Source organism: Hippopotamus amphibius, chromosome 5 (assembly GCF_030028045.1).
Source record: "Hippopotamus amphibius kiboko isolate mHipAmp2 chromosome 5, mHipAmp2.hap2, whole genome shotgun sequence".
NCBI lineage: Eukaryota > Metazoa > Chordata > Mammalia > Artiodactyla > Hippopotamidae > Hippopotamus > Hippopotamus amphibius.
Genome location: NC_080190.1, coordinates 13,638,094 through 13,782,272, shown reverse-complemented (window position 1 = coordinate 13,782,272; position 144,179 = coordinate 13,638,094). Strand labels below are relative to the sequence as shown.

The following is a 144,179-nucleotide window of genomic DNA, read 5'->3' as shown; positions in this document are numbered from 1 at the left end:
TTCTAGCTTTGCCAAGTCTTCCCTGCGGTGGGGATAGGAGACAAAATCACCCCTGGTTGCGAAGTAGTGCCCTATACCAATACAGCACTTTTAAAATTCCCAAAGTACTCTGCTTGGGGGTGCTGCCAGCCTTCACAGCTGTCTCTCTCAGACACCAGGACCCCAGAGCTGTGTTTTCGAAAACATCAAGTTGTCCTCTTACTGCTTCCTAAAGTAGCAACAGGGCAAATGGAGAAAGATGATGTCCAAGAAAAAAGAAAACCCTAAGAGAAGCACAAGTCGATTGCCAAAGGGAGGCGAGAAATGGTCTCAAAGCCCAGATAAGGAAGAGCATACAGCTCTCAGGCTTGTGTAACAGCACTGCCACTACTAAGTGTGAGTTGTCCTAATCCTGGAAGAACCCTAGTTTTGGAAAATATAAGAAATTCATAATAATGCCCATCTCTGAAGGACATTGAGAAGATCCAATATGTGTGAACAAACGGCACGCATCCAGCTCACAGTAATGGGGGCTACTTTGGGGGACCCCTTTGTCTTGCTTTATGTCACTGCCTCTTGTCCAAGAGGGTTTCTGGGGTGCGAGTCCCAACCCTTCCACTTGAACATTACTCCAGAAGATAGTCTTTGTGGTGAGAAGAATTTGCTGTCTTTTGGTCTAAATGCTTTCCTTCTTTTCATCCTTGTTTACCAGGCATACAAAGCCCAGGGTGAGATACTGCAAGAAGAATCAGAGACCCCCAAAAGGATAGTATCATCTAGAATTTTGCAGTCTAGTAAGAGAGCAGTCTATGAAAATCACTACGCTGTAAGATCATGAAAAATGCTATCAGCACAACTGTTATGAAAGGGGGACATTAATGCTCATTGGGAAATTTTGCTAATTGCTTTAGTAAATGAGAACTGTGTTTACCCTGATAGATGATATTTATTTTAATGCACAAGAGTCTTTAAAGCATTCACAACATTTGTTACTCAACCATATCAACACTGCACGTGTTGCTTAAACGTGTCCCCCTTCCTATGTCTATGTCAGACATACACAACAACTTAGGGCCCATTATGAATGTCTACAAGTTAAGTGTTCAGGTGGCAGGAAATGAACAAGAAGTGAGTGTTCACTATATCTTTCTAATTATCAAAATGTTCTTCAGGCTGAAGCTTTGTGTCAGGAATCCATCTCTCCTCTCTCCCCAGCCACCACTCAGCATCATTTCTTCCCAGGAGAGGTGCTCCCAGTGATCCCTGCATCCCTGCATCCTTGCATCCTTGGTGTGGAGTACCTGGGTGAGGCTGCTGCACAGCACAACTCAGCACAACTCCTTCCTCCTCGATTTGATCATGTATGTCTTTGAAATGTATGCCTTTAACAATATTCCAAGAGGTCTGTGAATGATGCTGACAGAGCTGCCTATTTTTGATGTGATTATCCAGGGCTGGGGGTAGGTCTGGGCTGGCTGAGTTGCTGGACCTGACCTCTCTGCAATATTCTAGGGCAGGTTTAGTACCTGCCCTTGACTTATCAAGGTTCTCTTTTCACAGGCAGCCTCACTGCAACCATCCCTAGACCTCACTGAGTTCCCGAAGATCCAGGACACGGTCAGGTCACCTTCTTTAGTGACACTCTGTACAAAGATCCCCCTAAAAGACACACGGCTTGGCCACCTGCCCAAGTCAGGATCTCAGCCCATTTTATTTTTAAACTTTTGATTGTACTCTTAACAATAGCCAGATATTAGCAGCATGGATGGCATACCTAAGCTTAGTCTATTAGAAGTAGAAAATATATACAAATGCATAGATAGATAGATGATAGATAGATAGTAGGATAGATAGATAGATAGATAGATAGATAGATAGATGATAGATAGATGATAGATAGAGATAGATAATAGATAGATGATAGATAATAGATAGCGATGATAGATGGTAGATAGATGATACATATAGATAGATAGATGATAGATAGATAGATGATAGATAGATAGATGACAGTTAGATAGATAGATGATAGATAGATGATAGATTATAGATAGAGATAGATGATAGATAGATGATAGATAATAGAGAGATATAGATAGATGATAGATAAATGATAGATAGAGATGATAGATGATGATAGATAGATAGATAGATAGATGATAGATAGATAGATATAGATAGATGATAGATAGATAGATGATAGATGATAGAGATGATAGATATAGATAGATTCGATGATAGATAGATGATAGATAGATAGATAGATATAGATAGATAGATAGATGATAGATGATAGATAGACGATAAATAGATATAGGTAGATAGTTGATAGATAGATGATAGATACACATGGAGACCAAAACAAAACACTTGAAATCCATTTCTATTACATTCTTTTTCAAAGGCAGGGACAAGGCAATTTGCTTTCTCATTTTGCTTCCTATCCCGTTTCATTACTGAATAGAAATGGCTTTTGTGGATGGTAAAAATCACCTTGCATCTGCATTGTGCCACTTAGCGGTGAAGGGCTCTTTGTGGTCATATTTACATGGAAACCATGACCTTCTAGAAGCCCCTCATTTGGGTTTCCATTAATATATGTCTCCTGACAAAACACAGTGATGAACCAAACCACATCTCGTTACGTCTACCTCTGAATTATTATGTACTCACATCTCAGTTCATTCTGGCGTTGCTATCTAACGTGACGGGCCCTTTCCTGTTTTTTTTTGTTTTGTTTTGTTTTGTTTTTAGACAAAGCGCAGAACTGGAATGGTCCTTGCACTGTTTTTCAAGTGCATTGTACGTGCGTGCACACACATGGCTTTCAGGGATGGCAGTCTGGCAGTTAGAATATCTAGGATGGGTGTGTCTTCCCTGTGTTTTATCTTAGCAAGTGGGTCCCTGTCACCAGGGAAACAGTCCTGGCTTTCATCCGTGAGGACATCCTGAGCAGTGTCTCGGCAAAGGGGAAGGAACAGAAATGTATTATTCTCCTCCCAAAGACTACCTTCACCAGAATCAACTGTGGCACTTATTAGAAATGCAGATTGAGGGAATTCCCTGGTGGTCTTGTGGTTAGGACTTAGCACTATCACTGCTGAGGGCCCAGGTTCGATCCCTGTAGGGGAACTAAGATCCTGAAAGCCTAAGATCCCGAAAGCCTCAAGGCATGGCCAAAAAACAAAAACAAACAAAATAGCGCAGACTGCTGGACCAGAAGACAGACCCGTTACATCAGAATTGTTGATGGTGGGAACTGGGAAAATGAAGCTACCGCAAATCCTGTGGGTTGTTCTGATGCATACCCAAGTGTGAGAACCACTGTCCTACAATCTGCCATTCATAATCCTGGCCCCCTACTTCCCCAGACATGACTGGGATGCCAGCCAGAGGGCACAAAGCTGCTGCCAAGTTCAGCAGGCTTCCTGCCATCGGAGCCCAACAGTGGATTTCAGCCCTCGTGCCCTCCTTACACGAGAGATACTGGAAGACAAATGTACTAGCTTGGTGCTTTCTCTATATTACATCTTTTTCAAGTTATTTTTAATGACCTAAGCAGCATCTGAACATATTCTCCTGTTCAATAACATAAAACAGAGAAGCCTAAAATCCCATTCTCTCCCTCGGAGGTTATATGTGTCCTTCCTCTGTACATTTACACGCGTATATCTGAACCCAGAGAAACGTACTGATGGGCATTTAGGTTGTTTGCCGCCTTTTGTTATTATAAATCTCACCATAATAAAGATGTTCCAGATGTTGGTCAAAGAGTACAAACTTTCAGCTATAAGACGAATAAATTCTGGGGGTCTATGTACAGCATGGTGATTATAATTAATATACCTATGTATTACATACTTCACAGTTGATAAGAGACTAGATCTTAAAATTTTTTTTCACCACAAAAAAGAAAGGGTAGTTATGTGACATGATGGAGGTGTTGGCTAATGCTATAGTGGTAATCATTTTGCAAAATATAAGTGTATCAAATTAACTAGTTTTGCACCTTAAACTTACACACAGCTATATGTCAATTTTATCCCAATGAAGCTGGAAAAAAAGATTCCATATACTTATATTTGGGTTGAGAATAAAGTATATGGTCAGTGATGATGTTTTCCAGCTGACCAACATATTCCTATATTGCTCTATATTCATTAGTTATTTTGCAAAAACTTAAGATTCAAATTCAGAGGAATTAAAGTAAAATAAAATAAAATAAACATGTTCCCACAGGCCTTCTTGGAGAGATTTCTCCGAGGGGCCTTTCAGCAAAGGGAAATTTATGAGTCACAAGATATGCCCCAGTTCACACTCATCAGCACTGCAGGGGACTCTCTTTTGCTTCATGAATTGTAACAGCTTATTAACTATAGCATGAGTTCTTATAACGGCCAGGTGAGCGTGGAAAGAAAATGCAGCATTTTTCATGGCTGCTAGGAAAAACCCCCAAACCCCCCAACTTGGTTTTTCCTGCATGTTCCCCTTCCTACAGCCCATTGCCAACCAGGGCCTCACGATGGCTGCTGAGGACACATTCTCCTGGGGCGGGGGGGTGGGGTAGGGGGACATTGGCTCAGCCAGCAGGACCTGTGTAAAGCGCGTGTATCGGCCTAAGTAAGGCACTACTTTCCACTTGGTTCTGGGCTCAGCAGAGGGACCTCTGTTTTAATGTGTTGTTGAAATGAGGCGTCCATGGGATACATCACTGAAGCTCATAACCCCATGGTGAATAAAACATCTGAGGCCAAAATCTAAGCCAATGGACCCTGGACCAAGTGGAGTCCACAGGACAGGCTGGGAGCATCACCAGCCAGGATTTGGTAGGAGTGAGCTGGGATGAGGAGGAGCAGACAGCTTGAAGAGGTCTAAGAGGAAAGGCTTATGTTCCTAGACCCACGAATCAGGACACTGGGTGCAAATTCCCACACTGGAAATAACTACTGGAGTCACCCGGAGCAAGCCCTACCCAACTCAGGGCCTCCATGTCCTCACCTGTAAAGCAGGTTGGGGAAGGAGAACTAGACGATCCCAAAGATCTCTGCAAGCTCTGATCATCCAGGAGCCTGAGACTATGGTCCTGAGAGAGTCACGTCAACTATCTACACACCTGGACGTCATCACCTGTCTGCACACACCTGGATGACATTATCTGTCCACACACCTGGATGACACAACTTGTCCCTGGTTCCTCCTAAATGAAAGATGGCCCACCTTCTATCCAGTGCACCTGGACATCCTTTTACAGCACTTCACTTTAGCCTCTGGCCTTCTCACAAACCTAGCAGATAACCTTAGGCCCTTGGAGTCGAACTTCCCTGAGGAAAGACTCTCTGAAGGAAATAATTTAGTTCAAGCGTACCCCTCACAACGTTTCAGCTCTCAAGACGTAAGCAGCGTGATGAAAGTCAGCCTAATTGCTGCAGGCTTCAGCATTTAGTAAGTTGCGTCTTGTTCGATTCCCGTGATTCACCAGATCCAGCCAAAAGAATTACGTATTCATTCTCACTCGCCATGCGTTTTCCAGCCGTGTGAAGGCTCTGCTGTTTTCGATGATGCTTTTGCATGCAAGATTTTTTAAAAATTGTAATAATCTGTCTACTGTTCTCCCAGCTACTTTCCTTTCACACCAGAAATTTCAAAAATACACTTAAGGGATATGCCGGGCTTTTTTCCCTTAAATCAAACCCACACCCACAAAATTAAACACAGCTAGAGAGCTGCCTGAGATGTTTCTTATGCAAGTTTCCTCATTACCAAAAAAAAGAAAACACACAGGACACAAGGCAATAAGGTGTTTTCCTGGAAACTGCCCTGTCATAAATCAAATGCTCAAGCAGCTGGCAATCCTGGGAACATATTAGCATTTGAGACCTTCTTGCTTCCATTTCTTTGTTTTATTTTTTCAATTCTATTTACTGATCTGTCAAACATGGGTTTAAATCTTTTAGAGGCTTGCTACTCAAAGTATGGTCCAAGGACCAGCAGTAGTGGCATCGCTCGGGATTTGTTAGAATTAGAATCTCAGGCCCCACCTTGGACCTCCTGAATCAGAACTGCATTTTAACAAGATCTCAGATAATCAGTGTGCATGTTCCAGTTTGAGAAGCACTGTGCTAGAATCTTCTCCATCTTGCCGTCCGTTGGGTGCTCGGAATCCTATCCCTCGTTCTGCATCTGAGCCGACACAGCAGTACCATTTAGGAAAACCCCTCTATGCAGCTCAGGCAAAAAATCAGGCTCTGAAAAGACCTGAATTGCTTAGAGTTTCCCCTGACCTTGTCCTGGTCTTTTGAATGGAAATGTTTCACCCCACTGAAGATCCCACATTTTGCGTCTCACTGCTGAGAGCACCATGTCCCTGGGTCACCGGCTCCACTTAAGCAAGCTTGGGTACAGCAAAATCCATCCAAGGCACCCAGGTGCTTCCCAAGGAGCCCAGGAAAAAAGACAGACATGGATCTCAGGGCAAAAGGGGTTTTTACAGGTGAGGAGACTGAGGCCAAGCTGAAGGACAGTCCATGGCCACCCAGCTATTCAGTAGCACAGCCAGGCCATGGACCCAGCTCTCTGGAACTCACACTCAGTGCTTTTTCCTCTGGGTGGAAGGTGTTCTTGTGACACTAGTGGCCACCTGAAAGAGGCACCAATTCCATCTGGTTTTCCAGAACTTTCTGACCTATCTCTTCTACTCATTCAAAATTGAAAACCACGCTCGCTGTGGAGACAAAATAATAAAAATAGAGAAAAGAGCTGTGCTCAGAGGCCAAGTCTGTTCACTCCTAACTCATGGTCTTTGCCTGGGCTGTGCCCTCCCCCCCACCCCCATCCCGTGAGTAAGGGCATCCTCAACCATGTTTATCTTTTAAAATTCTGTTTATTGGGACTTCCCTGGTGGTCCAGTGGCTAAGACTCTGCACTCCCAATGCAGGGGGCCCGGGTTTGATTCCTAGTCAGGGAAATAGATCCTACATGCCTCAACTAAGAGTTCGCATGCCACAACGAAAAGATCCTGCCTGACACAATAAAGATTCCAAGTGCCACAACTAAAACCCGGCGCACCCAAATAAATTAAAAAAATAAAATCCTGTTTATTTCATAAAACCAAGAAAAAATGGACCACTTCTCCCCATTTCAAGCCCACACTGACCTCTTCCTCTTCCCAAGTCCTCCAGTGCCAACTGCTGGGTCCCTCCCTCTCTCTGTCTCTCTGTCTCTGTCTCTGTCTCTCTCCCACATGTGCTGTTTTCTCCTTCCCCTGGGGTTTCATTTGCTGGGCTGATTGCCCCCATGAGACCAGCCAGGGATGACGATTTATCCTTCTGCGCACCACAGCATGTGCTAGGTTCTGGTTAGGTTACATCCAGGTGAAGGAGAATTGACAACTTCCAAAATCTGTGGAAGCAGCGTGGGCAGTAGCGGACCCATAAGACATAATGTTGGTTCCAGCCAGTGGGGATGAGACAAGAAAAAATTTTCCCTGGAGATAGAGTGAGACAGGATCCTGTCTGCTTTATAAATTTGACCTTTGCCTTTTTCCTTCAATTCCTTAAAGGCAGAGCATTGATTTTACATGAGAAAGAAGAATTGATTTGCACAATGTCTGTTCACCTTCCCATTTTTTTTTTTTTTTTTTTTCACTGAATACAGCCTTTGAGCCGAAACGAACACCACCGGGGAGGAGTCTGACCTGGTGCTGAGAGCGGGTGGGCTTTGCTTGCCCTGAGATATTTAAAGGGCAGGACAGTCCCTGAGAGCAGTGAAGGGCCTGCAGGTGGCCAGTTAACCTCCGCTGCATTCTGCCCCGCTGCCTCCCTGCCATCCCAGGAGTCCCGAGACGTGGTCTAGCAGCATTCATGCATCACATCCTCTGAATTAATTCCAAGAGCGTGACCTGCATTTGCTGCTGCCTGAGCCTTCGACCTGCCCTGGGTAGTTATCCCTTGTATCCACAGCAGGCCTCCCTAAGCTCACTCAGAATTACTAACTCCAAACACCCAAGCATGGGCAGAGTTCTGGGCCAGAACCCAGAGGCAGGAATAGGGGAAATGGGAGAGTGGGAAAATACTCACACTGCCAACGCCTCAAAAACAGCTGCTCTGAAAGTTAAAATCTCGTGGAAGACATGGGCAGGCCTGGCAGGACAGCTAAGGAGGCATTTTTCACTTGGAAACAAGCTTGTGGTGCGGGTGTTGCCAACAAGAAAACAAATGAGGTTTTTTTCTTCTCCTGATAACCAGGAAAAATAAGGGAACAATGAACAAGACGGGAAACAACATAAACAGGCCTGAAAGAGTTAAACAACCTTGGTTATTCTTTAGCTGTTGCTACTAACAAACACTTGTAGCTAGACTTGTCCTTCACAAAGCTGATGACTCTCTCACTCCATACAAATTACCCTTTGCACCTGGCATCACTTCTCCCCCTACACTCCTTTGTAGCATCTTATTTTCAGAAAGAAGGTCACAGGCCAATAACTTCAGGGACACCAGACCCGGTTGCTGAGCTGCCTGATGCCAGCTTTGGCCATGAACTTGCGGAAGAAAAAAAATGCAAGACCTCTGCTACTTTGATCTTTTTTTAAAAATTAATTTACTTATTTATTCATTTATTTATTTATTGGCTGCGTTGGGTCTTCATTGCTGCGTGTGGGCTTTCTCTAGTTGCAGTGAGTGGGGGCTACTCTTTGTTGCGGTGCGCGAGCTTCTCAGTGCAGTGGTTTCTCTTGTTGTGGAGCATGGGCTCTGGGTGGCAGGCTTCAGTAGTTGTGGCACATGAGATCGGTAGTTGGGGCTCACAGACTCTAGAGCGCAGGCTCAGTAGTTGTGGTGCACGGGCTTAGTTGCTCTGTGGCATGTGGGATCTTCCCAGCCCAGGGATGGAATCTGTGTCCCCCACATTGGCAGGTGGATTCTTAACCACTGTGCCACCAGGGAAGTCCCGATACCTTGATCCTTATCACATACCCTGGACTGTGAGCCCCACATATAAAATCTTCTCTGATTCCCCAAGGAGGGGGCCACAGTTCTTGAGGCGCTAGCCTACTGTGTCTTCCCTTTGCCTGGCAAAGAAAATAAAAAGCCTCTTTATATCTTATCTTCCAATTCTCTGTCTCCATATTTGTATTTGGCATCAGTGCACAGGGAGCCAGATTTGGCAACAGGGGGACTGGATGGGCACCCAGAGGTGGTCGTCCAGAAGGTTTCGTGGAGGAGCCAGCAGAGACCTTTTGAAACTGTTACCAAGTCCCAGGTCGCTCTGCTTGCCACACAACAGGCCAATAAATTTGAGATGATGTGTTGAGGCAAGGAATACGGCAGACCAAGAAGATGGCAGACTACAGTCTCAAAATAACCATCTTATTGGGGCTTGGATGCCAGTTTCTTTTATAGCACAGAGAGGGGGAAGATATGAGGAACTAAAGTAAAAAGGCCATAAGTTTTGCAAATATCCTCTGGAATGACCAGCCTCAGGGAGGGGATGTGTTAATTTCTTTTTTCTTGCAGCCATCCACAGGTAGACAGGATCTGGACATTTCCCCAAACAAAGGTTTAACGGGTTTAACTGCCTGGTTTAACTCAGGCAGAGGGGCAGGGTTCCCTGAGGCAGGCCATGGTATATAGACAGTATCCTTTTAGTGAACAAAAGCAATGGGAAGCAAAGGTTAAAGTAAAAGAAACAGATCCAACATGAAGTCAGATTTGGCTCTTCCTTATTAAAAAACCACTTCCAGGGGAGGTCTGTGGTGGGAGCTCCGCGTCAGGGGTTGAGGGCATGGGCTCAAGTGTTCTAACCCTGCCTGGCTGTGTGATGCTGGATGAGTCATCTACCTCTCTGAGCCTACTTCTTATCTGTAAAATCGGGTTTATAACAGTCCTCACTTTTTGTGCTCCCTGAGCCTGAATGAGGTACCCCCATGTGATGGGCTCTGGGCAGGTCCCTGCACGTAGTTAGCGCCCAGTGAATGTTAGCAACTATATCCGTCCTTCAGAGTTTTTCTTGGTGCCCCCAACATTTGTTGCTTTGTTTCCACCTCACAGTAAGCTAGAGAAGGAGGTGAGATCATTACACCCATTTTACAGACTTGGAAGCTGAGGCTCAGAGAGATTGAATGGTTTCCCGAAGATCCTATAGCTGAAGGGGCAGAACCTGGCTGGGCACCCTGGTCCATCAGCCTCCTCACCCCACCCCTCCATGTGAGGGCGACAGGCATCAGGGCATGGGTGCTTCTGAGAACACCAAGGAGCTTCTGAGCTTGCAAAGCGATTCACCCAGCACAAATAGAATCTCTCACTTAGTTCCTTCATAAATTGAGAGGGTAACAGCCCTCATGCTGTACAGTTTAGGATTAAGAATGTAGATTATAGAGCCAGACTGCTGCAGTCAAATAGAGGCTCCACTACAGACCAGATATGTGACTATGGGCCGTTACTTCATCTCTAGGTAGCCTCAGTTTTCCTGTCTCTAAAATGGACGTAGTAATTTTTGTACCCACCTCAGAAGATTGAATGGCTAAAGTGCTTAGAACAGCACCTGGCACAGAGTAAGCACTCAGTAAATATTATCTGCAACTATCCACAATTTACAGATGAAGCATGTGAGAGGGGCAGAAACTCGAAGCTCGGTTTCTAGAATTCTCCCCATCTTCCCTTAAAAGCCCGGCCCATCTGCTCAAGGCCAGATCCACCCAGCGGGAGCATCTCAGTGTCAGTCACCTGCCCAAATGGTCAGCCACCTCCATCTAACTCAATCCACGCATAACTCCTTCTACTATCATGGGATTCTTTTAAAAATATTAACTAGAAGTATTTTTTTATTTCCTGAAGCCTCGTTGCTTTTTAGCACAGAATCAAGAATTAAAGCCTCAGGGGTGAAGAGCAATGTAATTACGACAAAGATTAAATCAGTATTTAAAGGCTAATTTTGACATGTGCCTTGAGCAACAAAAATCAGAATAATATAAGCAGGTTAGCGCGTGGGTGAAAGCACCCTCTGATTCCAGACCATGTAGGGAAATGCTCTTAAGTTCAGGTGAAAACACTGTTTGGAAACATAATATGCTTTTCTTTTCTGTGGTTAAACAAAAACCTAATTAAGTCACAGAATTTGCCCTGGAGAGCTCCAACGATGCAGTGATGTGATTCAATAAAGAGGAAACTGTGTAAGTACAGTGAGGACACACAGATTCAAGCCATCAAGACATGGTGTTGCTGGGATTAACATCAAAACTGGTATCAAGCACATTCTTCCCATTTTAGGACCATGTAAAAAGACCAAGGCTTCCTAAACAATTGTAAAATACCAGTGCACAAACACTCATTTTCAACAGAGGTGAGATCTCAGGTTTTTTTCTTCCTCCTCAAGGATAAGGGAAAACAAACCTAGAGTGGCATTTTTAGTTTTCAAGGGCCCCAGTTGTAGGGCAGAGGATGTTTTCCCAAGGCTAGTGGCAACTTCAGAGGAAAAAGGTGGGAGGGATTTTATCTGGCTGCAAGCCCAGCCTGAACTCACTGTGCGGGGTGGTTATCCAGAAAATAAATACCTATTAGACCACATTAATAGTAATGATGAAGATGATGTAACAGGGAAAAGCTAAATTGGACTCGGCGGTTGGGTCTGTTTCTTTGACCTTTTCTTTTCGTTACTTTTGTTATAATTATACATAATAGACACCCCCCCCCCCCCCCCGTAGGGGCAGAGGTGGGGGGTGGGGGTAGGGGGGTGGATCCCTACCCCCCTGTGAATGCTGCCGAAAAGAAGAAATTAACACATCCTTTCCCGGAGGCTAGTCTTCCCACAGAGATGTTCTGCAAGACTGATAACCCTTGTTACTTTACTTCCTGTCCCTCCCTCTCTGATACTATAAAGGAAACTGGCATCCAGACCCCGGGAAGATGGTATTTGGGAGATGCTAGTCTGCCATCTTCTCAGTCTGCAGGCTTTCCAAATAAGGTCGTATTCCTTGCCTCAACACCTCTTCCCTGATTCATTGGCCTGTCATGCGTGGAGCAGAGTGAGCGTGGACTCAGTAACAATTAGTGGAAGAATAGGGTGTGAGTTTAAGGAGAAGGTTGTCCCGTGATCTTACTTATTTACTTAACACCCAGTCTGACCTGGAGCCAGCCTGGAAGAAAAACAGTGGGAAAAGTAGTGTATATATGATAAGAAGGCACATCTAGGAGGAAAAGTGGAAGGCACTAAGGTGGTTTAGGTTAAAGAAACAAAGTAGAGATTAACAAGTCTTAGGGGTGATTTCCCTGGTGGCGCTGTGGTTAGGAATCCACCTGCCAACACAGGGGACACAGGTTTGAGCCCTGGTCTGGGAAGGTCGCACATGCCGCAGAACAACTAAGCCCATGCACCCCGACTACTTAGCCCACGTGCCCCAACTACTGAAGCCCGAACATCTAGAGCCGGGCTCCACAACAAGAGAAGCCACCGCAATAATAAGCCTGCACATCTCAACCGAAAAATAGCCCCCACTTGCCACAACTAGAGAAAGCCCAGGCGCAGCAATGAAGACCCAACACAGAAACAAAACAAAACAAAACAAAAAAACAAACAAACAAGGCTTAGGGGCGGAGGTGGGGAGAGACTGGGGGGGTCCAAGAAAATATATTAATAAGATTATCTCAAATATGAAGTTTCCTACAAATACATTCATTATTGCCATATTTATTCATAATATAGCAAGCAGAATTCTTTTATTCAAGACTATCCTTTATGCATGTGTTTTTCTTGAATATATCTTTGAACGAGTTAATTTTATTCAATGAATAGATATCTTAAGGCTATAGTCTTAGGAATATGTTCTTATAAATATATTCCTGGTTCCTCACCATCCCGTCTTTTTCTCTGGGGTCCCCAGCTTTCTTCTCTCATCATTAGTCTCTGTTCTTCAGGCTCTGACTTTGCTAACAGGGAGTGAAGAGAGAAACAAACTGGATATTCCTTAAAATACTTCCGTGAAGACAGAAAGAAAATCAGTAAATTAAAACTACCAAGTTTTATCTTTTTATTTAAATTTTTCAGTCGATATGGTAGATTGATGGTGGCTATTCAGCAAATTGGCCATCTGTGAATTAATCTGATGGCAGGTCATGTGGAAAAGATACAAAGATGCGAGGAGTTTTCAGCCAAGTCTGCAATCAACTCACTGTGTTAGCTGGTATCAAGGTCATTAGAAATAAGTTAGTAGTAGGCTAATTAAAAAGCTACATATATTTAGATGACATTATAAGTAATAATAATGACCCTTCCCATTGACCACAGTTGATTGAGTCAGAGGTGGCCAGCTGACCCAAGTAAGGCCCATCGGAATTCTTTCCTAAGACTTTTCAAATTGAAATTGAGAAGAGGAAGGAGCCCTCTTTAAGACTGAGCCCTTAAGTTACACAGGTGTAGGAGAAGAAAATATTTTCTCCAACCCTCTTAGGGTCCCTGGCTGGGTCTAAAAATTAAACTGAGAGATTAACAGGACAAAAGTATATACATTTTATTGAATTTTTACATGTATGTGGGAGCCTTCACAAGAGAATGAAGACCCAAAGAAATCTCCAGAGCAGGAACCTTTTATACCTTTTAGACAAAGAAACAATAAATTTGTGAACAGTTGACAAGAAAAAAGGCTTGGGTTAGGGGTGATAAACGGTGACGGAGTAGCTAGGAAGATAAGGGTTGGTTTAACAAGGTTTATTTGCACAGATTTCTCAGCCCCAAATTCCTGTCTCTGGCGATGAGAATGTCTTCCTTCCTCCTGGTGCAGGGAGGGTAACTTCCCAATAGGAGATTTCTTTGTTTCAGGGAAGAATGAGGGTGGAAGGGGTCAGAGTGACCTTCCTGCTTCTGTCTTTTTGTTTGTTTGTTCGTTTGTTTGTTTTTTAATTCCTACAGCTTAACATATTCAATATGCCATCTCAGGATAGTATGTCCTAAATGAACTCCATCGCAGGGAATCCTGGGCAGGCCTCTTTCCCACTAAGTGAAATCAGCCCCCAACTGAATGGAGCTGAGTGGCAGAGAGTAGCTAAGAACTTGGAGCAAGAGAGAGTCTTGGCAGTGTCCAAGCACCTGGATCCCACTCTTCCTGAAGCCCAGCTGCACCCTGGCCCTACCCACAGGAGAAGGTGGCTAGTTCCAACGTGAGGGGCTGGGTCAGGATATACTTGGAATGAGACTTGGAAGATGAGAGAGACTGAGAGAGAAAGAAACACAGAGACCTGGAAGATCAGAGTCACCCAGCCCAGAAGTGCCAAGTGGTGCCAGTGGCTGAGCAGAGTTTGGGTGAGGAGGGTCAGATTACAGAAAAGGCAGGCTGGGGAGGCAGGGCCAGATCTGGAAGGAACCTGTGAGCCAGGCTAAGGAGTTGAAGCTTTACTCTCTAGGTACTGAGACCCACTGACAGGTCTTAAGTAGGGGAATGAAGCTCCTGGCAGTGACAGTACAGAGGGAAAATTGAAGGAGGACAGGTGGGAGCTGGGGCACCCATTGGGAGGCTGCTGCAGAGGTCCAGGTGTGAGGGGAGGAGACCCCAAACAGGGCGGGAGCACTGCTAACTCCCAGTACCAGCCCTTCAGCTTTTCCCACCACTGAGTGTGGCTGCGGGGGGGGGAGCGGGGAGGGGAATTGAAGGGAAGGGGAACATGTAGCAGCCTTCTGGGTTGTTCCACCTGTAACCCCAGGAATCTAGAGCACATATGCCCACCTTTCGCCCATCCTGGGTTTCTCAAATGCTAGGTATCTTTCCGAATACACACAAGGTAGCAGGTATGGCTACATGACCTGATATTTATTCCATGGCCTCCATCAGAGTCCAAGGGAGAACCAGCAACTCCCAGGAGGGTGTGCTCTCTCTCCTGGATACACAGACTCCTAACCTATTAATCCCCTTCATGATTTACTCTTTGCCTACACCGCAAACCATCCCACATTCCTGTGCCCAGGCAGTCCTCCCAAAGTGGAGCCACCCACCCCACAGGGGGCCGTGCCCCTAAATACAGTTCACTTCCCTGACCTTTGTTTATCCTCATTTTGATGCCAGGTGATAACATGGAGACCTGTCGCCAGGACGATGGAGCATAGCATCTGAATCCATTCACTCTGGGACTTGTTCTGATTTCTGCCATGTCCTTGGCCACAGGCGGGATGCAAACCACTGCCCCCATCCTACCAGGACCGTCTCCTCTCATTTCACCCCCTCTTCCTCTAGGCTCCCTCTCTCCTTCCCCTCAAGATCTGATGGACCAGGGACTTCCCTGGTGGTCCAGTGGCTAAGACTCAGCTCTCCCAATGCAGGGGCCTGGTTTTGATCCCTGGTCAGAGAACTACATCCCACATGTATGCCACAACTAAGAGTTCATATGCCACAACTAAAGAGCCCACCTGCAGAAACAAAGATTCTGCACTCAGCAATGAAGATCCCACATGCCACAACGAAGACCCGGCGAGGCCTAAATAAATAGATAAATAGTAAAAAAAAGAAAAAAAGAAAAAAGGTCTGATGGACCTGCACGTTCCTCCTGAGTTTGCTAATTCAGCTCCTATATCGACCGGCAAAATCTGATTCCTCCTCATAAACCAGCGCTGCCCCCTCTCACCCATACGCTGTACACAGCACTCCCTCCTTTTGATGAGAGGCATTCTAAACTTAACCGTCATAAAAGGGAGCTCAGAGGTAATTGTTTCTCCCATCTCCCCTTTCTGTTTCACTTTTCCCTCATGTTGCTCTGCATGAAAACATAACACCGATATAATAATGCCATCCCCATTACTATAATTTTTCTCATTATGCTATATAACCAATTCCTAGGCCCCTTCTTCTACAGAGGGACACCCCTCTAGCCAGCCCGATTGCCGCATCCAGGAGCCTCTTTTCCCCTACTGCAGATGGAGGGCTTTGACTTCCTTCTTTGTCCCTTTGTTCTGTGTAGCTGGTAACCCCACCACTTTTTGCAATGGTTTTTTTAAGTGCTGTGTTGTTCATTGTGAAGGTAAGCTTCTTTCACGACAAAAAGGCAAATTCCCTTTTTGCCACTGCAGTTCAGGGCCTTCTGTGATGTTGAGAGGTACATCCTTAAAAGCACCTGTTCCTCAGGACAGGAAGAGATACAGCCAATTGTGGGGACACTCTGACATGTCCTGTCGTCTCTTCTACAAAAACTCTTCCCCATCCCTGATGTCCTTCCACTGGGGCCCCTCCAGGATTCCCCCAGGCAGGAGTGCCGGTGGGTGTAGGGCAAAAGAACGATGGCAAACTGACCTTCAGAACAAGGGGCTTCCATGCAGCGTTGAAGAGAGGTGACTGTCGTGCCCTCCCGAAGGGATCTGAGATCTGTCCCCAGAGGCCGCTGCTTTAGCTCCCCGTTGAAAAGCAAGATGGGCTTCCTTCTCCAGCAGGGTCTTGGGACACAACTCTCCTTACAGCATCCTCAGAGCTGGGCAGCACTCAGCCCCACCGCCACTTCCGGCCCAGCTCTCCCAGAACAGTCCCAGAGGATTGGTGGGGACCCATGTGCCTGATGCCATCTTGCAGCACCGTCAGCCTCAGAGGCGGCCATCAGCTCTGTCCCCTACAGGCTCACAGCAAGCGCTGGACAGTTTACTCATGACCCTCCTCCTTTTCATGTGTCTATCTACATTTTTACCACCCTGCTAAAAATAATCCACCTTCCCCGTAAGTACTGTTAATCTGCTAGCTAAACAAACAGCATTTGTGCTTAAATAACTGTGTTTCCTGCAGCGTTTACAAATTTCTGTTTCTGACTCTTGGCTCAGCTGCCTGGAATAGACTTCAAAGTGTGTAGGTGTGGGCCTGCCCTGCCCTAGGGCATCACTTGAGATCCAACTGCCAATCTGAATAGAGAAACACAAGCCTCCCCCAGGGAAATACCAAGCAGCCCTAAGGGACAGAGCACCCAGTGTTATTTTTTAAAATATTTGCATACACTTAAAAGAACAATAAAAATGAAAGGGAGAGAGCAACAGAAAATATTAGCTCCTGAAGGTTGTTTTTAAATCCTTCTCTAATTTTCTCCACTGGAGCTTCGTATATGAATTTGGTTTTGAATAGGAAAAAATTCTGTTTCTCCCTTACTCTCATATGCTGCCTCTGCCATGCTCCCGCTTCTGGGACCAGGTGTGTGGGTGTTTTCCCACTCCAAGCAATTCTGCGACACCAGCTACTCGCCCTACAATTTAACTGCCTTCTGACACTGTCTACCAGAAGTTAGCCTCAGATCCCACAGGTTAAAGGCTCAGGTTAAAGGCTTACCACAGGACTGCCCCCCACACTACAGATGCCAATCACAAGTCCAGGTTATCACCTGTGCTTCAGACTGACTGGCTATAAGTCAGAGGTCCCCACGACCCCCACCTTTGATAATTTAGTAGAGCAGCTCACAGAACTCAGGGAAACAGTTTACTTTCTAGATTACAGGTCTGTTATGAAAGGAACATTATACAGGTCTATTATAACCAGGAACAGCCAGATGGAAGAGATGAATGGGGCAAGACATGGGGGGAAATGCTGAGAGCTTCCATGCCCTCTCCAGGCACAACCCCACCCACACCCCCACCCCCACCTCCCCAGCATCTCCACATATTCACCAACCCAGGATTTTTATGGAGACTTCATTATGAAGTCATGGTTGATTAACTCATTGACTGCCGGGACTTCCTTGCTGGCACAGTGGTTAAGAATCCGCCTGCCAATGCACAGGACATGGGTTCGAGCCCTGGTCCTGGAAGATCCCACATGCCGCAGAGCAAATAAGCCCATGCACCACCACTACTGAGCCTGCATGCTACAACTATTGAAGCCCGGACACCTAGAGCCCATGCTCTGCAACCAGAGAAGCCACCGTACTGAGAAGCCCCTGCATCGCAAGGAAGAGTAGCCCCCGCTCTCCACAACCAGAGAAGGCCCACGCTCAGCAACGAAGACACAACACAGCCAAAAAAAAAAAAAAAAATTATTCACTATTGGTAATTAAGTTGATCTCCAGCCCCTTTCAGTCTCAACCATCTAATCACAACATTGATTCCCCTGGCAACCAGCCCTCAACCTTAGGGCTTTCCAAAAGTCATCTCATTAATATGAACTCAAGTGTGATTGAAAGAGAATTGTTATGAATAACAAAAGACACCCATTGTACCTTCATCACTCCGGAGTTATTTCAGGAACTGGGAACAAAAATGAAATATTATAACAAAAGATGCCCCTGTAGCTCTTATCTCTTAGGAAATTACAAGGGTTTTAGGGGTTTTATGCCAGGAACCCTGGAGGAAGACCGAAATAAACATACGAAGTACTGGCCAACGGAATGCAGGAGGAATTGTTGAAACCACTTCCAGGTCTGAGCTCTGCAAATCCTCCTTCATGATCTTTCATTTCCTTTCTGCCAGCTGAATGCAAAGACGACCAGACCTTAGACGCTGAAAGACCGACATCATGGAAGAAACCTGGGTCCCTAAATGACAGAATAGAACAGATTCAGCCCAGCTGCCCATTTCCCAATAACCAGTACAATACCTCATTGGACCATGACATGAGCAAGAAATGAAATTTTACTATATTAAGCCACTGAGATTGGAGGGCGGGGCGGTGGTATCAGTCTACCCCATGTGCCTAGTAAATAATTTTAAAACTTCCACCCAGGAAGTTTACAAAGCAACCTCCATATCATATGTGCCTTCCACCATATTGACTTATACAGTGCAAATCAAGAATCAACCCACAAAAGGCAAAGAAATAATTTGATTAGTGTTTCCGTTTCAAGTCCATAGTGACCTTACATTTAGATATTTCCCAGTATCATTACAAATAATTACCATATTTTTTCTCCCATCCCCAGGAGGTTGGAGAGGCATACGAAAAATAAAATAAAACAAAATTCAACAAGTCACAACCACAGGAAGTTTTGGTGCAAATATCTCAACTTTTGTATGAATCCATACATGTGTGTGTATACCCATAATGTACCTTCATGCAGAGGCTTCCTTACTGGGGGGGGGAGGGGGTGGTGATTCAGCGGACACATTCTCTCCAGCCATCCCTTGTCCTTTTGCTCAAGGCTCCTCAGTGGCGAGACGCCTCCCTCACCCGCCGTGTGCACTCACCCAGCACCACATGCCTGTGCTGTCACAATAAGTGAGTGAACCTTGTTTGCTACTTTCAGTTTGGTTCATTGTCCTCACGGACCACCTTGAAGGCTGGCAGCTCAACCGTTTGTTCTTAACTGCTGGACTTTGCCTCAGTTCCCACCCAAACATTCCCAGAAACTCAAAAGCATTAGATTCGAATGCGTCTTGGGGCCGAGGCCGTCTGCCTTTTTCTTGCCCATCCCCCCACCCCAACACACACTCGTTCTCTTTTCCTTCTCCTCCAAATCCTTCTCTCCTCAAGATCTGGCTGGACCACTGAGTGTCTCCTGAATATATCCGTTGAGCTCCTATTTCTACTAGGTAATGTTGATGCCTTTCTATCATCCTATAGAATGGATATCTTCCTGATCAACAGTTACATCACAATATCACAATCGTGTACTGGATATGTACCCAATACACATCACATACATGGTATGTACTCAATCCTGTCACGAAAACAGATGATGGCCCAGGGCAGGAGAAGGCTAGCAGGCAGATTCCAGGGGCTCAGGCTTGAGGGATGGAAAGAGAAGTGCACTTAAGGGAAGGTGTTTGTTTCACTTTGGGACATGCTGAGTTTGAGGTGGTGTCATCCAACCAGGTGAAGATGCCGCATGGATTTATGAATAGGTTTGCTGGGCACTCTCCTGTGCAGATGGAAGATAAAGCCATGGGAGTGAGGAGTGGCCTCACTCAGGCTCTTTTCTCCGCTCCACAATAAGGACGGAAACATAATTGCCTTCACAAGGCCAGCATGGAAACTTTGTGAAAAGCTTCGCCTGGGAGGAAACAGGGAGGTCACAACAGAGGCAGCTGCAGGTCAGTGGGGCCTGTGCCTTCTTCCCTCCTTATGGTGAGAAGGAACCTCTGAGCAATAGGGCCATTACTCAGAGGGGAGCAGGGGGCTCAGAGCTGGCTTACAAATCAGCTGCACTGAATCGGGGAGCAGAAAAGAGTCTCCTGCTGGTGACAGCAACTCCTGGGACCAATGTACCTCCTCTCACGCCTGAGCATCCCCAGGCTTTGGCTGGGTGTGGTAGAAATGGCTGCCCAAATATACAGTCAATTTGGAACTTGCAGCAGGAGAAGCTCAGAAAAGGATGGGCCCCACACAAGGGCTTCAGGAACATGCCCAACCCCCTCGGCCCTCTGCTTTCTGATGCTCCCCAAAGCTAAGAGGCCCCCCAAGATAGTGTAGAAAGATTCCCTGCACTAAAGAAACTGGGAAGCTGATGCCACATCTACTTCTGACTTGCTGTGTGACTGTGAGAAATTACTGTCCTTCTCTGGGACTTACTTTCCTCGCAAGACACATAGAAGGCAGCACAGTGAGAGGCTCATGGCAAATGCTCCACGGGTGGTAGCTATTTTGATGATGGCGGTGATACTGATAATGTCAAATGGGGACTTTGGACGAATGACCCATCTCTAAGGCCCCTTCCTGCCTTATAGCTGAATGCGCAAAACATCGGTATTTAAGAAGTTGATATAATAATAAGAATCATAGACATTGCTTACCAAGCTCCTATGTGCTGGGCACCGGAGTCACTTTATTTCATTGACTTCTCATAAACACCTTGCAAAGTAGGTAATATTAGCCACTATTTGGAAGATGACAAAATCGAGGGCCAGTGAGGTGAAGTAATTTGCCCAAGGGTACACAGTTAATAAATGGGAGAGCTTGGATTGGAAACCAAATCTTTTCATTATACCACTGAAGCCACCTCTGAAAAAGAAGGGAAGACCTATTAAAACAGTGCGGTACTGGCAAAAAACAGACACATAGACTAATGGAACAGAATAGAAAGCTCAGAAAATAAACCCAAGCATCAGTAGTCAACAGAGCTTCAACAAGGGTGCCAAGAATACACAATGGGGAGAAGATTATGTCTTCAATAAATGGTGTTGGTAAAACTGTATATCCACATGCAAAGGAATGAAATTGGATCCTTATCTCACATCATATACCAAAATCAACTCAAAATGGATTAAAGCCTTAAATGTAAGATCTGAAATTATAAAATTAATAGAAGAAAACATAGATGAAAAGCTTCTTGATATTGGTCTGGGCAATGATTTTTTTTTGGATATGACACCAAAAGAGGAGGTAACAAGAGTAAAACTAGACAAATGGGATTGCGTCCAGCCAAAAAGTTTCTGCACAGCAAAGGAAATATTCATTAGAATAAAAGGCAACCTATGGAATGGGAGAAGATACTTGCAAACCATATATCTAATAAGGGGTTAATATCCAAAATATATAAGGAATCCATACAATTCCATAGCAAAAAGTTCTAAAATAACCCAATTAAAAAGTAAGCAAAGGATCTGAATAGACATTTCTCAAAAGTGATGCAAATAGCCAACACGTATATGAAAGGTGTTCTGCCTAACTAATCATCAAGGAAATGCAAATCAAAATCACAGTGAGCAATCATTCTATACCTGTTAGAATGGCTGTTGTCAAACAGGCAAATGGTATGTGTTAGGAAGGACGTGGAGAAAAGGGAGTCCTAGTGCACTGTTGGTGGGAATTAAATTGGTACAGCCGCTATGAAAACCAGTATGGCGGTTCCTCAGATAATTAAAAATAGAACGATCTTATGATCTAGCACTCCCACCTCTGGGTAAATAGCCAAAGGAAATGAAATCAGGATCTCAAAGAGATTCTGCACTCCCATGTTCACTGCAGCATTGTTCATGATAGCCCAGATAGGAAACAACCTAAACGTTCACCAACAGATGAATGGATGAAGAAAATGGGAGAGAACTAGCGTATGGAATTTTAGATATTATTTTATATTATATTAATATGTTATTTAGTATTAAAAAAAAAGAGGAAATCCTGCCACTTGTGACAACATGGATAAACCTGGAAGACATTATGCTAACGGTAATAAGCCAGATGCAGAAATACAAATGCTGCATGCTTTCACTTATGTGTGGAATATAAAATAGTCAGACTTATAGAAGCTGAGAGTAGAATGACAGTTGCCAAGGGTTGGGGGTGGGTAGAAGAAATGGGGTGGCATCGGTCAAAGAATACCAACTTTCAGTTCTAAGATGAATAAGTTCTGGATATCCCATATATGGCAATGTGACTATAGTTAACAATATTGTATTGTATACCTAAAACTTGCTGAAAGAGAAATCTTGAGTTCTCACCCCACCCCCAAAGAGGCAACTATATAAGGTGATGGGTATGCTAATTAGCTTGATTGTGGTAATTATTTCACAATGTATACATATATCAAAGGATCAATTTGTACAACTTAAATATACAAAATTTTTATTTGTCAATCATAGCTCAATAATGCTGAGAAAAAAAGAGAGAGAAAAGCCCTATAGCTAAGGTGACACGTAACTTATAGTCTGAACAGAAACATTTCAATGGATGACCAACTGTCTTGGTTTGTCTGGGACTAGGAGTTTCTTAGAACACAGGACAAGTGGTCATTCTGCTATTGAAAATGACAAGGAACATGACTATTCACTCAATTTGTGGTACTTTCTGGTTTTCCTCGTGATTTCATCTCTGACCAACAGATTTTTTAAAGATGTGTTTCTTCTTCAACCAAAATGCCCATAAACAAATGAATGGATAAAGAAGATGTGGCATATATATACAATGGAATATTACTCAGCTATAAAAAGGGATGAGATGGAGCTATATGTCATGAGGTGGATAGACCTAGAGTCTGTCACACAGAGTGAAGTAAGTCAGAAAGAGAAAGACAAATATTGTATGCTAACTCACATATACGGAATCTAAAAATGGTACTGATGAACTCAGTGACAAGAACAAGGATGCAGGTGCAGAAAATGGACTGGAGAACTCGAGGTTTGGGAGGGGGCAGTGGGTGAAGGGGAAGCTGAGACGAAGCGAGAGAGTAGCACAGACATATATATACTACCAACTGTAAAATAGATAGCCAGTGGGAAGTTGTTGTATAACAAAGGGAGTCCAACTCGAGGATGGAAGATGCTTTAGAGGACTGGGACAGGGAGGGTGGGGGGGACTCGAGGGAGGGTGGGGGGGAGTTGAGGGAGGGAGGGAATACGGGGATATGTGTATAAAAACAAATGATTGAACTTGGTGTACCCCAAAAAAAAATTAAAAAAAAAAAAAGATGTGTTGCTTCTTTTCCCAATATTTGAAGATTTTCTAGATACCTTTTTTTTTTTTAATTTCAAGCGTAATTTTGTTTTGGTTAGGGAGCATTCTTTGTATGATTTTAACCTTGTTAAATTTATTGAGGCTTGTTTTGTAGTCCAGCATATGGTCTAACTTGGTGAATGTTCCATCTGCAAGAGAAAAGAATGTTCTGCTTGCTAGGGAGGGCGTTCTACAAATACCGACTAGGTCAAGTTGGTTGATAGTTTTGTTCGGATCTTCCATATCCTTTGTCTACTTGCTCCATCAATTACTGAGAAGGGGATAATAAAGTTTCCAACTAGAAGAGTCGATCCATTTGTTTCTCCTTTTAGTTCTGTCAGGTTTGCTTCTTGTATTTTGAAGCTCTGTTATTGGGTACATTTAGGATTGCTATGTCTTCTGAGAATTGACCTTTGCATCACTATGAAAGGCTTGTCTTTATCTCTGGCAATATTCTTTATCTTGAAGTCTAGGTTAAATAATTCATAAGCTCCCTTCCAACTCAGAAAAGGAAAAAGACAGGAAAGTGTGTATGACCCTGCGGCAGCCCTGACTTATTTAAAGTCAAAGACAGTCTGTGTTCTTTTCACTCCCTCTCTTGGAGCCTGACAGATCTCAACATTCAGAGCATCCATTTATACAGAAAGAAATGGTCTGTTTGGTTTAAAACTTCCCAGATGTGATTCCAATTTGGCTGCAGGGGAAGCAGCTGTTTATGTCAGATGGGCTGATAAGGCCCTTTGTCTTGGGAAAAAGCAGTAATTTATCAGCTCTCTTGGACTTCAATTGCTGGGCTTTGGGGGGGCAGATGCTAATTCTGCTCTTTGAAAACCTCAAGAACATAGGTGACCTTCTCAGCTAACAACCTCCTTCTCGGTGGCTTGTCTATCATCTCATCTGCACAGGGATATGCCTGGATGGGGTATGGCCTTGAGTCATGTGGAATAAAATCAACGATTTAAGGAAGCGACCACAAACCCAGAACTTACAGAGGGACCACGCGGATATGAGGGGAGTAAAAAGATAAGTCACAGGTATATGCACAGTTCAGAGTTTGAAAGACAGGGGGATGGTGTTCCCAAACACTGGAACAGGTGCTGGTTGGTACTGTACTATTTCAGTTTTTTGTCTTCCATGTAGATAAGTACCTAGTAGGTGCTTAATACATCTTTTGGGGTGATTCAATAAATGAATGAAACTGAAGTCAGCATGTGCTCTCAGGGAAAGTAAAGGAATAAATCAGGGGTCAAAAACCCAGCTCCTGAGATTTCCCTGGTGGTACAGTGGTTAAGAATCCACCTGCCAATGCAGGGGACATGGGTTCGAGCCCCAGCCTAGGAAGATCCCATATGCCGCAGAGCAACGAAGCCCGTGCACCACAACTCATGAGCCTGAGCTCTAGAGCCTGTGAGCCACAACTATTGAGCCCATGTGCCACAACTACTGAAGCCCATGCACCTAAAGCCCATGCCCTGCAATCAGAAAAGCCATTGCAATGAGAAGCCCACACACTGCAGTGAAGAGTAGCCCCCACTCACTGCAACTAGAAAAAGCCCGCAGCAACAAAGACCCAATGCAGCAAATAAACTTATTAAAAAAAAACCAAACAAACAGCTCATTTAGGGTTCTATTAGTCAGGGTTCAATTGCAGATAACTGTAACCACTATAGCTTATTTAAGCAGAAATGAATTTAATTCCAGAAGTTAAATAATTAATCGAGTACTTACAGAGTCATTGGAAGGGATGAAAGAATAAATGATTTCTAGTCTGAGAAGAGACCCCAAAATACACAGAACTGGTCCACCAAGGGAAGGAACTGCTGCTTCTGCTACAGTCAAGAAGCTGTAGATGCAGGAAGCAACTGCTGGCTAGAGGTCTACACACCGATGGTTGGGGGCAGAAGCAGCCCCTTGCACTACTGGCTCCAGAGCTACGCTGTGCCTGCTAGAATCCACAGCAGCAAACAGATGCTTCACGTAGTTCTGAATTCAGCAAATGCATCTATTAGGCAATCTGAATCACTTCTGGAGCCATACCCGCAGGGAGTTGGGGAAATTCAGATCCTAGCTTTCCAGTCTCTGCTATGGAGGACGTTATGCTAGAAGGAGGTTGGAACAGAAGGCTGGGGGGTTCAGATTCTAAACTTTTCAAGAGCATCATGCTGGCTAGACAAGACACATCTCAGCCACACCTGTCTCTCTCTGCACGCATGAGAATCCAGGCAGAAACAAAGATTGGAGAGGCTAAGCAGAGCCTGGGGCAGGGAGAGGGGAGAGGAGAAGCCAGTAAAGGAAGCAGGAAAAGCAAGAGTGGGAGTGAAGAGGAGAGAAACCAGGAAGGTGGGCATGGTCGGTGATCATCGGAGAAGGGGAGGCTGGTCAGTGGACCCTGGATTTGATCCCAGGAAGCTCCTGTGAGATTGGAGGAGGCAGCAGCTGGTGAGAACTGGGAGGGAGGGAATAAAACAACAGCAGCCACTTGGCAGGATCTCAGAAAGCTGGAAAAGCACACCTTGGACCCTTCTGGGGGAAACTCTCACGCATGCTCAGAGAAACAAGCGCAGGCACAGGGACACAGAATTAGGGGAAATTACACCTGAATATCCAGTGTGAGGGCAGCACAAGGCGCTTTATCTCTGCAGTGAATACTTTACATAAGGGAAAAGGAAGCATGTGTGTTACCTGTCACACACACACCAGCGCAGATTTCAAAAACAAAATGTTGGGTGAGAGAAGCAAGAAGACAAACGACACGTACAGAACAATACCACTTGTTTCATCTTTTAAAATACACACACAAAAAGCACGACCTGCTTATGGACACACAAGTGTGAGCTCACTGCAGTGCAGAAGGGCCCACAGCAACCTCGCTCGACATAACGGGGGTGTGGAGGAGTGAAACATGGGAGAGATGGGACCACGTAAGATAGAGCCATTGCTAACGTTTACTATTTCTTTAAAAAGCGGGGAAGAAAATAGGATAACATGTTAACAGCTATTAAGTGGTGACAATACGGCCGCTGGTATATTCTTTTTGTGCTTATTTTTCTGTGCAATTTAAATTTCTCACAAAATAGATTTTTTTTTAAAGAAAAGGAGGTGGGTGATTCTGAAGTGGTTTTGCACATTTAACGCAACTCAATGAACATTTGTTTCTACCTGACACGTCTGGGCCTGGTGACTGCTGTCCAGTGGGGCCCAGCAAATCCTGTTTCTCCCAGGTTTAGGCAAGCTGATGGGGCTTGAAGCAACTCACCTCTTCGTATGAAGACGCAATTTAAAATCATCACAGCTTCTGCTCCTGGCGGTGCATCTCTCCCCACCCGGCACAGGGGTGGGGGGTCAGATGAGCAGGCTCAGCAGCCTGGGGGGAGGCGGACCAGAACCCCAGCCCACTGCCCCCTGCAGAGCAGGAGGGAGGGACACCTCAGCATCCGTGGTCCCTCTCCAGCCCCTCCCCTTAGCTCTACCCTCACCCTAAGGAGTCAGAAAAGCACCCAAGGAGAGCAGGAGAAGCAAGGCAGGGAAACAGCCCTCGCAGCAGATGGAGACTTGGCCCCTGGGGCGCTCCCCACCTCACGTCTCAGGATATCTCCTCCACTTCAAGAAACTCTGCTCTTCTGGGCAGAGACTGAGAACCCCCTGGCTGAGTACCCACCGACGCTGGACTCTGAGGCAGGCACTTAATTATGCGAGAGATCTGCTCTCTCATCTTCCAACAAGCCTGTGGGTGACAAGGGTCTGTGGTTACAAGCAAAAGAAATTCACCCTGAAGAGTGAAAGCCAGCTGGAGTCTATTGGAAGGAGATTGGGGGGCTCATGGAAGTGACAAGAAGGCTGGAGACATGGAATCCAGGCAGATCCAGGGGTCTAGGAGGCAGCTCTTGCATTGGGTCTCGTCAGGGCTCGGCTGCCAGAATGAGGAGCACTGGTCATCCTGAGGGTGTCCCCACCTGGAGTCACTTTGGCCCCTTTTGGTCATGTGATCACTCTGGCCAGGGGAGGGCAGGACACCTTGACTTATGTCCCTCGGAGATTTCACATGGTGGGGAGGTAATTCCCCAAAAGAAAATCACGGAGCTGTTACCAAAGGAGGGAAAAGAGATGCTGAGCAGCCAATATACAGCTAATTTTTAGGACTGTTATGACCACACCCATTATACAGATGAGTAGACTGAGGCCCAGAGGGGTTAAATTATTTTTCCCTTGGTGGAGAACTATGATTCCAGCTCCATTCTTTGGGCTCCAAAGCCCATGGCTCCCCACACTGTTCCCGTGACTCCAGAGACCGCAGTAAGTAGAAAGGAACAAGCATCACCCCCAGAGTCAAGGCCCTGCCTGAGTTTCACTGCTTTCACCGCCGTACACTGGTCGTCTGAAAGCTACAGCTTCTCAAAATGTCCGTGCATTCTCACCCCAGAAGGGAATTAAGGCCGTGACCAAGATCAGGACTTATTGCCATGATCAGGACACTGCCGGAATAATTGTCTTATTATAGCTGGCCCAGAGACGTAATTTCTCAAACCATCTGGCTGGAGTACGTGACTGGGAAGGACAAATTAAGATGCCCTTGGAGAGACTAATCAAATAATAAATGGCAAACACACTCTGAGAGCACAGGTTCATGGAGAAGTAGCCCTGGAAGCTGTTAGGGATGCGGAGCCTGAGACAGCTGAGCCAGCCGGGCCTGGGCATATGCCCTCTGCCTGCCCCTCTCTCAATGAGGAGGCGCATCGTTCTGATGGGGAGCGGGGAGGAGGAAGGAAATGGAGTTCCAAATGAGAAGCTTTAGGCATAAACGAAATGAGCTTGTTTTTTTCTCTCTTGAAGAGCCCAGTTAATCATAGCCGGGATAAAACATTTTAGACACAATCTTGTCAACATGGTAATAACCAATATTTAGGCTGTGATTTTCTCCCAGAGACGCTGGGGAAAAGCAGGGAGGGCTACACTTGTAGAAACACCTTCTGTTGGAGAATTGCCTTCTGAACGTGGAGTGGGCAGCTTGGAACTGGCCTGAATGTATTTCTTATAAAGAGGTGGCATCAGGCTGAATGTGAAGGGACAGTCCCCTACTGCCTGGCTCCCAGTTAAGAGCGTGTGTGTGTGTGTGTGTGTGTGTGTGTCCTACAACGCACAGGACAGTCCCGAATAAGAATCATCCAGCCCAATGCACAACAGGGTTTCCCCACCTGGGCACTGTGACATTTGGGACTGGTAAATTCTTTGTTGTGGGTGACGGGGGGCTGTCCTGTGCATTGGAGGATGTTGAGCTGCATCTCGGGCCTCTATCCATTAGATGCAGGTAGCTCCCCACCCCTGCCTCTCTCCAGCTCTTTTATCCTTCCCAAGCCCAGTCCCACCAGCAACTCTGATAACCTAGGTCAGAAACTGCTGATCTGTGGGCCAAATTGGGCCTGTTTTGTTTGGTTTGCCAGCGTTTAATGCTTTTTATCAGCTACCTACCGGCAGAACAAGTCAAATTTCCAACTTGTCCTGAGAATTCAAAAAGCTAGAAAAAACAGCTAACTTTTCCGACTGGAGCAGGGTAGAGAAGTGGGGGCTCCAGGTGCCTTGTCACTATGGCAACCTTGCATCCTGCCCATGCTCACTTCCACTTGCCTGAGTGACAGGGACCAGCCCAGCCTGCAGGAATGTGTACCTGCGGTGCTCCTGGTCTGTGCACGTGCTACAGCAGATACCTGGAGCTCTGAGCGTCTCTGTAAACCCCGAGGTGGTCCTGAGGGTTAGGGATTCCCTAATAACATTCCCAGCTCTCCTTACCTCTCATTCCAGGGCACCTCACTATGTCCAAGGCTCTCTCACAGACTCGCGGTCATCTTCTTCATCTTTGTAATAGTCCCAGAAGGTGGGAGGCAGAGGTACAATCTCCCTCAGAGTATAGGAGGGGAAACTGAGGACCTCAGGGAAGTCATGTCACTACACCCAAGTGACCCCACCTGTAAACAGAGGAGCTGGTTGGAGCCCAGGGTTTGCTCCTTGTTATGAACTAGATGCTTGTGCTCCCTGCCCCAACTTGCAGCCCTACCCCCCAGTGTGGCTGTATTTGGAGGTGGGGCTTCTAAAGAAAAATTAAGGTTAAATGAGGTCATAGAGGGGGCTCTGCTCTGATAGGACTAGTGTCCTTACAGGAAGAGACACCAGAGAGGACTCTCTCTCTCTCTCTCTCTCTTCTCTCCCCCAGCCCCCAATATGCATGACCATGTGAGGATTATGTGACAAGACTGCTGTCTGCGAGCCAGGAAGAGAGTCCTCAAAGCAACCAAATCTGCCAGCACCTTGATCTTGGACTTCCAGCCTCCAGAACTCAGAGAAAATAAAAACTGTTGTGTGAGCCGCCCAGCCTGAGCTGACTAAGACATACCACACACGATCTTATAAACTGCTTTATTCACTTGATTGTATATAGTGGACATCGGTTGGGATCCTTCCCTGTAAGGGCTACCTTGTCATTTTTTTTTTTTTTTTTTTTTTAGTTGTGGCACACGGTCTTAGTTGTTCCGCGGCATGTGGCATCTTCCTGGGGCAGGGATCGAACCCGTGTCCCCTGCACTGGCAGGCGGATTCTTACCCACTGCGCCACCTAGGAAGTCCCCACGTTGTCATTTTTAATGCCTACATTCAGCTTCTATTAAACGTTTCTGACATCGAGGCTGTTGATGTGTCAAAGCAACACCTTTCTGCCCTGGGGCAGTGACTCCCTGAGGGCAGGATCCTGAGCTGGGCAAGGGCCGGGACCAGCCTTGGGCAGAGAAGTGGAGACACCACCTGGGTAAGACCCCCGGCCCCACACCTCCTTCCAGCAGCCAGGGTAGGGCTCCCTGTCCAGTTGCTCTGCGGGCGCTTCTCCCCTCCCTCAGCACGCCCATCACTCTCAAGCTGCTGCCACGGGAACTGCCAGGCAGAGGCTGGTGCGCTGCCGGTGTGATTAGGGATAATGGTGCTGAGTCACACGAGAGGTCTGGCTGCTTTTCGGCTCAATTTTTCAAATTAGGGCCGGGAGAGCGTTCTCACCGCCACGCGGGCGGGCTGTTTGCCGTACCCACCCCTCCCCCCTCCTCCCAGCACAAGTGCCCCCTCCCAATGAGAGGGCAGGAGAGGCCCCGCTCCATCCACGGGCGCTGTCGACGACAGTCTGCCCATGCTGAGGCAGGTCCGCTGAGCTCCCAGGCCACCTGCTCTCAAAGCCCTGGTGCCTCTGCCTGGCCCAGTTGGGATCAGGGACGCTGCAGCCTCCAGAGGGGGTGCCCCAGGCTGGAAGACGGGGGGAAGAAGGGCAGGCCTGGAAATATGGGATGCAGGCCCCCTTCTCCCTCCCTCCCTCCCCTCCCCAGCTGGGTCCCTCAGTCCTTGTGACGGTGGCTGAGACGGCAGCCCCACCCCCACCCCTTCCCTTGGGCCGCCTCTAAGATCGCACCTTCCTCCCGGTTCCCTAAGGCAGCAGGAGGACAAAGAAGCCCTCCCTGAACAGCTGCTGTGCCCGGGCATCATCCTGAGCCTTTCTCACTTAACGATCAGTGTATCCGTGTGTGGCAGGTGCTAACGCTGCCCTCCTCCACCACGAGGGAAAGGAGACCCAGAGAGCTTGAGGAATTGCCCAGCGAGGAGCTGGGGCGGTGGGCTTTGAACCCACCGCGCGCCCTCTCAAGCGTGATGCAGGAGAGCCTGGCCGGGTGGGTGAGGTGGAGAAGGTCCTGATGGTGGGGCTGCGAGCATCGCACTGGGGCGGGAATGAGCAGCAACCGCCCCACCCCCCGAACACTGCTCTAGCATCACCCGTGTCTGACACTTTGATCAAGCCATGGCCACCTGAGGGGGCTAGGGGGTCTCCACACTCCTTGTCAGCTCTCAGAGGGCACAGGGCATCGGGCAGAACTGCCTGGTGTGGGTCTTTCTACACCCCTTTGAGTTCTCGTGCCCAGATGCAGCACCCACTGAAGAGGTCCCCAGTGTCCCACAGCTGGGCTGGGACCAGGCCTGGCCCTGACCCCTCCCCAGGAGGCTGAGGGCCCTCAGCGGAAGTCCATCCCAGGAGCCTCCCAAGCCTATCCGTTTGAGCTCAGCCGTGGGAGGTACAGGCCCAGCCCCACCCGCCAGGGGCTGCTCCGTCCCCCAAACCCTGGCAGAAAGTTCCTGCTTGTTTCCACTCCAGTTTCCTGGCTTCCTTGACACCTGCTTGTCCAGCCGGTTCCTCACGCTGCTGTCCACTGGCAACCGGGGAGGGGGAAGGGATGACAACATGTGAAAGACACCAGGAGACACTAGTCCAGCCCTAGCCCTCCATCCGCAAATCAGAAGGCAGGAGTCCCTGTGTGGGTCTGTCTCCCACCCATCCTGACCAGCCCTGGGGTTCGGTTGCCTCAACTATGCAATGGACATGAAAGTTACTGACCTGCCCGGAGGCAGAGGCCTGGACCACAGGAACTCCTGAAGGTGTGGCCTGCTCCCCAATGGTTTGATGGGCTGATCCTGGGGCCTGGTAGCCTCCCTCCCAGGTCTCAAGTAGCACTGGGGATCTTCAGGTACACAGAGAAGGCTGCCGGATCTAATCTTTCTCCTGGTTTCCAGGGCGGGGCTTGTCTGGCCGGACTGTGACACTGGCCCTGGGGTGGAGTTTCAGCAGCCCCTCCCCAGCTAAGGAGGCTCCGCCAGGAGGAGGTGGGGCAGCCCAGCCCCACAGGAGGGAGTGCTTCTCCTTCAGGTGCGTAGCTCACACTTGGGCTCCTGAGCGCTGCCTTCATGGCTGCTTTGATGTGTCCTTGACACCTTCCGTCCAGCACATGGTCCTTCAGCACTGCAGGAGGACCTTCTCCTTTAGAGAACAGGCAGCAGAGGAGCAGCAAACGCAGGCCTCTGTTCTCTGGCCTCCAAAGGCCTTGATGGGTTCAAGTTTAAGAAAAAGCCTTTGATCCCCCTTTCTTGTCACTGCCGTGGAGGGAGATGGAGCAGGGGAACCCTCAGGGGCAGACAGTCAATGCCGCTAGGGGAGTAGGGGAGTGAAGGCGCTGTATCCTAACTTCTCCCAGCCCCACCCTCATTCTGGGCAGTCTATCTGCTTAGCCATGGGCCAGGACCTGCCCCTGAATTGATAATGTAGGGCCTGCAGCATCTCTCTGTTCTGATGGCCTGGCTGTGCAACCTTGGGCAAGTTCCTTAACTTCTCTGAGCCTCATGCATCTCAACTGTCAAATGCAGCACTTAGATTAAAAAGGTTCTGTTTTCAAACACTTTTAGCAGCAGAGCCCTCAAACATACAAGTGAAGGCAGAGCCTGATAAATCTGGGGGGTTTTGGAACAACTGGGGGCTTAGCCAAAGACCTATTTTTGTGGTTCCTCTCCCTAAGGCTGGCTGAGAGACTCCCCTGTGGACACTAAAAGCAGCCCATTCACCAAGAATCATTTTGCCAAGTACCAAATCATGTGAAGGAATTGAAAACCTCTTACATGAAAAATGAGCATAAATGCTAAAAATCTGAAATGCAATCCTGGTAATAGTCTTTCTGCTGACGAAGTATTTTAAGCAAGCAAACTCTCCTTTAATAAGCTACTAAATATTGCCCTTACCAAATCAAACAGGAAATCTGATGATGTAGATACACTGGTCATCTGGCAAATTGATTGGTGAGTTTTCTTAGAATGCAGATTCTTGGGTCCCACTCCGGACTCACTGAATCAGGGTCTGCATTTTAAACAAGGTCTCCGGGATAGTCCAACTGCTCTTCAAGTTTGAGAAATGCTAATTTAGAACAAATGAGTTTCAGCCTTGGTTACACACCAGAATCACGAAATCACGATCTTAAAGAGATATCTGCACCCCCACGTTCACTGCAGCATTCTTCACAATAGGCAAGACATGGAAACAACCTAAGTATTCATCATTGACAGATGAATGGATAAAGAAAATGTGAGATATATATGTAAATCTATATATTATGCATAATATAATATATATAATGTATTCAGCCATAAAAAAAGTCAGGAAATTCTGCCATTTGCGACAACATCGATGGACTTCGAGGGCATTATGCTAAGTGAAATAAGTCAGATCAGTCAGACAGAGAATGAAAAATAATGTACGATACTTATACGTGGAATCTAAAAAAGCTGAACTTGTAGAAACTGAGAGTGTAGGTTGGCGGATGCCAGGGGCCAGAAGGTGGGGGAAAGGAGATGTCCATTAGAGGGTACAGACTTCCAGTTGGAAGATGAACATGTCCTGGGAATCTCGTGTACAGCACGGTGACTGTAGTTAACAATACTGTAGTGTACACTTGAAAGACGCTGAGAAAGCAGATCTTAAGTGTTTTCACCACCACAACAAAAACTAGTAAGTATAAGAAGTGATGGACTTGTTAACTACCCTTTTTGTGGTACTCACTTTGCAATATATACATGCATCAGACCATCACACTGTACACCTTAAACTTATATGCAATGTTATATGTCAATTCTATCTAAATAAAGTTAAGAGGGAAAAAAGAATCAACTGAGTAGCTCAGGGGGTCTGATTTCACTGGCCGGGGGTGAGGTCTGGGCTCCCTGTTTTCAAGCTCCGCAGCTGTCTGGGGCCCACATTTCTCCGTCTTCTCCCTCCCCTCTCGTCCTCCGGGGGAGCTGGGAGCTCCAAGCCGCGGCAGATGTTCTCGCGGGGACCTGATTTCTGTCATCTGAAGCTGACAGTCAGTCACAACAAGGCATCAGCCAGGGAGATGCATCCCTTTCAAAACAACCCACGGGCAGCATCCCTGTCCACACCACTTCCCATGGGACTAATTACTGGCAGGATAACAGTTCAAGAAACAACCCCTGCAGATTACAGATCAATGAGACCCAATCAGGAGCCTCGCCAGCAGCTGGGGGACAGAGGCAGGGCCAGTGCTCACTGACCACTTCCTTCCTGGCCTGCTCTCAGGCCCATGAGCAGGTCTGGAGAGGACACAGGCCAGGGAGCAGCCAGGGCCAGAGGGAGGCGGCTGGGCTGGGAGAGGGGGTCGTGTGGGGCCAGGGGAGGGAGCAGAGCTACAGGCTATGGCGGAGTTCAGAGCCAAGATTTTGAAGGCCCCTGGAGCTACTACTTTTCTCAAGCACTAGCACCCCAGCCTCACCCAGAGGGCTTCTTAAAACACAGATTGCTGGCCCTACCCCCAGAGTTTCTGATTCAGTTGTTCTAGGGTAAAGCCCAAGAGTTTGCATTTCAAAGACATTCTGAGATGATGGTGATACTGCTGGTCTAGGGGCCACGCTTTGAGAACCGCTGCCTTTGAGAATATACTTTGAAGGAGCCCCTCAATCACAGGCTGCTTGGCATTATGGTTAGTGGAGCAGCCTCAGGTGTCAACCAAACCTGGGCTGGAAGCCCAGCTCTACCGCTTCCCAGCTGTGCGACCTAGGACAAGTTACTTAACCTCTCTGTGCCTATTTTTCTTTATGCCTAACTGCCAAGTGGAGCCAAGGACAGTAGCTATGCCTTAGGGTTATAGGGAGGAGTAAGAGAAGGAAAACCTGCATGGAGCCTGGAGCACTCCTTACCTGAGCTGTGGCCAGGAAGGGTCTGGAGAAATGCGTCTATACCTCCTGTGAGCCTGTCCCCTTTCAGTGTTCAAGTGTACTTTTCCAAATTATCTCTTTTAATCTTCGAAACTACACTTAGGAACAGATGCTAGCAGTACCCGCCCCTGCCCTCAGTTTACAGATGACGACATCTGTTCAGAGAGGCCAAGTAGTAAGTCCAAGTTTACACAGCTAAGAAGTAGGGGGGCCTGTGTTCGAACCCTGGCTACTGCCTCCCTTGCCCTCCTGCCGTCTGTTCCAAGCCAGTGAACTAATGTGACCTCAGCCTGTGCAGACTTACTGGGTACAAACAAGTTGTGTCCGACAGGGTCTGGAAATATGGAGAATGGCTCAGAATCTCCTAGGACATGGGGCCCTCCAGTCATCAGCAGTTTCATTGCTCCTGGAGATGTGCTGTCCAATACCGTAGCCACTAGCCGCACTCGGCTACTGACATTTGATTTTAAATTCACTAACGATAAAATTAAAAATTCAGTTCTTCATTTGCACTAACCACATTTTAAGGGCTCAACAGCCACACGTGACCAGTGGCTACCTACCGTATTGGATAGGGCAAATCTAGAACCTTCCCATAAATTTCTATTGAACAGCACTGCTTTAGAACCTTGATCTAATTATTCTCTGCACTTTCCTATATATTTTTTCCTAAATAAAAAGAAAAAAAAGGGGGGGGGGAGGAAAGGAAGGAGGGAGGGAGAGGGAGAAAGAAGGGAAGGGGGAGGGGGGAGGGAGGGGGCCCGAGTTGAGTAGTCTGCTCTGGGGGTCATCTGTCTTCCCGCACAGCTGCAGGTCAGCATGCCTGTGTCTCCTCCTGAGCTAGGGGAGTGGGAGGCTGCTCTGGGGAGGGTTAAGCAAGAGTCAGGCTAAGACAATGAGAGCCCTTCACAGCCCCACCAGCAAGAGCCCAAATATTGCCTGGGGGAGACTTAGAAACTCCACCAGAACAGACAAGAAGCCCATCCTCCAGCCTCTGCAGGGGCCAGAACTGCCTCTGCTGGTTTTCCTGCCTCTGCTGGTTTTCCTGCCTGCCTGGCAGCCTGGCTCAGAGGGCAGCTGTGGGTGGCAATTACCTCTTTCCTAGCAACTTCCCCGTCTGAGCCTGACAGGAGGCCTTTGAAGACCATTCATCTGCCGCGTTCCATAACCCGCAGTGGGGCCATTTTCCTCCCTGTGCGGTGCGTGAGTGATGCCGGCAAAGGGACACTGGCAGCCTCCCCAGGGACGGGGGTGAGCGAGGTGGAAGGCGATTGATGCAGGAGTCCCAGACTTATGCTCGGATGCTCTGGGACTCCCAAGGGTTTCAAAATAGACACTCAACAAAGAATTGCTGAATGAACAACTACCTTGATGGGTGCAGGTTCCGGAGCCAGACCACCTGAGATTGTACCACGCTCGCTGGCTGTGCCACCTTGGACCAGTGCCTAACCTCTCTGAGCCTCGTAGAGCTGCTGGGAGGATAAGCCGAGATCACGCAGGTAAAGAGAGAGCATATGTAACATGGTGCTCAAGAAACGGTGGCAGCTGTGATGAGGGTGAAAGTCCACCTGCCCCTGGAAGACTGGTTTCCATCTGACGGGCCGTTGACTTCGGCCTGGTCTCGTCATCCATGCTGGGTCAGCATGTGTCCACAGAGAGAATTCTAGCAGCTGGTACTGTGGCTCGACACCTACCCCGGCTCTGCTTGCCAGAGGTCCCCTTCCCAGTGCTCCCGGAGTCCTGCCTCGTTGTTGGTCTACACGCCCCAGCTCCTGCTCTGCCCCCCCCCCACACACACCCCCAGAGGGTCACAACAGGGGGCCCCAAGGGTGGGGTAGCACCAGGGAGTCGCTGCTCAGGCATCCTGACTCCTGGCCAGGGCCCTCCCCTCTGCCAGGCGGCCTCAAATCCTCTCAGTAGGACACGTCCAAGATCAGTGCTCCAGAGACAATCTCCACATTGTCCTCATATGTCAGAATCGCTGCTGCTGGCATTCAAGGGCCCTGGTGACGAGCCCACTAGCCCAGAACTTGGAGGCCAAGGAGTCCGCACCAGACCTGGCTTATTTCCCCTCAGGGCCTGGCCTCATACCGAGAGGCCAGTGGAGCCCCTTGAATAACAACCCTGCTCTCGCCACCCCAGAATCTGTTTATTCACCAAGGCCACGTGGGTAACATCCAGGGATGAGAGTCTAAACAACTCTTGGTTAATGGCTTGGGGTCTGCCACATCCAAGAGGTAAGTTCTTTGTCTCTGCCGGGAAGGAAGCAGTCTCCTTGCTGTCTCAGGCATCGCATAGAGAATGCATTGACCTTAACAAATGTAGTGGTTGCAAGATTCTGTATCACCTCATCCAGGCTGCACCGAGTGCTCTGCCCACCCCAAACTCACAGATTGCAAAATACAAGGGCAAGAAGAGAGATGCCACCAAGTTCACCCTCCTTCCCCTGCATAATGAACGCAGCCAGGCCTGGTTGCCAGAGTAACCATTCAAAATCCATTCATTTGAGGAAATCAAGAATTCTGTTTATGCCCATTAATCTATATTAATAAAGCCTTGGACTGTAGAGGGCTCTGGGGGAGGGGGTCCAAACCAAAGCTTCCTCCCCTCCGTCCTAACCACCCCCAGCTGGCTGGGTAGTCACTCCACCCTAACTGGACCAGCAGACAATGGGCTCCCTGGGACTAAGCTGCCGCAGGGCTTGAGGGGCTGGCTGGAGAGGGGGATCCCCCCTGGGGAGGCTGAGAAGGCTCAGGGAGAAAGCCATTGTGAATTTCAGAAAATGCACCCTGCAGGCTGGGCCCCCACTGAAAGGCTCAGCTCCTCCCAGCCGCCACCAAGGGCTCTCTGTGTGTGAACCTATACAGGACGTGCCCCCTCAGCCCCCCACCCCAGGTCCTGGCACCAGTGTGGGTGCTCAGGGAACAGTGACAGAATTGATTTAAAAGATCAACTAAATTTGGGATTCTTATTTTAGCCCTAGAGGAGAGAAGTTGAAAAATGACTTAAGAATTAGCCTTCGTAGAAGTTAGAACCTTGGACTTGGTCTAGCCTGTGTCCCCATGTGGGGCGGGCCCCACGTGCATCTGAGTCACCTGGAGCGGGAGGCTGAAATGCAGGTTTCTGGGCCCTGCTCCAGACCTACAGAATCAGAATCTCGGAGGTGAGAGGTAGAGCAGGTAACAATCTCCCTGGGCGATAGCTCTGCATGCCCTGAAGTTCAGGAATGCCCCCTTCTCACCAGTAAGAACACGGGCAGCCGGTTGGCCAAAGGCCCCCAGCAAGGTAATGTCAGCAGGGGGCCTGGGGAGAGGAGAAACTCTGCTGTTGCTGAGGGGTGAGCGGCGGGGAGAGGAGTGGTGGCCAGGCCTTAGCTCGTTGGGAGGCAGGTAGATGGAAGGTTCTGACCTAAGGGGACTCGGGCTCTGGCAGCTCTTTCAACCTGGCAGGCAGAGCCTCAGCCCTGCAGGGTCTTCGGGAAGGAGCACATCTACTGGGCTGGGCTCCTGCTGCCGCGTGGCGGCCACTGAGCAGCAGAGGTGACAGTGCAGGGAATGGCTCAGTGGGGCTCTGCTTCGGGTCTGGCCATCTGTCTCTGCCACCCAACGGCTGTGTGACCCTGGGTACTTCTCTGAGTCCTGGCTCCTCCTCCGAAAATTGGGACTAGCTGGGGTTCCTGCTCCCTGGGCAAGCTGAGGGCGGGCGTGCGGGGTGGACCGAGAGGTGGTACAGCCGCTCAGCTGGGTTTTCCTCTCAGGTCCTTGCTGCTTCCCCGAGGCCCACCCTCATCGCTCCCTGTTTCTGAGCGGACAAAGGGGAGGAGGGAGAGCCAGGAGCTCCAGCTCTGCTCCCAGCCCTAAGCATCCCAACCCTCCTGCCTGGGGGCAGTGCCCCCACCCCTTCCTTCCCTGTTCCTGGCCCCGCCAGACTCCTTGCTTGGGAAGAGGCTGCCTGCCCACCCTGCAGGTAAGTGCTAACTCATCCTCTGTTTTATTAATCACATCTTTAACTGCCCACCAGGACCCGTGAGACCACAGTGAGGCTGCCAAGGTGGCCATGGAGAGTTAATAGCGTCCCAGCTGACAAATGAGCCAATCCAAGCAGCATTTTGGGGGGTAGAGGATTGCTTTCTAGTGAGCGTCCTAAAATGCTAAGGTGGCTCAGAGCCTCATTCCCAAGCTGGGGTCTGCAGTGTGAACCGTGACTGACAGCACAGCCTTTGGGGACAGATCCAGGTTGGACCACAGCTCTGACCCCTAACAGCTGAGGGACTTTGAATAAGTTACTGGATTTCTCTGAACCTCATTTACCCCATCTGTAAAATGGGGCTGAAGATGTTCATCGCTCCATCCTGGACTGCCTTGGGGATTAAGTGCCGCCGTGGATATGACGTGCTTCACCCACAGCCTGACAACTATCAGGCTCAATAATTGAAAGCTACTGTTACTACCCAAGGCTGTCCTGCCTGTGCCCGCAGCCTTGGACACCCAGGTATGGCGCTAATAAGATGGAAACGGTTCAGATTACCATGGAGATCGTCTAATCTAATCTGTAGAGCCTGCTCAGGGGCTGTTTATTGAGTTTAAAAGAAAACAGGAATCTAATTTTAGCCCAAAGAAGAGAAAGTTAAACGGCAACTTGAGTAATGGGCTCTGGCCAGACAGTATGATAATAGCTGCTGCTGTTTCCAGCACTTACCGTGTGATAACTGCTTTCCCTTAAAGAAGAAAAGTCATTTACATCCACTATAATTGTGGCTGCTATCATTCTCCCCGGGACTGTTACTAGCCCCACTTCTAGTACAAGCCCAGTGTATCTACAGGTGGGGAAACGCCAAGCAGAGTCGCAGCGGCAGAGCTGAAATGTACCTGCCTCCCTGGAACCATGCTCCTTCCTAGCAAGCACTGAGCACTGAATGTCAGGAGGAAAACGCAACGGCGGCTGATGCAGCACCAGTTCTCACACCTCTGTGTCTCCCCGGGGGAAGGGGACAGAGGACGCAGCCCCAAGCAGCCCTCCAACATCACTCACGAAGTGAACAGACACCACGGTACTGCCACAGCAGGTGCCAGCTCTGCCCAGGTGCGTGGGTGAGGCAGTGTCAGGAGGTGATGGCCCTGGGGGAAAGTGGGGGGAACTGGATTTATTGCCAGCTGGCTTCCCAGGGCCACCGCGTAACAGAAGCCGCTCTGGAACCAGACGGCCCGGGTCAGACCCCAGGCCTGAGCCTCTTGCGGACAGCAGGGGTATTACTAATAGCAGCAGAGGGAGGACACAGACACAAAGTGTGCCAGCACCAGGCACGGTGCTGCACAAAGCAAGCCCTTGCTAAGGGGGGCTTTCTCCCTGCATGGCCTCATTTCAAGAACGGACACTGAAGCCTTCAATTCAGCATCCCAGCTCAGAACATAGTGAGGCCCGGGGCCGGTGGGGCTCCTTCCAGATCTCGCCTGGCAGGGAATGGGAGGGCCGTTAGAGCCCGCTGTTTGGGGACATCGGTCACCAAACGGTGCCTGTCATCCACCCCCCCCACCCCACCCCCACACTGACCTGGCTCCCACTTTCCCAGAACATCACCTGTCCTCTCAGGATGTCAGGTCGCCCCTGCGAGCTCAGAAATGCTGGGATAGAAATACACCTATCGCTGCCTGGAGATTCAAAATGCGTTTTTTACTCTGTCAGGCACCTGGGCAAAAGCAATTTATAAATGGGCAGCTGGAGGAGAGCGTGGCTGGAAGTGTTTTGCAGTTTATTAACAGCACTGACCGGGGCTAGAAGACACGCAGTGTCCCGGCCTGGGGTGAGCCTACACCTGGGCTTCTCTGCAGGTGGGTGACCAAGGATGGGGGCTCTTAGGGACTGTGTGCCTGGTTACTCCATTCTGGGAACCTTGGATTTGGGATCGGCTGAGATATCTCCCATTTCTCCCCAGAGAGAAAATGCAGAAGAGGAAGAAATCGTCGTCTCCATCTTTCAAATGTGTTCATTTATTTGTTCACCACTTTATTTCAGAAAAGCTCCAAAGTGGGTAACAGAGACCCCATTTATAGGGAAAGGATCACACAAGAGTCCCCAAGAGACCTTCTGGGGAATTTAGGGCACTTGGGAGGCTGGTAGCAAACACTGACCTTCACTCCTTACAGTGAAGGAAGGGTGGTTACCAAGTGGAAGGCAGAGCCAGCCTTCAGGGGGACAGGAGCCTGGCAGCTCCAGGAGCTCAGCAGCTGGAAACCTAGCCCGGTCCCTGGGATCTCCACGCTTGGGAAGGGCCAGCTCCTGCCTCTTTCAGGCTTCAAATGGCTCTATTCACAATTCCATCTCCAGGGGAGAAAGCTGATTGGCTCAGGTAACATGCCCATCCAAAGGCTGAGGAAGGCAGGACACCTTCACCAGCCCCATCCAAACACTATGCTGAACAGGGAGGAGCAATTCTTTGAAGGAAATTATATGCAGAAGGGGAATGGAGGCTGAGCAAACCCAAACAACAGCTTGTGCCACCGTGGGCCAATTTCTTTGTTTTACAGATGAAGAGACTGGAGGTCAGAGTGGTTCAGCTACTTGCCTGGTGAGTTAATGGTGGAGCCAAAATTCCCAGCTGGATCCAAAGTCTGGGAAGAGGATCTTCCAGATCCTACAACAGGGTTCAGCCTCCCCGAGTACCTTTGACCTGGGCCTACATCTCTCTCCCTCCAAACAGCAATGATTAGCCACTCAATTGTATTTTCTGGTTGTGCAGGCAGGACAATTGTTTTAGCGTGGGGTGTCTCTGGCCCTGCTGACAGTGCCCACTCTTGACAGATCTGTTGGACACCTCTCTGTGTGCCCCAAACGTCCCATCTTCCTGAAAGCTGGGGCACCCAGCTGGGGCACCGTCTGCAGGTCCAGAGGCCACTCAAAGCATAGGAGCAGAGAATGCTGTTGAGACGGCCTGCTGGCTGAGGGCTCAGCACTCTTGACGTGACACTGTCTGGTCACAAGGAGGCTGAGTTCATGCCCCTTTGGACACCCCTGCCATCCGGGCAGCTCCACAGGAGGAGGGGAGCACTTGCTGGGCGCCCGCTCTGTACCAAGCCCTGTGTTATGGTTTCATCTTGAAGCCCTTACATCAACTCCTGCCAGTGTGTGATCATTAAGAACCAGCTGCTTTGTGACAGCTGGCTGGCCTTGGACAGGTCACTTCACATCTGTGAGGTCGTTTTCTCACTGGAAAACAGAGCTGTCACGAGTGTCAATTGAGACAGAGGAATAGAGTGCTTCCTGCAGTGCCAGGCACACAGTGAAGACTTGGTCAATGTAACCACAGAAGCAGTAACAGCAGTGGAACTTGTTATTCTGAGACCCGAGGAAGAGAAACACCAAAGCCATGGAAAAAGTGAAGATGAGAGCACTCTGGTTTTACAGCAGAGGAAACTGAGGCTCAGAGAGCTGACGTGACCTGCATGGGGACACACAACAGGTAGGATCAGGAACTACTGAGCCCAAACACATCTCTGAGTTTGGAGCTTATGTTCTCTCTACTGCAACACACAGCCTCTCAGAAGTCTGGTCCCTGTCCCAGCTCTGCACTTGCCCTCTAGCCTGTGTCTCTAGGTCCTCCGTGTCTCCTGCCCATAAGGGCTCACCCTGGGCCCGGACCAGAGATGGCCTCATGTGACTGGCGGTCTCGGCTCTTAAAAATGCTTTTACATCACCCCTCCCTAGAGCAACCGCCTTGCACCTGAATTTTCCCATTTCTCTTTCCAAGGTCCCCTTGCACCCCCGGTAAGATGGCACCCCACAGAGGAAAGCCCTTTCATGCCTGCTTTCTCCTCTTTGATCTCCTTTCCTATATTAGCAGATGGGCCTGGTGACTTTAACCTTCTTGCTGTACTTGTAGTTCTGAAGCAATTCCCCACTTTACACTGCCACCTTGGATTAGCTTGATTTAAGCATGATTTTCAGTAGACTCAAGAACTCCAGGTCTGTGGCAACTCAGGAGGGTCTGACTCTAACCAGGTTATCCTTGGAAAGCCCGAGAGCAGAGAGTGCGAGGAACCCAGAAGAGAGGGGGCCTCTGTAGAGCCCGGGGAAAACATCCAGCTCAGAGACAGGGCACCGAGGACTTCAACTGCTCCCCCATCAAAACTTCCTCTGATGGGCTGTGATGACATTTTCTCCAAAGTCAAGCCGGTGATACCAATGTCACTCCAGTTCTCTAACCCTGACTGGAAGCCAACATGTACCATCAACGACAGCAAGAGGATGCTATGAACAAAACACAAGTGATTCACATGACAGCTTGTTAAGCTCAGACCCTTCAATTTGAAGATGAACATTTTAACTCATCTCAAAACAGACCTTTGATGACAGACCTTAGAAATGAGCCACCAGCCCCAATAGCCACGTGCCCATTGGAATTACTGTGGCTCCCTGTACGGCTTCTAAGAGGAACTAGATGCTCAGATTCCTGCAAGAACTATTATTTCATGCCCCCTTATAAATTCTCTGAGAAACCCATGGTTTAACAACAACAACAACTCTCTTGGGGAAAGTTTTAGATTTACATATGCAAGAGTTGCAAACATAGTACAGCATTTCTATAAATCCTTCCCCCAGCTTCCCCTAGGGCTAGAACTTCACATAACCATGGTACATTCATAGAAACTAAGAAATCATCATCGGAGCAACGCCATTAACTAAGTCACAGATTTTGTCCAAATCTCTCCACTCACATCCTTTTTTGATCCCAGGATCCCACATTGTATTTGGTCACTATAACTCTGTAGTTACCTACACCCATGACAGCTTTTTGGTCTTCCCTGGTTTTTCATGACCTTGACACCTTTGAAAAGGAGCAGTCAGGTGTCCTGGAAAAAGTCCCCCACTTTGGATTTGGCTGACACTTTTCATGTGTAGACTTAGGTTATGGATTTGGGAGAAAATACCAGAGGTGAAGTGTCCTTCTCAGGGAATCACATCAGGGGGTAGGATACCAACATGACTCACTGCTGGGATGTGAACTGTTACCACTTGGTTAGGGGGCTGCCCCCCAGGTTTCTCTGTGATGAAGTTACTGTTTTTCCTTTTCCATACTCAGAATCCAGTCATTAAATCCAGCCCACACCTAGGGGAGGGTAATTAAGCTCCACCTCCTGAAGGCAGGAATATCAAAGAATTTGTATACATGTGTTAAAATGTAACTAATAAATATTTGGGGGATGGGATAACTTTGAGCTTAGGCAACTATCTTATTTCTCCTTCAACAACTTCCATCCACTAATTTAGCATTCATCAGCAGATCTTGTCTATAGCAACTATTACTGCGGTTTTCTAGTGGATTTTCTATTTCCCTCATTCTATTCTCCCATTCCCCCACGGTTGGTTTAAAAAAAAAAAAAAAAAAAGTGAGGTATCCTGAAAGGAGCGGCGGAACTCCACAAAGCTGAGGGACCGACAATGACACCACTCTCTTCCAGAAAATTGTAGTCTGTGTGCCCCCCACAAGGCAACCAGGCTTAGATTTTATTCTCTTACCTAAGAGTGTCTTTACAGTATTTTATGAGATGGAGAAATTTAAATCCCAAAAGAGGTATGTTGTTATTCCATAGCAACATTTTAAAAAGTATTGTCGATATTAAGTATGTTATATATTTTTTATTGATAAAAACATAAATGTTTGCAATTTGCCAACCTTTTTTTGTGGTGACAAGTCCCTGTCAGTAATATGCAATCAAGAAGGTATTTAAAAAACAAACAAAAAACTAGACTTTATCTGACCCTTTCAGGTAAAGATGATATACTAGCAATGAGTAAGAAAGTAGTTATTTTTCCTAAAGAAAGTCATGTTAAGAGCATCTTGAAAATGGCTAGACAGACATGTTTCCAGCTTTATTAAAACATGCTGCCAAAAACTCTCACCTGTAAAAACTCATAAGTGCACACACAACCTTGGGCACTAAAATTCAAAAGTGAGTTTCAGTAGGTTTTGAACCCATTGTTAACAATAAAAATACCACACTCGCAATTACTGAGCAAGAACAAGTTAGTGACAGTGAGAAAGATGGAAATTTATTATAAAGATTTCAACAAACACTTTTTTTAAGACTAGTAGATGGAACTGAAAACTGTATTTTTCAGAAAGCAGAGTCATCCGGAGCCACAGATCTTAATGAAGTGGCTTTTTCAGCTACAACAGCCATTAAAACTTAGCATTAAAATAAACTTACCTTAGAATCAGACATGAAGTTGTTTTTATCGTTACGGGTTAAAGCTAGGAGTTTCAAAAATAATGAAGCATCTTTAATCATATGGCTCTCACTAAAATTTTCAGAAAAAGTAAAAGGTTGCTTTTTACCACAATACACACAAAAAATATTTTAAAACATTTTCACCGCATCTTTTTTTCATTTCTATTTTTTTTCTTACATGTATTAGTATAGTACACAGACATCAATTTAAAAATATATATGCATATACAAATACTGGGGGTGGTGCTCTACACAGTGCAGTCAGGTGACTGGTTTACACAGGATTCTGTTTTCAGACCATTGCTTACATTCTTAGAACAAACTTCACCTCAAGAAAATATAAACTGCATTGTCTTCTAGTTTTCATGACTTTAATTTACATTTTTAGTCCATCTGGAGCTTCTTTTTGGCGAACGGTATGACTGAATTTTCTCCAGTTGTATCAGCACCTTTGACTGAATAATCCATCATGATCAGAATCATTTAAGAAAGCCACATTTTACATACTAAAAATTCTTATAAGCATTTGAGTCTATTTTAAACCATCTTCCGCTAACATCTATTTTTATACCAGTGTAAAAATTTAACTGCAATTAAAAAAATGGTTTTTGAGCAAGTCCCTCTTCTCTTCCCCTTCTTCCAATGAAGATTTTCTTAATCTCATCTGCTTATACTTCCATATGAATTTTTAATTTATATTTAAAATACTTTTGGCATTTGGACTGGCTTTGTGCTGAATTTAGATATTAACTCAAGAACTGACACGTTTACAACGGTCAAAATGTTCCTATCCTCGAGTGCTTATAAGCCCATGTTCCTCTCCGTTCCCGCTCCCCTCAACCCCACACCCAAGAAAGCCATGATCTTGAATGTTAATAATTCTTTCTTTTCTCTACAGTTTTACTACTTATGACTCCCTAAACAACATACTGTTTTTCCTGGTTGTGAACTTTATATAAAGGTACCCAGACCGACTGTACTCTTCCGACTTGCTTCTTTTTAACTCAACATGATTTCTGAGGCTTACCCACACTGATGCACAAAGCTCTACCCTGCATTTAGGGCTCCACAGAATCCCACTGCACACATATAACTTCATCTATTCATTTTACTGGAGGTGGGCAGCTGGCTCTCTCTTTCCCTCCTTTTTGGTTATTGCAAATAATGCTGTTGTGACCATTCCTGTACATGTTTCCTGGGTATATACACCTAAGTTTCTCTAAAAGCATAAATCCTGGGCTATAAGATATACCTGTTCAACTTCACTAGGTAATAGTTTTCCAAAGTGGTAGTACTGGCTTACATGCCAAGAGTAGCAGATTAAAGTTCCTGTTGTCATAATCTCTCCAATTTTTGGTATTTTCTGACTTTTTTCCCCTCTTTATTTTTGTATTGTAGTTGGTTTACTATGTTGCATTAATTTCTGACATACAGTAGTGATTTGTATATATATATAAATTATATACTTTTTCATATTTTTCCATTATGGTTTATTATAGGATAGTGAATACAGTTCCCTGTGCTACACAATAGGACTTTGTTGTTAATCTGTTTTATATATAGTATTTTGTATTTGCTGATCCCAAACTCCTAATTTATCCCTCCCCCCTTTTCTGACTTAACTGTTACCAATTTGGTAACTAGGAAACGGTATTATATTTATGGTTTTAATGTGCATTTCCTGATTACTAATAAGGTTGGACATTTTTTCACGTTTATGGGCCATTTCTGCTTCTTTTTCTGTGAAATGCCTACTTGTGGTTTTGCCCATTTCTCTCCTGAATTGTTGCTTTGTTGTTGATTTGCATTCAGGTGCTTTTTAGCAGTTTGTGTATATATCATGATTATCTGTATCTTGTTCCAGTTTGGGCTTCTTTTTTTCACTCTATGGCATGTTTGGTAAATGAAAGTACTTACTATCAATGCAGCCAAATTATTTACCTTTTAACTAATGGTTTGCACTTTCTATCTTACCTTCCCCAAAGTCATAAAAATATTCTTCTATATCGTCTTCTAAGTTTTATAGTTTTGACTTTAAACCAGTAAATCTTTAATCCACTTGGGACTGACTTTTGTGCCTGGTGCAAGGTTGAAGTCCAGTTCATTTTTTTCCTTTGTAAGGAATTACTGAAGCCCCATTTATTAAATAATCCATCCTCCTCCCACTGATCTGCAATGCCTACGTTTAAAAAAATTAGGTTCTTGCACATGAGTAGGTCAGTTACCAAGTTCTTTATTCCTGTCCATTCATCTGCTTATAACCTCTGTGCCAACTCCACAGTGTTTTAATCACTCACTGTATTTTACAGTAAGTTTTATACTCTGGTCGTGCCAGCTCCCCTCACATTTCGCCTTTTTTAGGAATATCTTGGATATCCTTGGTCCTTTGCTCTTCCATTTATATGTTAGGATCAGCGTGTCAAGTACCATTGGGATTTTTTGCTGGAATTAATCTCTTAACAAATTTGGAGAAAGAGATGAGACCTAGATGATCTTCTTACCCATCTCTCCATTTATTCTGGTCAACAAAGGTGCTTTTTTAAAATTACCATTTTCTCATTAAAAGGCGCCTATACATTTTATTAAGACTTTTAGGTACTTTATGTTTTTTTGTTTCTACTGTTAAATTCTGTTTCTCAATAATATTTAAAAAATTTAAACCCATTACTGCTTGTGGCTGCTGCATGAAAATGTAACTGACATTCGCATATTGATTTTGTTCCAGCAAACTTGATAAACTCATAAATCTTCTAATCTGCCTTGTAGATATTTTGGGTTTTCATAGATAATCTGATCATACGTTGTTAACCTGTTAATAGATGAGTTACATTAATTGATTTCCTAACATTAACCAATTTGCATTCCTGAGATAAATCCAATTTGGTCATCACTGATCATCATCACACACACACACACACACAGCTTTTTTTTAAATCACTGGTACAGGGGTCAAGGTGGACACTCACCCTGAGGGCTAACTGACCAGTGGTAGAATACCGAGTGTCGTTACCATTTAGGAGGCAGCATGAATGTACTGTATGCAAAACGATATATTCTGTATTCAAACAAAAGTTCTGGCAAACCAGGTACCAACATAACAAGGCCAAGGACATCTGTACAAGATTTATTTCATTAACCACAATGTTTTAGAGCGATGGTATACACCCTAATACAGAAGGAGTGATTCAAAATCCATCAAGAGTTAAAGGTCAGAGCCAAAGCCAGTGGCTTTGAATCCCCAGTCAGTAAGTTTCATCCACCATTTTGTTTTTCTTGGATTAGTAAATGAGCTGGTGTACAGAACACCCTGTTCTAAGCGCCACCATGCTTTCTGACAAACAAGGACCACCAGGGACTAGACTTCATTGCTTCATCCTTGCTCTGGCTATGCTGGTGGGTGGCAAAAGCCTCTTGCCTGCATTTGGCCTCCCATTTATTAAGCATTCCTGTCTCCAGCCATAGCTTCCCACAACATCACATCTGAATTGCATGGCTGTAATATTGACAAACAGGACTAATGAGAGCAATGAAATTGCCATCTGCTTAACAAAACATACCCTTCTAAGAGAATATCCACAGTCTTATTGCATTTAGTACATAGTCACAATATTGAAATGACATGTGAGAATCAATACAAAATATTTATTTTTTCAAACCACAGAATTCACCCCAGAGCCACACTATATAAATTTCCCAGAATTGTAAGCCATTAACATTGCATTTGTAAACAATGCAATCCAGCCAGAAATGAAGCTAATTTCCAATCAGCAGGGGTACAGGTATACACTAGGGTCCTATAAGAATGTACCTCTGATTAGCATTTTCTTTAATTCTCCCACAGCCACTCTACCAACGTAAGCAGAAATACTATATGTACTTGTGCCACTTGGCTCTGGAAAGAGGCTCAAAATAGGGTCTTGGCCAGTGGCGATGGGAAAGTATCAATGACTTAGTTAATAAACAGTGGGGACAGAAAAGGAGTCATTTCCCTTGGAAAGAACAAGGGTCCTTTCATGCATCCTTGTGGTCAGAAACTGGGGCAAATTTAAACAAGGTAATAAAAATAGTCGGAAAGCCATTTCTCCACGAACTACTATGACCTCTATTTTAACTTCTGATAAACATGAACTTCATCTTATGCAATCTTATTGAAAACAGTAATCACAACCAAAAAGGTCCTTATAGACCTCTTCTAGGTGTCAGTCAAGGTATTCACATTTCGATCTTACATTTTCAAGTCCCCTTAAAATGCCTAAACCTGGATTAAAGTAAACAATACACTGAAGCTCAACGAGACACCATGAAAAACAAAAATCCAAACAATGACTGGATAGCTAATGTAGGGGGGGTTCTGTTTTGCTTTTTCATTGTAAAGGTTTTTTTTTAATATCTCAGATTAGTGTATATTCATAAAACAATGTTATCTAATAATAGCTGCTTTATTAGACACGAATTTTAGTTCAAGGGCAATGCCTCTTGCATAATAATCATGGAAATAATAAACTGCAATAAAACAGAAAAACCACAGAAGAAAACAGAGCCAGTCTCAATAAGAAGATGGCAAAATCTGGAAGGGTTACCCTGGGAGATTAAACAGGCTTATTTAAATACTATGATACAAGCACTGCTTCCTGCTCACTTTTTAACTCCAGAAACCAATCTTGTTTGCGAGATCACCATTACCCTTGCTAGTACATGTGCACAGACCACCACTCTGAAGTTCTCCTTTTGTGCTGAAAAACTTTCAAATCCCTTGTTTGGTTAGTACAGACTATTGCGAGGTGATGCGTGTGCAAACTCTTCCTGAGGAATTCTTTATGTGTGCAAATTTGCAACCTGACAGAAAGCACAGCACGTAGCACGGGGAGTGACAGCTTTCCTGGGCTGTAGCACTGGAGACGCGCGTGCGTGTTAACCACAGTGGGCATCCAGTCTTCCGCAATCTCACTTACTCACAAATGGGCTTCCATCCCACACCCCAAAGGAAGGGAGGGGAACCGCCTTGAACTTGCAAAAGGGATAGGAAAAAAAGGTAACTTTTCCACAAAATTTAATAATGCACAAATCATGCACCCAGGTTTTTGTTTCTTCTCATTAACTCTACCTAAGAACTAGTAGATTAAGAGTCACAACACCAGGTTTTGCTCTCTGCCCCACAGAAAACAAAGCAATCGGGTTAGGGTGCAGCTGTGACAACAGAGGATATGAGATGACACTGTTACTGAAGCTTAAGGTCAACCTTAAAATAAGTGCCGTTTCTCAAAACGACAATCACCCACTGATGTTACCCTGTCACCATTCCAAGGTGAGTGAACTGGTTTTCTTTGGAGGGTCTGGTTTCAGGCTGCACACACACTAGTCAGTTTGGCCAAACCAACTGCATGTGTTGACTCATGAGACAATCAACCTGCCTTACAATTTTCTGCCTTTGATGATTTGGGCCCCACAAAAAGCCAGTTTTAACTGGGGTGCAGAAACTATATACTGTACTGGCAAGGAGAATACAAGTAAACACAAGAAGAAAATACTTTTAGGCAAACAGTGCTTAGTCAATACAAAATGAAGGCAAACCTATTTCCTCTCATGTTGCAAACCAAGAAATTTGTTAAGAATCCCAATTAAATAAGCAAGGTCAATATTGACTTAAAATAAAGAAACAGGTTCTTCATGCTGCAATGTACCTCAAGGGGCCAAAATGAGTAAGAACTAGGTCGAATGCACTGGGAGAAGGTGTATACTCTTTCTACAGTGCCTTCCAATCACGGCTTTGCACCACTAAGCCCTCACCCACAGCGAGCTGCAGCCACTGTGCAAAAATTTAGAGAAATTAAATTCTGCAGACTTTACTGTGCCTACTTTGTTAACACATACATAATACTAAAAAGACAATAGAAAATATTTCTCCATTAACTTAATAATGCAAAAAGCATCCAAAGATTTTAATGCCAATCCACATCCTAATACAATGCTTTTTATAGGGAAAGTTTCGTTGTGGGCCAAAGAATACTCCCTTCCCAGAAAAAGCATTTGGATCTATTACTAGGATACTGAAGAATTCATCCACATTTAAAGGAACATTCCAATTTTATTCTTTTCAGAAATGTTATTAAAACCGCTCAAGAGTTCAGTTGCAGGTGTTATTTATAAGCCTGCAGCAAGCATTCCATTAAGTAAAATTTGAACTTCATGATAAAATGGAACTCTTCCTTGATATTAGAATGTTACTGGTGTAGCAAATCAAATGGTACAGGGCACAGTGAGAGCCTGTATGTACTCTTATAGTAATTCAGTGTTCAACCCAAGATGTTCACGGAGTTAAAAGAGCCCAATCCAAAGCCCTCCTCAAAATCCACCAACTCTGGTTGATAAGAACTTAAAAAATAAATCTGACACCCTTCACTTTTGCTTCTCTGAATACTAATTTTACAAAAGAGGATTTCTATTAGATGGCTGACTTGCTCCTAACACCACACTTCTAAGTCGCTCCCCCAGCCCACTCCTCCAAAAAGGACCAAGTGAATTGGCACAGACAACTCTATGAACAGCCTGCAAATCAGAAGTGTGATGATCGGCATCCCCGATATATCTTCTTTTTTTGCCCTTAGTTCTCTGAAGAGGTAAATATTAGTCTGACATAGCTGACATAGCCACACAGAGTCAAGCATACGCTCAATTTAGATTTAAGCAAAACTGAGAAGAAAAATGTTTTTTCCCTTGCTGTATCTTTCTATTTTACTTTGCCTTTCAAAAACAACTTGGAATAAGCTTCAGAGTCTTTTACAAGGAACTAAATAGCACTGTGGGTGTATGGAAGCAGAAAATATAGCTTGGCCACAGCCGGAAGGAAACCTTAAAACAGCAGTGATACTTCTTCTCCATTATACTCGAATATAATGTTTTAAAAGACACAGACTGCAGACTTTTCTTAAGTACTTATCTCACCCATTTAAAATGAAATCGATCAGGAATCCCACTCCACTTATTACGTGCGAATTTAATAACCGTTATCTGCTTCCTAGAGCATCATAGGAACCAGCTTTTCCGTTGGGAAATTCTCAACAATATTAAAAAGGGAGCTTTAGTGCTAACGTACCGCCCAGTCCTAAACGAGCATAATGCCAACACTCCAGCAGCCGGTGAGAGCGTGTGAAGTGACAGAGGGAATGGAAATGCTCGATGAGAGCTGGTCCCCAACATCAACATGAACACGCCACGGTGATGCAGGAGGAAATCTGACCAACGTGCAACATGTTTCTATCTTCCCACTTATTTAGCATCCTGCTATGAAATCACACCTGACATCTTGGTGAGTTAGTCTGTGATACCATCTGCTTTTTCAGGAAGCACTGGTGAGTTAGACAACATGGTCACAGAGCTGCAAAGTGCACAAAGCTCAAGGCACAAGAGTAGGAAAGAGTTGTGAACTGATGGGGGTGAGGGGAGAAGTGTTATTGAAAGCAGAGCTAGCATTTTACTGTAAGAAGACTGCCTAATGCTAAGCAAAGACCAACTCTTTTAAAGGGGTTTGTTTTGGTTAGGGGTGAAAAATACTGTACTGTAATGATCTGCTTGATTTCAAAGCAAAAGATATCTTGATGTGTGAAACCAATATGCCAAAGTGCCAAGGCCACAAATGAACAAAACAAGTGCTTAAAAAAAAAAAAAAGATTCTTCTGCTTTTATATTTTTGGAGGAAGCTGCTGATTTTGGCTGCTGGATCTCACTTAGCAATGGTCACCCTTCATGATGCTTGTTCCTCACGGAATCTGTAGATAAACTCATTAGAAGATTGTCCCATTTCGAAATCATCCCCAAGTCTAGCAGCAACTGTTTTTTTGTTTGTTTTTGTTTGTTAGTTTTTTGTTTTTTAAAATTACAAACCAAAGTAAGAAGTCCAACATCCTCTTCCAAGAACAGCTTGGTGACAGAGCTCCTGAGTGTCTGCAGGACCCCGCTGTGCTCTGAATACAGTCTCTGCAGCTCCAGTGTGTCCTCTTTTCAGAAAGGAAAGTACATTCAATACATTCACTATCTGTACCCTCTGGAACTTGCACATGCTGATGAGCTGTCTGAAAGAAACATCGGAACAGGAAAAAGTATCAACAGCAGAGAGCATCTGATAATGGTAGGAATCTGTTTATTTGACATGTATTTCTCAGCCTTCTCCCAACCCCCTAAAAGGAGATCAGAAAAAAACCTCAAAACCATGTGGTTCTGAAGGAAGTGAAAGGGGACCATATCATCAGGAACCGAGTCTGGGCCCTTATCTCATTCGAATGGAGACTACAGAACTGTCAGCCTCTTGACAACTGCCTGAGAACCACCACCAGCAACTGGGCTTCGGAGCTGCCATGGCTTACAAAACAGTCTGACCCTGACCACACACAGTGCCCTTGGAGACCACAACGCTGTGGATATCATTACAGCCAGTGGCTACCTTACATCACAGACCCATCAAAGATGGTAAGAAACATCATTACTTACTATAAGCCAACTCATCCCCAGCTCTCTTCCGGGACTGGTCACCTCTGGGGATAAGAAAAGAAGAGGGAGTCAACAGAACTGACTGACACCTTCACACAACAAAGTAGGAGAAATGAACTGGCATAACTGATAATGCAAGTAGAGCAGGTATTACAGTTCTAACAACCTATTTTAAAAGACATTAAACAAACTGTAGCTGAGTCATTTATAACCTGAATATTCTTAGCTAAAAGATGCTATCTTTTAAACACAGAAAGCTATTAAATGAAGGAAGGATTACCTACAAAGATGGTTTACACTGGGTCCTAGAGATCAGTTGACTAAAATGTCTTTGAGGACAAATCTGGGCTCTACTATCAACATCCCTGGTGACCTACATATAATAGGGCAAATTTCAAATATGAAATAGAAAAATTCAAAATCTTCCCCTAAAAGCCGTATTATGGGACTAAAAACTGCTTAAAGCTATTGAAAAATCTCAGAATCTTAATGCACATAAATACCCTTCTTGTAGACAGAAGAACATGAACCTTTACATATAGTAACCAGTTCATCCTAAACACCTACAGAAGTTCTAGTTCCACTTTAGAGTTAAGAAAATAGAGGTCTGATTAAGTCCTATGCTACCTGTAAATCCTATTTTTGTCTCTCCAGTTTCTCAGACAACAGTCTAGACAAATGACTAAAATGCTTAAGTGATGAGTAATAATAACCAATCCATCAGCTTTTTCTTCCCTGGTCTCTTAGCAGCACTTATGCAGTTCACCTCTTCCTTCCTGAAACACTCCGAGCTCTGCCCAACACTCTGTCCTTGGCCACTTGTGCTTCTCCATGATACTCTCTTTAGTCTAGGACAGCAGTCACACCAGTCCTGTGACTTCAAATACAATCCATTTGCCAACAGCTCCCAGATTTCTATTTCCAGCTCTGACTTCCTCCTGACACTTCGGACTTGTAGATTCAGCTGCCTCACTGCCATTGTCACCTGGATGACTTCCACGTACTGGCCACTCTACAATGGCCAGAATGCACTCACTCCATCCCGACTCCTTCCTCAGACTTCTTAGTAAATCTCACCACCGCCCATCCAATTACTCAGGCCAAAATCCAAGCTCATCCTTGATTTCTCTCTTCCCTCACTCTGGAGCATTCTGTCCCAACACATATCCAAAATCAATCTCTCCTCACCCCACGGCTATAACCCCAATCCAAGACACTATTATCTCCCCTCTATGCCACTGCAAAAGTCTTAGTATTTGTCCAGACAAGAACCAGAGTGATCCTATGTAAAAGCAAATATAAGATTATTTCACGCCTCTGATTAAAGCCCTTCAGTAGCTTTCCACTAAAGTTAAAAAAAAAAAATTCAAATTCATTTTCCCAGTCCTGTGAAATATGGCTCCTGCCTACCTCTCCATGCTCATTTTCTACCTTTGTTCACTTTACTTCAGCCACTCTGGCCCTCTTTCTGTCCTTTGGATATGTTAGCACTTCTGCACTTACTATTTTCTCTGCCTGTAACACAACACTCTTCCCCCGACGCACCCACGTGGCTGTCTCCTTACGGTTTAGCTGGAATTCTCCTCCTCGGGCCATTACATCACCAAGTGAGCTGGAACAGCCCCTGGTGCATGCCCTGGTCACTCACTCTCTATCCTATACTCTGTTTCATTTTCTGCCTAGCATTTATTATTATTTGGAACAATCTGTTTACATGTTTGTTATTTATCTCCCAACAGCAGAGCGTAAGCTCCATAAAAACAGGAACTCTGCCTGTCTTGTTCACCCAGTACTTACAGCATTGTCTACCATGTAGTAGAAAATATGAAATATTTGCTGAATTAACAAATTAGTGAATAATTCATAAATAGCCTCTACAGATGGATTAAAATGCAGCCCAGTTAATCATTTCATGCTTTTGTGTAATCTTCCAGATTACCAACGTTTCCCACTTTCTTTCTCTGGTTATGCTGAAGACCAGGACAGAAACCTCTTGCTGGGCTGGGTGAGGAGTCTTAAGGACCAGCAGAAAGAGGACACACCAAATGGTCTCTGGAGGGTTTTTCCCTAGGCTGAGTATTTAGAGAAAAACTTGGCATGAACTACCTTTAGACAGCCTAAAGAGCTCTAAACAGATCTGCCCTAATGCCGCTTTTAAACACCTCTATTAACACAATATCCGGTCAAAGCCTGCTGAGGGTCTTATACTAGCATCATCACAGAAGTATTCGCCAAATATTCTGAAACACGTTAATGCAGATTAAAAAGGAAGATAGAGGGTGGAGCTTGTATCTGGAACTTCAACTTCTAGAGACTGCCTTCATTCCTACCTCCCCCCAAATTTTTTTAAAATGGAATGTGCAAAAATATAACAGGAGAAAAATACAGATGTGAAAACAACAGGAAGCACAAAGAATGTAAATGTGATGTAAGCGAGCGGCTGCTGAAGATATTATCTAATAATACCACAAGTCTAGAAAGCTATAAGCTGCCCTCAAAACCAGACCCTGCTACTAAATGAAAAAGCCCCAATCCTGGAGTGACCCTCTCAGCTAAAAGACCAACAATACCCCTAACAAGGTTCTATTTTGTTCCAGAAATCCATGTAACAATGGCTCAGCAAGAGCAGTTTACTTGCCTTTAAAAGCTACTTGGTACACACTTTGAAGAGGCCCATAGGCTGGTTTGAATGAGGATTTGCCATCTGAGGGCCTGCATGTTAGAAGTTCCCAAATGAGCTTATCTTTCATAATGTAATCTTTGACAACAACAGACACCAACCTGCCCTTCCCCCAATAAGCTATTCAATTATGCAGGTAACACACAAAAAGAAAATATTGCTCTTAGCTTGTATGTTACTTCTAGCTTTGAAATAAGTCCACACTGTATTTCCATGCACCTAAAGACGTTTCACATAAACTCCAGCTCAAATGAGAATCTGTTCATTAACTGCAAAAGAGGATACATTTGATAATATTCACATATTATTTCAAAACATTTCAAAGACTTTCTCTATTTCATCCACATTAAAGCTGTATGCTGCCTACTCCCTACATCACATAAATGGAACACAGCCTTACATAAAAAAGTTTGCAAAGCTGAACAGGAATCATGGGATTGGCTAGACACAAACCATAAAAAGCCTGCTCATATCAGGACAGCCAGTAACAGAATTTTTGTTAGATGGCTTAGACTACATTTTTGCATCAGTGGACACCATTTCTTCCAAAACAACCCTAGCCAAATAATGATTAAAGGCAGCTTCAAGCTTGGCAGAGCAGAATATGGAAGGTCCACACACAAGTGCTGGAAGAACAGGCAAACTTTCTTCAGCTGCTAAGTATATGGTGTGTGCACACCCTTTCTGACCAGCCTGAGCCAGCCCAGCAGTGGGGGAGAGTGAGTCCAGAATGTTAGCTAAAGCGGGGCCTACTCTGTGCAAAGCACCCATCACAATAAGTCATGAGGCAGCCTTTAATCTTCACAGTAAACGTATAATAATTTGTTAACAATTCTAGAAATGGCTCAATTCAGTTTGTAAAACAAAGCATTTTCATTTTATCATCTTTTGGAATACTAGCATTTAAATTTCATATGAAAGAATTCCACTAAAAGAAACAAAAATTCATATTTACACCAAAAATCCAAGGCATTTCCCTGAATATGACCAACTTGGCCTTGTTAGAACAGTGCCAGACTAGTCCCTCATGTTCAAAGGCCGCGTTACATGAGACTGTTTATGGAGTCAGTCCCTCATCTCATCCCAAGCAACTACACACCAAACAGTCCTGCACCCTGTTCTCTTATTCCTGTTCCAAAATTAGGATTAGGAAAACGTCTCTGGATATGTTTACATAGTTCCACACATTCCTCTGGAAGGTGAATTCAGAGCGTTCAGAGAAATCTACAAGAGCTATTTTCCTACACTGCTTCACAGAAGTCGGAGTTTTCAGAAGGCTGTTTATTTGTTAAAGGCATCAATAAGCCCATCTCTAAAATTAAAAGCAAAGATTCAAATAAAACAAGAAAAGAAGCATAAAAATGCAAAAACCAAGCATTATTCTAGATTAAGACAATGAAAAGGCCTTTTAGTCAACTCTTTTGGGATGACATGGAAGATGATAAAGTAACTTTAAAAAACAAAAAAGCATAAAAGACTTCAAAATCATGGTGAGCCTAGGAAAAAACATGAGGTATATTCAGTTTATTTTGCATTTATTTAAAAACATTTAAGTGAAAACTTGTAACTATAATTCAAAATACATAAGCCATAAAAAGAAGAAAAAACAGATAAAGTTACATAAAATAAAAAAACTTCTCCATGATTCAAATAAAACAAACAAACAAAACACCATTAGCAAAGTTAAAAGAAACTGAGAAAAATAACTGTCTTATCTTGGGCAAACAATCAATCTCTTCACCATAGAAAGAGCTCCTAGAAACCAAGAAAAAAAAGACTAACAATCAAATAGAAAAATGAGCAAAAAAAACCATAAATAGTTTATAGGAAAAGAAATACAAACATATGAAAATATGCTCAGCCTCACTCATAATAAGAGAAATGCAAACGAAACCAACTTTGAAGAATTATTTTTCACCTACCAGATTGGCAAAAATTCAAAGTGTAACAGCATACTCCATAGGTAAGGCCATAAAGAACAGGCACTTTTAAACTTTGCTAGTGGATATGCAAAATGGCATAATCCCCTACAGAGGGCAATTTGGAAATATTAATCAATATTACAAGTGCATTTACTCTTGACTCAGCAATCTAACTTAACGGAATTTGTTCTTCAAACACACTGACAACAGGTACAAAATTATGCATACAGCATTCTGTCTGTAACAGCCAAAGGCTGGAAACAATTCAAGTTGCCATCTACAGGGGACTGGCTGAATGAGTTATAGTACGGCTACACAATGCAATGTGTAAGAAAGGAATAAAAATAAGAATACATATTATGTTTGTTCATATCTGTAAATAAAATAAGCACTGGAGGGAATCATAAGAAACTACTAAAAATGGCTGCCTAAAGAATATACAATGGAAAAAAGAGAGCCTCGTCAATAGCTGGTGCTGGGAAAATTGGACAGCTACATGTAAAAGAATGAAATTAGAACACTTCCTAACACCATACACAAAAATAAACTCAAAATGGATTAAAGACCTACATGGAAGGCCAGACACTATAAAACTCCTAGAGGAAAACACAGGCAGAACACTCTATGACATACATCAAAGCAAGATCCTTTTTGACCCACCTCCTACAATCATGGAAATAAAATCGAGAAGAAACAAATGGGACCTCATGAAACTTAAAAGCTTTTGCACAACAAAAGAAACCATAAACAAGACAAGAAGGCAACCCTCAGAATGGGAAAAAATAGTTGCCTATGAAACAACGGACAAAGGATTAACCTCCAAAATATACAAGCAGCTCATGCAGCTTAATACCAAAAAAGCAAATAACCCAATCCACAAACGGGCAGAAGAACTAAATAGACATTTCTCCAAAGAAGACATGCAGATGGCCAACAAACACATGAGAAGATGCTCAACATCACTAATCATGAGAGAAATGCAAGTCAAAGCCACAATGAGGTATCACCTCACACCGGTCAGAGTGGCCATCATCAAAATATCTAGAAACAATAAATGTTGGAGAGGGTGTGGAGAAAAGGGAACCCTCCTGCACTGCTGGTGGGAATGTATGTTGGTACAGGCACTACGGAAAACAGTTTGGAGGTTCCTTAAAAAAATAAAAATAGAACTACCATATGACCCAGTAATCCCACTACTGGACATATACCCAGAGAAAACCATAATTCAAAAAGAAACATGTACCATAATGTTCATTGCAGCACTATTTACAATAGCCAGGACATGGAAGCAACCTAAATGCCCATCAACAGATGAATGGATAAAGAAGATGGGGCACATATATACAATGGAATATTAGCTATAAAAAGGAATGAAATGGAGCTATATGTAATGAGGTGGATAGACCTAGAGTCTGTCATACAGAGTGAAGTAAGCCAGAAAGAGTAAAACAAATACTGTATGCTAATTCATCTATATGGAATCTAAAAAAAAAAAAAAAAAAAATGGTACTGATGAACCCAGTGACAGGGCAAGAATAAGGATGCGGATGCAGAGAATGGACTGGAGGACACGGGGTTGAGGGGGCGGGGGGCGAAGGGGAAGCTGGGACGAAGTGAGAGAGTAGCATAGACATATATACACTACCAACTGTAAAAGAGATAGCTAGTGGGAAGTTGCTGTATAACAAGGGGAGATCAACTCGATGATGGGTAATGCCTTAGAGGGCCAGGACAGGGAGGGTGGGAAGGAGTCGCGGGAGGGAGGGGATATGGGGATATATGTGTAAATACAGCTGATTCACTTTGGTGTACCTCAAAAGCTGGTACAAGAGTGTAAAGCAATTATATTCCAATAAAGAGCTTAAAAAAAAAATGGTTGCCTAATGGCTGGAAGTGGACAAGGAGACAGATGGGAGTAAAACTTCTCAGTGTATACTTTTTATATCTTTTTCTTTAAACCCTATAAATATATATCAGCTCTTCAAAAATGAATGAGTAAAATTGCTACAGCATTAAATGGCTTCATTCAGTGTATGGAAATAATACCACTGTTAGAAATACTACAACTACTGTCAGGAAACACCTGACCACTGGACATCAGAGGGAAAAGTCAGCTGTTTACATGCAGAATCTCCCACTGGCCTTTCCTTCCCCTAGCTTGTCATAGGAAAGGCAGGGTTAGCAGGCCTGTCTACACAGCATCCCCCATGATGGCTGGCTGAGCTTTCCCAGTGTGAGCTGCCAGGGAGGGGGGAAAGGACCCGTGGATTACTCAGTGCCCCCTCTATCACATGAATAAAGATGCCACCAGGACAAAAAGGTAATAAATGCCAATCCGTGGGCCAACAAAGAACAAATTAGCTGCTTTCTTTCCTAGCCTGTGCTGAAATTAGAAACTCCGAAATAGTGATCTTGATCAAGGCTGGTGTTCTGACATTGGGTGGCCTCAGCCCATGAAAGAGAGTGCGGCCTCTGCCCTAGCCAGATAAGTGAGTCAATACCCAGCGCACTCTTTGTGGTCACAACTACCCCTCAGTGAGGAGTCCAGGTGTCTTCTTTCCCATAACTTTCTTCCTTTAATGCGAGGGATTCAAATACGAGAAGATACACATAAAAGTGCTAAGTAGAGGGCCAGGATTATGAAAATATAAAGTACTACTGCACCCTTCAGTGATTTGGTGACAGAATAGGGTGCTTTCCCAATAGGGAATCACAAAATTTTTACATAATTTTAGTTGAAAATATGCACTTTGAAAGATTTTCTGGGATAAAGCCATGATACTGAATCGCAAATTTTAGAAAAATCAGCAAAGTGTTTTATATCAAAATCAAGGAAGGCTAATTTTGTGGACACATATAAGTGATACCCTACTTTTTAAGAAGAAACAACTAGAATTTAGGGAAAAGCAGAAACATGAAAAACAGAATCTAAAGCCTCTTTACCAGTTTAGTCATAAAATCATTTGTTAGTTTAGCCATAAAATCGTTTGCTAGTTTAGTCATAAATATACATTAGAACTGATCATACAATTTCTACAAGGTTTTCCCAAATATTCAAAACTAGTATAAGAGGATCCAAGTTGGAAGAGTTCTTTGGAGTCTGCCCAGCCTAACTGCCCACCCAATGAGAAATCCCTTCTTCAAACTCCACTTAAGAGCAGCTCCTGTAAAATCAAAACCCAGCTTCAACACCTCCAGAGCTAGGGAGCTCACACCTCTCCCAGCAGTACCATCTTGACTCTTAGCAGCTGTCTCCCATTCTAAGCACCCTGGCCTCCCTCCCCTGCCAAGCCAAACTGGCCAAAGGAAATGGACATATTTTGTCACAAAAGGAAAAGAAAACTTGCCTCGTAAAACCATTCTGTATAAGTTCTCTTTGAAGTTTCTGATCTTGAGCAGCATATTCAGAAAGTTCAGACTCCACCGCACGAGGGAGAATGTTTGGAATAAATTTAGAAAATAGAGTCGGAGCCATCTGAACCCACTCTGTGAGGGAAGGAAAAGATTCATTAAGGAAATCATATAGACAAATTAAATAGAAAAGGGACATTTTCTTCTCAAAGAACAAGATTATATATTAAACCAAACTTAAAATGGGGAAAAAATTAGTGCAACCCTTCTGATAAAGAGGTTAAGTTTCCTCTCTAAATAGAATTTACACAAAGTGGCTATTTTCACATTTTACTGATTTAACAAAACTTAAAAATCCCTAGAGAATTTTTGAATGAACTTCACCAGAAATTCTAAATATGGAAGAAAACATGAATGAAATGACCAAAGAATTCTGAGTGGGAGGGGACTTAGAGGGAAGGGATTTGGTGGAAATACTTAGTCCTATAAAGCATTAATTACAACAACATACTGGCCTAAGAAGAGAACAGTATATGCAGTAATGAGCGGACATATAAAAGAAGTGTCACAATAATGTGAAGGCAGGTGGGAGACATACCTGATAACTACTTTTAAAATATAAATCTACTTTGACTCACAATAAATTATAGCAAATTAAAAATATATAACAGTGAAAGGAAAGAGAATTAAATGGTTATCAAATTATTAAGGAAAAGATAAAAAATCAAGAGATAATCTATAGAAAAATAAACTCATTCATCAAAATAAAAAGACAAAGTCTAAGGAAAATATCTACATCAGACATGACAAAGATAAATTACCATCTTTATTATAAATCATTTTGACAAATCAGATGCTTCCCCCTAGTCAGTGAACACTACATACAAACACTGCCCACCTTTACGCCACTGTGGATTCTTTTCACCTAGCCCTTTCAAATTTTCCCATTTGGAAAATATCCTGGCTGTATATATCAAAACCCATAAAATGTCAATGCTATATTTAATCCAGCATGCTCACTTTAAAAACTGTAATCTAGGTAAATAATTCTAAATCTGAAAAAACAAAAAAACAAAAAAACCCACATGTAATGCTATGCAATCCTGGATCACCGGCAAGTTAAAAAAAAATGCCCAACAAGAGAATAGCTAAATTAGAGATGGCAAACAAACAAAAAGCAACACAAACCAAAGTCACCAAGGCCAATCCACTCACCCTTTGAACAAACTCATGTCAGAATGTTCTCAATAGTTCAACATGGCTTTAGAAAGAGTCTCAGCTCAGTGCCCTGGGAAACCACTAACGCATCAGTCAGAGTTGGCAAGGAGTCAAACCAGTCTGACATTTTATGGAACTCCAGGCAATCATTAAAATGAAGGTGAAACAATGAAAAATGTGTGTATTAAATGAAGACAGGCAGGATGGGATGACAGGAACTATTCTTAGACTCAGCTTCTAAAGACTGGTGGGAACACATCTAAAATGATAATAGTTATCAGAATCTCCAAGGATTAAGGCCCAGGAATCTATAGTTTAACAAACTTTTTTGGATGATTCAGATGCATTCATTATATTGATGTAAAAATCAGCACTTCAGAACTACTACAATGAAAGAAAATTCCACATTTAAAATTCAACTTTCAAAATATTTTAATCTTAATCTGTCAGGTGAATAAAACTGCTTTAACAAACTAGGAATACAATGGGTACCGGCAAGACAAATAAGTGTCAAAATATGTTTAATAGTATCTCAGAAAATAATTATGGCAGCAAAAGGTGAGTCTGTGATAAAATCCACCTCTTCAAAAGGACACTTCTCAAACACAGAATTCTCCTCACAAGTAGTATGAATCCTATTACAAGAGCTCAAACCTGGCTAAAAATAGCATTTAGATAAACATGTATCTATATGTTTTTCTACCCTTAGTGACTAGTTTTATTCTGCAGTTTTGTTACTTATGATAAAAGCCAGAGCTGACAAAGCTGCCCACTTGGGAGGCAGAATTTAGAAATTTGTCATACTGTACTTGGATGTTTTCCAAAAGAAAAAGAAAAAAATCATTCATGACCTAGCACTAAAAGAAAAATTCATGAGCTACTTTCATCATATTTAGTAAAATGAAATCCAAAATTCTAAGAAACTAAAAAAAGAAATGTATCAGTTTATTGGACACATGTAATATTTTTGCTACTTTATATAATTACTTTATAGGAATAATTTGTTTAAAAATTATGAAGAATAGAGCAAGGACTGATTCAAATTTAAGTAATATTATATCTGAATACTCTAGAAGTGACTAACTATTGATATTTAAGTAGCCTGAGAAAGAAGGTACTTCTGGCATCACAGTCTACCCCTAATATCACAGTTTTTACTTGGTTTCCATTTCAGCAAGCTAAATTCTGATATATCTTTTAAATTAAGTAAGTAAACAAACAATCCAGACATCAATTAATTAAAATAAAATAATCATTGGACCCAACTGAATAATAGTAACAACAGTTAATATTAGCATGCTTATTACATTATTAGGTACTATGTTAAGCTCTTTAGATCACGTTTTATTTCATTCAGTCTTCAAATGACAAAAGAATTTCACAAAAAGATAATTACTGTCAAAAGAACATCCCTTAAGTTTCAGATTGAAAAACAATTTTCTACCCTGAACTTCTGCAATCTCTCTCCTATAGACGTTTTTTAATTGGCTAGACAACTTTATGATAAGTTTGAGGTTCAGGGTTACAAACAGAAAGATATATACAAAAGCATCTTGAGAGTCCTTTAAATTCACAATGTTTTTATTATGAGACAGATACATTAAGATAATTTACAAACCATGCCTTTTGATTACAGTGATCTTTGATTTTTGGTTCTGCTATTCTATCTGTCTCCTCAAACTATCCTTATGAAATGACTGTAACTATACCAACATTTCTAGATTCCCTGCAAGTTCTATACCAGGCCTAACAATATGGAGTTGTGAATGTGTATGCCTGCACATATGTGCACTATGGGGTAGAAGTGAAGGAGAACTTCATAACAAAAAAAAATACATTAATGCCAGACATAAGATTCAACTTCATCTAAAGTGTCTCCTACAAACTATTTCTTGTACTCCCCAAACTAGTTGGTTTTCACTAGTATAGAAAGATTTCCAAGTGAGGTCCTGAGTTTACATTTCACAACGATGAGCATCTACTCAATTTTTTTGCTGTAACAAATCCAAATACCATCAGGCCTCAGAAAATACAAAGAAACACTACCCTCTCACGGACAGAGCTGGAACTGCCATAAACAAATAAACAAGTCCAATCCCTAAAGAAATGATGAATGTTTACCTGGTCTGAGAGTGTACAGTCCTTTCACAATATTTGCCATAGTTGAAGGTGTGACCTGAAACGGTGTGGACTGGGCTTCTAAAAGTAAAGCTGAAATAAAGAGAAAATGGGTTATAAAAATGATGGAACACATTCTCGAGGTTTCACTTTCTATCACTGTTTCTCCGAAAAACTGAAGGGTAAACAAGGGCAAGAAAAAAACACCCCAAGAGGGCAAACCCAGTATTTATACGCTAAAGATTTTTTTTTAAATCCAATGCAGTAGAGCTCAATCTAACAAGTAAATATGTGCATGTCTGGTCAAACACTAACGGCAATGATTCAGTTGATGGAGGTTCTGAAAATAAGTGAAGCTTTCTAAAAGCAACAGCATTCATGGTTACTTAGTGAGTGAGCTATGAACTTCCCTTTAAGTTCATGATTCAAAAGATTTACATTTGGGGAATGAAATGTCCTCAAACTCCCTCAATCATTTCCCTTTCCCCCAAATCACCCATATATGAGGCTCTGGGAATTTTTCTGAAAGACACGTTATTAGCAACTTTAGTAACTGCAATCAGAGTCAGAAACTCACCCAAATACTACAACTGCAGGTATTTTTTTCTTACTAGAGGTAAAGTCAAGAGATCACACTGTTTCATCCTTCCCAAGTTTAGGACTCTGGTAACCATGTGACACTGACTAAACATGACTACAGTCAGTTTTCTTTTAGGTTATCTACAGCCACACAAAAATCTGAATAAGATTAATGTTTAAATGGATAGGAATACTTCCTCTAGGTAACATCATTAACATATACAAATGAATTCCATCATTTAGTGAATATGACAGATACTACTGACCCAAAACAGCTCATTTTTAATTCATCTCTCAAAGACCTGTAATTTAATAACCAAATACCCATGAAACTTGGCCTAATTTTAGTCTAAGCCAGGCTTGTAAAATTATATAAGTTGTTTTCTTCTATCCATGCTTTTTTAAAAATGGAAACACCATCTCTCTTGGCCAACAATGATTTCTGTAGGTTCAAACATGCAATGTGAGTTACATTTGAATTTATGTAATGAAGGCCAGAGGATAAACTGTTCACATTTATCCCTCTGATTTTATCATCAGTAGTTATAATTTTGAATGGCATAGATAAATTTTAAGGATAACAAATGTTAGGCATTGCAGAAAAATCACATTTTAAAATGCAATGTTTAAAAATTGAAATTCTAAACTTTAGGTTCTTAGAGTCTCTTCTACTCAAGGTTCTCTAATTTCAACATGTACCCTAAACCCAGGCTCTATGTCTTCCTCCTTTCTGACCAATCATTTGGCTTTCAATAAGTCTTGTTCCCACTAACTCTTCATGTGCAATCACACATTCATTATGTGGTCAAATATATACATTTGCAAACAACCTCCACATAACTATAACCATCTATGTCAAATTTGATAGCTATAAGGAAATGATAAATTCACAGATGAAATTATACATAAAATGTACGTAAATTAATTTGGGATGAATTAATTGAAAATAATCATATTCAGTAACAAAAAGTAAAGAAGGTGTAACATTTCACTAAAATTCGCTCCACTTAAAACTCTTTGTAAAAAAACAGTCTTTAAAAGCAAAATTTTCTAGTTGAACTCCCCTTTAAGGAAAAAGAAATGGGTATTTGAGGGAGCTGTAGCTTCAGAGAGGGAAGAAAATACTTACTGAGTATTTAACAGGTGCTACGTACTTTACATATATTTAATTCTCGTAAGCTTTATTTAATTCAGGATTTACTATGTCACAAGCTTAATTGTCATCTACCTTTTTTTATACAAATAAGGAAACTGAGAGGACACTATGCTACCATTTCAAAGATATTAACACTGCGCCCCTTCTATTACCAATAACAAAGTTAGGGGTGAACTCTTTAATAATATTTCCCCCAACGTCAGAGGAAAAAAAAGTCAGCAAGTTATCATGCCAGATATGAAGGCACTGTCCAATGACCTGGCTGCTCCCTCTCACCGGGTGACCTTCAAGTCACATTTTCAATTCCTCAATGTCTCTTTCTATAGAATTGGGCTTCAACACTTCTTGCTATATGATTCAGAAGACATCAATATTGGGGTTTAGATGCCAATGCTCTTTGATTCAAAAAACAACAACAAAACAAACCATTGCTAGCGTTGTCTTATCCCTGTAAGTTGAATTACTCACGCATTAGGCTGTAAATGTGCTTTTCTGCAACATGTTCCGTAAACAGCTTTATAAGGTCATCTTTTAAATCTCTGTTAAGCTTGGTTTCGATGTAAAACTTATTCTGAAAAAGAAAATAAATTACTTTTCAGTGCATCAATTAGGGGGAAATGATCAGTCTAACGAACTGAAGCACTAAAAAATAAATTATTTTAGGAAACAATTCATAAAGGCATCAATTAAAACATAAAAACCCAACATCAGAAAACAGAAGCCCTGCCAATATTAGTTACAGTCTTCCTAACATGGGGTTAAAAGCACATAAAGATAAAATGCTGTAAATCATAAAAAAGAACAGGGGAAGATACCCAACATTAACCTGACAGGGACGTAATGGACTGCATTGTATGACAGGCACTTATATGCCCTTTTAAATGACTACATCATCATCTAAAGGCAACACCAGGAAATACTAGTGAAAGGTACCCCATTTATCAATGATCTAGGCTGAAAGCAGGCAGTGGGCACACACTGGTTGATTCCCCTATATTCCACTTCCATGATTAGTCTCAGTCACTCTGCTTATGGCATTCCTTAGGGATGAATGGTCTTTGGTTCAAAGGTAGACAAGTGACCTAAGGTAGCTCAATCAGACTAAGGGGAATCTAGGCTTCAGTGAAAAGTATCTTACAGTCATCTTACAACCATGAGGAGAATAAGATGAAACAGATGTGTAAAGCAAAGAGACAAAAAAGAACCTGAGACTTCTTTTGGTAATACTGTTGAACCACAGATTCATCCAACTCTGGAAACTACCTTATTTCTGGAGTTTTATTACAAGAGATAATATTGATACTTTTCTTAATTTACTTAAATCACTTTGAATCAGATTTTGTTTCTTGCAGTCAAAAATATACTAATCAGAATGACTGGCAAGTCAAAAAGATTGAATTTGTTCCTGTTTAAATGTTAATGCATAGGAGAGGAAAACACAAAGAGGAATGTTAACAAGTTGCTCACCGATTCTCTCATTTCTTAACATTTCTTTCCTCTCTCTAAAAAATTATAAAACTAGGATGTACATAATTACAAAATAAAACCATGCAAAGGGGTATGCAATAAAAAGAAGTCTCCCCAAACAGACCTTCCGTCCCATTCCCAAAGGTCCCATTCTACACTGCAAAACTTTTTGTATATTCTTTCTAAAATGTTCTTGCATCTTTTGGATAATGCTTTCCCCCCCTAAAATAAAGAAGAAAACATTTGCTAATGAAGAAATACCTCATATAACACACACTGCTTTATCAACTGACATTATACCTTGAAAAGATTTCTCTCTAAAATAACATACAGACACGTCATTATTTTTAACTGCATATTTTTCTACTATCAATATCCTCCATAAATTAAATAGTAGTCTCCCACTGATAACAGAGTCCTCTCAATCTTGTTTTTTTTTCAGTAAAGCGTATCTTATGGAGAATAAATCATTTTGAAGCCTGACATTATACACATCGTTATCTCTATGTTACAGAACGTAGGATCAACCCTAAACAACCCATTCCCTAAACTAATCAACAAAGAGAAAGTGGGATAATGGTTTCTAAGGGCTCTTCTGTTCAATACGAACACTAACATTAAGATCCTATAACTTTATATATTTAAAAGGCCAGTGGGAGGGGGGTGGTACTTCAACAAAGTCAACAGACTACAAATTATAGTCATGGCACAACTGTCCAAACGAAAGAGATTATCAGAATGAAAGCAAATTTTATTACTCTACTTTTCATGTAGTGAATTACTTGGCATTTATTATACATCATGTTTTTAGGTACATGTCTTAACTCTCTACTTTCTGAAGGTAAAAGTCTTTTTTTATGTATCTTTATTTTCCAAGCACAGTATCTTCCATATGGCAGAAATAAAATAAGTGCTAATTGGGTGACTGCTGATTATTCATGCCTATTTCAGCAATGGTATTTATGAAATTTTAAACCATTAAAAGGCTAAGTCTTCTCTGTCAACACTATCAACACTGCTGAAATAGATTAATTTCCATTTCTAACATAATACACAGTAAAAGAAAAACAAAATATGCTTAACTTTCTGCACCTATCTGCACTTAGACCAATAAACCGAGGTACTTTGGAAAAGGGGAAACAGCCCTAACTTACCATATATATGAAAAGAGGCACAATGCTCTGCAATGCTCCCATATACTGTCCAAGAGCTATATTAAATCTTTCAATATAGAGATCTGGAGGGCTGGCCTGTGAGGAAGAACATAAATGTGATCATTCCGGGAAACCAGGTATACAGATCCACCACTACAGTCTACAATGCAAACAGGCTTAGAACTCAACCCACATTCATACTGAAATTCACAACAAAGAAAAAGAGGAGGCTTACTTCCTGAAGTTTAGTTAAGACTTCTATCTCTATTCCAATACCTGCTATGCAAAACTGAGGTTTGATTTCATTGCCTTTAAAATTTGTGTAACCATACCATGTTAGTTAAAAGGCTTGCTTTGTTAAACAAGTAAAAAGGTGAATTCACAATTAAGATTAATGACATGATTTTTTAAATTATCACTAAACTATAGGCATTTACTATGGGAACCGAACTATAATATAGGGCTTGGAATGGGGGGGGAAATTCTAGGAAGTGGTATAGGCTTAATATACTATGAGAATGGCTTTGAAATTTTATAATTATCTTAGGCACAGTAATATTCTGAGTTCTATTCTAACTTAGTTGTAAATCACTCCTGTAGCTAACCAATTATAAACCTTATTGACTAGAAAGTAGGACTCAAATGGTCCATATACATCTGCAGCTCTAGAGAGCAATTAAATAAATATAATACATGACTGACATTTAACTATTGTCACCAAATATCATGTCATAAAGCCATCAAAAGAGAACACTTCCAATTTTACTATGTGTTGTGGAGTGTGTGTGTATGTGTGTGTCCCCACACAAACTCATAAGCTGAAGTCCTAAAAGTGCAGCTATATTTAGAGTAAGGACCTAATTAAGGCTAAATGAGGTCATAAGAGTAGAGCCCTGATCCTATAGGATTAGTGTCCTTATAAGAAGAGACACCAAGGAGCTCATTCTCTTCCCCCCTCAAAGCATACTCAGAGGAAAGGCCATGTGAGCACACTGCAAGAGGATGGCTGTCTACAAGCCAGGAAGCGAGCTCACATCAGGAAGCGAGCTCTCATCAGGAAGCGAATCAGCTGGCACCTTACTCTTGGACTTCCTAGCCTCCAGAATGCTGAGAAATAAATTTCCATTGTGTAAACCACTCAGTCTGTAGTATTTTGTTATGGCAGCCCAAGACAGTTTGTGTTTTACAGAAATGTATCCATGTACTATTTCATTTTATTCTCTAAAGCTAAATTAATTAGGTACCATTTTAATATTTAAGAAACACAAATGGGCGAGGATTTGCCTAAAATTATAACGTTAGAAGATGACAGATCCAGGTTTTCCAGCTATGAATTCATTCCTAGGCCAGGGAGTTGGGAGAATAGGCATGGCACAAAACATCACACAAACAAAACTGATTCTACACAAGGTCTAACTAAACTGATCCCACAAAAGGGCTAACTCGTGATAGTCTCGTAATCTGACAACCATATCATATACAGAAAGTCTGGCTTTCAAACAAGGATATAAAGAAACATCACATTGAAGGACTCCTAAATATTAAGTTTAAACACTGAAATTATAAAACCATTTCATCAGCTAAGCTGTTTAGAAATATCCAAATAGTCCAATAATATTTTAAAATAAAATTTAATTCATTTATTTCAGTTCTACTTAGAAGCTTAGAGTACGTGTAGTGAAGGGGTCCTTACTTCTAATTCCTTTTCCATTTCTGAGTTCTTACGTACAGGTTTGGTGCACACTAGGTGCTTTTTTTTTTAACATTTATTTTTCTTAGTCCTCCTACTGCAATAAATTGAACACTATTTCCATTTAACACCTGTGGCAACTAGGGCTCAGAAATATTTAAGTCACTTGACTACAGTCCTACAGCTAATAAGCCCAAGAATTGACTCAAACCTTGTTCAAACTCAGTCCTTCCATCTATTCACAATTAATTTTTAGCACCCTGAAACTTTTAGAAAAAAGTTCAAACTTCCAATTTAGGGCACAATCCACCTCTCTGCTTTCACATCCTGCTCCTTTTCCCATGTATCCCAGCAGAGCCATCACATAGAACTACTAACAGTTCCCAAACAACATCCATGTGCTGCTTAGGCCTCCCTGATTGTATCTTCTATCTGGCATCTTTTATCATCACCCTCTAACCAGACTCATCCTGGCTAACTTCTGCTATACATCCTTCAAGATCTGTTTCATTTCCTCAAAACTATCTGAGATATATGGCCCTTCAACAGGGCACCACTGCACTTATTCACTTCTCCACTGGGTGGTCTCCCTCACTAAACTTTCAGCCCCTAGAGGGCAAGATCTGTGTCTTATCTTTATAACTCTCGTGTAGACCACTGAACCTGAACATAATAGGTATAGACAAATGCTTTTTTTTTCTGCATTTAGGACAGTTTTGCTTAAATCTAAACTTGTTTAAATCTAAATCTAATCTAGCCTTGCTTAAATCTAAATTGCTATTTTACCATTTAACAAGGTTATATGACAATTCATTTAGCCCTCTGAGTTTCAATTTCCATACATATAAAAAATAAGAAAAATATTAATTGTGCTACTTCCAAGATGTGCTGAGAATCAAAGAAAATGTGTGCTTTGAAAAATGTCAACTATTACACATGCACATGCAAGCAGTAAGAGTAAACTCCTTTCTGAATTAACTACCTATTTGTCTAATGCTTCAGAAAAACCTATTAATATTATTAAAGGCATTCTTTGTTAACTAAAAAAACTGGGGAAAATGGTTCCACGTTATGGGCAAACTTTTCACTATAACTAATGAACAGAATCACATGTAATATCTTTCTCTAAACTGCTTCAAAGAACTCTGGAAATGATATTTCAATATTCAAAGAAAAAAATTTTATAAATTTTACATAAAAAAAGAAAATCTGAAGTTTTTTTGCATTAAAATGATTTTCTTTTCACAAAAGGACACTTTATCCAAAAGTTAAAAGTATGAACATTGATCAAAAGCCACACTTAACAGCAGACAGAATAATAAAACTGAATTCCTTATTCTTTTCAAGAATTCCCAAAGCCTCAAAGGTTATGAGTATTAAAAAGTATTTTTTGTACTGAATCAAATGTCAGAACATTTACTTAGCTTTGTTACTTCCACATCTCATGCAGCACTTATTCAAAACCTCTTAAATGACAGACTACAAATTATAAGTCTTCTAAAATAAATCCAATCTCTTTACTAGAAACCTAGAAATACCTGTTAGTAAAAAACTAATCAAATTGTTCCTCCTTAAAACTTAAGTTCAACATACTTTGGTCTCCATTGGGGAAATTGCTACCAATTTGATTTACACAATTTCACCATGAATGTATTTGGATTGGACATTAAATGAAATTTTTCATCCCTAAAATAGGCAAGCTTCATTTTCTTCTCAAATAAAATAAGAAAAAGCAAGTCACCAGAAAAACAACCATCTCTCCAAACCTGCTCCAACTTTTCATAAGAGACTTAGATTTCCTGAAATTTTGTAATAAAACTGGTAGGAATGCTTTAATTTCTTCTTTTTTTTTTAATGAGTAATGCATTCATCTGGTTTAAAATTCAAATTAGTTCAAAAGGGTTTAGAGTAAAGAATTTACCTTTCATTCCTTCCTCATTGAACACACCAAACAACACCGAATTCCTTTATAAACTTCTAGAAGAATTTTACATATATACAAGAAAATAAGAATCCCATTTATATTCTTTTTCACACAAATGCTAACTTACAATCATACTGATCTGCACTTTTACTAACACTGTATCTTGGCGACTGTTTTATTCTAGTGGTTCTCAAATATTTTAACATCCCCGACCAGGGATCGAACCCGTGTCCCCTGCATTGGAAGGCAGATTCTTAACCAATGGACCACAAGGGAAGCCCCTGAATGGGTCTTTTACACATATGTTTTATAGCATTACAAACTGGTCATCTGAAAAATACTGACTCACTGAGTTATGTAGATCTAAACACTGACACATTTCACTATACATCAAAAAAAAATTAATACCACCTATTTCATCAGAAAAGTCTTTTTAAGTATTGGGATGTTATCAAGGTCATTGTGGTAGATACAGGTTTTCCAAAATTCTAATTTTCACTTCAGAGCTCGAATTTTATCATTGGCAACAAATGCCTTCAGTTGTTTTCTTGAAATGACACACTTCTTTCATTTTTCAGAAAATGTCTATTAAACACCAGTCTAAATAATCATAGTTTGTCATTCTTTCAAATAAAAATAGTGTTTTATAGGGGAAAACAGCTAGTTTATCTCAAAACTCATATAACCACCCAAGTGCTATTTTTCAAAACAATTATGGTTACTTTAGTATACAACTTCCCATTTCTTCACAAAGAATATTTTTCTAAGTATACTCAAATTCACAATTTAATCAAATTAATAGTTTCACTGCTTCATCTAGGACATTCTTAAGTGAAATGCTTTTGTTTCCTGCTGTGAGTGTGTAGAAGTGAAAATTCACGCTAAGGCACCAGCAGTTTTTACCCACCATTGCTTTTGCACCATCGGACCACATATCAACACAGTGAAACGGGAAAGTAAGATCTTAGCAGTATTAGAAAAACAGTTTTGATTTTACAGATGCCCTAAAAGGATTCCAGGGACCCTTAGAGGTCCTCAAACCACTTTTTAAAGAAATCTATTCTTTTAAGTACAATGTTTGAATGTACTATTTATTTAACCAGTCCCCATACTGATAGCTTGTTGCTAATCTTTTATTACCAGGAGATGTTGCAATGAATTACTTCACAAAGATGCTATGGGGAGGGGGTATTTCCACTTTCTGGCTCTTATGAATACTGCTGCTACAAACATTTGCGTACAAGTTTCTATGTGGACATACATTTTCAGTTCTCTTGGGTGTATACCTAGGAGTGGACTTGGCAGGTAGTAACCTATACTTAGCATTTTGACGAACTGCCAAAATGTTTTCCAAAGCAGCTGCACCATTTTACTTTCCCACCAGCAAGGTTTGTTAGTTCTTTTCTAGAATTATGTTCTCTATGTCATTCAAATTTCTGTGTAAGACCAATATATGTATAGGTCAAGTGTGAATCCATCCCAACATTCTGTGGTTCAGTAAAACTCTTACTCTATACAAAGTCACATGCTAAGTATTATGAGAGGCACTGATAAGTCAAGTTTAAAATGTGCCCTCAGGGTACCTATAGCCTAGAAGGATGATAAGAAAATTCACGACCTTAGCTTAAGATAGAAAGGGATAATGGACCCGGGAGACATACCAGATAAAGTGTCAGACACTAGTAAAATAGGTTGCAGGGAGATGCTTGAGCATCAGGAAACAAGCAACAAGGTTCTCACAAAGTTCACACAGATGCTATTTTGTAGAGAGTGGTTTTAAAGAAAAACTAAGTTGAAAAAAATGTAGAATTAGATGATAATCATGTATCATCACAAAAAAACAAAATGATTTTGGTACCTGTAGTTTTACAGAACCAATCTGCTAAATATCACATACATACATACATACACACACACACACACACACACACACCTCTAACTAGGGGTGTACTAATTTTTAGAACAGCATGACTTGTTTAAACAATTTTACTAGCCAACAGACAAACTATGATGTAGGTCAGTACTGGCCAAAAGAACTTCCTGTGATGATGAAAATGTCCTATTTGTCTGCACTGTCCAATATGCAGCCACTAGCCATGTGTGACTACTGAGCACTTGAAATGTATTTAATAAAACTAAGAAACTGAATTTTTATGTCATTTTAATTTTAAGTTATATGTGACTAGTGGCAACCAAATCGGACACTGCTGATGTAAAATACAATTAAGTTCCACAATTTCATAATCATATCCCTCCTCTTCTATCTACGTCCCACACCCGTCCCACCAAAATGAAACATGAAAAAAAATTAAGAATATTTGCCCTTATGTTCACAAAAACGTTGTAGTTGTCTTCAAATAAAGAAATGATTTTCATGTGTTATAATGGAATAGGGAGAAAGAAAGGGAAAGAAGATCTAATAAACGTAACAAGACTACTAACATGTATCTTTGTGGAAGTAATACATGCTCACTGAAATTCTTAAAAATTAAAAATGCAATTATAACAAAGGAGGCACGAATATAAAATGGAAAAAAGACAGCCTCTTCAATAAGTGGTGCTGGGAAAATTGGACAGCTACATGTAAAAGAATGAAATTAGAACACTTCCTAACACCATACACAAAAATAAACTCAAAATGGATTAAAGACCTACATGTAAGGCCAGACACTATAAAACTCCTAGAGGAAAACATAGGCAGAACACTCTATGACATCCATCAAAGCAACATCCTTTTTGACCCACCTCCTAGAATCATGGAAATAAAATCAAGAATAAACAAATGGGACCTCATGAAACTTAAAAGCTTTTGCACAGCGAAAGAAACCATAAACAAGACTAAAAGGCAACCCTCAGAATGGGAAAAAATAGTTGCCTATGAAACAACGGACAAAGGATTAACCTCCAAAATATACAAGCAGCTCATGCAGCTTAATACCAAAAAAGCAAATAACCCAATCCACAAATGAGCAGAAGACCTAAATAGACACTTCTCCAAAGAAGACATACAGATGGCCAACAAACACATGAAAAGATGCTCAACATCACTCATCATCAGAGAAATGCAAGTCAAAACCACAATGAGGTATCACCTCACACCGATCAGAATGGCCATCATCACAAAATCTGGAAACAACAAATGTTGGAGAGGGTGTGGAGAAAAGGGAACTCTCCTGCACTGTTGGTGGGAATGTAAGTTGGTACAGCCACTATGGAAAACAATTTAGAGGTTCCTTAAAAAACTACAAATAGAACTACCATATGAACCAGTAATCCCACTACTGGGCATATACCCAAAGAAAACCATAATCCCAAAAGAAAGATGTACCATGTTTATTGCAGCACTATTTACAATAGCCAGGACATGGAAGCAACCTAAATGCCCATCAACAGATGAATGGATAAAGAAGATGTGGCATATATATACAATGGAATATTACTCAGCTATAAAAATGGATGAGATGGAGCTATATGTAATGAGGTAGATAGACCTAGAGTCTGTCATACAGAGTGAAGTAAGTCAGAAAGAGAAAGACAAATATTGTATGCTAACTCACATATACGGAATCTAAAAAGGGTACTGATGAACTCAGTGACAAGAACAAGGACACAGGTGCAGAGAATGGACTGGAGAACTTGAGGTTTGGGAGGGGGCGGGGGGTGAAGGGGAAGCTGAGACGAAGCGAGAGAGTAGCACAGACATATATATACTACCAACTGTAAAATAGATAGCCAGTGGGAAGTTGTATAACAAAGGGAGTTCAACTCGAGGATGGAAGATGCCTTAGAGGACTGGGACGGGGAGGGTGGGGGGGACTCGAGGGAGGGTGGGGGGGGAGTCAAGGGAGGGAGGGAATACGGGGATACGTGTATAAAAACAGATGATTGAACTTGGTGTACCCCCAAAAAAATAAATAAATAAATAAAATTTTTAAAAAAATGCAATTATAGAAAAATGACCACCACCAAGAACAGTAGAAAACTACCATCAACATTTTCTTCTGTTCTTCTGCGTGTGTTTTTTATGGATTATTCTGTAATCTGCTATTATCACTCAGCTATATATATCATCAACACCTCCCAGACCAAATATATTTCTACAACATAATTATAATTACTGTCTGGCCCCACCATTGTCTACTTCAGCAGTCCCTCTTCATTAGTTTCTTAAACCAAGCTCTGCTGTTTGTATTATCCAGGTTTGCGTGGTAGTTCTACTCCAGACTAGCACTTCAGTGGTGCAAATGTGTTGCATGTCTTCAGCAATAATACAATCTTATATTTAAACAAAAAATAACACCACTCCTTGCTTGAGAGAGACCAGGTTTGGGAACTATGGTTCATTTCCCCAGGCCAGTGAAGCTCAAAGAATGCTGCTCTCCAAATCACCTGAAGAGCTCGTTAATGATGCAGATTCCTTCGTCACACTCCAAAGTCCAGACTCAGAAACTTTCCAGAAGTGTGTATTTTTAATGAGAACTTCAGCGGAATCTTTAAACAGCTGGCCCAACAGCTGTTAAGAATTTAGAAACCTGTACCTTAGACCACTTCAAAGGAAAGAGAGGTGCTCTATGGGAAGGAAGTCGAGAGGATCCAAGAGAGGGCAGAACAGTAATTATCCACCTTACACAAGGCATTTATTGCATGACAATAGTGACACTGCAGCTGCAAACTACACTGAAATCAGTAAAAAATATGATACACAAACATTTTAACATTAGCGTTAAGGCTACAGGTGAATTGGTCTTTTAAATTTAATAGCGTCTTGATTATTACCGACTTCAGTGATTACGAAGTTATTAAAGTGCAATGGTGGAGTTCCAACTCCACCTAGAATGCAGAAAGCCATGAGAGAACATCAGTCCTGCCTTGATGATAAGAAAAAGCTGGTTAACCTACATAATCAATTTTCTGAGCTCATCAGAGACCTGAGGTCACTATATTGTACAATCGCCATGTCCAACCAGGTGAAGTGAATTCCAAAGAGAGACAAGCTCCCCTAAGGGAAGAAAAAGCACATAAACTGTTTCCCTCTGGTGATGACAGCCATAAACACTGGTAAGAGAACAACAGAAGCTGAGATAAACCATTAAAGGCCAAGTGTGAACTAGCAGTAGAGAATCACTGGGAGCCTCAACACAAGGGCTGTCCACACCTACTCCCCAGCTCTTCTCCATGGGTTTCCACCAGGCCTTTGAGAGGAATAATTGAGGGCAGTGAAACAGATCAGAGAGCCACCTTCTGTGGTACAGATGTGCTAGTCCTGTCAAGGATGGAGGATGGGGCAGGAGTTCCTAAAGATGCCCATGCACACTGGGAGCCCCCCATGAGTAAACAGTTGGTGATTAGCTGCCAATGGAAGACATGAGCGAAAACTGCCTCTACGCTGGACCCTACTCAGCTACAAAGCAAAAGGCATTTGTTGAGGGGAAGGGGTAAGAGATGCACCTGCACCTTAGTGACCCTTCTTTTACCTGAGACAAAAGCTGTCTACTGCGGGGGGATAGACAGGGAATCCTCTAGCCCTCCTGTCACATGCAAAGGTCAGCCATCACTGGGAAGGGGATAGAAAACCCACTCATGCCCAGGTTTCTGCACTACTACAAAACAGAAGCATATTGCTTCTGAAGGAAGTGCAGGAAACTTGCTCACTCCCAAGGACCCCCATGGATGCAAGGCAACATTTGGTTGCCACAGGGTGCGGGGGACAAGAGGTGCAGGGATGGGGAGAAAGCAAGAAACCCTCTGGAGCTCTAGACCAGGGGTCAACAAACCAGAGCCTGCAGGCCAAATCTGGCCCAGCACCTGTTTCTATAAATAAAGTCTGACTGGAACAGAGGCCCATTCATGTATGAACTGTCCACAGCTGCTTTTGCACTGCAACAGAGACCACGAGGCCCATGAGGACAGCTAGTATCTGGCCCTTGACAGAAAAAGTTTACCAACCCCAGTTCTAGACCTTACTGAGAAGGAAGAGGCTATCTACAACTGGGGTGGGGAAGAGAGAGATGAGAACGCTGAGAAAGCCCCACCTCCAAGAGCTCCTACCTGTGACTGAGGCAGGAGCAAGGGAACCAGGGAAAAAACCCAAACCAACAATCCTGCTCCTCACCCCCCAAGCCTTGCACCAAGTAACAAGCAACAGCCATCCACTCACTGCTCGGAGAGGGCAACAGCGCAAAGAAAGGCCCCCACCATGAAGCAGGGCCTGCTAAGGGCTAAGGATAGAGCAGAAGCACTGAAGAAAAACAAAAAACAAAAACAAAACCACAAACAAAAACAAAAACCCTCCTGATTCACCCTAGGAACAGAGCAGTCACAGTCCACTGCTAGAGAATCTGAGACCTTACTCTTTTTTTTTTTTTTTTTTTAAGAACTTTTACTGAGATACAGGTAACATATAATAGACTGCATATATTTAGAGTGTACTATTTGGTATCCCAATCTCGCAATTCATCCCCCCCAACCCTCCCCGCTTTCCCCACTTGGTGTCCATATGTTTGTTCTCTACATCTGAGTCTCTATTTCTGCCTTGCAAACCGGTTTGAGGCCTTATTTTTTATTGAAACAATAAAACTTAAACCCAACTCAACTACTAATACGACTGATTTAACTCCTCACACTAACAGCCTGACGGAAGAGTAGCAAGCCCATTACTAAGAATAAATATTCTTTTTTTTTTAACTTTATTTTTTTATTTTTTACAATAAACTGCATATATTTAGAGTATACAATTTGGTATCCCAGTCTCCCAATTCGTTCCCCCCACCAACCCTCCCCACTTTCCCCACTTGGTGTCTATATGTTTGTTCTCTACATCTGTGTCTCTATTTCTGCCTTGCAAACCAGTTGATTTGTACCATTTCTCTACAGTCCACATATATGTGTTAATATACAATATTTGTTTTTCTCTTTCTGACTCACTTCACTCTGTATGACAGTCTCTAGATCCATCCATGTCTCTAAAAATGTCCCAGGTTCATTGCTTTTTACAGCTGAGTAATATTCCATTGTATGTATGTACCACATCTTCTTTATCCATTCATCTGTTGATGGCCATTTAGGTTGCTTCCATGTCCTGGCTATTGTAAATAGTGCTGCAATGAACATTGGAGTGCATGTGTCTTTTTGAATTATGGTGTTCTCTGGGTATATGCCCAGTAGTGGGATTGCTGGGTCATATGGTAGTTCTATTTTCAGTTTTGCAAGGAACCTCCATACTGTTTTCCATAGTGGCTGTATCAATTTACATTCCTACCAGCAATGCAAGAGCATTCCTTTTTTTCCACACCCTCTCCAGCATTTACTGTTTCTAGATATTTTGATGATGGTCACTCTGACCAGTGTGAGGTGATATCTCATTGTAGTTTTGATTTGCATTTCTCTAACAATTAGTGATGTTGAGCAGCTTTCCATGTGCCTCTTGGCCATTCATATGTCTTCTTTGGAGAAATGCCTATTTAGGTCTTCTGCCCATTTTTTTATTGGGTTGTTTATTTTTTTGATATTGAGCTGGATGAACTGTTATATATTTTGGAGATTAATCCTTTGTTTGTTGATTCATTTGCAAATATTTTTTCCCATTCTGAGGGCTGTCTTTTCGTCTTGCTTACAGTTTCCTTTGCTGTGCAGAAGCTTTGAAGTTTCATTAGGTCCCACTTATTTATTTTTGTTTTTATTTCCATTATTCTAGGGGGTGGATTAAAAAAGATCTTGCTGTTATTTACGTCAAAGAGTGTTCTTCCTATGTTTTCCTCCAGGAATTTTATAGTGTCTGGCCTTACATTTAGGTCTTTAATCCACTTTGAGTTTATATTTGTGTATGGTGTTAGGAAGTGTTCTAATTTCATTCTTTTACATGTAGCTGTCCAGTTTTCCCAGTACCACTTATTGAAGAGGCTGCCTTTTCTCCACTATATATCCTTGCCTCCTCTGTCATAGATTAGTTGACCACAGTTTATCTCTGGGCTTTCTATCCTGTTCCATTGATCTGTATTTCTGTTTTTGTGCCAGTACCATACTGTCTTGATCACTGTAGCCTTATAGTATAGCCTGAGGTCAGGAAGCCTGATTCCCCCAACTCCGTCTTTCCTTCTCAAGATTGCTTTGGCTATTTGGGGTCTTTTGCATTTCCATACAAATCGTAAAATTTCTTGTTCTAGTTCTGTGAAAAATGCCATTGGTAATTTGATCGAGATTGCATTGAATCTGTAAATTGCTTTAGGTAGCATAGTCATTTTCACGATGTTGATTCTTCCAATCCAAGAACATGGTATGTCCCTCCATCTGTTTGTGTCTTCTTTGATTTCTTCCATTAGTGTCTTATAGTATTCTGAGTACAGGTCTTTTACCTCCTTGGTTAGGTTTATTCCTAGGTATTTGATTCTTTTTGTTGCACTGGTGAATGGGATTGTTTCCTTAATTTCTCTTTCTGATCTTTCATTGTTGGTGTATAGAAATGCAAGAGATTTCTGTGTGTTAATTTTGTATCCTGCAACTTTACCAAATTCATTGATTAGCTCAAGTAGTTTTCTGGTGGCATCTTTAGGATTTTCTATGTATAGTATCATGTCATCTGCAAACAGTGACAGTTTTACTTCTTTTTTTCCAATTTGGATTCCTTTGATTTCTTTTTCTCCTCTGATTGCTGTGGCAAGGACTTCCAAAACTATGTTGAATAGTAGTGGTGAGAGTGGACATCCCTGTCTTGTTCCTGATCTTAGAGGGAATGCTTCCAGTTTTTCACCATTGAGAATGATGTTTGCTGCGGGTTTGTCATATATGGCCTTTATTATGTTGAGGTAGGTTTCCTCTATGCCCACCTTCTGGAGAGTTTTTATCATAAATGGGTGTTGAATTTTGTCAAAAGCTTTTTCTGCATCTATTGAGATGATCATGTGGTTTTTATCCTTCAGTTTGTTAATGTGGTGTATCACATTGATTGATTTGTGTATATTGAAGAATCCTTGCATTCCAGGGATAAACCCCACTTGATCATGGTGGATGATCCTTTTAATGTGTTGTTGGATTCTGTTGGCTAGTATTTTGTTGAGGATTTTTGCATCTAAATTCATCAGTGATATTGGTCTGTAGTTTTCTTTTTTTGTAGTATCTTTGTCTGGTTTTGGTATCAGGGTGATGGTGGTTTCATAAAATGAGTTTGGGATTGTTCCTTCCTCTGCAATTTTTTGGAAGAGTTTGAGAAGGATGGGTGTTAGCTCTTCTCTAAATGTTTGATAAAATTCACCTGTGAATCCATCTGGTCCTGGACTTTTGTTTGTTGGGAGATTTTTAATCACAGTTTCAATTTCATTACTCATGATTGGTCTGTTCATATTTTCTATTTCTTCCTGATTCAGTCTTGGAAGCTTATATTTTTCTACGAATCTGTCCATTTCATCCAGGTTGTCCATTTTATTGGCATATAGTTGCTTGTAGTAATCTCTTATGGTGCTTTTTATTTCTGCGGTGTCTGTTGTAACTTCTCCTGTTCCATTTCTAATTTTATTGATTTGAGTCCTCTCCCTCTTTTTCTTGATGAGTCTTGCTAGAGGTTTATCGATTTTATTTATCTTCTCAAAGAACCAGCTTTTAGTTTTATTGATTTTTTGCTATTGTTTTCTTTGTCTCTATTTCATTTATTTCTGCTCTGATCTTTATGATTTCTTTCCGTCTGCTAACTTGGGGTTTTGTTTGCTCTTCTTTCTCTAGTTTCTTTAGGTGTAAGGTTAGATTGTTTATTTGGGATTTTTCTTGTTTCTTGAAGGAGTGTATCGCTATAAACTTCCCTCTTAGAACTGCCTTTGCTGCATCCCATAGGTTTTGGATCAAGCATAAATATTCTTTATGTCAGTCTCCACCGCTGCTTTTACACACAATGTCCAGCATTCAATTAGAAACACCAAAAAAGTAAGAAAACACACCCAGTGTCAAGAGTTAAAGACTCAACAGGCCCAGACACAGAGATGCCCACAGTTGGAACTATCATACAGAGACTTTAAAATAATATGATTAAAATATGTGATGATCTAGTAGAAAAGGTGGGCAACATGCATAAAAAGATGGGGAATTACAGCAGATGAGTGAAAAAAAATTTTTTAAGTCAAATGGAAATGCTAAAAATTTTCAAATAGTTTCTTCTTTTAACATTTATCCTTATTTTAACATTTATTCCTATATTACCAAGTATGACTGGCATTTTGGATACCATTCAAATGGACATGAATGCTCTCTTAATATTATTTTCTGAATCAAACTAGAAATTACTTTTTAAAAAAAATTTGCCTCTACATGTCTAACTTTAGCAAAACCGAATAGCATGCAATACACTTTTAGTCTAACCAGCTTATTCCATGACTTTCCAGAGCAATACTAGACTGTCAACACACAGATTTACCAAGGCTCCAGAAGCAACACTTAATTACACCGGAGACTGACAGAGATGCTACATAAAAATGGAATTTCTTCCCAAATAAACAAATACACACATCTGACATTATATTCTCACCCATTTCCATTCCTGCTGTGCAGATATTGTTTCCATAATAAAACGTCCAAAAAATGATAAGTGATGCAGAAAGTAAATGAATCTCAGGAGCCATTAAGAACTATAATGTACATATTAGATGCTCTTAATATAAATTGTAAGGATGATTTTCTAATTAAAAGCAACAATAAAAAAGTCAAAGTGATTCTAACAGACAGTAGAAGACTTTTCTCTCTTATGTCTTTTAACTTTCAAAGTTAACTACTACTATTATTACTATTACAATTACATGGAAATTTCTTCCTCACTTCTTTCTTTTTTTTTTTTTTTTTTAAGCTCTTTATCGGAGTATAACTGCTTTACACTGTGGTGCCAATTTCTGCTGTAGAACAAAGTGAATCAGCTGTATTTATACATATATCCCCATATCCCCTCCCTGCTGCTACTCCTTCCCACCCTCTCTATCCCAGCCTTCTAAGTCATCACCCATCATCAAGCTGATCTCCCTGTGTTATGCAGCAGCTTCCCACTAGCTAGCTATTTCACATTTGGTGGTGTATATATATCAATGCTACTCTCTTACTTCATCTCAGCTTCCCCTTCGCCCACCCCCATGTCCTCAAATCCATTCTCTGCATCTGCATCAAGACTTTCCTCCTTTTCCAATTACTGTTTGGACTTGAACACTAAACAGAATGAAAAGTCAAGCCTCTGTGATCCTGGATTCCTTTAGCTTAACCACATAACAATGAGATAAAACTAGGTTCTAATCTCAGCTTTTTAACTGACTAGCTATGTCACAAAGAACAGTTACAAAAGGTTCAAGGATTACTTAATAGAGAAAATATACAAAGTCAGATGGACTAGCAGGATGACTTCTCAATTTCCTATACCCCCCCATCTCTTTTAACAATGAGCAAAAATTACAATTTACGTACATAACTCTGTCTCAAAACAAAGTTTAAAAAGAGTACAACTCTTTTTACACTCTTTTGTACTCTTTACGCTCTGACAATAAACAACTGCAAATAATTATTTACTATTTAAGTGATTTGACTCTCCTGCTCATCATAAATTCCATTTTCTGAGTTAAGGATGCTGTTTTAACTGGAATAAGCCGATGGTTCTAGCAATCTCAGCTGTAAGGCAAGCGTATGTTTTTTTATTTTTATCAACTAGTAAGTACTTTTACTGGATCTCTTTGGGACCTGGCATTATGTTAAGAATCTGTAAGAAGAGAAGATGGTGGCGAAGTAGAAGGACATGGAATGCATCCCTCTCCACAGATGCACCAGGAATACACCAAAAGACACAATAATTCCCACAGAGAACCAGGTGAACACCAGCAAACAAACTTGGACACCAGAAAGGACTGCAAAGATCCTGACATAACTGGGTAGGACAGAGGGGAAAAAAAAAAGAAAAGAAAAGAAAAGGAGAAAGAGGAGGAGAAGAAGAAAGGAAAGGGACGGGTCCCACACCCTGGGGTGGGGGGATCTGAAACAGGGGAGATTGCCAAATTTGGGGAAACACCCCTTACCTGATGGGGAAACCCCTCCTCCAATGGGGAATTTCCATGGGTCAGAAGGGAGGCGTTTGGGACTGTTCAAAGAGGGTGAAGTGGCTGAACTGTGGCAGACAGGAAAGAGTGAGAAACACATGGAGGGTCTGCACCATAGTTCACTGTGTCTGGACTGAGACATCGGTTCACAGCTGAACAGGGGGTCTGGGAGCTGGAACGTGGGAACCGGAGAACTGGTTCAGGGTGAGAAACATTGTTGGCAGTGGGGAGATGGACTGAGAGGACAGAAGGGAAGAAATCTGCAGCGGAGAGTGCCTACCGCGGAAAGCTGGGCGGCCATGGCAGCAGCTCGGTACTGCTGACTCACAAGCAGGGGGGAGGAGCCGCGGGTGCAGCCTTTCTCTCGGAGCCTGCGAACGGATAAAGGAAGGACCCCTCTGGGCCTGGCTAACGCACTTGGGAATAACAAAGGCTCCTGGGAGGGGCTGGCCTAGAGTGCCTGTGACAGCCAAAAGTCCGCAGGGTGGCCCAGTTCTGGAGACATTCTGTTTACACCTGAGCCACCGGTGTCCCGCTGCAACACGCACCGCCATGGCTGACTGAGCCGCTGTGACCCAGGCAGGGCGCCCTGTGGCGTTGTAGCAGGGGGGAGGAGCCACAGTTGGAGTCGCGCTCTTGGCCTGAGCTGCTCAATCCTCCGTGACCCAGGCAGGGCGCCACTGCTCACTCACTCCCAGGGGAAGGAGCCATTATTGTACCCTCTCTCTCCCCACCCACTGGTGCTTACAGATGAACATTAAAGGAAGCTCTGCTGGTCACAGAATACAAAAAGCCCAAGGCAGGCAGAAGGACACTTCCAGCTGAGACCCCAAGGAAACAGAAATATTATTAATTCTATTGATCTGGTCCATTCTGAGGTCAGTTCTAGTTCTTCTGTTTGTTTGTTTTTACTTAATTACGACCTTAGTCCTAAGGGATCTACATGTTTTATAACATTTTTTTACTCTATTTTTATATTTAGCCTTTTTATATATTTCTATTTCTAGCTAAGTTTTTTGTAGTGCTGACTGTATCTCTCCTACCTTCTTTTCACCTCTTTTATACATTTCTATTTTTTTCTTTTTCTTTTCATATTTCCAGTCACAGTACACTCTTCTGTTGCCCTGTCTTCTATCCTTTTTAGTTTCTTTTATCTTAATATACTTATAAGCAATATTATCAGTCTGCTCTGTTTCCTTGCTTTACTCTCCAGATGACACACTGCTTTGGTTTTTCTTATTAGGTTTGGTCTTTATCTTAGTTCTGATTATAATTGTCTGATTTTGGTTTTGGGAATCTTTAGTCTGTCTGACTGTACTCTCGCTGTTTATTATATTTGATCCTAGCTTTCAAAATTTCCCTGGATATGTGTTTGTGTGTGTGTGCTTTTTTTTGTTTTTAATTAATCATGATCTTAGTCCTAAGGGATCTACATGTATCACAACATATCCTTTTATTCTTTTATTCTATTTTTTCTTCTATTTTTATTTTCAGACTTTTTACATATTTCTATTTCTATCTAAGTTTTTTGTAGTGCTAACTTTATCTCGTCAACCCTCTTTCCTTCTCTTTTACACATTTCTATTTTTTTTCTCTTTTCTTTTTCTTTTCATGTTTCCAGCCACACTATGCTCTTCTGTTGCCCTGTCTTCTATCCTTTTTTAGTTTCTTTTATCTTAATATACTTATAAGCAATATTATCAGTCTGCTCTATTGCCATGCTTTATTCTCCAGATGACACACTGCTTTAGTTTTTATTATTAGGTTTGGTCTTTATCTTAGTTCTAAGTATAACTGTCTGATTTCATTCTGAGAATCTTCAGTCTGGTGGTACTCTTGCTCTTTATTATATTTGATCCTAGCTTTCAAAATCTCCTTGGATTTGTGTTTGTGTGTGTGTGTGGTGTTTTTTTGTCTGTTTGTTTGTTTTTTGGTTTTGAATTTCTGTTGGTTTTCTCTTTGACTGTATGATGGCATACTGGGGTTCTTCTGTCAGGTCTTTCTAGTGCCTTATGTTCTATTGGATTCAGTATTAATGTGTCTTATACATCTATGTGTTTCCTTGATTTAGCATTTGTTTGACTCAACACTCTGCCATTAGTCTGGGGCCTGGACAGTCTTCTTTAAACCCCTTTATTGCCGGGACAAGCAACCTCTAAAGTCTGGACTATTCCATCAGAAGTCAAGTAGGAGGCTCTGGGGAGGGAGCACTGAAACCACAATGCTAGACTACTAGGGAATCCTCAGACACAGGGAAGATTAACTGCAGAGAACTCTCAAGGAGCCCTGTATCAGAGTCTAAAATCCGGCTTCATCTGACTGTCTGTAACTGCCAGTGCTGGACATCTCACACCAAACTACAAACAAGACAGGAACACAAATGCACCCATCAGCACACAGACTACCTAAAGCCATATTAACCTCACAGATACCCTAAAACACACCACCTGACACGGCCCTGCTCATCAGAGAGAAAAGACACAGAGCCACACACCAGAAAGCAGACACCAGACCCCCCCACCAGGAAGCCTACTCAAGACACTGGACAAACCCCACCACAGGGGGCAGAGGGCAGAAACAAGAGGAATTACTACTAGGCAGCACAGGGAAAGGAGACAGCAAATCCTATAAATTAGACAAAATGAGAAAACAAAGAAACACCATGCAGGCAAAGGAGCAGGAAAAAAACCCACAAGACCAAATAAATGAGGAAGAAATAGGAAATCTGCCTGAAAAAGAATTCAGAGTAATGATAGTAAAGATGATCCAAAATCTCGATAACAAAATACAGAAAATACAAGAAACAGTTAAAAAGGACTCAGAAGAACTAAAGAGCAAACAAACAGTAATGGACAACAAAATAACCAAATTAAAAATATTCTAGATGGTATAAACAGCAGAATAACGGAGGCAGAAGAACGAATAAGTGAGTTGGAAGGCAGAATGGGGGAAATAACTGCCACAGAGCAGGAAAGAGAAAAAAGAATAAAAAGAATGGAAGACAGTCTCAGAGACCTTGGTGATAACATTAAGTGCACCAACATTTGAATCATAGGCATCCCAGGAGAAGAAGAAAAAAAGAAAGGGTCTGAGAAAATATCTGAAGAGGTTATAGTGGAAAACTTCCCCAACATGGGAAAGGAATTAATTAATCAAGTCCAAGAAGCATAGAGAGTCCCATACAGAATAAACCCAAGAAGAAATACACCAAGGCACATATTAATCAAACTAATGACAATTAAACACAAAGAAAAAATATTAAAAGCAGCAGGAGAAAAGCAACAAATAACATATAAGGGAAAACCCATGAGGAAAACAGCTGATCTTTCTGCAGAAACTCTGCAGGCCAGAAGGGAATGGCAGGATATACTGAAAGTCCTGAAAGAGAAAAACCTACAGCCACGAATACTCTACCCAGCAAGAATCTCATTCAGATTTGACGGAGAAATCAAAAGCTTTACAGACAAGCAAAAGTTAAGAGAATTCAGCACCACCAAACCAGCCTTACAATTGCTAAAGGAACTTATTCTAAGTAGGAAACACAAGAGAAGGAAAAGACCTACAAAAACAAGCCCAAAACTTTTAAGAAAATGGTAATAGGAACACACATGTCAATAATCACCTTAAATGTAAATGGATTAAAGGCTCCAACCAAAAGACACAGACTGGCTGAATGGATTCAAAAACAAGATCCTTCTATATGCTGCCTACAAGAAACCCACTTCAGACCAAGGGACACATATAGACTGAAAGGAAAGGGATGGAAAAAGATATTCCATGCAAATGGAAGCCAAAAGAAAGCTGGAGTAGCAATACTCATATCAGAAATATTAGACTTTAAAGACTATTACAAGAGACAAGGAAGGACACTACATAATGATCAAGGGATCAATCCAAGAAGAACATATAACAATTGTAAATATCTATGCACCCAACATAGGAGCACCTCAATACATAAGGCAAATGCTAACAGCCATAAAAGGGGAAATTGACAGTAACACAATAACAGTAGGAAACTTTAACACCCCACTTACATTAATGGACAGATCATCCAAACAGAAAATAAAGACACACAAGCTTTAAATGACACATTAGACCATCTATAAATTGATATTTATAGGACATTCCATCCAAAAACGACAGACTACACTTTCTTCTCAAGTGCACATGGAACATTTTCCAGGATAGATCACATCTTGGGTCACAAATCAAGCCTCGGTAAATTCAAGAAAACTGAAATCAAATCAAGCATCTCCGACCACAATGCCATGAGACTAGATAACAATTACAGGAAAAAAAATGTAAAAAATACAAACACATGGAGGCTAAACAATACACTATTAAACAACCAAGAAATCACTAAAGAAATCAAAGAGGAAATCAAAAAATATCTAGAAACAAATGACAATGAAAACACAACAACCCAAAACCTATGGGACACAGCAAAAGCAGTGCTAAGAGGGAAGTTTATAGCAGTACAGTCCTACCTCAAGAAACAAGAAAAATATCAAAAAAACAACCTAAACTTACACCTAAAACAATTAGAGAAAGAAGAACAAAGAAAACCCAAAGTGAGCAGAAGGAAAGAAATCATAAAGATCAGGGCAGAAATAAATGAGAAAGAAAGGAAGGAAACAATAGCAAAGATCAATAAAACTAAAAGCTGGTTCTTTGAGAAGATAAACAAAATTGATAAAGCATTAGCCAGACTCATTAGGACAAAAAGGGAGAAGATGCAAATCAACAGAATTAGAAATGAAAAAGGAGAAGTAACAACAGACACTGCAGAAATACAAAAGATCATGAGAGACTACTACAAGCAACTATATGGCAACGAATTGGATAACCTGGAAGAAATGGATAAATTCTTAGAAAAGTACAATCCTCCAAGACTGAAACAGGAAGAAATAGAAAATATGAACAGACCAATCACAAGTACGGAAATTGAGACTGTGATTAAAAATCTCCCAACAAACAAAAGCCCAGGGCCAGATGGATTCACAGGCGAATTCTATCAAACATTTAGAGAAGAGTTAACACCTATCCTTCTCAAACTCTTCCAAAATATAGCAGAAGGAGGAACACTCCCAAACTCATTCTACGAGGCCACCATCACCCTGATACCAAAACCAGGCAAAGATGTCACAAAAAAAGAACATTACAGGCCAATATCACTGATGAATATAGATGTAAAAATCCTCAACAAAACACTAGCTAACAGACTCCAACAGCACATTAAAAAGATCATACACCATGATCAAGTGGGGTTTATCCCTGGAATGCAAGGATTCTTCAACATACGCAAATCAGTCAATGTGATACATCATATCAACAAATTGAAGGATAAAAACCATATGATTATCTCAATAGATGTGGAAAAAGCTTTTGACAAAATTCAACATCCGTTTATGATAAAAACTCTCCAGAAAATGGGCATAGAAGGAAATTACCTCAACATAATAAAAGCCATATATGAAAAACCAAAAGCCAATATCATTCTAAATGGGGAAAAACTGAAAGAATTCCCTCTAAGAACAGGAACAAGACAAGGGTACCCACTCTCACCAGTATTATTCAACATAGTTTTGGAAGTTTTAGCCACAGCAATCAGAGAAGAAAAAGAAATAAAAGAAATCCAAATTGGAAAAGAAGTAAAATTGTCACTCTTTGCAGATGACATGATATTATACATAGAAAACCCTAAAGATTCTACCAGAAAACTGCTAGCACTAATTAATGAATTTAGTAAAGTAGCAGGATACAAAATTAATGCGCAGAAATCTCTTGCATTCCTATACACTAACAATGAAAAAGCATAAAGAGAAATTAAGGAAACTCTCCCTTTTACCACTGCAACAAAAAGAATAAAATACCGAGAAATGAACCTGCCTAAGGAGGCAAAAGACCTGTATGCAGAAAACTATAAGACACTGATGAAAGAAATCAAAGATGATACAAACAGATGGAGAGACATATTATGCTCTTGGATTGGAAGAATCAACATTGTGAAAATGACTGTATTACCGAAAGCAATTTACAGATTCAACACAATCCCTATCAAATTACCAACGGTATTTCTCACAGAACTAGAACAAGAAATCTTACGATTTGTATGGAAACACAAAAGACTCCAAATAGCCAAAGCAGTCTTGAGAAGGAAAGATGGAGTTGGTGGAATTAGGCTTCCTGACTTCAAACTATCCTACAAGGCCACAGTGATCAAGACAGTATGGTACTGGCACAAAAACAGAAAGGAAGATCAATGGAAGAGAATAGAGAACTCAGAGGTAAACCCAAGCACACATGGGCACCTTATCTCTGACAAAGGAGGCAAGAATATACAATGGAAAAAAGACAGCCTCTTTAATAAGTGGTGCTGGGAAAATTGGACAGCTACATGTAAAAGAATGAAATTAGAATACTTCCTAACACCATACACAAAAATAAACTCCAAATGGATTAAAGACCTAAATGTAAGGCCAGACACTATAAAACTCCTCAAGGAAAACATAGGCTGAACACGCTATGACATATATCAAAGCAAGATCCTTTTTGACCCACCTCCTACAATCATGGAAATAAAATCAAGAAACAAATGGGGCCTAATGAAACTTAAAAGCTTTTGGCACAGCAAAAGAAACCATAAACAAGACAAGAAGGCAACCCTCAGAATGGGAGAAAATACTTGCCAACGAAGCAACGGACAAAGGATTAACCTCCAAAATATACAAGCAGCTCATGCAGCTTAATACCAAAAAAGCAAATAACCCAATCCACAAATGCGCGGAAGACCTAAATAGACACTTCTCCAAAGAAGACATGCAGATGGCCAACAAACACATGAAAAGATGCTCAACATCACTACTCATTAGAGAAATGCAAGTCAAAGCCACAATGAGGTATCACCTCACACCGGTCAGAGTGACCATCATCAAAATATCTAGAAACAATAAATGTTGGAAAGGGTGTGGAGAAAAGGGAACCCTCCTGCACTGTTGTTAAAAATGTACGTTGGTACAGCCACTATGGAAAACAATTTGGAGGTTCCTTAAAAAACTACAAATAGAACTACCATATGATCTAATAATTCCACTCCTGGGCATATACCCAGAGAAAACCATAATCCAAAAAGACACATGTACCATAATGTTCATTGCAGCACTATTTACAATAGCCAGGACATGGAAGCAACCTAAATGCCCATCAACAGATGAATGGATAAAGAAGATGGGGCACATATATACAATGGACTATTACTCAGCCATAAAAAGGAATGAAATGGAGCTATATGTAATGAGGTGGATAGACCTAGAGTCTGTCATACAGAGTGAAGTAAGCCAGAAAGAGAAAAACAAATACTGTATGCTAAGTCATCTATACGGAATCTAAAAAAAATAAATGGTACTGATGAACCCAGTGACAGGGCAAGAATAAGGATGCGGATGCAGAGAATGGACTGGAGGCCACGGGGTTGGGGGTCAGGGGGCGAAGGGGAAGCTGGGACGAAGTGAGAGAGTAGCATAGACATGTATACACTACCAACTATAAAAGAGATAGCTAGTGGGAGGCTGCTGTATAACAAAGGGAGATCAACTCGATGATGGGTAATGGCTTAGAGGGCCAGGACAGGGAGGGTGGGAGGGAGGGGATATGGGGATATATGTATAAATACAGCTGATTCACTTTGGTGTACCTCAAAAGCTGGTACAAGAGTATAAAGCAATTATATTCCAGTAAAGAGCTTAAAAAAAAAAGAATCTAAAATGACACATGAAAAGAAAACACAGACCCTGCCTTCAATGGATAGTCGTAAACATTAGAATTATGGTCTGAATGGAAGTCTATAGACTGATTGAGGGTTAAGGCGTCTCACTGGCAAATTCTCTGAGATAAGAACAACTGTGCTATAACAACTACTTTAAGTTCTAGTTTGGACTTAAAAATAGATCTCCAAATAACTTACTGAGAAAGACTTTCTAAGAAGAGATACCAGTTGGCAGTGATATTTAACCTTACTTGAAATCTATGTAGAAAAGATAACAGACAACATTCTTATTACATAAAAATCTTCCTCACTTATAGCAAGGAGTAAATAGCATTATTTGGGGAGAATGAAAGATTTTTTTTAAACACACTTTGTAGTTCAAGAGATATAGAAATTATAGCCTGTAAAAAATATACAGCAGCTTCCTAGATGGCGCAGTGGTTGAGAGTCCACCTGCCAATGCAGGGGACACGGGTTCGATCCCTCCTCTGTGAAGATCCTACATGCCATGGGGCAACTGGGCCGTGCACCACAACTACTGAGCCTGCGCTCTAGAGCCCGTGAGCCACAACTATTAAGCTCATGTGCTGCAACTACTGAAGCCCATGTGCCTAGAACCCTTGCTCCCCAATAAGAGAAGCCACCACAAGGAGGAGCCCGCACATCACAATGAAGAGTTAGCCCCTGCTCACCGCAACTAGAGAAAGCCCATGAGCAGCAACAAAGATCCAGTGCAGCCAATAAATAAATAAATAAATAAATTTATATTAAAAAATATATATATACAAAATTTTATATGACTACATACAACTAGTTGAATTATGCTGCCACCCACTGGACAAAACACAAATAGCAAAGCAATCCATGGCTCTGATTTTAAACACGAAGATAATCTGGTTTCATTCATTAGCAGTTTGGCAATAAAGCTGTTATAGGTAATCTGGAGTCTATGAAGAACGAATCAAAGTTAAGTGATGGTGACTGATTATGATTTAGTTTCTATTAATTTCCATTATTAATTGGTTTGAAGTCAAATTCTATTTAACTCAACCAAGATATATTTAGCTTAAAAGACATCAAAATTATTCTAAGTTCATTTAAATGAATGGTTTAAATGCAGTTAGTGAACTTCCTTTAAAAGAGTTGACGAATACTCATTTAAACTATTCTAAATCCTGCCTTATTTGAGAATAAAAATTGCAGCACTTTCCTTCTCTGCTTCTGTCTTTGTGATCTCTTCTCCTGAGGACCCTGAACTCAGGTTAGTATTACCAGTGTTGTTCCTAACATTTTAGTGTTATTGTCCTGGCCTGGGAGCCAAAATCTCTATTTAAACACTGTTTCTTGGTGGTAATGTATAGTGTAAGTTCCAAACCACTGACAAAGAAACTATTGAAAGAAACGCACTTGCTAATGGGTTCCTGACTATAAGCTATTAGATCAAAACATCAGAATATTTTTATTTGGTCAAAGTGAAAATATACTCTCAATTCGAAAAAGTACACTAACATATACAATAAATGTATCAACATTACGTGGGGAGAAAATGCCTCTCAACTGCTCTAGTGGATGCCAGATTCAGGTGTACACAAAAATAACCAAACTGTGGTAATTCCCTGCTGGCACAGTGGTTAAGAATCTGCCTGCCAATGCAGGGGACGTGGATTTGAGCCCTGGTCCAGGAAGATCCCACATGCCTCGGAGCAACTAAGCCTATGTGCCACAACTACTGAGCCCACATGCCTAGAGCCTGTGCTCCACAACAAGAGAAGCCACCGCCCAAGCACCGCAACGAAGAGTAGCCCACGCTCACAACTAGAGAAAGCCCTCACGCAACAATGAAGACCCAACATAGCCAAAAATAAATAAATAAATAAAATAATAAATAAATCTTTAAAAAAATAAGAAAAGAAAGAAAGAAAATCAAATTGTAGAAGTGTCATTTAAAATAGTTTTAAGAGTAAAGGGTATTATATCCATGAATTTCAATTATCCAAATGGTAGTGAGGTAAAACAAAATCTTCTAAATATTGTCAATTCAAATACTGATTTGATCATTCAAAAAACAACCCTCCAAATCTCAGTGACTTAACAAAACAGAGCTTAGATAAACAAAATGTGGTATAACCAAACAATGGAATGTTATTCAGCCAAAGAATGAAGTATCATGCTATAAACATGAATGAACCTTGAAAACATGCTAAGTTAATTAAGCCAGATACACAAGGCCACATATTGACTAATTCCATTTCTATGAAGTGTCCAGAATAAGCAAGTCCACAGAGACAGAAAGTAGATTAGTTATTGCCAGTGGCTGAGATGAGGGAAGATTAGTGAGTAGCTGCTAATGAGCGCTGGGTTCTTTCTGGGGTGACTAGAATGTTCTGAAATTGGTGATGATGGCTACACAACTTTGGGACTATACTAAAAACTACTGAGTTGTACACTTTAAAAAGGTGAATGTTAGGGTATATGAATTTTATCTCAAAAAATAATAAATAACAGACTTTCTTAATGTGTTTTAAAAAAGGAAAAAATATATATAGCAAAGTTTTCTTTCTCTCATGTTACATGCCCATCTTGAGGGTCTGTCCATCTTGAGGGTCTGCTCCATGTTATACTCACTCAGGGACCCAGGTTAAGGGAGCCTCTACCATCTAGAACATCTGGAAGAGAAAGGGAAACATGGAAAACTGCACTGCTGATCTTAAAGGATCTTTGTGTGCACACCTCACCAAACACACTTCACTTTCTCTTACAATTCACAGCCCAAAGTATTTCACCAAGTCTAACTTCAACTGGATAGAGAAGTACACTCCTGAATGGAAACATTTGGCTAATAGCATTAAGATCAGCATATTTACCTAATGAGTACTTAGTTCAATACCACAACAAGCCAAGAAAAACCAAGTTAAGTCTTGCCCTTAAGAAGCTCCCAGTGTTGCAGAGGTAACATCCTGCTTGTAACTAAATACACGCCAAATGCTAAACTAAGGAATCCAGAAGCAACACAAATAAAGTGCTATAGAAGAAAAAGTGATTAGTTAAGCCTACGGGGGAAGACAGAAGTTAAAAGCTGGACAAACCCTAACAGACAAGTAGAATGCCCCCTCTGCAGAAAGGGGAGGGAGGAAAGAAACAGTGGCAAAAGAAACTAAGAAAATACACAAAGATAAAAAGACAACCACCCACTCGCAATCTAAATTTTAAAAGCAAAATACTGTTACACTATCTTACTGAGTTCAGATATAAAGAACCTTAAAATTCTTGTTAAGGTGCATGGTCTTTGCTCTTTGGGTAAATGGGGAGGCAAAAGGTTAAGAAAATGAATGACATGATAAGTCTAAAAAATAAATGGATTGAGGGGAGGTGCAGTCTCAACATACAAACTAGAAATCTTTTTCTTTTCTTTTTTTAAAATTTATTTATTTATTTACTTATTTATCTACTTATTGGCTGCACTGGGTCTTCATTGCTGCACACGGGCTTTCTGTAGTTGCGGCCAGCAGGGGCTACTCTTCATTGTGGTGTGTGGGCTGCTCATTGCGGTGGCTTCTCTTATTGCAGAGCACGGGCTCAATAGTTGTGACTCACAGGCTTAGCTGCTCTGTGGCATGTGGGATCTTCCTGAAACAGGGATCAAACCCATGTTCCCTGCACTGGCAGGCAGATTCTCAACCACTGTGCCACCAGGGAAGTCCTAGAAATCCTTCTCTATTGTTCAAGCAAGTATGAATGAGGAGCTAAACTAGGGAAGTGGCAGGGGATAAATTTGAGACATTTTACGAGGGAGAAAATCAACAAGACTTGTGAATCATTTCATGCCTCTATCCTATTACTCATCCCATTCCAGCATACTAAAATGACCATTACACCTTTCCCCTAAACAGTACAGGAATAAATCCATCTTACTTATCACTGTACCCTTTGCATCTAGCACAATGCCTGGCACATGGACAGTAAATGTGAGCTGAACTAAACATTCTAAAACCACTGTCATTTTCCTTCCCTCTCTCGAGTCCCCTCTACCAACTTCTAACAATTCCACTGAAACCAAAATGATCCTCTCATTCTACCTCTCTTCCAACTTAGTGTCTTATCTATCCTGTTTCTGTGATCTCTGCAATGTGCCCCAGACATCTCTTTCTCCCTTTTCACTGCCAATAGGTTCACAATTTCTTATCCAAGATTCCTGGGGCTAAATATGCCATAATTCAGAGCTTGTCAGATTTAGAAGGTATTATGGTACATTTACCATATACTATGTAAAATATCCAGTAGAGACTGGGAATATCAACCCATTGATATTTCTGGGAGAAAACATATGAACGTTCCCACTAAGTTCCTTCCTCACATGAGTTTAAATCAAGTTTTACTCCAAATGAGTTTTGGCACCAGACTTAGAGGGGAAAAAAAAAATCTATTTTCAATTTTTTTTTTTCTATTTTGGAGTTACAGATAAGGAGCTATAGTCTACTGTAATCACATCTCATTCTTTCCTACTCCAACCCATCTTGTATTCTCTTATCCCATCGATCTTCCTAAAATGCTAACTCCTAGCACTTAGGGGTGTCTACAATTTGGCTCCAAGCTGCCTTTATCATCCTTATCACCTCCCAGTCTCCCTCAAATACCTTACCTTCTATCCGCTTAGGACCACTCCTTGTTACCCAAACCTCTCTAAAGAACTGCCTTTACTTATGAAGTTCTCTCAGCTCTAAACACCCCCTCCCCAAACATCTATCCGTTTTTCATGACATTTTCAATGCTACCTTCTTCTTCATTCCTCCCTCTGGCTGTGATCATTTCACCTTCAGTCTGACACAGCACTTTATTCTGCTTTGTACCATAGTTCCCTAAATATTTCTTATTGTCCCAAAGGTCCACTAGCAGAGACTGTGACTTAATTCTTTTTTTGGGTTTCATTTGCTGTTCTTTTTCTACTTTCCTGAGATAAACGCTACACCACTAAAGTGTTCACTATGACTCTCACTATGACTGTGGAATTGTCTGTTTCTCCTATTGAATCTGTTGATTATTCTGGGTATTTTGGGTCAATAACAAATTTAGAATTAGTATCTTCCTAATAACTGAACATTGTGTCATAATAAAAGGCTCTAATAATCCAATAATACTTCTTGCTCTGAGTTTACTTTTTATGATATCAGTGTAGCTATATCGTTTTTCTTTTTGGCTGTTTGTACGGTTTATCCTTTCCCACCATTTGCTTGCAATCTTTCTGTCTCCTTATATTTTAGGTGTGTCTCACGTTAGCAGCATTTAGTAAGGCTGAAGAATGTCACCCGGTCCAATAATTATTTACTTTAATGCAGCATTTTGTCTTTAACATTTCATATAATAGATACACTGAAGTTTAAATTTAAATTTATTATCTTACTATTTTTCTATTTGTCCCATCTGTTCTCTGTACCTTTCTCTATCCTTTCTTGACTCCTTTATTTTCAAATTATTCCATTTTCTCTACTATCTTGTTAATATATTTTTACTATTTTTTAGTGATCAGCCTAAGGTTACAGACTGCATCCTTGTCTTACCATAGTCTGAAATAAATTAGTACTTTTACCTCTTCCTAAACACCAGGGCCTTAGAACATTTTAAATCTTTTTACCCGCTTCTATCTTCCACGCAACTGTCATGTGTTTGGATTATTTGTATTATACCCTGTAAGACATTATCATTATTATTATCCTACACTTGCATATTGATCTGTTTTCCTTCATTCCTACCGATTCTCCAAGTTTTCATCTAGGGACATTTTCTTTCTATCTGAAGAACGTTCCAGTATTTCTTTAACGTTAGAGACTACTGGTGATGAACTCTCCCAATTCGTGTCTAAAGAATGTATTTCACCATTTCTCTTGGTTTTATGATCACCTCACCTCCTAATATAACTACATATTTCTGACTGAATGTCAGACACTGTTTATGAAAAATTATGGAAACAGTTTGATGCCTAGGATAATATTCTTTCTCCAGAAAGAATTTACTTTCGATTCCGGTAAGTACCTAGAGGAGCTAGCAAATCCAGACCATCTTAATCCAATCAGGAATCAAGTGCCAGCTACAACAAGCTAGTCTATAACTTATTCTTACTACACCTGGGATGTGATCCTTCAGGTTTGGTGGGACCTGAACTCCAATTATCACCCTATTCCCATAAACCCATCAAAGCTCTATTAAATTTCTTGGCCTATTAGCCTCCTCTTCCAGAATAAATAGGTGCCCTTAGGAGAGAAGGGGCTCAAATGCTAGTCGCCCCTCTCTGGATTTCCTGCTTTTCCCAGGTCTTGGTCCTATCATTCTTCACTTTTTTATTAGCTCCCTGGCCCATTTTTAAAATTGTTCTCAGCAGGAGAGTTGATCTAAAATTATCTAGTATAATCAATCACATGTCTACAGCTGTATCTTGCATACCTGTATAGGAAAGAGCTATATGAGGTTCCCCACTAGGAACCCCTGAAACCAATCAACCAGCTCAGTTGTTTTTATACTGACCAAGAAATCAACTGTGATTGAGAAATGCAACAGGGAGTCTTTAAGATTTTTGAACAAGAAAGTATGCCCATCAAAAATTAGCATTTTTAGAAGGTTAGTCAGTCAAAAGAACAACTGTAGAAAGGCAGACCAGTTAGGAGAGTAGTGTACCAGTGCAGGCATGAGCCAATGATGACAAGGAAACAGATGACAGCAATGGGAATGAAAGGGGACAGAAGCAAATGAAATTACTGTATTCTATCAACTCTGACTATCACCTGGAAATAAGAGGTAAGAGAGACAAAGGAATCAAAGGTGAACATGACATCTCAAGTCTGAGAGTAAAACTGATTTGAGACTCAGACATGAATACGAAATATCTAAAAGAAGAAATCCAAGTTGAAATGACGAATAGGCATTTGGAAAAGCTGGTTTGAGCCCTCACCAAAAGTACAGTGATTGCTAAAAGTTTCAACAGAATTTTCCAAAACTAACCAGAATATCGTTTACTACACTAATAAACCAATTTTGGTATATCAAAAAATCAGAACTGGAAATTCACATTTGGAGACATGGAAAAAGGAAAATAAAATAGAAGTGTTCATTACCATATTTAAAGAACAGAGGAGTTAAGCACAAGAGAGAACAGTTTTAAAAAAAACTAACGCCAAATAAATGTCACAGTTCAAACAATCTAGTAGTAAGTAAAACATACAGATATACACGTAATAAAATACAAGAATAAGCAGAATACTAAGTAGGTTTAGCTATATAAGTAGTTTAATAAATTTAACAGAAAAAAATTTTTTAAGTTACCAAAGTGGTCAAGTCATTGTTTCAAAAATGAAAAAAATATTTTTTTTAAAGAGGAAGCAAGTTAGATTATGTTGTGATACTGAAGCATTTAGGTTCAACAATTAAAATAACCTTTTACAATTTCTAAAACCAGTATTCTCTAGCTTTTAAACCAATAACTGGGGAATAGGGAACATTATTTCATACACTTTTCAGTCCCTCCAACATGATATGGCTTTTGATAGAGATAAGTAAGTCACTCTGAGAAGTAAACTATACACACACCAGTAGCTATTTTAAGATGCCCTTGAAAGATAAAAGGCTGATGCCCTAAAGGTTCAACTCAATGATTTTATCAACCCCAACACTAAACTTCTCATTATCTGCCAAATTCAACTCATCTCACACTCTTGTTTTAGCTCATAATAACAATATTTCATTACTAAAATCAGAGCTGCAACTGCAGACAAAACACTCCACTCAAATACAACTTTTCTGGCTCATGGGGGCTGGCATACACTCTTGTTCTGTCCCGAATGCAAACTGCCCTTAAGGTCTCTATAAAGTAGAGATTACACTAAGATTATGCCACATACTTGCAACACTGAATAAATTAATGTAGTGGATTAACTGAACAATGAATAAATTCATTGCCTAAGCATCTAGAGACACAAAGGTTAGTGGTCATACAACGCTAATTATGCCACTCTTCCCACTGGTCAAATCTGATGCTGAGCATTCACTTGACAAACATTTGCTGCGCTGTAACTGTGTCAGGCACTGAGGATTAAAAGACAAGACAGAGTTCCCTGCCCTCGGAGGAGGACGGAGCTGTGAGGTGGCCAGACATGGACGCAGAAACAATACAGAGTTGTTATTGCCAAGATGCTATGAATATACAGAAGAAAAAGCTCTAATGGTCTTTTTGTTTGTTTGTTTGTTTGAGGGGAGTGCAAGGGTTCTAGGAAGATTTTACACAGTGGACACAAATGAGTTTAAGCCTGAGAAAAGAATGAAGAAGCATTTGCCAAGCAGGAAGCAAAGAAAAAATATCTTAGAACTGAGCTTAAAGCAACCAGATGTTTCAGTAAAGCCACTTCATTTTAACGTTGAGAAAATTCACAAGATGATATTAACATGTTTAATCAAGAGGCACACAGCAGCTGAGTGGCAGAGCTGAAACCACAGCCCAGGTGCCCATGTTTTTATCCACTTTACCCTGCTATTTAATAATAGTTCAACTTTACAATCTTACAAAAAAGATCGTTTCAAAGTAAGGTTTTTTTATAGTCCCATATTGCTGAACTCAAAATCGGACATGTATTGATTCTAAAAATAAACTAAATTCCCTGGTTTTACATCATATATTACCTTCACATTTATCAACATGGTTTTTTAAATACTAGCATCAAAAGAGCTATTACCCTTGTCTATGTTTTAATTTTTATAAGGATTATTCCCTATATTAATATAAAGCAAAAATTCTTTAGTTAACCTAATATGCCATATTAATAATGGTAGAGAAAACAGGCATCCTGATACATATAGAACCAGTGGGAGCATATAATTTGGTGCAACTTCTGTGAACCACAAAATACGGACCTAGTAAGTGACATGACAGGCGGACCTCGGAGATACTGCAGGTTCAATTGCAGACCACTGCAATAAAGCCAAGTATCAATAAATTGAGTCACACGAATTTTGCCTATAGAAGTTATATTTACACCATACTGTAGTCTATTAAATGTGCAACAGTATTATGTCTAAAAAAAACAATGTACATATCTTAATTTTAAAATACTTTATTGCTAAAAAAAGTTAACCATCATCTGAACTTTCAGCAAGTCGTAGTAGTAATATCAAAGATCACTGATCACAAATTACCATAAGAAATATAGTAATAATGAAAAAGTCTGAAATATTGTGAGAATTACCAAAATGAGTCACAGAGACAAGAAGCAAGCAAATGTCACTGGAAAAATGACGCCAAAAGACTTGCTCATCACATGGTTGCCACAAACCTTCAATGTGTAAAAAATACAATATCTGTGAAGAATAACAAAGCAAAGCACAATAAAACTTACAAGATTGATTATTCACTGTAGCACTGCTAGTAATAGCCAAAGACTAGAAGCAACCTAAATATTCACTGATTAAAAAGTGGTTAAATAAATTGAGGTACATTGATAAAGCAAGGTACAATGAACTATTATGCATCCATGAAATAATGGAGCTCCACACACACTGACAGGGATCACTCTCTAAAACCTCAGAAACTTACTCTCTGAACCTCAGTGACTCCCAAGTATGAGTACCCTGTGCAGCCCATCCTGGACAAGTATCAGGTTACCTTCGTATTACTGATAATTGATCACGAAAATTTATGACAGAGAATGTAGCCAAGTGGCCTTCCAAAACTGCCAATTAGATTGAGCTTGATAATACTATACTATAGGGCCCTCTAACTTTAAATATTTTACAGTTAGGTATTCCAACTGTAAGAATGAAAATTAGTCTCATAGTGCTTACAAAATTAGGTACAAGAAAAATCTACTCAAGAAGAAACTGCAATATGACAAATAACTTTAGCAAATCACAATTCTATCAAATTAATGACTCACGTGATGGCAGATGCATGTATAAAACATATTATAAAATTTCCAATTCACATTTCACAGATAACTTTTATAAGCAAGACAAGTAATATATTTTATGCTTATAATTTAAACTGAAATGGTTTGCTTTCTGTTTTAAAATATTTAATATTATTTCAATAATAGCAAAACAGTATTTATAAAACAATCCTTTTTTGAGCTGAGTTCTTTGCTGATCTAATGAAATTTCTGGTACACCTTGCACCCCAAAGACCGCCTAGGCCTCAGGTTAAAAAACAAGATCAAATTCGGATTTCTAACTAGAAAAGCTTTCACTATGCAACAGAGAGTAAATATTCATAAACATTCATCCCCTGTACATTTCATTCAATATGAGATACTGGGCAAGGTACTAACAGCACAATAATGAAGGAGACAGACACACTCCTCTGCCCTCCCAGAACACAGTACTGGGGCAGGGGGTGTGGGGAGGGGGAACGGCTAAACCAGAAATTACAATACACAATGAACCACCATGCTGTACTGGGTGTTACAGAAGCACAGATGAGGGGCTCCCAAACTCAGACTTGGGGAGCAAGGTATCAGATAGTGTTTCCCAAAACAAGTGATGTCTAAACGGCAGCCTAAATGTCAAGTTCACGCTGACTAAAAAAGTAAGAGGGCAGAGGAAAAGGAAGAATGTTTCAGGCAGTCAAGTTAACATGGAAAAAGCCAAGATGTGAGACAGTACCTAAAATATTCAAGGAACTGAAGTAAGTTCAGAATGCAGGAACAGAAAGGTGAGACATCAGGCTGCAGAAATAAGCAGGAGTCAGAAAATGAAAGGCTTCCTAAATCATATTAAGATGTTTAGACTTTATTCTAATAGGAATATGATAATCAGAGCTGTATATTAGAAACAGCCACTGAATGAAACACAAGATTCTAGTTAGAGGTGTTAAGACTAGAGGCAGAGCACCAACTAAGATGGGCATAAATAAACATAATAAAAACATAATAAAACACTTGAGATGATGTAGCCTGGACAGGTGGTGGCAAGTGGACAGGAGCCAAGAGAGAAACAGCACATAAATAGGATTTGGCAGTAAATCGAATGTGGGGATTCAAAGAGAGGGTAGAGTCACGAAATAGTAAGCAAATCACTCAAAGCTACAATGCACAGATCTTAAGTTTCATCTATAGGTTACATACAATGCCTAGCACTAAAGATATCTGTTAAATGAATAAAGATTTTGTATTTAATGGCAAAAAGGTGAAGAAAACAATTCACACTAACAACAGGAAAAGATATATTTGGCTATGATAAACATAGCTCTGGTTATACTTAAAAAAAAAAGCTACTTAGTGCAACAACTGTTTGGGGTAAATAAGACTAAGATACCTCAGATCACAAGGTAACTGAGGAACAATATTCAAATAGCAACCCAGCACTTGCTAGAAACCGTGGGTATTTCAGAATTGCTAGAGCACTTCCTAACTGTGGTGTGGACACTGGTGATCTACTGCTGAGTGACTTTTCTACACAACTTGTAACTGCTACACCACAACTAAAATGTGATCTGACCCTGGAATAAAGATAGTACCTGACCTTCAAGCACTGGAAACTTTACTGAGGCAGGGAGGGCCGGAGTGGGATCAAGAAGCCAAGTGCTTCCTTAAACAAAATATTTCCTGCAACTTGCCCCAGATTTTACAGCTGGGATGATGTTCATCTGTAGAGAGTTCATCAACAAAATGCTGACTTCAGTTGTTTACATTAGCAAATACTAGAAACTAGTAGGCAAATAATACTTCAAAGATAAGAAAGTTCCAGAAAAAAATTAAAATATACACGTTTATAATATAAAAGTCGCCAAATATTGAGGTTAATAGAGCAAATAAGGCTTTAAATAAAAGAAATATTGACATGGTAACAAACAGAATTAAAGTCAGAAATACATTTAATCTAAAAATATCCACAGTCTGTCAAATTTTCAAATTAAGCTATTCCAAATATAAGACAATTTGATCAATATTCATCTATAAAATATTTATAAATTTATATCATAATCAATTTAACAAGCCTCCAAAGGTACACTATACAAGCTAATTCCAGCCAGTCAGAAAATGCCAAAGAAGCTAAAATCAATACCATCAGTTCTTACCTGCAGCTCCTTTGAGACTCTTTCTAAGTGATTAGTTATCTTTTTAATCAGATCACCATACATCTGTTCCGAGTGCTGCTGGCATACACACTTATACACACAACTGTGGGGAGAGGGAAGACAGAAAATGTCAACCATGAAGCACCGACCTCAACCTAAGCTCAAGGCACACCCTCAGTATTTAACCACTGCACAAATCATTAATTCGGGCCTAAAAAAGTGACCAATTGCAACTCAAACAAAAATTCATCCCTCCCCGATGTGTTCATATGAAAGAGATTATCACCAGCTACAAATAACCTTTTTCAGTATTCTATTAAATATTTTATTAGTACTGGATAATCTAATATTGGGTGATAATCTGAGAGTTAGACTATGATAACTACTTATAAGCCAAATTCTCTCTCGTTTTAATGAATGTCAAAATAAGGAAAAGAGAGTGATAATCCGTACAAAGTTTCTAACTCATGAAAATGTCTGCAATGTAACCTCTTTGTGCATCACTTGTGCAGAACAACACAGTTGGCACTTGCTCCTCTTGTGACTGGGCTGATCTCACATCCCACCCCAGTCCTCACTAGTTTGCTACTTCCATTTACCAGGAGCTGGGAAACAAAATAACCAAATACAGCTAAACTTGCATGTCATAAACATCAACAGATTAAGCTAACATCTCCCTGTGAGACTAAAATTACATATTTTTTGCCTTTTTCACTGACCTCTATAATTTCTGCATTATGTATGGTGGGGATGGCAGGCTGAGGTGGGATTAACACCATGTTGATTTGAAAACCAATTCTGAAGCAAAAAGTATAAATCAAACCCCCAATCACAAGTATGTAACATATAAATAACTTACAGAGCCTCACTGTATATATCACATATTATATACATATATACTGTCATAATTCAAGTTGCTGTGCTCAATATACCCTCTGAAACCCAAGCAAATTAAATCTTGACTTACCTGTATATCTGTTCATAGGATATGGGGATATAGTCACCAGGACTCTGAGTTAAAAGCTGATCTATGGCACCATCCAATTTTGGCCAGTATGTGCTCTTATAATCTTCAATAGTTATAACATTCATTACTAAAAATAAAAAGTACAATTAATATTACTATGTGCCACATGTAAAATAAATACAAATCACAGCAATTTTGCATTCTCAAATTCCTCTCACGCTCTGATTTTACAACTGACACTCTATCACCCAAATACAACTCAATTATTATCCCATTTCCAGTTTCAAAAAAACAGCCTGGTCTGGGATTTTAAGCAGCCATTAATTATGATTTAAAAAAGAATTACAATGGATCTGTCCATCTTTAAAAATAAAAACAAAGCAAGCAATTATCTCTGGCTCCCGTTCCTGTTCTCTGTTATCAGTGGGGTGTTATTAACATTCACTGACCCTCAAATACACACTGTCAATGACATGACAAGATGGCCTATTCATGAACCACAACAAAGTTGTGGGAAACTATGACCTCCAATCAATCTTTACAGACACCCCGGGAAAATCTACATAAGGAAAGGACTATGGAGTTTAAATTCCAAATGCTACGGTGCTAGAAACCTGCAGAGACTTACGGCACCACCAGTACCTCCTGGACATGACTGCAGCTCTGACTCAAGCTCTCCCTATCCTACCCTTTAGATAAGCCCAACAGAAGAAACGCCACTGAACTGGAACCTTACACTGAAGGTTTACCTCATTCCTAATGGCTGGCTCTTATTCCTCCATGACAGGTTTAATAAAGCATTGTCCTAACAACTGTGAAATCCATGGGTGATGGGTGCTTCCCAACGATGAAATGCTAATGTTAAAAAAGAACTACCCAAAGCACCTAAGATACCCTGTGTCTTATGAACCACAATAGGCACTAACAAATACTACATCAGCCATTTTACTATTTATTTTACCAGAAACTCAGGAGCAGAAGGTTGACTTCCCCAAGAGCACACAGCTAATCACTTGCAGAGGTATCAGGTAAAGCAAAGCCTTGACCTAGCATATTTCTAGCACACTACTGATTTCCAAATTTTAGTCATTCAGGTTCAAGACATTTCTCATATCTATGTGCCACCTCTATTGTGTTTGTTCAATAATTTCTTTCAATCAATTCACCTTTTTTTTTTTGCTTAAATATACTTAAAGGACACTTGATGAGTGAACTATTGATTTACACAACATGCAATAACCTTAAACACATTCTGCTAAATCTAAGAATCAGACCAAAAAGGTTACATGTGGTAAGACTCACTTATTCATAAAGGCATAACCATAGGGAGGAAAACAGATCAGTGGCTGCCAGGACTAGAAGGTGGAAAGAGGATTGTCTACAAAGGGGAAGGAGGAAGCAATTTTTAAGACAATGGACTCTTTTGTATGGAACTGGAGTAGCGGATACACCACTCCATGCATTTGTCAAAACTAACAGAACTACACACTATAAAAAGTACATTCACTGTACGAAAAAAAAATTTCAACCAGGATGCAGTGGTAAAGATGGAATGCAAACTGTGACAAATGAATCTAGTTTACAAATTAATCACATAACCCACACTAAAACAAAACAAAACAAAAGGCGGGGGGGGGGGGGATAGAGAAGAAAGGAATGTTTTGACTACATATAAGGCTAATAACAAAAAGAACTATACATGTGTGTGCACAGACAGGCACACACACACAAAAGGAGGCCAGATCCTGGAGGGCCTTATGGGCAATGGAAAGACCTTGCCTTTCACTCTAAAATGAAGACATGTGGAGGGTTCTGAGCAGACAAGTGATGTAATCTGACTTTGATTTTCTACGGATCATTCCAACTGCTGTAATAGCAATAAATTAGAAGGCTGTGAGATGATGGGGGATTGGACCAGATGGTAGCGGTGAGGGCAAGAGGAAAGGTCAGATTTTGAATATATTTTAAGGTAGAACCAACAACATTTGCTGATGGTTTGGATGTGAGATGTGAGACAAGGGTCAAAGATGACTCTATAGTTTTTAGCCTGAGCACCAAAGGATGGGGTTGCCGTTGACTAAGATGAGGAGGATGCAGGAGAGTTTGGGAGCGAAGCTGAAACTATTGGTACCCCACCCATTTACAGTGGTCCACAAAGGCCACTGTCAACACCTACCATTATATGCACAGTGTTCTCTCTGGCTGCTGGCGTTGCTCTGCCTGAAGGAGGGACATGTTGTAAGTTCTAGAGAAGTAACACCCCCAGGAGCAACCATCAAGTAGTGACTAATGAGAAATCAGTGTAGGGACTTCCCTGGTGGAGCAGTGGTTAAGAATCTGCCTGCCGGGCTTCCTAGGTGGCGCAGTGGTTAAGAATCCGCCTGCCAATGCAGAGGTCACGGGTTCGATCCCAGCTCCAGGAAGATACCACATGCCGCGGAGCAACTAAGTCCGTGTGCCAAAAAAAAAAAAAAAAAAAAAAAAAAAAGAATCTGCCTGCCAATGCAGGGGACATGGGTTCGAGCCCTGGTCCGGGAAGATCCCACATGCTGTCGAGCAACTAAGTCCGTGCGCCACAACTACTGAGACTGTGCTCTAGAGCCTGCAAGCCACAATTACTGAGCCCAAGTGCCACAACTACTGAAGCCAGCATACCTAGAGTCCACGCACCGCAATGAAGAGTAGCCCTTGCTCACCACAACTAGAGAAAGTCCGTGAGCAGTAATGAAGACCCAATGCAGCCAAAAAATAAATATATTAATTAATAAAAAAAAAACTTGGTGTAAATACCCAGCATTTCCATTTACTGTGGGTGAGGACTGCACTGACTCCCAAGTCCCCGCTGGGATTACACTCCAGTCCCCACACTGCTGACCTCTTTACTGGCTTCCTTACCATCCCTGTGAATTGTCTCCATACTCCTGCAGGTGCTTCCTAGAATCACCCCTTTGTGCATAAAATTACTTGCACTTAAAACAAAAAAAGAATTGATCAAAAACAGAAAAGTAGTATCATTTGCAATATAGAAATAAACAGTGTTATTAAGTTCTAGCTAGGTCCTACTGCCTTTGAAGGTTCTGAGTGAAGCTTGCTTTCCCTGTGGAAAAAGAAGGCAGATGTTGAGAAGTGTTACATACTAGCTCCAGAATACCACCTTTCTCCTTTCAGAAGGATTAAAAAACAAAACAAAAAAAAACCTGGAAAAAATTTGAAAATAACTGAAAAACAAAGAACTTTCTCACTGTGTGATTCTAGATTATCGAACATCCTATCAGTGTTTATCATCGAAACCACAACAAAGACCTGCTCTCTGTCAAATGCTGGGAATTAAAGAAGCTAAGTGACATGCTCAGAAAAAAAAACTTCAAGTACTGAAAGCCAAGAATGAACATGCCAACCTCATGGGCTCCCGGAATGCTCAATTCAATGAACTCCACCCTGCGCTGCAGCTGGGGAGATGCCTGCTTTCCAAGCATAGGTTTCACACTTCGGCAACTCTCCAAGTCAAAGATATGACAGAGGAAAAAGAACCTAAGATGTGAAGTCCCACAGCTGTAAGGGCAGAATGAAGTCCTGCTACAGAAACGATTTCTAATGCCTCTCAGGTGTCTTTCATGTGGCATTAAAAAAAAAACAAAAAAAAACCTCTGTTCTTAAACATCTTTGAAAAGAGACTTTTAAACCAAAATGAAAAAGGCACAAGTTACAGCAGAAAATCTTAAATCCTACTTCCACATCTAAAAAGAAGCTATATCTGTTTCCACATATACATAATATAAATCTATTTCCACATATATTTTGCTTGAAAAATAACAGAAAACCAATTCACTTACATGCTAGCTATTACGGAGTGAATGTTCATGTCCCCCCAAGATTCATGTATTGAAATCCTAACCCCTAATGTGATGGCTTTAGGAGGTGGAGCCTTTGGGAGGTTTCTGGGTCATGAGGGTGGAGCCCTCATAAATGGATTTAGTGTCTCTAGAGAACTCCCTCACCCCTTCTGCCATGTGGGGACCCAGCAAGAAGATGGCCTTCTTTCTATGAACCAGGAAGCAGGCTCTCTCACCAGACTCCAAATCTGCCAACGCCTTGATCTTGGACTTCTCATCCTCCAGAAGTGTGAGAGATAAATAAGCCACCCAGTCTATGACAGTCTTGTACAGCACCATGAACAGACTAAGACACTAGCTAACATGACTTTCTTCCCAGGAGCCACCCAGTCTTCACCACAGTAGCAAAGGGAAGAAGAACACAGACAAGTATCTGCAGAGCTACAGGGAGTTTGAAGCATGAGCACTAGTTGGTATACACACACTCAGCCAAAGATTAGGAAGGCTTTACATACCAATCTGCGGCCAACATTTAAAATGATGATCCAGAAAACTTTAAAATATTTAATTCCTTGCTAATCTCAACCCAATCTCTGATTTAGAACAAACAAAATATATTAGCTGTTTGGTTTTTCTAACATTTGATACACACACAGCCTCAAAGTATGTGTGTGTGTATGTGTGTGTGCACGCACACACGCGGTCTTAAGATCCTCTTGTTAGAGAAATATAATCAATCACTTTCAACTCTGTCCACAAAAAAGTTCAGACTAACCGAAACAAATATAAAACATGCAACCTAAACCAAAATGAAATTACCATTGAATAACTAAATTTTATCTAGGTTAGATTTTCCATCTTGAAAACAATGTTGAGTTTTCTAAACTCAAATGCCTACAAGGCCCAGGCCAGTAACATAAATGAGTGAAACAGGCCTGGTATAAGAATGAAAAAGAGCAGTGAGCATTTCAATGAACTGGAGAATGCATAGTGCCCTCTAGAGACATTCAAGTTCAAAAAACTTAAAAACCCTCACATTGGCCTCAAAACATCACGCCACAAGGCTTAAACTTCAAAACTCATACGATAATCTCACGTAGCCTCAGTTCTATTGAGAAAGTATTACAACTGACCTTTACTAAAATAAAGTGAAATAAAATCTAAAACACATGGAATAGCTGGAATCTAAGGTTCAGGAAATATTATCAGGTTGCTAATAAGTGAGAAACTATTAGGGATATGTAATTCACACCAGGCAGGAATAAATATGTTCAGCTCTCATACTCTGTTATCCAAGCAGCTTATCAACACTTGACATATTATGTGTTTATTATCAATCTCCCTCAAACTAGACATAAGCCCCTTCGAGAAGGAATTCAACGCTAGAGCCCCAACTCCAAACTAGCACATGATAGGTATTCAATAATGTATGTGAAGTAAATTTAATGAAAGTCAAAATAAATGTTTAATATAAAAACAGTCCAAGGCATACTACTTTATTAGTAGCTCTGACCTGCATTTGGTTTCACACAGGCTAAAGCAAACCAAGTAAGCCCTACCAGATATTCCTTTTGAGCTTTTTCCTTGTGATTTATTTGTAATGGGAGGACATATTCAGAAATTATAGCAGGTATTTTTAATACATTCTTGGTCTACTGCAAAGAGCCACCTTCTATCGGTGGCTCTCAAAATGTGATATCCAGAGCAGCACCAGCATCAGCTGGAAACTTGTTAACTTGATGTAAATACAACCTGTCAGGCGCCAACTCAGACCCGTGGAGTCAGAAAAGGGGGGAGAGTGTAACACATGTCACAGAAATCCACCTGAGCCCTCCAGGCGACTCTCACACCCGCTACTTTAAGAACCACTGCCTAATGCTTCTTTTCAGCTCAGGACAGCCAAGGGTCACAGGTGGTCCTCTGTTCTCAATTGCTAGCACATGGTTGTTGGTTCGGAACAACTTAGTCAAATAGAAGTGTAAATGTAGCAAAGAAAAACATTTAAAGGGCAGCTAGGAACTGTTTTTTGTCAAAAAAGCATTAAAGTTCTACTTTTCCATGTCCCTTCTCCCCACCAAAAAAGCAACTTTCATTAAGAATTGGCTCCTTAAGAAGAATACAGTATTGGCAATTATGAAATGATTAAGCCAAATTAAATGAGCTAAATTATGCCTCAAACATAATGACTTTTTAGATTATTATAACTAATTACAATTAGATAATCTGACAAATGGACTAGGAGAAAGAAGCTCTGGGCTTTCCTTTTAACTCTGGCTAGGCGTACGTGATCTAAGAGGAAAATGATGACTTCTGGTTGCCACAGCGTGCCTATCTATCAACAACAATCTTGTAAATCTGTGTGTGCAAAACATTACCACCTGGTAGAATAGTATTCTCCCTCTAGCACAAGGGGATGTCTGAAATCTTTCAAGCAATGGACAGAGAGAAGCTGAAGGCCAAGAACAAAGCCTGCAGAATGGGGAGAAGCCTTTGGGGAAAAAGAAAAAGATCAATCAGAGTGGAAGAGAATCAGAAGCAGAACAAGGCTGTGTAGTCTAATAAATAAACGGAGTTTTCTCTTTATTTAGAATTAGTTACTGCACAACATTATTCTACAATTACAACATAGCACCTGAGCCTGTGACACAGTTCCCACAATGAACATGTTATGAAAGTACATATATGAAAAGGTCAAGTGCTATGGCTCCAACTCCAACTAATCCAAAATCTCACAATATTCAAATAGAAAGTATCTGCTCAACTGAAATCACGTACGTGCAAACCATGCTAATTGCAAGTCTGCCATAGTTTTAAAATTCTGTTATTTCCTGAAAGATTTAAACAAGTCAAACTCTCCACGGCATTAAGACAAGGAAAGTAACTCTGAAGTAGTAGCATAAGGTAGTGTGTGCTGAGATGGAAACATCAATAGATCTTGCCCTGCAGGACCCTGAGAAGTTCAAGACCTAAGGACAGGATACAGCGAGCAAGGTTTATTTAGAAGTAGTTAGCTGGTGGGTGTAGTAGAAAGTGAAGAACAGTAAAAAAGAGAAAAGGGTTATTCCACACAGAACTGAAAGTTAAAAGCTTTGGGACTTCAGGACACAGATACCTGGTGGGTAGGTAGGTGTATGGGAAGCACAGGGCTGGAAGATTTAAGTAAAGTCAAAAGTCAAAATAAGAAAGGCTCAAATATCTAACTCTGCTCCTTTTCTTTAATTCTAGAATACCAGGAGAAATGTCTTTACTTCCTGCCCCACCTACCCAACCCTACCATTCTCCCAGAATGGAAGAAGACCCTCCCCTAGAGAAACTGAACAGTCCCAGAGAAAAGACTTTCACATACTATTTGGCAGTTCCCCAAGAAAATAGCAGCTTTGGATCCAATTAGCCTGAAGTGAAGCCCAACACTTACACTTGGCAAGGTCCCTTGTAAACGCAGAGCTACCAATTAGCCTTTTTCACTTTTAAATATGAACAGACAGTTAAGGATCACCAAAATTTGCAAAGTCTCAGACATTACAGATCAAAACAAATAAAAATTGCAAAGATAAAAGCAAAGATAATTAAGAAAATAAAAGAAAACTTTAAAAAAACCCTACAATTACTATGCTCTGAGAAGATAAAAATTAATAACAGTAATGACAAAGACAAATTCCAAACACTAAGATATAGCCGTTGTTAAAAATCTAAAAGAAAAAAGTAAACATCAAGAAACTCTCCCAGAACATTAAAAGAAATAGAATATACTAAAAATAGTTAACAGACTTAGAAGATCAAAACAGGAAATTCAACATTTGACTACCAATAATTCCAGAGAAAAGGAAGAGTAGAGAAAATGCAAAGGGAGAAAAACACTGACTCGTTAACCTAAGGAAACATCCCAACAATTTCTCAAGGGAAAAAAAGGCCACACGCAAAATAATAAGAATAAAAAGGGCACCTGAATTCTCCACTGTAACACTGAAAGCTTAAAGTCAACGAAGAAACAATTTAAAAATTATTTAGGTAAGAATTCTATACCGAAACTGCCAATCAAGTGTGAAAGGAGCGTTTTTATATATTCAAGACCTGAGACTGATAGCCATACACATTTCCCCAAGAGGCTGCTAGAAGATATGTTCTGTGTACACACACACACACACACACACACACACACACACACAAAGAATACACCAGTAAAAAGAAAGACATGAAGTGAGGTGGCCAAGACAGCAGAGTGGAAAACCCTGAACTCATTCCACCTCACATGGATACACCAAAATTACAGCTACTTACAGAGCAGCTATCTATGAGAATGGCCTAAAAACTATCAGAAAAGATATTCCACAACTACATACCTAAAGAAGGAACCACAAATGAGCTAAGTAGAGTAAGAGGGGTGGAGATGCGGTACACTCAGGACTCACACCCCAGGTCAGCAATCCACAAATGGGAGGAACAGCAGAGGAATACCACAATCACAGAGGTTCTCCCCAAGGAGTGAGGATTCTAAGCCCCACATCAGGCTCCCCTGCTCAGGCTTCCTGCACCAGGAAGAGGAGCCCCAGATATTCTGCATCTGGCTTTGAAAACCAGCAGGGCTTATGTTCAAGAGAGCCAGAGGGCTGTAGGAAACAGACTGCTCTTAAAGGGCATATGTTAAATCTCACACACTCCAAATCTCAGCACAGAGGCAGTAAATTGAAAGAAGCCTGGGTGAGACCCACTTGCTGATCTTCTGGAGAGGCAGGAGGCAACTGGAACTTTCCCTGGGGATGGAGATGCTGGCAGTAGCCATTTGGGGGAACTCATTCTACCAGGATAACACAGCACTGGCAAGTGACATTTTGGAATCCTCCCCCTACTTTATTAGCACTGGGGACCAACCTACCAGCAGGTCAGCCCCAGCCCCAAGGTCAGGCAGACAGGGGAAGCCTACCCTCCTCTCCAGCAGGCCCGCAGCCACCACATGAGACAGGGTCTCACAGCCAGGCTGAGGGCCAGCCCCACCTACCAGCGCACCCACTGGAGCAGCCCTGCCATAACAGAAGGGGACAGGAAGCCCTATTGGAGGCACCCCTAGAGCATATATATATATATCACAGAACTGGTGACCAGAAGGGAGTGTGCTGCTGGGACCCACAGTATGTCTCATACATAAGTCCACTTCTCCAAGATTGGGAAATGTAACCAACCTACCTAACACAGAGAATTGGGCAAGATAAGCAGAAAGACGAACATGTTCCAAACAAAGAAAACAGACAAAACTTCAGAAAAAGAACTAAAGGAAGAGCAGACAGGCAATGTACATAAAGAGTTCAAGGTAATGATCATAAAGATGCTCCCTAACTCAGAAGAATGGAGGAACATGGGGAGAATTTCAACAAATAGTTAGAAAATACTAAGAACCAAGAAGAGCTGAAGAATACAATAACGAAAATTAAAAACACACTAGAAGGAATCAACAGTAGATTAGAGGACACAGAGTAGCAGGTCAGTGATCTGGAAGACAGTAGCAGAAATCACCCAAGCTGAATAGAAAAAATAATAATTTTTAAAAATGAGGATAGTTTAAGAGACTTCTGGTATAACATCAAGCATACTAACTTTACAGGGGTCTCAAAAGGAGAAGAGAGAAAGGGGCAAAGAACCTATCTGAAGAAAAATAGCCGAAAACTTCCCTAACCTGGGGAAGGAAACATTTAATTCCAGAAGCAGAGAGAGTCCCAAACAAGATGAACTCAAAGAGGTCCACGATAAGACACATATAATTAAAACTGCAAAATTAAAGAAAGCAATCTTAAAAGCAGCAAGAGAAAAGAAATTAGTTACATACAAGGGAACTCCCATAAAGACTCACAGCTGACTTTTCAACAGAAACTTTGCAGGCCAGAAGAGGATAACATATTTTCAAAGTGATGAAAGAAAAAACCTACAACCAAAAATATTTCACCCAACAAGGTTATCATTCAGATTTGAAGGAGAGACAAAGAGTTTACGGATAAGCAAAAGATAAGAGTTCAGTGTCACTAAACTAACTTTACAAGAAATGTTAAAGGGGTTCTCTAAGCAGAAAAGGTCACAACTCAAAATATGAAAATTGTGAAAGAAAAAATCTCACTAATAAAGGCAAACATATAGTAAACATAGTAGATCAGCCACTTACATAGTCAGCAGGAAGTTTAAAACACAAAAGTAGTAAAAATCATCTGTGACCACAATAAGGAGAGACAGTTACTAGATTTATTGTGGTGACAATTTCATGATGCATGAAATCACTATGTAGTACATCCGAAACTAACATAATATTGTACATCAACTATATTTCAAATTTTTAAAAATAATTTTAATAAATAAATAAAAAGAAAGACATCAAGTAATAATCATTCCAACTGCTGTGAAGTCCCTGAGTGGCAACTGTGGGCCTTAAGGAATAAATAGGAACAGGAAGACTAACAGCTTCACAAACAGACAAAAAGAAAATACTGATTCATTGAGCATTTCAAAAATACCAGTGATGGGACTTTCCTGGTGATCCAGTGGTTAAGAATCCACCTTCCAATGCAGGGGACTCGGGTTTGATCCCTGGTTGGGGAACTAAGATCCCACATGCCACGGGGCAACTGAGCCCGTGTGCCACAACTGCAGAGCCTGCATGCTGCAACTACTGAGCCCAAGTGCTCTGAAGCTCAAGCACCGCAACAAAGAGTCCGAATGTCACAACAAAAGATCCCACGTGCCACAACTAAGAGCTGACTAAGCCAAACATAAATAAATTTTTTAAATATTTTAAAAAATAACTCACAACTAGGGGAAAATATTTGGGGAAAGAAAAAAAAACCCACCAGTGACAGTATATGATAGATCAGATAAAGATGTTCAAAAACTTTAAGAATAAGTTTTTTTAAAAACTATGCAAGAGTAGTCAGGCAACTTAACAACAGTTCTATGTGAAAGAAAATGTAATCTGAGTACACTCCTGGCCCTTCAGTGAATATTTACATAGTCATAATGTAAATATGGTTTATTTTGAACCAAAAATTGTGATATTAAAAGAATTAAAGAGGTAAGGTGTGTAAAGGTATAAGATAACTAAAACCTCATGTAAATTATAGGTCAATAGATAATATATAACATTAATCAATAACAATACTAACACATTGAAACGTATGGATAAATACCAGAAGGGACAACTAAATGAATTAAAAATAACTGACTCTGGATCACAGGCCCAGGAATGGGAAGGAACAAAGGAGGGAATCACTGATTTTCATTATATACCTTTTCACAGCTTGAGTTTTTAAATTATAAGTCTGTATAAAAGCAAAGTTCTGTGTTGTTTTGTTCTAAGACCAAAGAGTTTGGTGACTCTCAAATCCTCAGAAAGGGAAAAACAAATCTGGTGAAATTAACTTTTTGTTTCAGTACTGCCAATATTCTAAGGCACAGGAAATGAGAAGCTCAGTTTACCCACCGCCTATGGGACCTCTCCACCCACACATTCCACAGATAGCTTAAAAAAGACACAGACACACACACACCCTACCTATACTCCTCAGGTACCTATATCCTCCCTTCCTCACCCCCAAATTTTATAGACTGTAGTCCCCAAATTTCCAAAATCTGAAACCACCTTTCAATGCTTTATTTGTTCAGGCTGTCATCTCTTGTCTAGACTACAATAATTACAACCCCTTAACGAGTCTCTATGTCTCCATTCTCTTTCCCTTCTAATCTAGATTAACACGCTAAGACAAATTTTACCACGTTGACTCCCTTAAATCCTTCAATGGCTCCTATTCCTACAGAAGAAAATCCCACCTCTAACCTGGCAGGCGTCTTCCATCTAGACCTTTCTATCTATCCAGGTTTAATCTGTGCCACTCCCTCCTCACACCCTATGCTCCTACAATAATTTCAACTCTGGGTTGTCCACATAGGCCTCCCCCTCTGCCAAGGAAGTCTCTTCAAGCTCAATCCTGCCACCTCAATCCTCCCCAACTTTTATTCACTTTCAAAGGTTCTCTGTTCCTCTATGCTACCATGTACATACGTAACTTTACTACAGCATTTAATTATACTGCATCACAATCATCTGCCCATCAACCCCCACATTAAACTCTGTCTCATTCATCAACAGAGGCTAAACTATTACCCTGGCATACAGAAGACAATAAATATCTGTTGGATAAAATGTCATTCTAGTCAGCACACCTGCAACTACAAATTACTTATCTATACTCTATCTATAGAGGCTAACAGCCAAACAATTACAAAAGTAAGAAGAAAAATGAAAGGCCAGTTTGCCCTGCCAAGACATATTACAAAAGAATATCCACAAAAATATTTTATATAGCAGTTAATAATTTACAATGTGATTATATATGGTCTGTGGCTTACAGAGTTACAGTTTAAAGAGGAAGTAAACAGCATTCATTTTCTTTAGGGATATGCGACTGGGCCTTACATAAACATTACAATGGCTTTCTCTTACAGTTTCACCACTGTTACTTCGTGCAATTCATGTCAAAAAATGGCAAGAAAGGGACTTCCCTCCTAGCGCAGAGCTTAAGAATCCACCTGCCAATGCAGGAGACACGGGTTTGGTCCCTGGGCTCGGAAGATCCCACATGCCGCAGAGCAACTGAGCCCGTGCGCCACTACTGAGCCTGCGTGCTGCAACTACTGAAGCCGGTGCGCCTAGAGCCTGTGCTCCACAAGAGAAGCCACTGCACTGAGAAGTCCACTCACCACAACAAAGAGTAGCCCCTGCTTGCCGCAACTAGAAAAGCCCTCGCACAGCAACGAAGACCCAATGCAGCCAAAAAATAATAAATTAATAAGTAATAAATACTTAAAAAAAAACGGCAGGACAAGATCCTGAAATTCGGACAACTGATTGGTATCATAGTGATCGTGCTGCAGCACACTAAGCTGGAAGGCAAGAAGGTACCAAGTAACCCCACAGATGCTGTGAACAGTGCATGCTTTAAGGCCTGAACACATTAACTGGTCCATTTGTAAAAGAAACAACCAATCTGGAAACTGACAGATGGGACCTGATCAAGTAAAGAGCAACTTTATTTAGGATTTACTAAAATCAGTTAACACTTTCACTAAATTCCAAAGCCAATTTTAACATACTTCTGAGTCTAATTTTAAAAACAAAGAACAATTTCATTGAGTTCAATTAAAAATACTGTGCAAAAAAAAAAAAATACTGTGCAGCTTTTATTCATCTGGAGAAGCTCTTGGTGCACTGGGTTCCTAATTCTCCTCAGATCAGGGCAACATATCGTCAGTCAATTCAAGATCCCTCCCACCCCCTCCTTCCATCCATTTGGTGCCTATTATCCTCACGCTCCAGTTCTACCTGCCCCAAGCCCCAATACATTCAGACAGGGGACCATTCTAGCCTATTTAATACATTTGGAATATAAACAGATGTGACATATGCTACATCCAAGCAGAGGCTTTAAAAGCCATTGTGTGTTGCTGTCCACTCTCCTCTTTGCCTCTGCCAAGACTGACAGCACCCACAAAAGAGCTGCTCTTCGAAATAAGATGACATGTAAAGAGCCACAGCCAACTGTCAGCCACTAACGTAACATGAAAAAGAAATAAGCCTTTGTTGTTCCATAAGCTCCTGAAATTTTGGGTTACTTATCACAGAAAGCTGACTAATGTGCAATGAAAAACTGAACTAAATAATTACACTTCCCAGATTACATTCTATCAATGAGATGCATCTGAATGAGATATGAAAGGACAAAGAGAGACAAAGGACACTTATTGCTGCTGGTGGTTCTGGCAAATAAGTTAGAGACGTCAGAATTTGTGGCAGCTAAATTCCAAGTTCCAGTGTCTGGTCACCAACTTCAAGGATGAGGGAGGCAACTGTGATGATGTAAGGATGGCGGTGGTGGCAGCAACAGCAGCCTGCCCCCTGGAATGCAACTTTAGTGGAGCAGCCTCACTGGCTTCATACCACCTACCTTTCCAACAATTTACAAAGGACCTAATTTCTGCTATTAAATCTCCTGTTGCTTTAGATACCTACTGTTTTCTTGCACTGAACTGTGACAGATAAAGTATTTGGTACCAGAGTAGTTACAGGACACAGACTCTTAAAAGCTAGGAAGCTGGCTTTGGTTTTCCAATCTAGTTGGATTTAAAGGTAATGATGATATTGCCACCATTAGAGAACATAAATACTAATAGTACATGGCATGTAGCAGCAAAGAATTACTTATCACCTGTAGATACCTGGAATAAAGTTCTTAAAGAAAACAACATGGCAGACTGCTATGCCCGTTATGATGGAAATAAGAAAGACAAGAACTGTTGTGGTGGGCTGATTCTGATGACAGGTGAAAGCTTTAAGAAAATGATTAACTCAATAAACAGAGGGACCAAAGAGCATCCATAACTGCATAAAAGAATCTGCTGGGGACTTCCCTCGCTGTCCAGTGGTTAAGAATCTGCCTTCTAATGCAGGAGCCACAGGTTCGATCCCTGGTCGGAGAACTAAGATCCCACATGCTGTGGGGCAACTAAGCCCACATGCCGCAACTACTGAGCTTGCAAGCCACAACTAAAGAGCCAGCATGCTGCAACGAAGATCCCACGTGCCACAACTAAGACCCAACACAGCCAAAAATAAAATAAATATTAAAAAAAAAAAGAACCTCTTAATTCTTATAGGCACAGGGTTGATATAGCCAAAAATCTAAAACAATGATTCTGCAAGTTATGGAATTATCAAATAAAAAAAAAATCCAAAGTCTAGAGACATCTCTTAAGTTAGGGCACTGATCGTGAAATGGTAAGACCCTGAGACCTGAAATGGGGTCAGTTTGGTATGGTTGGATCAATCTGAGACCCTCACCTCACAAAACTCACTGAGCCTTCCTTACCTAAGAAGCACCCTTCCTCCCCAATAAGAGACTAATCTTTACTTGACCGGAGCTCCTGACACCTTATTACCTGGAAATAAATCTCCAACTAAACTGAATTTCCCATGGAAACAAGCACCAAATCTAAACAAACAGGAGCCAGCCTTCATTCCAAAAGAACTACAAGCATACCTCATTTTATTGTGCTTTGTTTTACTGTACTTTGCAGATACTATGCTTTTTACAAATTGAAGTTTTGTTGCAACTCCGAGTCAAGCAAGTCTATCAGCACCATTTTTCCAACCGCATTTACTCACTTTGCATCTCTGTCACATTTTGCTAGTTCTCACAATATTTCAAACCCTCTACCAGCAAAAAAGATTATAACTTGCTAAAGGCTCAAATGATATTTAGCACTTTTTAGCAGTAAAGCATTTTTAATTAGGTTATATTCATTGGGTTTTTTAGTCATAATGCTATTGCACACTTAACATACTATACTATACTGTAAACATAACTTACATGCACTGGGAAATCAAATTCATGTGACTCGCTTTATTGCAATATTGCAGTGGTCTAAAACAGAGCCCATCATATCTCTGAGGTATGCCTATATGGACTTTTGGAAGATTTTAAGTGTTCTGAAGACTCAAACATAACTTTAGACAAGACTTAAGTTATCAAAAATGAATACACTTATTGAAGATTCTTTATCATTGTACTATCTCAAGAAACTAGATATGATTATAACAATTTGGTCAATTGATTGATTGAAACCTGGACCCAATGACAGCCTATATTAAAAACAGTTGGGGGACTTCCCTCCTGGTCCAGTGGTAAAGACTCCTTGCTTCCACTGCAGGGGGCATAGGTTCGATCCCTGGTGGGGGAACCAAGATCCTACACATGTGTAGTGTGGCCAAAAAATAAATAAAACAAAGTAAAAAAAAAAAACAAAAACACAAAAAAACAATAAAAAACAAAACAGTTGGAACTTCTGATTAAGAGTGAATTAACAACAAATTAGACACCAAACACAACACAGCAATGGAAGCTTATGTGAACTGAAACACGGGGGTGGAGTCACTGGGAAAGACAATGAACAGAGCCGCAGTGACTTGGGTGCGCAGTGACAAGTGGCCTGGCACGTGTGCAACTGAGGCGCATGGGGCAGTAACTCTGAAAAAATACATAACAAATGATAATGTTCCAAATCTGACAAATTCTAGAACCCTACAAATCCAAGGAGCTCAAAGAACACTAAAAAGAATAAAGCTAAAGAAAACCCTACCCCAAGGAACATCACAATCAAATTACATTTGATTTAATAAAAGATAAAGTGAAAATCTTAAAAGTAGCCAGGAAAAAGGACACATTACATAGAGAGGAACAAAAATAAGAATATTCAGACATTTATTATAAGAAATAAATGAGGCCAGAAGACAAAGGAAAGACATCCTTAAAGTACTGAAAGGAAAAACAAAGGCAAGACTGTCAATCTAGAATTCTATATCCAGCAAAAATATCCTTAGAAGATGAAGGTAAAATACTTTTGCAGACAAACAAAAGCTGAATAAATTCAAGGCTAAATCCCTTGGCAATTTTAGGCACTGCAAATATCTTCTCTAATTCTTTCATCTGTCAGGGAATGAAAATCTTTAATTTTTATATAATCAGTCATTATTTTTTCACCTGTATAAGTTTCAGCTTTAAGATACCCTTCCCTGTCCCTAAGGAAAGTGCTTCAATACTGTCTTCCATTAATTTTATAACTTTTCCTTTCACATTTAGATCTTTAATCATCCATTGTTCACCCCCTCTGTGGTGTTACATTTGTTTTTTCTCCATAGAGGGAGCCACTCTTCCTAGCAACATGATTCCTTTCTCTGAAGATTTATGATACCACCTTTATCCTAAGTTCCTGAACACATATAGGTAAGTCTCTGCTCTCCAATTTGTTCGTCTATTTTTATGTTCTTACACTTATACTAGATTTTATTTCTACAGTTTTGAAACAGTATCTTAACTTCTGATAAGCCCCCCACCTCCCCAAAGCAAATCCTCAAGACTGATTTAGCTATTCAGACTTTATCCCACCTACCATGTAAATTTTAGATCTAGGTTGAGCTTTTTAGAGAAACCAACTGGAATTTTGATGGCAGTTTAATCAAATTTACAGATTAAAATGGAGAAAACTGACATCCTTACGACAATAAATAATCTAATCCCAAGAGCATGGAAAGTTTTCCCATTTATTTAGATCCCCTTCTAGCTCCTTATCAACGTTTTCTCCTTAAAGATCTTATGTATTCTTAGGTTAATTCCTAGAGGCTATTGTTTTGTTTCTATTATTGTATACAATTTTTACTTTTGACTACTTTTACTAGTTGCTTATTGCTTGTGTACTAAATGCTACTAATTTTTGTAGGTTGATCTTAAATCCAGTAATCCTGCTAAACTCTTCCTAGTTGCAACAGTTTCTCTCTTGATTCTAATGGTTCTTCTAGGCAATAATGAGTTTTACTGCTTCCCTTCTTGTCCTTATACTTTCAATATTTTTCCCCCTGTAGTGTCAGTCAGGACCTTTCCTATGTTAAACAGTAACAGTGATAGAGGGCATCCTTATCTTGTTATTGATCTTAAATATATCTAAAATTTCTCCATTAAGTATTATCATTTGCTGTAGGTTTTTGGTAACGACCATTACCTAGTTATCTTGTGTTCGAAGCTTGTTAAGAGTTTTTATCATATACAGGTGCTGGATCTTATCAAATGATTTTATGGTATTGAAATGACTTTTCTCCTTTAGTCTACTAATGAGATACATTAACAGATAAATAGATGTTGAACCTTACTTACATTCTTAAATCAAACTCTACAGATCAAGATTCTTTTAACGCCTTATTGGATTTGATGAGCTAGTATTTTGTGCAGGATTTTCATGTTTGTGCTAATAACTGAAAATAGAGGTATAACTTTCTCATACTGACCTCACCTAGTTTTGGAATCAAGACTTCACCAACTTCATAAAATGAGTTTGGCATCGCTCTCTTTTTTTTTCCTATTTCCCAGAACAACTTTTAAAAAGGAATTTTTATTTAAAAGTTCGACGCAACTCAGTTATAAGATTATCTTCATCCAGAGTTTTTGAAAGGGGAGGTTTTACCATTTCAGTTTATTAAATATTAGCTCAAGCTATCTATTTCTTCTGATACCAACTTTCATAGTTTGTAGTTTTCTAAGAATTTAAACATTTCCTCTAGGCTTCCAAATTTATAAACCTATAGTAATTCACAAAATTATTTTTTTAAATATCTCATTTGTAGCTGTTACCCATTTATCACTTATTTGCATCTTTTTAAAATCAAAGGTCTGTTTAGCTTATTTATCTTCAAAAAACAATCTTCTGGTTTGGCAAATCTTTTGTTCCTAATTTCACCGATTTCTGCTCTTAACTGTATGCTATTTTTCTGAATTCTTAAATGAACGTGGTTGAAGCACTAAAGCAAGTTTCCTTCAGCTTTTAGATAAATCACCCTGCCACTCTGTCCCAGGTCTGGTTTCACTACATAGACTTCAACACACAAGCTATACGATATAAACATTATTCTCATGTATTCATAATACAGAAAAAATTACAAGCGAATCTTACCAACCATACCTACATATGAACGTCTCGGTATCTTGAAGGCAAATAAATAAGGTTATGTGCTTGTTTGAAAAAAAAAATGTGTAACGCTATGACTATATATCTGAACCAAGGCAGATATTTTCTCTGCACAGCTAACTGGACAATTACTGGTACAGCTTGATAAAATTAGCAACTAGAAATGAAATCTCCAGTTGCTTTACCAGATGCTATTCAAAACTTGCAGTTATTAATAAGAGAGAAAAATCTGGCTGTGACGGCCAATTTCTACCGCCACCAGCCCCCCAAAAAACCCACTTAAAGCAAAAGCACTTTTTTTCCTAGCTGTGGAAGCATACATCCTTGGTTGGAGAGAGTTTCGGCTACAAAACAGATTTTGGTCTCCAATCATTCTGCCTGCAATCGAGCGTTAAGGCAGATCACTATCATAAAGTTCGACATTCAACAGAATCTCAGGTTTGGAGACATACCGAATGGTTTACTCTTATGAGTGTAGGCTCTGAAAAGTAATTTTATACATTATTAGCTTCAAAACGGATGTCGCAGCTTCCACTGCGCTGGTGTTACTCAAGAAGCAACTCACACGTTTCCCTATCGGGATGCAGAAAGTGTGCACTGGAGAAGGGAAAGAACGAAGTGTAGATACAGGTCAACTTTCTAATTCCTGACTTGTCTGACGTAGACTGGCTAAAAGCACAGCATCACAAGTCGACAGATTTCTTTTTTTTTTTTTTTCCTCTGGCTGCAAAAAAAGACTGCAGGCCTCTCCCTAACGAAACTCGGGCAGCTTTATTTTCCCTTCACGTTTGAGGGTGAAACTTAAGGGGGGAACGGAGAAGAAAAGAGCTTCCTAGTGTTGAGAGGCAGCCGGTCGTGATACGGATCGCGTCTGGAGGAGAACTTGGGGCTGTGTGCGTAACCAGGCTGCTCTTTTAGGCCAGGTAATACAAGCAGCCAGGGCCGCTCCGGCGCTGGCCGCGGACACCAAACGAGGCGGGGGAGGGAGGCGGAGAGGGGAAGAGAGACCCAGGCCTGAAACAAAGGAAGCGGGGCTGGCCGAGGGGGGTGGATTCGGCGTCCGGGTAGGGAGGAGAAAAGCCCAGGCTGCCGGCGAAAGGCTGGACTCACAGAACTTGGAGGTGGAGGTGTTGATGTTGATGGTGGAGCTGGGGGTGGGGGCGGGAGCCGCCTTGGCCACGGCGGCGGCCGCGTCGCAGCTCTTCAACATCATGATCACCCCATTGGCCTCTGGCGGCGGCGGCGGCCCCATCGGGAGCCCCTCCTTGGGGCCCTTCCTGTCCACGGAGACCGCAGGCATCGCCAGCAGCTGACCCCCCGGAGGTTCTCGGGCAGGGGCTGGGATCGAAGAAGGGGGCGGCGGGGGCTGCCGGAAGCCGTCCACGGCGGCCTCCCAGTTGTTGTGGTTCTGGTCGTCCATCATCGCCTCGTAGCTGCCCCCCTCCTCCTCTTCCATGCTTTCCTCCATGCTGCAGGCCCCCAGCACCCGCCCGCCTCACAGGCACCTGCCGCCCGTCTCAACCCCGGGCCGGGGGGCACCGCAGCCTCCTCGAGCTCACATCGCCGAGAGCCGGAACGGGCGCGGCGGGGAAGGCAGCTGCGCGCCGGGCGTCCCAACCTCCGCCGGGCCGACTCCCGGAGACAGGGCTGAGGGCGGCGGGCGCTCCCGGGCTCCAGTCTGGGAGAGGCAGCCGTAAAGCGGCAGCGCCCCTCACGACATTTTACAGCAGCTTCCAACAGGCAGTTGGAAAGCGGAGGGGGGGAGCGGCCAGGAGGGCGCGCGGTGCGAGGAACTAGCCCCGAGAAAGCTAAGCGAAAAGGGGCGGGAGCTGGGAGCCACCCCCACGCAGTATAGCAGAGGTTCGCCCCGCCTGGGCTAGTCCCGCGCCGAGGGGAACTGGGCGACCAGTCCTGAGGCGCATTCGTCGGCCCCGCCCCCGGCCGGCCTCACGTGATAAGGGAGCTTGGTTGCGCACGCGCGTTCTCAGCTTGGTTACCAGGACGACGGGGAGTCGAGGTGGCTCCTGAAGATGCGCCCAAATCCTGGCTGGCGGTCGGTGTGACTCAGGCTCCCCGTCTCAGCAGTGTTTTTCGTCTGCTCGCCCGATTTACCGTGCTTTCGCAGCGCAGAGGGCCTTGCAGCCTCGGCTTTTGCTTGACCACGGAGCTGGGGGGCCACTAGAGGCTCCGGGTCGCGCATTATAAACGGGTGGGACCGCCCAGGGCGGCCCATGGCAGGATTGCCCACGGGCCTCAGCCCGCACGACCCAAACCCTCAAAATCGAGAATAACCGAAATAGCGGAGTCGCTTAAAAAAAAAAGATTGCGCAATTGAAGCATTGTTTTAAGTTTCTTAACTCCTCCATACACTGAGGCCAGAAATTTTAAACTTAAAAATGCGACTCTCCGTATGCTGTTTCACAAATCTAACTACAAACTTGAGATTATGCGTGAGAGTTTTGAGGGGCAAGGAAGAAAGAGTAGGTAACTACTATAACTTCTTTGCTTCCTCTGCAGTCTCAAATTATAGCAATAGCAGTATATTATATGAGAATATATGTTATAATTGTTTATTATGGAGCTCACTCTTGCTGCCAGTGATGGTGGTCTAGAAAAACCTTTATTACATTTAAGCTAGCAAATAATGAATCTTTATTTCCACAGATATGCAATTAGTGTGAAGTGAAGAATCACTTCAGTCACTGAGAAATTGTCTGTGGTATATGTCAGTGTGCACGTTTGTTTCAGTTTCTCTACGCAAATTTTCGCAAATAGGACTTCCCTGATGGCGCAGTGGTTAAGAATCTGCCTGCCTATGCAGGAGACACCAGTTCCATCCCTGGGCCAGGAGGATCCCACATGCTAGGGAGCAGCTAAGTCCATGCGCCACAACTACTGAAGCCACACACTTAGAGGCCGTGCTCTGCAGCAAGAGAAGCCACCGCAATGAAAAGCCCACGCACCGAAAGCAGAAGCCCACACACCGCAGCGAGGAGTAGCCCCCGCTGACTGCAGCTAGAGAGAGCCGGAGCACAGCAATGAAGACTCCATGCAGCCAAAAGTAAAATAAATAAACCATAAAAAATATTTTCCCAATATATTGCATTATACTTAATGAAATGTTTTGACCAATCACTTAGAATGATTTAATTTCAGACAATGTTCCCTCATATTAAACTAATGGCATATATTTTTTTGAATCAGCACCCAGTTTTGATTCTCTGGGCCTGGAACTATACTAACTTTCTGGCCCTGGGACATTTTGGGAGTATGGAAAAAAAATTTTTTTTTCAAGTAAAAGACAACTGACTGGAATGCTGAAGGGGAAAAATATAAGCTTAGAATTCTATGCCCAGCAAGTAAAGAATGTAAGAGGAAAGACAAAGTTTTTTCAGGCAAACAACTGATTGTCATCAGTAGACTTTTGAGGTGGGTGGGTAGGTGTGACTAGATAACACAGTACACAAGATAAGTCAGATGTGTGTCTAATAATATGATCATGAAATATATGAAGCAAAAATTGGCAGAAGAAGAAAAAAATCTACCATCAGAGTAGGTGATTTTCACGTATCTCTCTAATAGATTGCAGTGGGTTAAATAGTAGCTCCCAAAAAAAGATATCTCCAGTGTCTTAATCCCTAGAACCTGTGAGTTACTTTATTTGGAAGTAAGGTCTTTTCAGATGTAATTAAAGATCTTTTGATGAGGAGAGCTACCTGGATTATCCAGGTGGAACATAAAACCAATGGCAAGTGTCTTCTTTAGAGAAAGGAGAGACAGAAACAGAAGAGGAGACACAGAAGAGGAGACGGCAGTGTGACCACAGAGGCAGAGATTGGAGTGATGCAGCCACACTCCCACACCAAATGCCAACAGCCACCCAAAGCCAGAGGAGGCAAAGAATGAAGTCTTCCCTAGAGCCTTCGGAGGGAAGGCAGCCCTGCCAATGCCTTGATTTCAGAGTTACAGCTTCCAGAACTGTGGAGAATGTCTTTCTGTTGTTTAAAACCACCCATTTGTGCTAGTTTGCTTCAGCAGCCGCAGGACACTAACACATAGATCAAAGGGACCAAAAAATGTTTGAGAGACTAGAGGATTTGAATAACACAATTACCAAGCTTGATTTAATGAATACATATAGACTATTGCACTCAACAACTGCAGAATATACATTCCTTTGAAGAATATGTGAAACGTTACAAAAATTGAACATACTGAGTCATAAAGCAAGTCTCTTCTGCATGTCTAAGGACTGGTATCATAGCAACCACATTCTCTGACCACTGTGTAGTTACGTTAAAAAGCAATAACCAGGACTTCCCTGGTAGTGGGGTGGTTGAGAATCCGCCTCCCAATGCAGGGAACATGGGTTCGAGCCCTGGTCAAGGAAGATCCCACGTGCCACAGAGCAACTGAGCCCGCGAGCCAAAACTATTGAGCCTACGTGCCACAACTGCTGAAGCCTGCGTGCCCAGAGCCTGTTCTCCACAACAAGAGAAGCCGCCACAATGAGAAGCCCGTGTACCACAAGGAAGAGGAGCCTCTGCTCACCACAACTAGAGAAAGCCCGCATGCAGCAACGAAGACCCAACTCAGAAAATAAATATTTTTAAAAAATAAATAACCAACAGACAGCTTGTAAACCCCCATAGTTCTAGTTTTCCAATCAGCTTATGGGTCAGAAAATCATGACGGAAACTAGAAGACATTTAGAACTGAAGGGATTGGTCTATCACAGCAATATAACTTCCGTATAGTAAGGCCCTGCTCCAGGGGATTTTACCCAGCACACTGGTGAACACTGAACCGTTTACATGTATACTGGCAAATGATCAATATGAGACATTTATTTTAACTGTAGTTGGTGAAACACACCATCATAAAAAAAATCTATATTTAGCATGGTACATATATATGTGAAATATATACGTAAGTTTGTTTATGTAAAGACTAATTCAAGGGACTTCCTAGGTGGCGCAGTGGTAAAGAATCCGCCTGCCAATGCAGGGGGCACGGGTTCGAGCCCTGCCCTGGGAAGATTCCACATGCCACGGAGCAACTAAGTCCGTGCGCCACAACTATTGAGCCTGTGCTCTAGAGCCCGTGAGCCACAACTACTGAGCCCATGTGCCACAACTATTGAAGCCCACGCACCTAGGGCCTGTGCTCCACAAGAGAAGCCACTACAATGAGGAGCCTGCGCACCGCAATGAAGAGTAGCCCCCGCTCGCAGCAACTAGAGAAAGCCCATGTGCAGCAATGAAGACCCAAAGCAGCCAATAAATAAATTAAATAAATAATTTTTTAAAAAAAAGACTAATTCAAGACACTAGGGCTAATGGGCTTAGAGATGGTTTTTATCTTCTTTGTATCTTTCAGTCTTTTCTATATTCTCTACAGTGAGCAAGTATTATTTTTATAATCAGAAAAACATTCCTAACCTTAAAGTTTAAAAAATAAAAACAGCATTAAGAAAGTATAAATTGGGATTCTGTGCATTATTTATTTTGGCTTCCAGAAACAGAAATCTCAAGTAAAAAGTTGCTTAAAAGTCAAGGCTATTACAAGCAGCTCATGCAGCTTAATACCAAAAAAGCAAATAACCCAATCCACAAATGGGCAGAAGACCTAAATAGACATTTCTCCAAAGAAGACATACAGATGGCCAACAAACACATGAAAAGATGCTCAACATCACTAATCATCAGAGAAATGCAAGTCAAAACCAGAATGAGGTATCACCTCACACTGATCAGAATGGCCATCATCACAAAATCTGGAAACAACAAATGTTGGAGAGAGTGTGGAGAAAAGGGAACTCTCCTGCACTGTTGGTGGGAATGTAAGTTGGTACAGCCACTATGGAAAACAATTTGGAGTTCCTTAAAAAACTACAAAAGAACTACCATATGATCCAGTAATCCCACTCCTGGGCATATACCCAAAGAAAACCATAATCCCAAAAAAAACATGTACCATAATGTTCATTGCAGCACTATTTACAATAGCCAGGACATGGAAGCAACCTAAATGCCCATCAACAAATGAATGGATACAGAAGATGTGGCATATATATACAATGGAATATTACTTAGCTCTAAAAAGGGATGAGATGGAGCTATATGTCATGAGGTAGATAGACCTAGAGTCTGTCATACAGAGTGAAGTAAGTCAGAAAGAGAAAGACAAATATTGTATGCTAACTCACATATACGGAATCTAAAAATGGTACTGATGAACTCAGTGACAAGAACAAGGACGCAGATGCAGAGAATGGACTGGAGAACTCAAGGTTTGGGAGGGGGCGGGGGGTGAAGGGGAAGCTGAGACGAAGCAAGAGAGTAGCACAGACATATATATACTACCAACTGTAAAATAGATAGCCAGTGGGAAGTTGTATAACAAAGGGAGTTCAACTCGAGGATGGAAGATGCTTTAGAGGACTGGGAAGGGGAGGGTGGGGGGGACTCAAGGGGGGGGAGTCGAGGGAGGGAGGGAATACGGGGATATGTGTATAAAAACAGATGATTGAACTTGGTGTACCCCCCAAAAAAATAATAAATAAATAAATAAAATTAAAAAAAAAAAAGTCAAGGCTGTTCATTGAGTGACATACTGATAAGGTCTAGGAAGAGCAAAGGTGAGGCGTGGTTCAGTCAGGTCTCCAGCTCTGTTCTTTGCCTTGTTTCTTGACCTGATCTCCTCTGTTGCAAGTTTTATCCTTAGAATGCCAACAGAATGCCTGCTGCAGCCCCAGACCTCATATATTTGGACAACAATGTCCAGAAGAAGAGGGCCCGTGACTCCTGGTAGACATCTGTTGTGAGCAAGCAGGTTCTTGCCCAGTAGTCCTCAGCATACTTCTTTTCAATGTCTCACTGACTCATTCCTGAACCAATTTACATGGTGTTTACACCCGAATTCCAGAGCCATTTACTGGAAAGGGTATGCATTTATTCCTGGAAAGTGAGGCCCACCCCTGGTACTCAGAGTGGGACACAAGAATAAAATCTGGGGTCAAGTAGGGAGGTTTAAATGCCCATTATAGGCCCAAGTACCTAATCCCCAGAGCCTATCCATTACATAACTTCATTCCAACCTCTCCACTCCCTCCGCCTCATAAATACCTCCCTAATAAATATATGTATGCAAAATTGTGTATGTACTGGTTAGAAACAAAAAAGACAACTACAAAATAAATATGTAGCTAATTACCTAAAATAGTTAAAATGAGGGTGGAGGTGGTGGTGCAGAGATTTTGTCACTAAGAATTAGTCTTTGTATGGCTCTAAATACCTTAATGTCACCTTTCCCACAGAATATTTCATTACAATTGTTCAATATTTTTGAATGAAGAAATGCATGAGTACCTTAAATCTACTTGAAATCTTATTTTATATCAATAGCCCTTTTTTCTTTAGTCAACTCTTAAAACATCATCTGTGTGATGAGAAATACATTTTTTCCTAAAAGAAAGCAAAGCTTATTATTGCCATTTTTACATCTTTTCATCCTAATTCTTGCATTGTTAGGAGATGAAATTGCTCAGAGATGAGCAGAAAGAGGAAAGAAGAGATGAAAAATTACATGAAAAAATCCACAAACTGTACATGCTTCTTCTAAGTAAAGTCAGAACTCATTGAATTAGACAAGCTTGTGGTAGACAACATACAGACCTATAGATGATATTTTAATTTTAATTATTTTAATTTATATTTCATTTTAAATTTACTAATAATGTCATGAAGGCATTAGCACAGAAAAATTTAAAACATAACTTTGATAAACTATATTAGAATAAAGAAGAATGAATACTTTTTTTAATAATCTCCCTAGGAGATGATAGTGGTACCAATAACAGCATTTGACAAAGAAATGACTTGTGGATGCATAATGCAATTGGAAGTCTAAACGCAAAGCTATTGGAATGATCTTGATTACAAGGTAAGAGGCTTAGAGACATGTAAATAACTCCAGGCTCAATAGCCGCACACTGAGATTACTGCTTACAGTGAAGACGTGTAGCCACTCGGGGGAGTATTCTCTATTCGATATTTCTTTCTGTGTTGGATTTTGTTCTTTCCTTTTACATCCTAGCATCTGAATCCAAATTCCATCCTAGCAGGGGAATGAAGATAATGATGCTGATTTTTTCTGAAAACCTGATGAACTTAGGAGCTGAAGGAAAGGACTTCAGGCAAGGAGGCTGTAGGAAAAACGCTTTCCCTACCAGCATCCTGTTGCTGGCCTATTCCTTTTACTCAGTCATTCACAAATATTTCTGTGTTCAGTCACTGTGCTGGGGCTACAAGAGTAAACAGACAAAAAGGGTTTCTGCCTCTCATGGAGTTTCCATTCCTCTGAACTGTCCAGATTTAAACAATTAACCACAAGAACCAAAGCCTGACAAGCACAATAAAGGAACGTACCAGGCGCTATGAAAGGGCGTAACAGAGAAAGTTATTAGGTGATCACTTTGGGTGATCAAGGAGCATCATCCTGAAAAAAGTATATTTCTGCCAAGATAAAAGAATGGGTAGAAGTTAATCAGTCAACAAGTTAGAGAACTTTCCAGGCAGAAGGTGTTTGACATCATCTAGGAACTGAAAGAAAGGTAATGAGACTCGTGTGAAGGGAGAGACAAAGGGATATGGCATATGGAGGAAAGGTAGGAAAGAGCCACGTTTTGGGTGCCCTTGTAAGTCCTGTTGAGGATCCTGTGTTTGTTTGAATGGAAAAGAGGTAAGGAAGTGCTATAAGATATAAGTTACATTTTATAGCGGCAACTCACTGCCCTGAGGGGAGTGGCCTATAGGGAAGGAAAGAGTGGAAAGAGAGACCAATTAGGGAGTTACGACAACACTTAAGGCAAGAGATGATGGTGACTTGGACTGTGGGGACAGTAATGGTCATAGAAAGATGCAGTAACTGCAGGATTCTTTTGGCATCTGAATGAATAGGACTTGATGGGTTAAAGTTTGAAGGTGCGGGTAAGAAACGTCTCGAGAATCAGGCAGCTGCTCTGACATAGATACTCATGTTTCTCTAACGCTGGGGTTTTGTCAGATGTGTACAATGGAAGGAGAGTTGGATTAGTGATGAAAAAGATGAATCAGCATGGACTCCAAGCTGGATAAGAAAATAAAGACAGACGGGACCGATGGCTAGAGAGAAGGGAGAGTTGTTTATGGATGAGAGGTCTCCATGAGGTTGAAGAGCTACTGCAAGGATGTCTGTCCTTAATCAAGAAACCAGCAGGATAGATGATACCCAAAAAGTAGAATGTTTGAATTAGCAATTCAGTATTGCTTCTCCACACCCCACATCCTCAAAACAACAAGCAACAGCTTCTGGATGCCATGAAGATTTCTGGGTGGTAAATCTACCACCAACTTTTCTGGGTGGTGTGTCTACCACCAACGCACAAGACAGTGACATATCAGAGTGCAAGGAGGATCTGAGCAACAGAAGCACTTAACTGAAAGAGAAGACAAATTAATTAACTCCTGAAATCCTTTCCACTTGGCATTAATGTGATAGAGTCTTGCAAAACAAAGTATCATTTCCCAGTTGTGCCAAGTGTCCATTTTCATGTTCTAATCCATAATTGCAGAACTACTCCCTATGTTAAAGCAATTTGATTTGATTTAGACAAGCTAGATGAAATATACTTGAAAAGTTAAGTGAAACAATAGAAGATCCTCAAGTATGAGTGAACTGTAGTCTTTAGTGGAAAATAAAATTACTATTTTTTGTATTTGTATTTACACTATATGCAGGTATTTGGTGTGAACTGTTGCTTACAAAAGAAAACCATACACAGTTGTTTTGTTGCAGAAATTGGTCCGTGGAGAAACAAGCACCACACACAGAGGGCTGGAGAACTCAGATTTATTAAGCCGGCGGCCCCAGACGAGCTAATGCTGCAAAGTTCTGGGCCCCAAGCTCAGGGTGAGCTTTTCTTTTACAGGGGTCAGTGCACATGTTTACAGTTAGCATGGGTAGATTGGTTACTTGGTTTACAAAACAAAGTAGTTTTCAAACAGAAACTTACAAGAGCAGGTGCAGAACATTGCATTTTTAGCAAAACATCTTATGGTTATATTGGATTGCTAGGTCATCCTGTTTTTTTTTGTTTTTATCTGCACAGCAAGCATATTTTACAAAAGCAGAACAAGCATGGAGTTATTTTAAGCTGAGTGCAAGTTTCTAATTTTCCTGTTCAGTTTGTGTATTTCACTTTTTAAAGCATTAATATTTTAATTTTAAAAGAAAATTTTAAAGGAAACAATAATGTTTGCATGACTACAGAAAGCCTCGTACAAAATTTCCCCAAACTAGTTTCTATGGAGACTATTTTTGGCCATCATTGATCAAAATGTAATCTGAAGAAAGATCTTACCAAATTAAATAACATGCTGCTGTTGTCAATTTTCTTATTCTATCTCACCACTGAGGAATTTGAAAGGAAAATACTTTTAAATAATGTATGAATCTTGATCCCGCTTTTAAGAGAGAGTGGAACGCATGATATTGGTGAAAGAAATTTTCATAATGAAATTAAAATATTTTGTACTATTTTCTATAACAATAATTAATCATATACAACCTAACCCCATCAAAATGTTATATATTAAACATGATGTATTAAACTTACAAATCATGATCATATAAACATATGTTAGACTCAGTTCATTTCCAGTCTAAGTATTGCTTTAAGAATTTAATTGACAATTCCAGTTGCTCCAACCTCAGCCAAACATAGTTTCTTCATTTTGAAATTAATGAAAAACACCCTGAGAAACACAGTGTCCCCAGAAGTTGTCTAATTCATCATTACCCTCAATAGAACACAAATTATGTGAAAGTCTTGATTATAACAACATAATTAATAATTTACTTAAATGAAAGCAAGAAAATTAACTTTTATGGAGTAAACATAATTTATGAATTTTGTATGAGTTCATTTTATTACTTATCCAAATAATAAACTCATGGAAAGAACACCCAGCCATACACAAAAAATAGTTAAGGGACTTCCCTGGTGGCGCAGTCATTAACAATCTGCCTGCCAATGCAGGGGACACGGGTTCAGTCCCTGGTCTGGGAAGATCTCACATGCAACGGAACAACTGAGCCTATGAGTCACAACTACTGAGGCTGCGTGCCACAACTCCTGAAGCCTCTGACCACAAGGAAGAGTAGCCCCTACTCGCCACAACTAGAGAAAGCCCACGCACAGCAATGAAGACCCAACACAGCCAAAAATAAATAAATAAATAAATACTTAAAAAATAAAAATAGTTAAATTCAGTCATCTTTGAAATTTTACCATCACTTTATACATTTTCTAATCTTATCATACAAAGGTATGTTTGTCAAGGAAAGGGGATAGTATATGTGTTATTTAACATTCTGTTAGCTGGATGGATAACATGTCAATATTTGGACATAGCGATGAGCCTTCATCTGTACTCTTGCAGCAAATATTAGCACTGGGCCTGCTGAGGAGCCCAACGATGTACGTGGCTAGAGGGCTGGAAGAGCCATCCGCGCAGATGTTGCTGTTTCCCTCACAGGAATGATGGCATGGGCTGACATGGAGATAACAGGAATCCGGAAACGAAAGTGATGGAGGTGCTAGTGGCCAGGAGGTGCTCAGTGTGAGGAGGTGGGGTAGAAAACTACAGGGGTGTGGGCCTCAGTGCAGCTCTCCAGGGGCAAGGGAAGGAGTGGAATGAAACGAGAAGGACACCAGCACCACCTCCCCATCGGAGGAACACAGGTTATGAGAAAAGTGTCCTTTTGGGAGGTCACAGGGAAGCTGCGCTCAGGGGAGAGCTAAGTCTGGGTTAAGGCAAAAACGTGGAGGGAATATTTGAAGGAAAAACTCGAAAGAATGTGCTGATCATGGAGCAAGTGTTCTAGAAGGCACACGGGAAGGGATTATGAAGAAGGAAAGGGTGAAGGATTGTGTCAGGGGAGATTACAGAGACGTCTGGAGATGAGGCTTAGAAGTTCATTAAAAGTTATCGCTTGCACTTAGAGTGATGAAATGGCATTGAAAGGTCCAGTGCATCCAATCCCAATGGACTCTTAGGGGAAGGGAACACCTGGGCCTAACATCGTTCAGCTGTGGCCTGGAAGTGAGGGCCTTCCTGGGACCGAAATTCAGGACGTACTCCCCGCTCCCCGCCCCCCCCAATCAGCCAGCACTACCAGGTGCCACAGGCATAAACGTGGTTGGCAGCAGTGAGCACAAAACACCTGGTGCTTCATGGCCAATCAATCCAAGCAGCTCTCACTGGCATTCCAGGTGGTTGGACCAACATGCTTCATGATCTTCGGGCCAACACTCTCAATGGATTAGCCTTGGGCAGGGCCCAGAGTCTTTTAAAGGCCACCCTGATTATCTGGTAGGAGCTGACATCCATCTTGTCACGTTTAAAAGGGACAGACAGAAATGGGCCTCAACTCCATCTGTTTTGCACACAATCAGGATTTTCATACATCATACCCCAATTTGCCTTTCATACTCTAGACCCCAAAATTTCCAGCCTTGGCACAGTGGTGCCTCTTATCAGCCAACTGGTCAGTTTGGGCAGCTCCCTTTCATTATCTAGTCAACAGTACATGTTTATGAAAATTGCATGTTTTTGCCTTATTGTTTTGTAAAAATGAGTAGAAAATAGAAAACTGGATGAACTGATGCCTGTGATTTTTAGAAAGCTATAAAGTTAATTCTGTTTAGACACAGATGGAAACCATTCGGCATGCTGCAGAAAGTCTAATCTCTACTGGCCAGTCACTGGACTTCAGCCAGTTATTCACATATTTAATTTCAAAATAGAAGAATGAAATAAAATGCAAAAGGCAACAAAATATCATCAAGGGGTTTTAAAAAGGACAATTGTGATGGAGGATTTTATAGTATTTTTAGCTTTCTGAGAATGGAACAGCCGTTTATAACTATATGTGTCCACTGTTCAACGTCATGTACACAGTCATCCCAACATCTTGAAGAACACGTTTTGTAGGGAAGTGGAGGCTGCCTGTGCCGTCAGCAGAGATTCAAAACGGAAACCTCTCTCCTGGGGTGCAGTGTCTCCAAGGTGATCGCTTAAGCATCACTCTGGAGGCTTGACAGGAGAGACAAGCAGCCTGGTATGGCAGAACAGTAGAGTTTGGGTCAAACAGATAATCCCACCTCAGAAGACTGATGGGAGCATTTCCTGAGGTGCTGAGGGCCAGTCCCATTCTCCCTGAAACCCTCTTCCCAAGGCAGAGCTCTCAATATTCACCAGAGGCAACCAGGGCAGCTTGACCACCCTCAAAGCCATACACACCTCTCTCTCACTCACCCTCCAGTTAGCTTGCCTCCTCCGTCATCTTCTAAGAGAGAGAGTCCTCTCTTTCTCTTTTTAAAAAATGTTTATTTATTTGGCTGTGCTGGGTCTTCATTGTGGCATGTGGGATTTTTAGTTGCAGCAGGCAGGCTCTAGTTCCCTGACCAGGGATCAAACCTGGGCCCTCTGCTTTGGGAGTGCAGAGTCTTAACCACTGGACCACCTGGGAAGTCCCTAAACAGTCCTCTCTTTAACCTCTCTTTTCCATCCTTTTTCCCTGCCTCACTGTGCTTATATTGCCAACACCACCTACAAGCAAAGCTAAATCTTAGCCCTCAGGAATACAGAGATGGCAGACAACTGATGGAAAGTCGAGAAGCAATGATTTGTAGCTGGATTCCTTTGATGATAATAGTGCAGACTGAGGCTGGGTCCAGCCAGAGCTGCCTAGGGTGTGGCCACACTGGCTCCAGGCAAGGACAGTTGGTAGCCTAACCGACAGCTACTCCCTGTCCCCACAGGTCTACTAAGTTGCTGGCAGGCATCAGGCAACAATGGGCTCTACAAAATGAGTCTTAACTTTTGCCCAAGCCAATCATGGTGATTCCTTGGAATAGTGGTTAACTTAGGAATGGGCCTGAGTGGCAGTCCTGCCAAAGTGTCATGATTAATCTACTGGAGACTCAAGGGATGCAAGGAAGGCATGCCATCTTCTAGGGAAATGGGAAAGCTTGGAGATGCAGCAAAGGTCATACAACCACAGGCTTGAGGTTAGAAGCCAACATGCTAAAGTTAGTAGAGCAGGAAGATGGAATGAGCCTGGGTGTTTTGAAAGTAAATTAACTAACCGAGAACTGCCTTACCTCCATACTTCTTATCATGTGAGACTTTAAGTCCCTTTGAGGTTCCCTTTTTTATTTGGACCCTCTATTACATGCAGCAGAAATCACCCTGATACCAGCTCAGTAGCATCTGGTGGCCCTTGTCATCGATGGGGTACCAGGTCCAAATCTACAACAGACTGGGGGTGCCCTAGGAACTTTAGTCCCATTGCCACCACCCCAGACCTGTGAGTAAAATGCAAGTGAACAAGTGGGAAATTATATAATGAACTTTCCTTGAGGCCAGGAGAAGTGTCAAAGCACTTTACAATCAAATCTAATTGAAAACAACAGCTCTTTAATCTAAATTTACAACATAATCAGCCTTCTGGTTACCTAATTATAATTAAATTAGATTGGCAGTGTATTTCATATTTGCTAATTAAAAGCACCAAAAGAAAAAGCTGCATTTGGAAACTGCTGTGTCTCTTCATTCGCTATGAGAACCAAGTATGAAACGGAGATCCCTGGCATGTAAATTTGGAAACCTGGGTTCTAATCCTGCCTCTGCTCAAACTGGCTGTGTGACTTTAGGTGAGCCCCTCAGCCCCTCTGAGTCTTCCTGTTTGTAGGATTCCAGTTAAGCACAAAGTGTCGTCATGGATTCATTTTACCGGTTCTTGAGCATCATGTAACTAAAATCACACACGATGCACTTTTTTGTGTGTCTAGTTAGAAACCTACAATTTTTTAGGGTGTTTTATTGCCAAAGAAATGACGAGCCCAAACTAGCAAAGGTTTTGGCTGTTCAAGCATTAAATCACCCTCTGGGCCTTTAGACTGCACAGGCAGGAAGCTGGCTTGTGCAAGTTGTACAGCCTGTAAGTAGGGCAAGCTCCCCAACATTCACTTTAGATGTGACCCAGGAGATAATGATCAAGGAGAAATCTCCCAGAGGGTGGAGTCAGCCAGAAAGAGCAATGGACCAGGGACCTCCTCCCAGAAATCAGAATGGGGCATAGTGAAGGAACTTCTCCACACATGGGCCCACCTCTTTGGTGCCTGCCCGGCAGGAGCTTACAATTGCCAGGGGCCAGGGGCTGCTCTGTCTGCCAGCCTTCCCCTTTCTAAACACAAGTTGGTACTGCAGTCATGCTGTTTCTGCTCTACTTCTGTGTATTGGGTGTGGAGGTTGGGGGATTCAGACAACTTGCCCTTTTAGTTTATATGTCACTAAAGCAAAAGAAGCCACCACTCAAGGGAGGACTGCACATGCTCGGCTCTGAGCTGGGTACAATGACTTGAGAGGTCTTTGGATTAACTCCTTTGCAGAGATGAGTGGGCTCTGGGGGAAGGAGGAAGAAACGTGCACACAGATGTTTAGCTGGTCACCAAAGGTACATGACCCCCTTCTGGACTGTGGAGTTGTCACTGGGGAGCAGCAGCTGCACTGCCAGGGATGACATTTCCCAGCCCCTTGGAGTTTTTTTTAATTGAAGAGACAATTCACGTAATATACAATTAACTGTTTTAAAATGTACCATTCGATGGCATTTAGTTCATTCACAATGTTGTGCAGCCACCTCCCATATCAAGTTCCAAAACATTTTCATCACCCTAAAAGGAAACTCTGTACCTATTAAACAATTACACTCCACTCCTTTCTCTTTCCAGCTTCTGGCAACCACCAATCTGCTTTCTGTCTCTACAGATTTACCTATTCTGGATATTTCTTGTAAGAGGAATCATTCAATATGTGGCCCTTTCTGTTTGGTTTCTTTTACTTTGCATAATATTTTCCAGGTTCATCCATGTTGCAGCCTGTGTCGGTACTTCGTTCCTTTTTATGACTGAATTCTACTGTATGGATTTACCACAAGTTGTTTTTGTTGTTTTTGTTGTGTTGTTTTTAATTTTTATTAGAGTATAGTTGATTTAATAATGTTGTGTTATAGCAAAAGTGAATCAGTTACATACACACATATCCACTCTTTTTTTTTTAGATTCTTTTCCCATATAGGTCATTACAGAGTATCGAGTAGTGTTCCCTGTGCTATACAGCAGGTCCTTATTAGTGATCTAGTTTATATTTAGTCGGGTGTACATGTCAGTCCCCAATCTCCCAATTTATCCCTCCCCTGCTTATCCCCGGTAACCATGTTTGTTTTCTATATCTGACTATTTCTACCACAAGTTGTTCATCCATTCATCTGTCGATGGGCATCTGGGCTGTTTCCACCTTTTGGCTATTGTGAATAATGCTGCAGTGAACAGTCGTGTACAAGAATTTGTTTGAACATCTATTGTCTGTTCTTTTGGGTAGACACCTTGGAGTGAAATCGCTGGGTCACATGGTAACTATGTTACTTTTGGGGGAACCGCCATATTGTTTTCCACAGCATCAGACCCCTTGCATTTTGGTGGGATCAGGTGACTGACAGCTCATTCTCTACAATGCCAAGTGGGTGGAAGGGATCTTTGTCACATCTGCGTACGAGTACTTCCCCCCAGTCTCGGCCCACTCAGTGGACTCTAAAGTTGTACTGGAGGGAAGAACCACAAGATGGAGGAATCTGGGTCCCTGGATGAAGGCTGCCTGACCAGGAACCCCCACACTCCATGATGGAGACAAAAAATATCTATTGTGTTAAACCACTAAGGTTTCCAGGTTTTTCTGTCCCAGCAGCTGGCATGATCGTGACTTATTCCTGAATATCCAGACCTCACTGGCTTCTTTGTTGCCTCTGAAATCTTAAGTGGCACAAGGCCCATTCCAACTGTCACCTGGAATTATTGCCTTGTGTGGCTGGTTCCCTTTCAGTGAGTGTTTATCTCATCTCTGCAGGGAGAATATGGTGCCAGAGTTTCATGCCTGGATCAGAACCTGACACTCCTACATGTTATTTTGTGATCTCATGCAAATGATATAGTATCTCAAAGCCTCAATTTTTTCATCTACAAAATGGGTAGAATTATAGTACCTACCTCAGAGTTCTTTTTTTAATTAATTAATTAATTAATTTTATATTTGGCTGCTTTGGGTCTTCACTGCTGCTTGTGGGCTTTCTCTAGTTGAGGCAAGCGAGGGCTACTCTTCGTTACAGTGTGCTGGCTTCTCATTGCAGTGGCTTCTCTTGTTGTGGAGCATGGGCTCTAGGCACGAGGGCTTCAGTAGTTGTGGCACATGGGCTCAGAAGTTGTGGCTCTCAGGCTCTAGAGCACAGGCTCAGTAGTTGTGGCGCATGGGATTAGTTGCTCCTTGGTTTGTGGGATCTTCCCAGACCAGGGCTCGAACCCGTGTCCCCTGCATTGGCAGGTGGATTCTTAACCAGTGAGCCACCAGGGAAGTCCATCTATCTCAGAGTTCTTGCAAATATTATATATACATATTTTAAAAGGTAATGCAAGCAAAGTGCTTAGTAGGATTCCTGATACACAGGGAGAGCTCTCCATTTTTACGGTTCCATCTCCCTCCTCAGCCTTGCAGGTGCTTGGGGAATAGCAGGTGTGGTCATTGAATCAGTCTGGTCCTCAGACCTTCAGATGAGCAGAATCAGATGAGGGGCTATGGGAAAGGTTCCTGGCCCCTCCCCCATGCAACTGGATCAGAATCCCAGGGTTGGACTTAGGAATCTAAGATTCTAATAATCAGCCAGGTTCAACACCCTAGGGGAGACCCCATCGGGCTGGCAAGGCCACCTCCAGCAGGAAGTATGGAGAAAAGGCCAGTCTCGGCCTAATGTAGTCATCCCCCTACAGTCACAAGTGTTCCTCCTCCCTCATTCGAGCCCTTGCTGAAGATCCCCTCCTTGGAAGGGTGGCTGTCTCCCTCCACCTCCTTCCTCCTCCTTCACAGCACTTTTCACTCCGCGACCTGGGTGTGTGTTTGTTGTTCATGATCTGTCTCCCTGACCCCTTGAGGCACATGGCAGTGACAAGCACTTACCGTGAAGAAGAGGATGAACCAGCCTCTACTGAATCTCCCATTTCCATCCCTTAACAAGACGTGGGGCAGATTTAAGAGCTTTCAGGTCCCTTTCCTTATTAAAACCCACCCAGTCTGGTTTAGAACTCTAATCTCTCATCTGATTCCAAGGTCAGCCCTTCTCCATCATGATTGGGTTTGGGACTCTGGGGACAGACAGTCTGCTTTCCACCTCCTCCCCTCACCCACCCCTGGGAGTGAAGGGGAGCTTGCCGTGACTTTGAGATAACCCTCCCGTCCCTCAGGTTGTCAGGGGTTGTTGGGGGCTGGGAGTCAGCAATTCTTGGGAAAGGAGGGGGGCGTGCCTCCTGGTACAGCTGGTGCTTTGCTGTCCTCTCTGTGTTAATAGGTGCCACTGGTCTGGCTGACCCTTCCTGGGGGCAGCTTCTAAATCCTAGCGCCTTGTGGGATGCAGGCATGGGCTCTCCTGGATGTTCCCTGAGTGAGCCAACAGTTCCACTCCACTGGGCACCTGAGCTGCCCCCACTGGCAGTTACACCCACAGCCTCTTGTGGTGAGGTCCTTTTGCCTGGAGGCAGCCACCTCCCACTGTGTCCCCTGGATGCCTGAGAAACTGACACACGTGGGTGTTCAGGGCACACATGGGTAGACAGGCGCCTGCCCTGGCCTGCCATTGCCCTCCAACCCTCTTCTCCCCTGCGCAGTGACGCTCATCTGGAGATCAGCATGTCCAGGGACTGAGCACTCTCTGATCAGGATGGAGTGGCCCCCGGTCCCCACAAGGGATTCTTCTGCAACCCTTGGTTGCACAGTGAGGGTAGAAACACAAAGAAGCAGCCCCCCTTCCCCACACACACCTTGGAGAGGAAAGGAAACTGCCCCTCGTGACCCTCCCTCACACAGCCCAACATGGTGAGACTCCGTGTCCTCATCGGTGTTGGGCCCAGAGCCACAAGACAAGACCCAATTTACAGCCTGTCCAACAATCAAGCACTTCTTGATCTTCTGATCAAAGCTTCCAGGTTTGGAGGCTCTGCCAAGTGCAGTGAGCTCATGAACCTTGTAAAAGCCAGGTTCCTAACAGAGCCATAGGAATAAAATGATTGGTTCCTCCCTCCCCTCCTTCCTTCTTCACTTCTCCAGTGGCTGAAGGAATATAAACCAACTTCTAGGAAGCGGCCCTTAAAGAAAGGGGCAGAATTTTCCCTACTTCCTGATGGCTAGAAAGTGGACATGATGGACATGATGGCTGGAGCTACAGCAACTATCTTGGGCTATAAAGTAGACTCTACATGATAAAGGTGCCAGAGCCACAGAATAGAAGTAGACTGGGTTCCTCACAATCATGGAAGTGCCTTTCCAACCCTGGGCTATTTGGGTCTATTTACATAAGAGAAAACATACCTCATTATGTTCAACCAATCTTTTCAAACTTTCTTTCTCTTACAGCATAAACACATGCTGATAGTCTGGCTCTAAGCTTGAGGTCTCTCTTTATTGGAAAAATTATTTTCTTGAGATAACCAGGATTGAAAGATAAATGAAAAGGAAATAACTTTTGTATTCCAATTTGATATTCTTTAAACATGTCTGTGTGCTACTTAAAGTTATCGCTCCCACCATGGGTGGTACCTTCCTCATGCTTTAGAAGAACCTCACAGATTCCAAAGTCAGCCAAACCCAGTTTAGAATTTGGTTTCTGACATATCCCCAGCTGTGTAACCTTGAGCAGGTTACCCAACATTTCTAAACTTTACTTTCCTGTTCTATTAAACAAGAACAATAAAGTCTGTCTTGAAGAGCTCGTCTAACAGATTTTTATTGAACAGCCACAATCTGCATGACATTAAGCTGGAGATACCATGGAGGAAAAAACAAGGGGCTTGAAGTCCAGTGAGGGAGAGATGATAAAGAAAGCAGATAAATAAGCAAACAAAAATAATCACAGTAAACAGTTTACTGGAACGGAGAATAACAGAGCGTGGGAGCCCTGGGAACTGGGAAATCCTCCCCTTGGGGAGTTAAAAGATAAACCTCGTGTAA

General features: G+C 41.8%; 1 protein-coding gene across 2 annotated transcripts; it reads right to left on the bottom strand.

Annotated features, from left to right (window-relative positions):
• Positions 1-48,183: 48,183 nt before the first annotated feature.
• Positions 48,184-125,944, bottom strand: CACUL1 (CDK2 associated cullin domain 1). Of its 2 annotated transcripts, XM_057734992.1 has the most exons (9): positions 125,134-125,944; positions 105,647-105,773; positions 104,680-104,782; positions 69,205-69,300; positions 67,052-67,154; positions 64,852-64,941; positions 61,509-61,647; positions 53,560-53,603; positions 48,184-53,144 (listed from the first exon to the last, which is right to left on the bottom strand). In XM_057734992.1, exons 1-9 carry the CDS (start codon positions 125,489-125,491, stop codon positions 53,104-53,106), a joined length of 1,101 nt encoding a protein of 366 aa, XP_057590975.1. In that variant the 5' UTR covers positions 125,492-125,944; the 3' UTR covers positions 48,184-53,103. The 2 variants fall into 2 exon arrangements, with proteins under 2 accessions (XP_057590975.1, XP_057590976.1); XM_057734993.1 differs by lacking the exon at positions 69,205-69,300.
• Between the last annotated feature and the right edge of the window lie 18,235 nt (positions 125,945-144,179).

Excerpts from the sequence above, each read along its gene's own strand:
- CACUL1 (XM_057734992.1), bottom strand. The coding sequence starts at position 125,491 with ATGGAGGAAAGCATGGAAGAGGAGGAGGGGGGCAGCTACGAGGCGATG. Across the intron at positions 67,155-69,204 it reads TGCCTCTTTTCATATATATG|AATAAGTTTTACATCGAAAC; the intron begins GTAAGTTAGGGC and ends TTTCTTTTTCAG. Across the intron at positions 64,942-67,051 it reads GCACATTTACAGCCTAATGC|CTTTACTTTTAGAAGCCCAG; the intron begins GTGAGTAATTCA and ends TCTTTATTTCAG.